The 121,896-nt window shown below is 48.1% G+C and overlaps 1 protein-coding gene and 1 long non-coding RNA gene across 7 annotated transcripts in view; one reads left to right on the plus strand and one right to left on the minus strand.

Annotated features, from left to right (window-relative positions):
• LOC309837933 overlaps positions 1-264 on the plus strand; it is a 7,180-nt gene extending 6,916 nt beyond the window's left edge. Inside the window, exon 3 of the long non-coding RNA XR_014298308.1 lies at positions 208-264. This is a non-coding gene — a long non-coding RNA (uncharacterized lncRNA). The remainder of the gene's footprint in view (positions 1-207) is intronic.
• A 62,086-nt stretch (positions 265-62,350) lies between these two features.
• LOC309838508 (ADP-ribosylation factor 2) lies at positions 62,351-121,486 on the minus strand. 6 transcript variants are annotated; one of them, XM_082679619.1, is made up of 6 exons: positions 121,405-121,449; positions 120,494-120,570; positions 119,387-119,553; positions 116,278-116,388; positions 110,857-110,981; positions 106,843-108,626 (listed from the first exon to the last, which is right to left on the minus strand). In XM_082679619.1, exons 3-6 carry the CDS (start codon positions 119,532-119,534, stop codon positions 108,465-108,467), a joined length of 546 nt encoding a protein of 181 aa, XP_082535745.1. In that variant the 5' UTR covers positions 119,535-119,553; positions 120,494-120,570; positions 121,405-121,449; the 3' UTR covers positions 106,843-108,464. The 6 variants fall into 6 exon arrangements, with proteins under 6 accessions (XP_082535747.1, XP_082535745.1, XP_082535746.1 ...); XM_082679620.1 differs by lacking the exon at positions 121,405-121,449 and adding an exon at positions 121,084-121,397; XM_082679621.1 differs by lacking the exons at positions 106,843-108,626; positions 120,494-120,570; positions 121,405-121,449 and adding exons at positions 62,351-62,423; positions 121,019-121,397.
• Positions 121,487-121,896: the final 410 nt, after the last annotated feature.

The raw sequence follows: 121,896 nt of genomic DNA on the forward strand, positions 1-121,896 counted from the left end.
TGCGGAGACAGGGAGCTTGGCTGCAAATGCTATGATATAATGGTTCTGCGTGGGCAGTCGGGCACAGTCCCCTGGAGGAAGGGGGTTGTCTGTCCACTGCGTGCAGGCGTGTGCCCAGGGCGGGTGAGGGGCATGAGAAAGACACTGGGATGAGGAAGCTCCCCCAGGCTTCAGTCCCTGCCTGACCCCTTCCCTCCCACAATCCAGATGGGGTTGGATCACATGCCACTTCTGTCAGTCATGAGTCCTCTGCTCAGACACCTGCACCCACATCCCCCTCCCTGACGTTGGGGGTCATTCCTGCACCACCTGGAGAGACCACATCACTGCTCCGGGATTCACGTTGTCTGCAAAACGAGGATAATGCCACTTTGTGGATGCTGTTCCTATTCCACAGGAAAGTTGTGATCACAGAAAATAAAAGCACTTTGCAGAACCTGAAGTTTCTCCCACTGGCGGGGTGGGGGGGGAGGGGCTGTTGATTCCCACCCATCTGCAGGGCAGGCTTCTCCCCAGTCCGACACCTCCCTCACTCAAACTCTCTTCCCCACCCCCCATCCTGCCACCCATTTTCTCTTCCTGATATGGGCGTGGCATTGGCGAGGCAGGACTGTGCCCTGGAGGGGCTGGTTAATTTCTCTTTGGCCACCATTCCCCAAATCAAGTAGACACCCCCAAAGAGCATAAGTCAGAGGGGTGGGTTATTCCTCAGGGGCTACCACAACTCACACATTTCTATTTGTAATTAGATTTTTTTTCCATAAAGCAGCAACATTAAAACAATGATACAAATGCTTATCAAACTCCTTTCTTTTGTCCCTTAAATTTAAAATAAAATCTCATTTGGAGCAAGATTTAAAGTACCCCCAACCCCTGAGTACAGATGGGTGCCTTCTGTCAAACAAACTATTATCAATCTCTGCTTAAATTAACTCTGGCCCCTCCCTTAGCCTCTCTGGAAATACTTTAGTTTTCAGAATCCATGGTCTGGAACTCTCCATGGACATTTGTAAGCAGTTTTCAATTCTGCTTTTAAAAAAGCCTTTCCCAGTTCCTCTGCCTGCCGTGCGAATCAAGCCGTCGAGTACTAATTATTCAGACAGAAATTCACGTGCTTTACTCCCCGTCGCACCTGTCCGGTCCTTTCTTCACAAGAAAAATTAGGCTTTTAAAAAATATTTATTTATTTATTTATTTGGCTCACCGGGTCTTAGCTGCAGCATGTGGTTGTGGCATGCGGGATCTACTTCCCTGACCAGGGATTGAACCTGGGTCCCCTGCACTGGGAGCATGGAGTGTTAACCACCAGACCACCAGGGGATTCCCAAATTTGGTTTTTTAAAAATAATCATGGGAAGACCCATCATCCCAGGTCCAAGTCTTCTGTAATTCAAGCCTTTCTGCTGGGAATACTCTCAGGCCCATGAGACGGCTTCCTTCCAACCCTTTGGAGGAGGAGCCCTTTTCCAGCCTCGTCTCCCACTGCAGCCCTCTTGGATCAGCCTCACCAGCTCCCTGCCACGCCGCTGCCTCTGCTGTGCCCACAGTCTAGAGTGCCCCTCCCCACCGTGCCCCGTTCAAGGCTCAGAAAAAATGTCACCACCTGCATAGAGTTTTCCAAATCCCTACAAATGACCATGAATCCTCCTTCTGTTGAGTTCCTTTATACTCTGCCTAGTTACGTGGTTAAGGATCAAACCGCCTGGGTCACCATCCCTGCTCTGCCACTGCTCTGTACAACCTTCATGAGCTGCCTAACCTCCACCAGCTGTTTCCTCCTGAAAAAACGGAGATAATAATAACAGTACTGACACCATAGGACTGTTGTGAAGATTAAATATAAAAGTTCATGCATGTGACCTGACACATGGCAAGTGGTCCTCGAATGTCAGCTGATTGCAGTGGCCCTGACTATAGATAAGGTATAAATGTCCGTTCCCTCCACTACTCAGGCAGCTCCTTGAGGACGTGGACCAGACCTTACTCATCTTGCAGCCCGTTCGTTGTCCATCAGGAAAGCTCAGGTCCAACCTCACCCATACAGCCTTCCTTGAATGTTCTAACCCTCATGGTCCTTTCTGTTCCCACCATCTTTCATTCTACCCTTCTCTTTATTAGGATGAAGTTTGAGTACAAATGACAAAAAAAAAAAAAAAAAAAAGCAGTGGCTCGAAGGAGATGAAAGTCTATTTCTCATGCAGAAGTCGGTGCCGATAGATCCGGGTTGATATGCTGTTTTCATTCCAGGGCCTCACACCCTATTGCTCTACCAGGTGTGAGCTCCATGCGCTCATGACTCCCAACTTCACGCTCCAATATGGCAGCCCCCATACTCCTGGCAGCCAGTGGAGGAAGGGACAAAGAGGAGGGGTAAAGGGTGCACTGGTGCAATCTCTTAAAGAAGTCCAAGAGGCTCCCAAAGGACGCTTCCACTTATATCCATTGGCCAGAACTTAGTCACATGGCCACACCTGCCTGCAAAGGATGTTGGGAAATGTAATATTTATTCTGGGTGACCTTGCACCCAGCTAAAATTTCTTTTCTATTTTAAAAATTAATTAATTTTTATTTTTGGCTGCATTGGGTCTTCATTGCTGTGCGCGGGCTTTCTCTAGTTGTGGCGAGCAGGGACTACTCTTTGTTGTGGTGCGCGGGCTCTAGGCACGCGGGCTTCAGTAGTTGCGGCACGTGGGCTCAGTAGTTGTGGCTCACGGGCTTAGTTGCTCCACGCCATGTGGGATCTTCCCGGACCAGGACTCGAATTGGTGTCCCCTGCATTGGCAGGCAGATTCTCAACTGCGCCACCAGGGAATTCCCTAAAATTTCTTTCCATTAGGGAAGGGGAGAAAGGGAATTCCTTGGCTGTCCAGCAGTTAGGACTTGGTTCTTTCACTGCTGGGGCCTGGCTTCAATCCTTGGTCGGGGAACTAAGACCCTCAGCTGTGTGGTGCAGCCAAAAAGAAAAAGAAAAGGGGTGAATGGATATTGGAGGGAAACTAACAACCTCTACCGTCCCCACACACAATGTAACGCAACTATTTTTATATAAAAATTTTTGAAAATTGTTTTAATTGGGGTAGAATACACATAACATGAAATTTACCACCTTAACCATGTTGAAGTGTACAGTTTAGTAGTGTTAAGTACATTCACATTGTTATACAATCAACCTCCAGCACTTTTTTCATCTTGCAGAACTGGTACTCTACCCATTAAACAACTCTCCATTCTCCCTCCCCCACCCCAGCACCTGGTAACCACCGTTCTACTTTCTGTCTCTGCGAATTTGACTACTCTAAGTACCTTGTAAGTGTGAATCATGGAGTATTTGTCTGCGACTGGCTTGTTTCACTTAGCATAGTGTCCGCAAGGTCCGTCCATGCAGTCACGTGTTAACACTTAATTTTATTTGGTCCCAATAGTCATTTCTGCTATTCCTGATGTTGCACTTGCCCTCCCACTAGAATTGAAGATCTTGATTCTTGTGACAAAATTGTCTAGGAAGATTAATATGGACCAAAAAAATGCTAGGCGCTGGGATGGAGGCTTGGGGCAAGGATAGCGTTTATGCTCCTCTCTGCCGTACGACACCTTTCCAGTGACGTATTAGTTCATACTGCTGCTTAATAAAAATTTGTTCAGGGACTGCCCTAGAGGGCCAGTGGTTAAGACTCTGCGCTTCTGCCACAGGGGGCGTGGATTTGATCACCGGTTGGGGAACCAAGATCCTGCGTGCCGCGCACACGCGACAAAAAAAAAAAAAAAAAAAATTATTAAAAAAATGTTTTCGGTGATTGAAAAGTCATGCTGGTCTACCATCACTGTGGTAGACCAGTGACCCCACAGATCACCTCACCACCTTCTCTCATGCCTTTTACCTGCCTGGCTCCCAGCTTTAGATACCCTTCCCCAAGTCCCTCCTGTGATCCCTGAAAGCCCTTCTATTCGGTCTGTTCTCAACAGTGTTTTCCCTGCTGTTCCTCACTGCGGGAGAAAGAGGTGAGCTTGAGAAGGGTTTGGTTTCTGGCTCTTGACTGGAGAAAGGACAGCTAGGGGCCGCGGAGTCAGATGTGCCCCTCAGAGACACCCCCCTCCCCCAACCCACTTCCTCTCTCTGCCTTCTACTCATGAAGATGAAGATTAAGTGGACACCTACAGGAGGTGTACCTGTATACACCTGGCCTTGTATCTGAATCGCCTGAGGGAACCTGCTAAAAAAAAAAAAAAACCACCAACGAATAAAACCAGATTCCTGAGCCCTACTCCTAACCTACAGAATCAGAATTTCTGAGGATGAGGGACCAGAAATCTTAAGTTCCAACAAGCTCCCCTGATGATTCCGATGCAGCCAGCTTGGAGCTGGGAACCAATAGGAAGTGTTTGTGGAACTGGACCTCCCTAGGTCTAATGTCAATTCCAGCTCTTGTTTGCTGTGCAACCTGATCAAGTTACTTAACCTCTCTGAGCCTCATACCAACACCTGCCTTATAAGGTGGTAGTGAGAATTACATGAAAAGTATTTAGCAGAGTGCTTGGCATGCCCAGACCCTAATAAATGGGGAGCTGATGATACAGTTTTTATTACATCATTTATTATTATTATTATTATCATTACTCAAGCACCTGGCATACCCTACTCTGAGGACGGTAGTTCCAAAGAGTGCTGTTGCCAAGCAAGGCCCCTGGAGAGGGTGTCTCAAGTTGAAAGCCAGCCAGATAAAAGGAGCTATTTGCTAGATGCGCGGCTCAATGATAGTAAAACCTCCAGGGAGACCAGGGAGATGAAAGGAAGAGACTCGCCTTGCTGGCGATATCACCCCACGCAGTACATCTGCCAAACTTGCTCGCCCCAGGTAACTCCAGCAGTTTTCTGCAACAGTGGAAGAGACTGGGAGGAGATTCAGCGCAGGGAAATCATTCAGAGGATGTTCCGCTGGGCTGGAGCAGGGTGCAGCTGACACCACTCCAGGGCACCCTGCTCCTAGCAAGCAAAGGGAGGGATTTGGAGCAAGGTCCATGAAGATAGAAGGATGGAAGGCCACGCTGGACTGGAGAGAGATGTGGGGGGTGAAGTCTCAAGACTTGGTGCCAGTGTTATCTCCTCCAGGCTGAGTTCAGGGCTTCTCTTTACATTCCCCCCCTCCATTGCCACATCCACCATTCTTTTCTGAGTGTTTGCTTGTCTGCCTTTCCCACTGGAGAGCAACGACTTGTCCAACCTCATTTTGCCCTGCTGTCCCCTCAGTCCTGCACTCCTACTGTGCTGACCTCCTTTCTGTTCCTCAAACCCACTGAGCTGTTTCCAGCCCAGGGCCTTTGCACTTGCTATGCTCTTTCCTGGTTCTTTCTCCTCAGTCTTCAGGTCCTAGAGAGCCCGTCCCTAGATTGCCCCTGTCCAGCTGCTCTCTATCACAACACTTACAGATTTCCTTTACAGCACCTACACAATCTAGGATCATCTTGCTTATTAATTATGTACTTAGTTATTGTCTGTCTCCTGTGGAGGGGAACATTTGAGCTTCGTGGAGGTGGGGATATCTGTCCTGCTCACCTCTCTATGTCCAGAGCCCCGCACAGGGTGCAGGGTGCAGGATGGGAGCTTACTGTTATTGTTGACTGGTTTATTGTCTAGTCATCCCAGTCTCCAACACCTGGCACAGTGTCAGGAGCCTGGAGCTGCCTAACAAATGCTCATTGAATGAATAGATGATGCCGTCAGCCACTTCTGAATTGGTTTATGACCAAGAAATCTCAGTGTAATCCTAGGGCTAGAAATCCATTTATTCAATGATATTTATTGAACATCTATGACATGTCAGGCACTGTGCTAGGCTCAGGGGACACAGCGGAAATCAGAGCCCCTTCATGGTCTAAATTACAGAAGAGAGGAGGTTAGCTGGGGGGAGATATTTTTCTGGGAGGTGAGTATGGATACTCTCAACACCTGCTTTTCCTCCCATCTTTTTTTCTGAATTCGGGTTGTTCCAACATGCCATCATCGTTGTGGTTTTGGTTTAGGGGTTTTCTGACAGGTTTTGAATGTTGGAGGAGGAGCCCGAGGAAATTGCTCTTTGCGGGCAGGATCGTAGCAGGCAAAGCTCAGCGACAAATCTCCCCTCTCCCCGTCCTTGTCCCTCTGCTTCCGCCCTCCTAAAAGCCAGCCTGCAATCAGGCACCTTCATTACGAAGACTGATGGTACGCAGACAGGGATCTGAGAAAGCTTCTGCCTTGTCTGACTTTCGTGGTGGAAATTTAGCGCCCTCAGTAACCAGATCAGCACGTCTCCGTTAATCTGCACCAATCAGCCAGGCTGAGGCAAAGGATTCCTAGGAGGGCTTGGAATGGGTCCTGGGAGCCGGGGACAGCCAGCTGGACGAGATGCCTCAGAGCGCCAGGGCTGGGCTTTCCGGCCAACATGTGGAGCACTGAGAAGCAGACCCTGAAACCAAACCAGCCCAGGGTGGAAGGGAAGCAGGGAAGACAGGGCAGGAAATGGTGAAAACTTATTTGATGCAAGAAAGGGGAGACTTGGAATTGCCCAAAGACACAGGCTGCCTGTGGAAGTGGTTAGGAACCAGAAAGGGCTTCCAGCAACCCTATGTGCTCCAGGGGCTAAGGCACATCACAAGACAAGCCACAGTCTCCAAAATACTAATGCCAGAGTCTGCTTGCTCTAGACTGAATGTATGCGTCCTCCCCCGCAAAATTCATGTGTTGAAACCGAGTCCCCAATGTGGTGGTATTAGGAGGTGGGGCCTCTAGGAGGTGATTAGGTCACGAGGGTGGAACCCTCATGAACGGGATTAGTGCCCCTATCAGAGAGACCTCAGAGAGCTCCCTCACTCCTTCCACCAAGTGAGGACACAGCAAGAAGACCATCGTCTGTGACACAGAATTTTCTTGTAACTTGATCCTGGACTTCCCAGCCTCCAAAACTGAGAAATAAATGTTTGTTGTTTAAGTCACCCAGAATGTAGTATCTTTGTTATAGCAGCCCAAACACACTAAGCCACTGCTACTCTGCCTGGTGCCTGCAAATCCCTGAGGTACAACAACCAAACACACAAATACCCCCTGGAGCTAAACCCTCTATATTTCTGGGTCCCCCCATTCTTGTAAATCAGGCTTTCAGCCTGTGGGGGTTAGTGATGCCCATGACCCTGGTATCCTTCTGTGTCCCCCTCATCCCACTATAGTGTCGAAGCAGCCCCTGGGCTCTACCTGGAAGTGAGAAATCTCTGCCCAGAAAATCGGCCCTGATCCCTGACGTGCCAGAGCTGGAAGGGGCCTTGAGATCTTTAGTCCAACCCCCTCATTTTACAGAGGAGAACTGAGGCTTCAAGAGCGTAGAGACCTACCCAAGGGCTGGTGTTGGAATCTGGTTTTCCAGACTCTCACCTCACAGTTCTTTTTACTTTACACACTGCCCACTGCACAGTGGGTGCTCCATATGCATTGGCTGAATAACTGAGTGACTCAGAGGATGAATGGATGGGTGGATGAATGGATGATGGAGGGCGGGGTTGTGTCATATCTTTAGAACAAGGACATCCTCCTGGTTTCCTACGGTGTGGTTAGTGCCACAGGCTGTACCCTGGAAATTTCTCTGTAAACCAAATGCTCAATTAGACACCACCCAGAAGTGCGTAACGCACTACACAGCAATGACTGAATTGGCTTTGGGAACAGCAAACTGTGCCAGACCAATTTAATTTCCTCTCCAGTGATAGAGTGACGGGCTTCATTGGCGAGGGGCGAGAAGGAGCTGTCATCTATCTTGCTTTCAGGGCGGCGGTTGGGTTCTCTCCTACACGACATTCTCATCAGCTTGCCAAGGAAATGCTGTCTGTTCCAGCGTCCCCCGGGGGTGGACAAGCAGCCTGAGGCTTCACGCCCAAGGCCTTGTCCCCATATCAACTCCCCATAGGCACTGGGCTCCCATCCAGACACTGACCTGAGAACGCCTTCATGCAAGGGGCCCTCCCGGGTGTTTACACACTGAAAACGTGGAGAGGTCTGGACGCACACATGCACACACATACATGTGGGTGGGGACACACGTGCACACAACCTCATGAATGCACGCATGTTCTTTGCAAACGTGTGTGTCCTACTGAGATCAGCATGCCAGGTATGGGCCATCCATAAACCCAAGGGCGCTGGCATTTGAGCCTGAGGTTGTAGGGGAGGATGAGACTGGGCGGGGCTGAAACTGTCAATCAAGCGCTAGATCAGGGGCTTACATAAGTGCTGTCCGACAGAAATAGACTTCAAGCCACATAGATAATTTTAAGTGTTCTAGTAGCCACAGATTAAAAGTTAAAAAAAAAGATGAAACCAAAGATTTTTTTCTCTTTGCTCTCTGTATCAACTCAGTATACCCTAACTATGATCATCTCATTTGGAATCAATTTTAAAAATTGAGATACTTTATTCGTTTTAAATTTTGTACAAAATCTTCCAAGTCCAACGTGTATATTACACTTACAGCACATCCCAACGTAGATGCTAAATTCAGACACAAGTGTGTTTCACTGGATATATTAGGTCTGCGTTTGGATTTCGTTAAATGTACAGTTGAAAAAGTAGGTTCACATACCCAAATTGTTCCAAACGTACTTAAAAGTTTTCCAATAACTGAATCCACTATCCGTGTTTAAAACTTAAATTGATGTAAATGAAATTAAAAATTTAGTTCCTCAACCGCACTAGACAGCTCCAAGCATTCAACAGCCGTGGGGGTGCAGGGAACCTGGCTACCAGACCAGATCGCAGACCTGAAGACCCGGCAGGCTTAGGGTCTGCAAAGGCAGGGGGGCTACTGCACAGAGGGGGTCAGGAGCCCCAGAGGGAGGCCAGAGTGGCAGAAGCCAGGAGCTCATGTGGGGACCCTTTGAAGGACAGGCAGTGGTCAAGGCTCTGGGACTACTGGGCCACCGAGGGGCTTCATCCCACAGGCAGTAAGAAGCGACTGGAGGTCTTCGGCAGAGGGGTGCTGTGAGGAGACGGAGCTTCAGAAGAGTGACTTCGTGGGGGGGATGGCTGAGCTGGAGGGGGGGGTGGGGGACAGGGGACCAGAGGGACACCAGAGCGAGGGATGAGGCAATGACAAGCTGAACCAGGGTCTGACAGGGGGATGGAAAGGACAGGAGGGGTGTGAGGAACCCTGAAAGTAGGAAGCCACAGCGTTTCCTGATGGCTGCTGCAGAAGCAGTGGGAGGGAAGGAGGCCGAAAGGGCAGAGGGGATCCTAAGACTGGAGATGGCCTTGGTAGCTTCCTGTGGGCATCTCCCAGCCCCCAGGACACAGCCTCAGGACCCCTTTCCTCTCCAGGAGGAACCCTATGACCTTGTCTGGGTTCTGCCCAGCTCCTTAGCCACAAGTCTTCCCACTTTGGCCCATAGCCAGAAGCCTCCCTCCACCCCCGCCTTGGGGTCCCTAGAACCAACTTCCAGCCATTTGAGAAAACTCTTGCTGGCCCCAGCCCTCGCTGGGCAGGTCCTGTCCCTGGAGGTTTGGCTGCCCACACCTGGATGGGCCCAGTGACGTCTGCTTCCCTCCAGAAATGGGGCAGGGTGGGAAATAGCCTTAAGGGTGCGTTTAGAGAAAGCTCTGGTTTGGGGTGTGCTGGGTCTGAGGGACTTGAGGGAGGTGCTGAGGAGAGTCCAGCTGAGGGCTGGAAACACTGGACAAGAGTTCTGGAGGGGAGGCAGGAACGAGCTTTCATTTGAGGAATCATTTCCATCGAGGAATCACATAGCCACTGTGCACACGAGACTCCCACTGCTTCCCGTCCCACCGGCCAGTCCATCAGGACTGCCTTAGAGACAGGCCACACGGAATCCTTGCCATTCCCCCAGTGTTTCCTACCTCTTCCCCAAGCAGCAAATTAATTCTCAAACTGGGCTTCTAGAAGGAAATTTGGTAGGAATCGGGATTGGTCCTGGGGGTGGGAGTTCCAAGGCTTATGAGGGCCATGGCGGTGGAGGTCTGGGGGAGCAGAGGAGATGGGTACAGTCTTTTTTTTTTTTTTAAATATTTTATTTATTTACTTATTTGGCTGCACTGGGTCTTAGTTGTGGCACACGGGATCTTTTTTTAGTTGCGGCACGTGAACTCTTAGTTGTGGCACATGGGATCTAGTTCCCCGACCAGGGATGGAACCTGGGCCCCTGCATTGGGAATGCAGAGTCTTAGCCACTGGACCACTAGGGAAGTCCTGGGTACTGTCTTACAGAGGGATGGTTGGGTCGACAGACATACTTGGCACTTACACACATACCCCCTGCCCAGGTTCTTATTTACTGATGCATGACACACAATCCAAAAATTCAGTGGCTTGAAGAAACAATTTATGGTTATCAGGTCTCACAGTTCTGTGGGTCAGGAATTTAGACAGTTGGACAGGGCACAGAGGGAATGGTTCATCACCGCTCCAGGGTGTTCATGGCTGCAGTTCAGGTGACTCAGAGGGCTGGGAGCTGGAACCTATGGAGGTGGCCTGGCTCAGTCTCTCCACGTGGCACCTTGGACTTCCTCACTGCATGGCAGCCTCAGGGAAACTGGTCTTACACGGCAGCTTAAGGCTGCAAGTCCCTAGAGGCTCAGACAGGAGCTGCAAGAGTCTTGGTATCTTGGTTAGAAATCCTGAGTGTCGTTTCTGCCACATTTTACAGGTCAAGCAAATCACTAAGGAGAGCTCAGATTCAAGAGGCGCAGATGGGAGAATGGCACATATCCATAGAAAAGGAGGGTGTAGGCGGCAGCCACCTTGGGGACAAGCTACCCACCACCAGGCCCACCCACCGCGGTAGGGCAGCTGTGTGTCTTACCAGCTCGCCCACATTCATCAGCCCAACAAGCTTCTCTTACTGTCACTGCCTTCTGCACGGAGGCCACAGCCTCGGTGACACATTGAAAAGCTCGTCTTACCTACTTAGCCAGAACATAAGCCCTCAAGGAGTTGAGATGCCTCTTTTATTGCCTTGCAGCCCTGGCCTTGACTATTTGGGGGCTCCCCTTCCCAAATCAGTGCTCCTCAACTGGTCCCATCAGCCTTATACCGCCCGCCACCCAGCGCTCCCAGAAACATCCTTATTAAGTATCCTGCCCCGCCACCCCCGGCATGGAAAGAGGTCTCCTTGACTTGCCACCATAGCTGTGGTGCTGAGACAGACAGAGGAGGAGGACAGAGTGGTGGGATGGACAGAGGGTTGGGGTGGACAGAGGGGGAGGAGAACGACCAGGGAGCGGGGTGGGGGTGGGGGGCGTGACCGTGACCATGGCAGGCCAGGTCTGGAGGAGCCGTGTGTGCTGGTGGCCACCTGGATTTATGCTCCTGTCACATGCCATCTCTGCCTACCAGGCCTCCACTGCTACATTTCAATTCAATGTTGTTGTGGCTTTATAATGCAAATTGTGGTGGAGAATTATACCCGTGCCAGGAGGAGAGAAAAAAAAAAGATAAACAACAAAAAGAGTGGAGGGGAACAGCAGTACCTTTAAAGAAATTATTTGTCAGAATATGTCTCAATAATATTTAGATGGCTAGAATAGATCTACGTTCAGGTCCTTGTGTAGAAATACCTGCGCTTGCACTGAGAAAGCAATGTTATCCAGCTGTATTCTTCTCGCCCCTGGCGGAATGCAGGGGGACAATGAGGTTGGGCCGTGCACAGCAGAAGCTGGTGATGGAAAAGATGATTTCTGCTCAGGAGGGCAGGGGCTTGCCTCTCTGTGGATCCCTTTCATTGCTCCACAAAGAGCTCTTTCTTCCTCCCGGGCTGTACTGAGTAATAACAACCAGGGAGTTTTTCTCACCTTGATTTCTTTTTTTTTTTTTTTTTGCGGTATGTGGGCCTCTCACTGTTGTGGCCTCTCCCGTTGCAGAGCACAGGCTCCGGACACGCAGGCTCAGTGGCCATGGCTCACGGGCCCAGCTGCTCCGTGGCATGTGGGATCTTCCCTGACCGGGGCACGAACCCGTGTCCCCTGCATCGGCAGGCGGACTCTCAACCACTGCGCCACAAGGGAAGCCCTCCCACCTTGATTTCTGAGCCTCTTCGAGCACCACCTGGTTAGCAATCAAATTCATACCTGGAATAGTGTCTTTGACCTTGGGCGAGTCTGCCCAAGTGCCTGGCCATTTTGTGGGATTCTGGGAGAAATAGCTTTGTTTGGAAACACGAAGAGATTGGGGGCTCCCTGAAACACTGGTGGGTCATATCTATACACGGGGCTTTTGTAGATTAAATAGTTTTTCCTGCTGGCCGCTGTCAGATTGGACAAATGTGTCTAGAAGGAATCGCATAAGCCCCCCACCTGAGCACCCACTGACCACCACGGCCCACCACAGAGGCCTCCCCATGCTTCTTTGCTCCCACGGTCACGGCTGTGTCCCCAGGTGTTGTTTTGCTTGGGTTTCTGTCTGCTTGTTTTCTGATCCAGTCCAGGATCTGATCTTGGGTCCCAGGGGCCCTTTGCCCGGCCCTTGGTCTCTGTTCACCTGGGCATTCCTCACAGCCCTGGCCTTGACATTGGGGTACTTTGCTTCTACCATCGATGTTCCTCACCTGGGCCCATCAGCCTTCAGCCACCCATCGCTTGAGTGACACTGTCTCACAGAGTGAGGTGATGGAGAGAGCTCAGCCAGCTTGGAAATGGGGGCTGGATTCGAATCCAGACTCCACCTCTCACTAGCCCTGGGACCTGGGCAGGGTGTTTAAGAAGATAGAACTTCTGTTTCCTCATCTGCAAAGCAGGGATAATAAAACCCTCCTTGAGAGCTTGATGTGAGGATTACAGTTTTGCAGGGCATGGGTCTGGCCGTCTACAGCAGTCAGTACGTGACAGCCCGTGGCACGCCCTCACCCTTACTGCTGACAGCGGCAGCGGGGAACCTCTCCATGCACCTTAGCTGTGCGCTGCCTGGCCAGGCCTTTGTAAACAAGCACACTTAGCCACATAACCCAAGGAGCTGATCAGGAGGGGTGCGGGAGAGGAACTCCTACCGCGTCTGGGCGTTTTGCTGGGACCTCTGGTTTTCTCATTTAATCCTTCAAGAGCCCTAGGAGGGAGGCATTATTATTATAATCATTTTACAAAAGAGGGAGATGGGACTCAGGGCAGAAGGTAGTTGTAGACCTAAAGGCTGTAGAGCTGGGATCCAAACCCATGCCTGGAACCAGGCCCAGGATGAAGGTCAGGTTTCAATGGAAAAAAGAAGGTAAGAGGTGACTTGATTTTGAATCTATGGACCCTCTGACCCTCAATCTGGGAACAGAGTCAGAAGCAAAGCCTGGAGAGGGGGCAACCCTGCAGATGGAGGTTGAGTAGCCCCCCTTGTGGGGTGGGGGAGGGCTGGAGGGGGCAGGGAGATGGGCAGGATTTTGGAGGCCTGTGGCGTCTGTTTCACAGTGGTTGGCACAAGTCCTGTACTCAACCCATCTGCCAACTCAGCACGGCAGCACCCAGGCTATGAGGAAGAAGCAGGAGATAGAGGAGGAGGCCAGTGGAAGGGGGCCCTCCAGTCTCTGCGAACAGCACACTTGAGCCTGTCCTGTCTCTCCCGCCACCTACTTCCCAGTCCCCCTTCCTTCTTCCCTCCAACCTGCAGCCACCTCCCCAGTCACTCTTACGTCTGTCACCAACACCCTGCACCCTCATCTTCCGAAATCACTCCCTCCTTCCTCCCTCTGGGATCTGAGGCCCAGAGAGGTGGCTCACCGGCCTGGAGACACACAGCCAGTCCACTGCCAGGACCCATCTCCAAGCATCTCGAGACCCTGTTCCCTACCCCAACAGCTGCCTCATTCGGAGGGGGGAGTTTAGGCCTGTCTTCTTTTCCCTCCCCCACAGGGGAGATGATTCAGCCCCATAAAATGACAATGTCTGTCCTCCATTTATAGGCAAGAGCGCTGCCTGGCTTTTATAGAACCTTCACAGCCAGTCTGCTCAAGGGAATGCACTCTATCTCCAATCTCCCCAAGCTGTGAAACCAAAATACAGAGACAAAGGCCCTTCCTCAGGGGCCCCTAATCTCCGGCCAATCGTGGTCACGGAGCCCTCTCTCCCTGATCACACTTGCCCGGCTCGGGTTTAAAGCTGAGGGCACAGCAGACAAAGAGGGCAGCGGAGCAGGTGAAGACAGAGCGATCGTGTTGCCTGTTTAGTCTTATGGTCCCAGCCAGCTGGGAGGGGCAGGAGGTTCTGTTTCACCGTGGTTGGGCACAAGTTCTACACATCAAGGCTTGTTAATCCACCTGCCGGCTCAGCACAGGACTCCCGGGCCAGGGGCATCCATGCTAGGAGGAAGGAGTGGAAGACAGTGGTGGTGGTGGGAGGGGAATATAAGAAAATAACAACTTTAGCATCAATATGGTACTCACTGCCCCCCATATCCTCTGATGGCAGTGGGGCTTGGGGATGGAGGGTAGAGACACTGCGGTCTCAGACCCCCTCCATGAGAGCAGACCCCAAGCCCTGGCTCCCCCACCCTGCTGCCCTGTGACCGGGCAAGCGTCCCTGGGGTCCCCTGGGAGTTCCCGAATGCATACCCGGGCCTCCTGGTTTGGGTTAGGCGTTCTGCTCTAATATGTGCTATTAATGAGGACGTCACAATTGGAGACCCATCTCTGGTGCTGAGTGACTCCCAGGCTTGATGACAGTCATTTGTCACTCTCATTAACAAGTGCTGCCTCGTCTCTTGCAGATGCGTGTGACAAATGTGGCGGATACAGCCACCCATAGCCCTGGGCAAGGAGCTGCCCACGGGGCTGGAGGAGAGGGAGAGGCTAGGTGAGTTCCCACCCAGCCCTGCTGTCCCTCTTGGGCAGCACCTGCTCTCGGAACATGTAGGGAGGCAATACGGCCGAGGGGTTAACACTGGGCCTTGGCATTGGATGACTTTGGGTTCACATCTTGGCTCTGCCATTTCCTGTGGGTAACCTGATCTCTCTGAGCTGCCACGTCCCTATCTGTATGAAGGTGAGAATAAGAACAGTTGCACAGAGCTTCCAGCAGATCAAATGAGGTCAAGCTGTAAAGCCCCTGCTACACAGGGCCACCCGCACACAGAAGTGGGTATTACCGAGGTGTCGCATAAGGCAGAGCACAGAGGGTATTGGACCAACATTGCCTCGTGAGGATGAGAAAATTCTGGCCTGATGGCACTGCTTCTGACAACCAGGGCAGCCTCTTCCTCCATCACTATTCTTGGAAAGACACTCAGAGCATCTCTGGAATTCCAAGGCACCTTACTTCCCTGCAGAGAAAGGGAGAAAGGAAAGGGACCTGCTTCATGCGCTCAGGAACCCGGGCTCCCAGCAGGGCCGCAGCAGCAGCAGGGGCAGTCTGCTGATGTGCCCCAGGCAGGACACGCATGTTCCCTTGGAGGAGATGGAAACGGCCAGATTCCTCTCACACAGACTCTGTAATGATGTCTGGAGCAGATGGCAGGGGTGGGTGTTCCCAGCTGGGGTGACAGAGCCTCATTTGCCTGGAAATTCCCTCCAGTTCCAGGGAATCCCTTCCAGATGTTCTCACCCACAACCTCGCTGAACAAGAGCAGTGGGGACCTAAAGAGCCAGAGCTGGAAAGCTGAGTCAGCCTTTTACACAGGCAAAGAAAGCAGCCACCCATAAGGTCAGGCCAATGGCCGCCATATGTCCTCAGGTACCTGCCTACCACCACTTATACAAATCCAGGGCTCCACTATTAGATAGCCATTCCTTTGGATAAGGGAATTCTCTTCCAGGGAGAACGCCATCATTTCATCTCAGGGAGTTCTCTTCCAGTTTTTAATCCCCCTGCAAGGGATAACACGTAAACCCTTGCCACTCAAATTGTGGTCCAGCAACACTGGACCACTCTCAGGCCCCACCCCAGAGCTACCGAATGAGACCGAATTTTAACAAGATGCTGCACTAAATCATTATTGTCCCTTAACTTTTTAGAATGCAAGCTCCCAGAGGGCAGGGGTTTTGTTCGTTTTGTTCACTACTATGCTATCAGTGCCCAAAGAGTTCCTGGCACAAAACTCGTGGGAAGATTTTTGAATAAGTGAATGAACACTATTTAGAGCCTAGTTCCCCATAGCCCTGAGGGAGAGGTACACAGGATGGGTAAGTTTTGATGTGGAGGGAAGGAGGAGGAATCAGAAGGGGACAGTACCAGGGAATGAGGCACTCCGAGGAGAGGGGGCTGGAAAGGAGGAGAGGGCGTGCCCAAAGTGTGGGAGCCCCCAAATACGCTTGATAAGTACTCCCAGAACCAGAAGGGAAAACAGGACTTGGGAAGAAATGAGACAAGTCCCTTCTCCCCCTTGAGGTCCTCCTCCTCAATCTGACCCCGCCGGCTACCTCCCCGGGTGGCTTTCTCCTTCAGGAGCCTCCCTCGAAACTCCCGACACCTTCAGTGCTGCTGAACATGCCCCAGATGCCCTATTCCTGTGAAGGTATGTTCGGACCCTCTGCCCCCGTGTAGGCTGCTCCCTCCACGTCCCCATGAGGGGCCTTGGCCAATGGGGTGGGTCCTTGGAGGTGGCAGGCCCCACCACTGACTACCTAGTGATTGCCAAGTCGGGGAAACTAAGGCCCAATGAGACAAAGCAACGTGGCCAAGTTCATTCAGGTAGGAATGGCAGCCTAAAGCCCAGGGCTCTGCCTCTTGGATGGGTGTTCCCTCTGTCCCACCTTTGGACAGCTCAAGTGTCTCTCCTCTGGGTAGCCTAGTACCTAGTACCTGGCAACTAGGAGGTGGGAGAATTGTGGAATGAATGAGTGAGAAGAGCCCCACTGGGAGCGAAGAGAATGCTAAGCGCTTTACACAGGTTAGTTCTCTGAACAAGCAACCCTGTGGTGGGGGACACTATTGTTAGCCCCATTCGCAGATGAAGAAATCGAGGCACAGGGTGATTAAGACATGAAACTTAATCTTGTTGGAGCTGGGATTTCAACATGTTTCTGCCTAACACTCTAAAGCCCCCGGTCCTCATCAGGATGCCATGCTGCCCTCTTTTTCGGTAAACTCTTTTCTTTGAAAGAGGCCACTGCTGTCTGGATGACTCTGGCACAGGCTCTGAGCTGGATGAGTTTCTAATTCACTTTGATGGTGAGCAGAGTGTGTCCCCACTGGCTCATGCAGAAGCCTGAGACTTCAAGGAATTCTTTTTGAATCCTCCTGGCCACCTGCTCCAAATCCCCTGATTCACTCTCAGTGGCAGCTTTGATTCAAATACCAGCTCTTCTGCAGGGTTTCATGGACCCTTCAGTCTAAAATAGGACCCCATCCACCCCACCCCTCTCCTGTCTTCTTTCCCAGTTTGATTTTTCTCCATAGCATAAAGCATTGCCTAACCCTATCGCGTAGCCGTGAGTGGTGTTTGCTTTTTAAAAGTCTCCCCACTAGGATGTGACCTCCATGTGGTCAGGGACATTGGCTAGTTTCCTGCTCTCTCCCCGGGGCCCCGGCTCTTAGTAGGTGCTCAGTACCTACTGACCGAATGAATGTATCATCACAACGTGATACAGAAACAGCGCTTTTCTAAATTGGTATGAGGTCGTAGTGATCCTGTCAGAGCTGTGCCTCTAGGAGTTTGTTAGTAAGAGTGAAAAGCCAACATTTACCAGAAGTTTAAAGAAATCACAGTGGATGGTTTGCTCACCCGTGAACACTTACTAAGCACTTCCACATGCCAGGCATCTGTGAACGAGCCAAGCCCCCTGACCCAATACCACCAAGAGTTGTATTTTAGGGGGAGATGTACGTTAAACAATCCCCACCAATAAATATTCAAACTGCATTGTAATAGGGCTGGAGCTGATGGGGGCCCTGACCTGGTTTGTGGAGAGAAGCCCGGATTTGAGGATTTCCCCCAACAAGGTCTCTCACAGATGTCTGCATTCTCATGGGTCTTCCTGAGTGTCAGCGAGGGGGCCACAGCTGCAGCTGGCATGCCCAGAGCTGCGCATGCCCAAGCGTGGGTTTAGCAGGGACAACTTCCATCATGACTGCTGAGGGGAAGACTTTCTCCAGGGAAGGATGGGCCCCACAGGACGGGGGCTCAGCCTCACAGCATTAGGGGGTCTTAGAAGTCATCCACAAAGGACACTCTCAGTCCAGGCTCCAGGAGCCTGCTTCTCTAGCTATAAACATGAGAACAAGATCTGCTTGCTTACAGATGAGGGACTGAACAGGAAGACGCAGGGAGGGATGTAGCTCGGTGCCTGGCTCACAGGAGCGACCTGTGTGTGTCTCTAAATGTAGGACGAGGTGGAGGTTCCTGGGGAGGGGATACAGTGAAGGGCCAATGAAAGGAGAAATCAAAGACAGGGACTGGGATTATTCCATCTGGAGAGCAGATGGCTCATGTGCCTCAGTTTCTTAGTCTATAAAATGGGTCACTGACCAGTTGTTTTCACATGAAGGGCAGAACAAGGAGAAACGGACTTTAACCAAAGCAGAAAGATTTGCAGTCAGATAAGAGGAAGAACTCCTTAAATCTAGAAGAAAGATAAATAACTGAATAAGCCAATGAGAGGGAGGGGTAGGCTCCCTTGGAAACAGAATAATAAAGCTGGAAGGGACATGTCACCCCCCTACACACACACACACACACACACACCCCTTGGATTTTAGTGAGACTCAGAAGGGAGGGTGGCCTGCCTTTGGTCAACAGTGGTCAGTAGTAGAGCTGAGGGTGGAACCCAGGCCTCCTCACTCCAGATCCAGGGCTCCCTCCGTCTTTGTCCACCCCATCCCCAATTCTGTTTTTCTAGGAAAGAGTGCCTAACACTGACTGGGTACTCACCACATGCCGGGCACTCTTCTAAGGCTCTCGGTAGAGTGTTAGGATTAATCCTCAAAGCAATCCTGCCTAATTGACACCATATCACAGATAGAGAAACTGAGGCACAGAGAAGCTGAGCAACAAACCCACAGTCATTCAGCACAACAGGGACAGAGGGAGGATCTGTGCCCGGGCCTTCTGACTTACCAGCTGGCTCTGCACCCTCTCTGCTCCCCAGCCTCCCAGGGATGGGAGGCCTCTTTTTTGTTGAGGCGTCTATTTGTTCCAGCAAATCAGAGCTTCTTCCCAACCTGTTCGGAGCAGTGACCGCCATGGTTCCATGTGATCGCGCTCAAAGTCCCCGAGCACTTCAGAAATGACAGTAATTTCCCTCTTCCCAACACCCCGGGGGACGGTTTCAGGCAGCACTTCCATAGGGTCACACAGGGCTCCACACTTAGAAGGAGGCTGCCTTTGGGTCAATGCAGTCTTCATACTTTTTAAACAGGTGTCCTGCATTTTTATTTTGCACTGGGTCTTACAAAGTATGTCCCCTGCCCTGATTCTGGACAAAGGTCCCTGACCCTCGTCTGAAGGGGTAGGGGGCAGTGCTATTACAATGGGAGGATGGCCACCCAAGGTCTTCTCTGGCAGCAGGGGCCTCAGCTCTATTTCCCTCCCTCTCTCTTTCTCTCTCTCTGGCTCACTCTCGCTCTCCTTCCCGCTGGCTGTGGATGAACCAGCAGGGTCAGGCACAGAGGATGCTCTCTCCAGGCTCGGAGGTGACGACTCACCCTCAGGCTTCCTCGACAGCCTCCGGCTTCTTACTGACCCTGCTGGGCTTGGCTAAAGGCAGCCCATCTGGCTGCCCTGAGACAAGAAAAGGCACAAGAAAGCTCTGAGATCAGGCCAAACAGCATGTGGAAGAGAAACGCAGTGAAATGCTACACGTCGGATAAAAGGATGTGACCTAATTAGATCTCAGACATAAAATCTTGAGTTAAAAGAAGCATTTTGCTGAATGATACGACATTGTGACACTCTTTATGTGAAATGAACCACACACATACACACACACTCACAAAATACTGTATATTTTCCATGGGCCCAAATATTTTTAAGTGGAAGGATCACACCAAATTCATATAGTAATTGTTACCCCTGAAAGTGGGGCATCAAAGGGGAGATGATCTGTAACTGTATAACAATTTACAAGGAGTTGGCCTGTGTGATTTTATTTTAAGCACGGACATTCCAACTATGGGGCACAGCAGTGAGGCCAATCCTTTCCTTCCCAGGGTTCCAATAGCGCCCACTCCCATGCTGCCGGTCCCACAGTGCTACTACCTCCCTCATCGTAGGTGATGCCCGCAGTAATGCCATGAGGGGTAGGGCAGTTGTAATTATTATCCCCATTTTATACATGAGGCAACGGAGTCAGAAAGCTTCAGGGACTTGTCCATAGTCACAGAGCCAGGAAGCAGCAAACCAGGACTCTTGGGTCCTCCAAACCGAGTCAGGTACAGAGGGGGTGGCCTGGCCAGGGTCCAAGCAGCCATTTATGCCCCAGGAGCTATTCGGGGTTTGCAGGGTTTACAGTGTCCTTCCAGGCAGAGGCAGCTTCTCCTAGACTTGCTCAGAGTCTCCAAGCAGACAAGGAAGGTGCCCCCTTGCCCGCCCTTCCCTGTCCTTCTCCTCCTGAAACCCAGAGGTGGTCCCCTTCTTACTGTCTCGTGATGCGAGAAGCCACACCCAGACAGTAACAGCCAAACTACTTTGGCTTCTCTTCTCAGAAACTTCTCTTCCTGGGCTCCCAGCCCAGCTCTCTCTCTGTACAGACTAAATCTTCCTTTCCCATCAAAACCCAGTCCTGAAGCATCTGTTTCTCCTGACTGGCTCCCCCTCTGGCTCCTCCTCCTTCCTGGTCTCTGATTGGCTCCCCCTCTGGCTCCTCCTCCTTCCTGGTCTCTGATTGGCTCCCCTTCTCTGGCTCTTCTCTCTCTCTCTCTGGACCGGCCTCCATAACTTCTTTTTTTTTAACATCTTTATTGGAGTATAATTGCTTTACAATGGTGCGTTAGTTTCTGCTTTATAACAAAGTGAATCAGCTATACATATACATATATCCCCATATCCCCTCCCTCTTGCATCTCCTTCCCACCCTCCCTATCCCACCCCTCTCGGTGGTCACAAAGCACCGAGCTGATCTCCCTGTGCTATGCGGCTGCTTCCCACTAGCTATCTATTTTACATTTGGTAGTGTATATATGTCCATGCCACTCTCTCACTTCGTCCCAGCTTACCCTTCCCCCTCCCCGTGTCCTCAAGTCCATTCTCTAGTAGGTCTGCGTCTTTATTGCCGTCCTGCCCCTAGGTTCTTCATGACCTTTTTTTTTTTTTTTTTTTTTCTCGACAGAGGTTGCCCGAGGCTGAACTTACTGGACTACTGGGCTGTGCTTCTAGAGATATCAGTGCCTCGCTGGCCACAGAAAAACCCACCTGAGGAACCTGTTAAACACCCAGAGATGCTGAGTCATTAAGTCTGTGGTGGAGCCCAGAAATCTGTAGTTAAAATCCCAGGTGACGCTGGTATTTAAAAATCCCAGGTGACGCTGATATTCAGTGAAATTTGAAAATCACCAAACCTTTGAGTCAAAAGTTAGGGAAACCTAGACCCAAAGAGGTTAAGTTGCTTGTCCAAGGTCACACAGCTAATAAACAAAGCAAATATTTGGAGGCTACTCATCCCCCACATGACACCCTCTGCATGCTGCAGACACATGTGGCACAGAGGCGTGTATACACCCCACATATCCCCTCCAGAGCTGAGTGTCTAGGCTCATGTCCTGGGACCTGACTTAAATCTGGTCTCTTTACTTCTAGGCCACAGGACCCAAAGTCGGGGCCAGAGTAGTCCCTGTGGAGCGTGGAAGGACGGCAGTTTCTTGGTGAAAGGTATCACCCCTCAGGGGCCAGGACCTGGCATTATTCTGTTGCCCAGTCAGGGCCCAGGTAACACACCAAGCAGTGATGAAACTTGAGCTGCCCCTCCCTGTCCCCAGCTGTCCTGGGAGGCTCCAGTGGCCTGGCCCCTCAGCCACCTTCCCCAAGATTCAGGTGTCACACAACTGGGCCCCAAGCCAGGCTTCTGGTTCCCAGGCTCCCTCCCTCTCCCTCTCAAGCCGGTTGGGATCCCAGGAGATTTCAGTTCTCTCTGTAGGAAATGGCTGGGAGGCTCGGAGGGCAGTGGGAGGGTGCTGAGACCGTGGGGCCTACCCTGGGCCCCAGGAGACCCCTTCCCTCTACCAGCAAGCCCTGAGTGGACAGGCTAGGTCTTCCAGGTCCTGCCACTCTGTACTGATGCTCCCAGGCCCTTCACTGCCAGCCTTGTGCCCTAGTGCCCCTCCCACCTTAGCCCTTGTCCTGATTCTCCTTGACATACTTGCTGATGGTCATGCCTTCCTAAAAACTGCAGTCCTGAACTTTCTAGTGTCCAGGGGAATTCTGAGAGCCAGTCCTCTGTTTCTCTGGCTCTGGGAACTGTTTATATTATCCTTGCAACTTTCCTGTAAATCTAAAATTCTTCCAAAATAATTGCATTCTCCGGATTGTGACCACACCCCCTCCTCTCTGGTACCCATGGCGGGGAGAGGGGGGCAGCAGAGACAGAAAGAAGGGCTATAAAATTCTTGACTCACATCAAAAAGAATGGCTAAAATAACAACAACAACAATAATAATAACTGGACAATACCAAAGCCTGGCTGAGTGAAGCAACTGGAACTCACATGCGTTGCTTTTGGGGAATGCAAAATGGTGCAGCCACTTTTGAAAACAATTTGTCAGTTTCTTATGAAGTTAAACATACGCTCACCATACAACCCAGCGATCCAACTCACAGGTATTTACCCAAGGGAAATGAAAATTATATACATACAAAAACCTGTGCATGAATGTTTATAGAGACGTTATTCATAATCATCAAAAAGCCCCCCAAAGATCTTTCAACTGGTAAATGGATAAGCAAACTGGCATATTCATGCAATGGGATACCCATACTCAGCAGTAAAAAGAAATGAAGTCTTTTTTTTTTTTTTAAGATTTTTTTTTCATGTGGACCAGCTTTAAAGTCTTTATTGAATTCATTACAATATTGCTTCTCTTTTATGTTTTGGTTTTTTGGCGGCGAGGTGTGTGGGATCTTAGCTCCCCGACCAGGGATTGAACCCGCACCCCTTGAGTTGGAAGGTGAAGTCTTCACCACTGGACCACCAGGGAAGTCCTGAAATGAAGTTTTGATTCACGCAACAACATGGATGAATCTCAAGTGCATCTTACTAAGTGAAAGAAACCAGACCCCAAAAAACTACATGTCGTGTGAGTCTATTTATGTGACTTTCTGGAAAAGGTAAAACTGTAGGGATGGATCAGTGATTGTCTGGGCTGAAGATGGGGGAAGGGTTGACTATGAAGGGGCAGGTGGGAATTTTGGGGGGTGATGGAAATGTTCTGTGTCATGATTGTGGTGATGATTACATGATTGTGTGCATTTATCAAGACTCAAAGACATGTACACTATAAAGGCTGAATTTTACCGGATGTAAATTATACCATAGTTTTTTTTTAAAGCGTCCCTCATCTCCCCACCTCACCTCCACAGTAGCTTTCTGCCACATCCCTGAGGCCTTAGTGCAAAAACCATAAAACTAAACCATGACTAAATGCAGTATGGGATCCAAGATTGGCTCCTGGAACAGAAAGAAGGATATGAGTGGAAAACCTGGTGAAATCCAAATAAATACTAAATCCAAATACTACTAATAGTAGTGTACCAATGTCATTTCTTTGTTGTGACAAAGTATCATGGTAATGGAAGGTGTTAATATTTGGGGAAATTGAATGAGGGGCATAAGGGAACTGTTTATATTATCCTTGCAACTTTCCTGTAAATCTAAAATTCTTCCAAAATAATTGCGTAATATAAATAATATATCCAATGTAAATAATGTATATTGTATATATGTAATTAAAAAAATCATTTTGGAATAATTAGTCCCAGCTCCTTTGCATAGAGAAATGAAGACATGTTCACACAAAAACGGGTACACAAATGTTCATAGCAACTTTAATTATAATAAACTGGAAACCACCTAGTTGTCCTTCAAAGGGAAATGGTTAAACTGTGGCATATCCTACCATGAAATACTAGGCAATCAAAAGGAATGAACTACTGATACACACAACAACCTGGATGAATCTCCAGAGAAAATTACGCTCATTGAAAAAAAGCCAATCCCCAAAGGTTACACACTGTATGATTCCATTTATAACATTCTTGAAATGACAAAATTATAGAGATGAATACAGAATAGTGGTTGACACCCATTAAAGAGAGAGTAGGGTGGAAAGGGAAGTAGATGTGGCTATAAAATAACAACATGAAGATCCTCCTGGTGATGGAGATGTTCAGTGTCTTGCCTGTAGCAATGTCAGTATCCTGGTTGTGATATTCTTGTATGCTTTTGCAAGATGTTACCATTGGGGAGAACTGAGCAAAGGGCACGTGGGATTCCTCTGTATTAATTCTTACAATTGCATGTGATGGTACAATTATCTCAAGACTGAAAGGTGTAAATAAATAAATTTAAACTTGGGAGAGAGGGGGAAAAAGGAAAAATAGCTGCTACTTCTCCAAGATGAAATAGGAATGGCCAAGGCTTCCAGACAGGCACCTGGACTCGCCTAGGATAGACTCGTGGAATCAGGAGAGTGGTCAGCTTCCTCATTCTGCATCCGATCTCTTCCCTTCTCCAGCCTCAGGCAAGTCCTCTCACGCTCTCTCTCTCCTTTCCCCTGCCCAAATGGGGAGAAGCGGAAAAAAACCTCTAGCACTAAATCAGAGATAATTGTTCAGACAGCGAGTGCCTGCTCACAAGAGGATGTGCATTTTAATGGGAACAAGCCCTATTAAGCTAAAAAGTGAATCTCCAATAGTGAAATTGCTAAAGCAGCGGAGGAGGGAAGGCGTTGAATCTCCAATAGTGAAATTGCTAAAACAGCGGAGGAGGGAAGGCGTTGAAGGCACTTGAAAGGAAGGGAGGACTTCTTTGAACTCAGGAAAACCTGTCAGGTTTTTCAGCCAGGCTGATTCAGGCTAGCTGTGCCCAGCGAGCAGAAAGTAGAGAGCTGAGCACCTGGGTAGGGGACAGGAGGTGGCAGGATGTAAATTTCAGTAGTGGATGGAAATGATTAGAAGCAGAGAGAACTGGGATTTGAAAAATACAAGACATGTGTTAATTTGTCCAGAACCTTTCATCCCCTTTTTTTTTCTGGACAGAGAACTGTCCATTCCTGCTCTAGTTAGGGGATCTGCATGGGAGTGGCCATCTTGCTAAAAATGATTGGTCTGGGTGTGATCACCTGATCAAAGCCTGGCCATTCATGGTCCTTTTCTGCTTCTGGGTCTCAATGATTGGTCGAGAAGGTGATGGGTAACCCAAGTCTGGCCAGTTGGAGTCTTTCCTTGTTTGTGTGTTTGTAACTGGAATTGGAGAGAAGAGCTTTGGTCCTCAGTGGAGTCTTAGGCCTTGGAACAGCAGCGTGGGAGGAGGTGTCTGAGCAGGAGGTGACACCCAGGGGATCAGAGATAAGACAGTAGGACTGAGGCCTGGTGGCCCCAGAGGCCCTGGTTCTAGTCACCGCTGAGGCCGGCTGCATTTCTGCCCAGCCAGTGGTTTGGCTACTTGAGCCGTTAAGTCCCCTCCCTCCCCTTTTCTAGAAGCTGGAGCAGAGATGGGTCTGTACCAGGGGGAGGGGGTGGCTTGTGTGTGTGTGTAGCTGGCTCCCCACCAGAAAGTTCTGCGAAAAGGTCATCGGGGCTGTACTGAGGCTCTGAAACCCTGCACGCTGGAGAAGAAGATGCCGAGGAAGCCATAACGTAGGGACAATCTTCCCACTTACTGAGTACCTGAGCTGGGCCAGATAGCACACCCTACAGAGTAGGTATTATGACTCCATTCACAGATGAGAAAACTGAGGCTCACCATAGTACAGTAAGTTACTCAAGGTAACATGATAGTAAGAGGCAGAGCCAGGGTGGACACTGTTATTTCTGACTTGCAAGCTAGTTTCTTTCCAGTTTGCCACCCTATTCTCCAGGAGCACGAGGACTGCTCGCTAAGCAAGTCTCACCTGCTTAGGTTAAGCTTTTTACTATCTCAGACATCTCAGTTACTCTGAACCTGAAAACCAGAGGGGTCCTGGTAGCTCAGGGCCTTGGTGGGTAAGATTTGGTGTCAGATGGATGTCAGACAGTGTCCAGGCTGGATAGGGGACCCTGGGAAAGTTCCTTTACCTCCCTGAGCCTCAGTTTCCCCATCATCCCCTGAATGAATAATAGTAACGCCCTCCTAGGGTCGTCATGTGGATTAAATGTGACAATGAATGGAAGCTTCTTAGCATATAGCAAGCGCTCTGGCAGAGCTCAGGGAGCAATCTCTGATCATTATGAAAGAGGAACCCAGGGCCAGACAGCTCCTGTCACCCTGTCATTCGTCTGACGTCCCCATTCCCGCAGGCTCTGACCTTCCTCCCCTCAAGCTCAGCCCTGCCCAGGCCATTCTTATCTAAACTGTCCCAAATGTCATGTCGCTCTTCGGTCTGTTTCTTCTTTATGCTCTGTGTCTTTATCTAGGTGACATTTTTCTTTCCTTCCACAGGGACTGTTATGAGAACAGGAGTGAAAATAACAACAGGGCCTCTGGCCAGGCTCCCTCCAAGAGCAGGAGGATATTTGGGCCTGGAGGCACCCAGAGGGAGTCCCCAGGGAGAGGAGGGGCGGTGGGGGGAGAGACTGAGCTGAGGGAACACTGTGGGCAGCTCCACAGCTGAGTCAAAGGGCAGGCCTCCGTCTCCAGGAAAAACTCCACTGATGGAATCTCTTTTTTCTTTTTTTTTTGGCCTCACTGCGCAGCTTGCGGGATCTTAGTTCCCTGACCAGGGATTGAACCTGGGCCCCAGCAGTGAAAGCGCCGAGTTCTAGCCACTGGACCGCCAGGGAATCCTCTCCACTGACAGAATCTTAATATGATGAGTCAATGAAAATCAGCTCTGGAATTTTTGACAAACCTGAAGCCTTCCATGTAGGAACCTGGGGAGCAGATGAAGGAAACTTCTAGCACTTTCTGTCCACGTGCAACTGCGCTGATTAGCTCAGTCAGATCAATGCTGTGGTTGGTGGACCCCCCCTTGTCTTAACAAGGGGTGTGAGGATTGTCTCTATGGCACCTGATGCCTGGGACACATCAATTAGAACCTCAGTGAGGGTTGAATTCAGTGACAGAGACCCCTGCTCTCTGGAGAAATGAACAGCAAGACCTTCGGAGAGGAGGTGCGAGTGGATGGCAGACTCACACCTCCCCATCCTCCAGGAACTGGCCACCCTCAGGCCTGGCCCCAGCGTGCCCCAGCTTCTTCCCCACTCCTGGATTTAGCTAATTGGAGCAAAGGAGGACATCTGACTGGAGCTAGCCAGCCAGATTCTTCCTGCCAGGAATTTGAACTTTTTACCCAAGAGGATAGCGGGTGAGAGGCACAAATGGCGGCCCCTGGGTTTCTTACTCCTGAAGCCTGTCCACGGTCAGTCCACTGGGGGCTCTGCTTCTAGTTATCTGCGCCCCGAGGCCTGGCATGACAAAGCAGCCACTCTCTCCTTGTTCAGGGGGTTGTCATGACAGCAGGAAAGAGGAACATGGCCTTCCAGAAACAGACCCAGGAACAAAGACGTGCATAGAAAGAGTTTATTTGGGAGGTGCACGGAACACTGGTGTGGAGTGGGAAAATGCAACAGGGACAGGAAGCCAGCTGCCACTGTGGGTGGACGAACTTAATCCCAATGGGGAATCCCAAGTATGTGCTGAGGAACCTGCCTGCTAAGGGTGAGCCCACCTGAGGGGTGAGAGAGCTGGGGTATTTACATCTCAACTCCCCAGTCACTGATGGGGGCTGATGGGGGGGGTGGTTTGTAACTTCCGGGCGCTCGGGCCTGTTGAGAATGCAGGCAGACTGTCTTTTGGGGTCTAGAGAAAGTGCTCAGGCACCGAGATGCAGACGCTGCAGGTAAAAGAAAGGTCCAGGGGGTATGGGTGGGGGGCTGATGGAGTCCGCCTCCATGGGGAGTCATACTTAGCTCTTCAAGCTTCCACCTCGAAGTGATGCTCTCGTTTCCACACACTTGTCATTGGCCAAAGCCAGTCATGTGGTCATGCAGCGCTTCAAAGGCATGGAGGACGCAGTCCTACCATGTACCTAGATGGTGGGACACCAGGGTGTTGGTGCACAGCCTACCGACAGCCACAGGGACCCAGTCTGCACTCTCACTGCTTCCACAGAAAGCGGCTGGACGGACTCTGTCATGAGACACCAGCAATCTTGTCCACTGGCCACATCTGGTCGCCTGCTGGAACTGCTTCCAGCTCCTCTCCTCCCCCCTGCAGCCCATTTTGGGTTTCCTCTCTCTGTTCTCTCCCTCTCTCTTCTCAGCAAAGTCATTTCCCGGTTGACCCTTAGCCCTCCCACCACAGCTGCCCCAGGAGAATGTCTCAGCTGTTCCTGTCTACCTCTCAGTCCAAGTAACCAAACACTCTGCAGTTTTCAAGCTGCACAGGCACCCCCTCCTTCTCCACCTCGCCTCATGTAAGGGGCTCTATCTTCAGTTCAACAGATGAGGAAACTGAAGCACAGAGGAAGTAAATGACCTGCTCAAGGATCCATGGTTCATGGAGGACCTGGGATTTGAAAGGCAGGTCTCCTGGCTCCTAGTCTAGCGCTGAGCCCTCCCCACACGGCTTTTCTGAGGTCAGTTCCTGACTCCACCCACCATCCTAGGGCCACCAATGACACCTTCCTCTCACCATCCTAACTGGCAAGCACTCTGTTATTCTGTTATTTCACAACTCCATGCCTTCACCTGTGCTATTCTCTCTTTGAAAGCCCATCTCCATCTCCAACAACCAGAGGGCAATCTTGAAGTTGTGCATCTCCCTCAGGCCACAAGTGCAGGAGCCCCTGGGTCGCCACCCTGCAGGCTGGAAAGGCTGGCAGGTGAACTCCTTCCACCTGTGGCTACAGCCTCAGATGCCAACTCTGTGGCTTATCGCCTGAAGTGCAGCCTAAACCTCCCTCCTTCCCATCAGCTCACTCCATTAGTTCGATTACCTGCACCGGTGAAGCTCCACGTGCCTGTCAGTGTTGGCAGCTGGCGGCCGAGCCAAGGATCCCGAGCTTGCTGGCTCAGCCCCACCCCCTCTCTTGGGAGGGCAGGTGCCATCACACCATTCAAACTTTTCTTTCTGCAGCCTCTGCCTTCTATATCCCTAAGGACACTAGAAACTGCACTTCCTGGGGCATCCGTGTGTAGTCTCTGTGCCGCACACTTAACCTGCATCGTCCTCCTCAACATGCACCCCCCATTCTATGGATGAGAAAACGGAGAATGAAATACATAAAGAATCAGAGAGAAGACTGTTCATTTCTCCACTCAAAGACTATTGATTAAGTACTTAACCATGTACCAGTCACTGTTCTAGGCACCAGGGACAGACAGACACAGGAGGAGATAGATAATGAATGTCAAGTAATGATAACTGCTCTGGAGAAAAATAGAGCAGAGTCAGGGGATGCAGAGTGATGGCGGAGCTGCTTTAAAAGGGTAGCCAGGGGTTCTCTCTCTGAGGAGGTGATATTTGTTCAGAAACAACACCTGAAGCCCACGCACCTAGAGCCCGTGCTCCACAACGAGAGAAGCCACCGCAATGAGAAGCCTGTGCACCGGAATGAAGAGTAGCCCCCGCTCGCCGCAACTAGAGAAAGCCTGCATGCAACAACAAAGACCCAACGCAGCCAAAACTAAATAAATAAAAATAAATTTTTTAAAAATTTATTAAAAAAAACCTTTGGGAGAAGAACATTCCAGCAGGAGGGAACAATGCATGGCAAGGCACTGCAGTGGGCATGAGCTTGGAGTGTCTGAGGAGCAGCAGGAAGGCCGGTGGCCAGGACAGAGTGAGGGAGAGGGAGAGAAGCGGGTGAGTGCAGAGGGGGGCCAGACCGTGTCGGGTCTTGTGCGAGTCAGGGTAAGCCAGCTGCTGTAACACATAGTAACCCAAGTTTTCATGGCTAAACACAATAAAGGTTCATTTTTTATGGCTTGGGCAACAGCTCAGTTATTGTCTTCAGAGTTGGAGTAGAGGGTGTTTGTTCCACACGCCCAGGGATCCAGGTGCCTCCTATCTTGGGGCTCTATCAACTTCTCAGAGTCCTCATTGGATCCCCCATCTCTAGCTGGCAGATGGGGAAAGGGGGGAGAGGGCACACCCCTCTCAACTGCCTCAGCCGGGGGGGCACACGTGTCACCTCCCCTCGAATTCCATTGGCAAAAACCAGTTGCATGCCCCCATCCTCCCCCATCCCCCACTGTGCAAGGAGGCTGAGGAAGGCTGCAGCTCTGCGTGTAGGACCAAGGGGAGGACGGAGGCTTCGGTGAGCACAGACAGCCTCTGCTGTGGGCCCTGGTGAAGCACTTGGATTTTATTCTAAAAGTGATGAGAAGCTGTTGGAAGGTTGAGGACAGAGGAGTGAAATGATCCATTTTGTGTTTTAAAGGCTCACTCTGGCTACAGGCAGGGAGAGACTAGGGAAGGACTCTACTCCCAGCCCAGCCTAGCCCAGAAGCGAGCAGAGAGAAGAACCAGCTTTAGGATGGATAGAGGCAGGAGATGGTCCCAGCCACTCCGGACAGGGGCTATGAAGGAGGCCGCTGCAGCGGGGCAAAAGCAGCTCATTGCACATGTCTACAGCAGTGTATACCAGCCTGCTCGGGGCAGAGGGGGTCCTCACCTGGGAGGACTTCCCGGAGTGAGAATTCCTCTGGTTGGGAATGAGTGAAGCCCTGGGCAGACAGAGAACCATCTGGGCTCATTTCCACCCATGCACTCATTTCCTTCCTCATCCATCCTTTCCCGGAAGAAGATAGGGCTGTGATTGGGACCCAAGCTCAGGCTCATCCAGCCTCCCTTCTCTCCCCGGTGCTAGCCATCTCCCCATCGTGGTGCATTCCGACTCCACACCCCCTGCTCCCAGGACTGAGCTCCTGCTGCCTTCTTTGGTCTAGAGAATCACAGCTTCTCATAAAACTGCAACATCCCCTCGAGGTGCTTCTGTTGTAGCCCAGGACACACAACCCCATCACAGGCTCTCAAAATCCAGCTTCTGATCCCTCTCCATGAGTAAATGTAACCACCTGGTCACAGCAGTCAAGTCAAAACCCCATGTCATGGTTCCCCTGGAGGGAGGGGCCCTGTGTCACCAGAAGGAACATGAGACAGGGCCTCTGGGAGCCAACAGGCCTGGAGAGGCCATTGGGGTTTCTGGCTTCCGTTCCATTTCTGCCCATCTTCCAGGCAGCCTGGGCAGCTGGCTCACTGAAGGCCAGCCTCTCAACTCATAGGCTGACTGCCTCTCTCTGACCACACCTTTCATCAATTCCAGGCCAGCCCCGGCCAGGCAAGGGCCTCCCAGCTGGCCTTGAGCTCCTCACCCACCCACTCCTTTCCAATCTCCGCAAGGAACCCTCTCTGCAGCTTTGATTTTGGTTCCTCTTCCAAGAAGCCTCTTCTGGGTCTGTCTCTTCTTCCCCAGAAAGTGGTGCCAGGAGGCCTCTTTTATCCCTTGCTCTGAGATTCTCTGCTACCCCTCCTCTTCCTCCAGAAAGCCTTACCTGAGTAAGGGAGAGAAAGGAAAAAGGAGTCACACGTAACTGCCCGGCACCATCGCGTCTTCTCTGCTGGGCGCTCCACGTCAGGACCAGAGGGGGCAAGCGGCGTACCACCCACACCACCACTGAAACATCTTCCTTTTGCGAATCAGTCAAGCTCTTTCTAAAGTTTATACAGAAGAATCACCAAGCAAGAATAGGCAGAAACCTAAAAGAGAATAGTGAGGGGGCTCATACCGACGGGATATTTAAAACAGTGTAAAGCTATGGTGAGTAAAACAACATAAATAGACAAACAGATCAATGGAACAGGAAAAAATAACCCAACTCTATCAGGAAAACAGACAGCAGCAGCAATTTTGTACGTGGTGAAGATCGTGTTTCAAATTACTGGAGATGAGATGGATTATTTATTATATAGCATGGAACAACTGGAAAAAAATTTAGATCCCTGTCTCACACCTTATACTAAAATAAATGTCATATCCATCAAAGGCGTAAACAGAAAAGAAGAAAATGACACCAGAAAAATAATATTGAGATTTTAAACGTTAACTTGGAGGTAGGAGGACCTTTAAAATGTGATACAATACCTAGAAGTCATAAAGAGAAGGTTGATAAGTTGGACTACATAAAAGTCAAGAATTTCTGCCATGGGAAAGAATACCACAAGCAAACAACAAGCTGGCATCTCTTAGCACCAGGCAAAGGGGTTGTTTTCTTAATATGTAAAGATTCCTCCAAATCCATAAGAAAAAGGAACGGCACTCCAGATGCAAAGTTAGCAAGTAAAGAGTATAAACAGTTCACAAGGAAGGAAGAACAAACAGCTCTCAGACACATGAAAAGATGCTCAACTTCGCTCATGAAAGAAAAGCAAATTAGCCTACAAGGAGACAGCACTTTTTTTCACCTATCAAATCAGCAAAGATAAAAAATATTTGTTAACACACTTTTATATTGCTATATAAAAGAGTGTAAATTGGTACAATCTCTGAAGAAGGCAATTTGACCCTAACAAAATTAAAAATTCATATGCCCTCTGACCCAGAAATTCTGCTCCCAAATATTTATCTCACAGATTAAGCACAGAAGTGGGTACTTGCAGGGCTGTTGTGTTGAAGCACCTCTTGTAAAACAAAAGGTTAGAAAATGATTTAAATTGTTAATAGAGGATTTACTAAATGAATTGTCCATAATATGGAATACCAGCAACTGTCTCAAAACTGTTTAAAAAATGTGGCTACTCTGTGCCAAACTGGAAAGATTTTCAAGACAAGTAAACTAGAAAAATCAAGGGGCAAAAGAATGTGTATAATATGTTACCTTTTCTGGGAGAACAAGAGTAATTTCCTCCTACGTGCACTGATTGACATAGACCGTCTCTGGAAGGATCTGTAAGAAAGTGGAGTGGTGGCTGCCTGTGGGGCGGGCCTAAGTGTGTGAACTGAAGGTGGCACTTTTCAGAGGAAACCGTTTTTGTAAGTTTTGGATTTTGTTCTGATTCTAACAAATAAAATCATTGAAAACAAAACCAAACCCAGTTCTTTCCATAGTCTAACAGCTTTCCTGTCATGATTGACCCTTATTTCTTGCTCATCATGTGTTGGTCTTCTTATTTCAAAGGCCACTCTGGGGTCTTCCCTGGTGGTCGAGTGGTTAAGACTCCGCACTCCCAAAGCAGGGGGCGTGGGTTCGATTCTTGGTCAGGGAACTAGATCCCTCATGCCACAACTAAAAGAGCCCGCATGCCAACTAAAGATCCTACGTTACCATGAGGCAGCTAAGACCTGGCGCAGCCAAATAAATAAATATTAAAAAAACAACAACAACAAAAACCCCCACTCTGATGGTTGGTGCCCATTACTCTCAACAGCAAAAGCAAAAAAAACCAAAACATTTCCCGTGGGACCACACCCACCTCTCGGAAATTAATGAAAAAGTCTAGCTGCCCCTCCCACCACCCCAGCCCTAGCAAATTCCAAACCCCCAGCTGTTTCAAAGCATGGGCAAAGCCAAGGCCTGGACAGATTCGATTCCTTGGTATGTGTGTCTGGGGTGGGATGGTCTGCGGGGAATGAAGGGAATCTAACCACATGGGCGTGAATTTTCCCAGCTGAGAAGTACCTCATCCCCAGTAGAAAATGGGAACATTTCACAGGGAGCATGTGATTGCCCCAAGGCATCTGGCAAAGTTCCTGTTTGACCTGGAAAGTCATTCCTCCTTCCAACCATCATGTCCTAATTCTTTGCTTCACCAGCCAGCCCAGGCTGGGGTGCAGGGTGGCACCAGAGGGAGGGGAGCACACAGAGAGGCAGCGTGGCCCTGCTTGGAACAGCAGCCTGGGGGAGCCACAAGGAGTTTAGAAACGGCTGATGGTTCCCATGCCTGACTGAGCAACAGAATCACTGGGGGGAAACATTCAAAAATACAGATTCCCGGGAACTATACTCAATATTTTATAATAATCTATGAGGGAAAAGAATCTGAAAAAAAAAGATACATAGGTATGTATAACTGAATCACCTGCTGTACACCTGAAACTAACACAACATTGTAAATCAGCTATACTTCATTAAAAAAAACACCGTTTCATCTTTAAAAAATAAAATAAAAAGTAAAAAAATAGGGACTTCTCTGGTGGCACAGTGGTTAAGAATCTGCCTGCCAATGCAGGGTACACGGGTTCGATCCCTGGTCTGGGAAGATCCCACATGCCGCGGAGCAACTAAGCCCGTGCACCACAACTACTGAGCCTGTGCTCTAGAGCCCGCGAGCCACAACTACTGAGTCTGTTTTCTAGAGACCGTGCGCCACAACTACTGAAGCTCGCGCGCCTAGAGCCCGTGCTCCACAGCAAGAGAAGCCACTGCAGTGAGAAGCCCACGCACTGCAATGAAGAGTAGCCCTTGCTCGCCGCAACTGGAGAGAAAAGCCTGCGTGCAGCAACGAAGACCCAATGCAGCCAATAAATAAAGTAAATAAATAAAATTTTTAAAAAGTAAAATACAGTTTCCCAGGCCCCCTCCCCCCCTAGTGAAGCAGATCTTCCAGAGGATGGGGCCAGGAAATTGTATTTTAAAATATTTTTCTAGATGATTCCGATGCAGCCCACCGTCCAAGATGTGCTGACTGGGCCCCCAATCTAGGCCAAACCATTTATGGGACAGGTGGGGAAACTGAGTCACATAGAGTAGTAATTCGCCAAGGTCACCCAGAGAGCTGGTAGAGCGTCACCCACAGTCGAGCTTGTGCTGTGTGAACGTTCAGCACAGAAGTGTCCGGGAACTGATGGGCTGCAGTCTCACTTAAGACCAGCACCATGTATCAGCAGGGTGGGAGGTGGCCTGGCTGAGGTGTGACTGCAGGGACTCTCAACTCCAAAACCCTTAGAGGAGCAGAAAGAGGAGTTCACATTTCATGAGCATCCGCTCTGTGCCACGCACTGTGCTGCACCACCTTGCCCCCAGTGTGCGTGTACCGATCACCACCACAGGCAGGCGTTCACACCCATTGTACAGAGGAGGAAGTTGAGGCTGAGTAATGCCAAGAACTTGTGAAGGCCCGGAGCCAGTGAGGCATGGAGCTTGTTGTCAACCCCGAGGTCTGTGGCTCTGAACTCAGTCTTTTCACGGCCCGACTGCTTTTCCCCAGATGGGGCTCTCAGATGGGATCCCACCTTGGACACCCAGGAGGCATTTGTTCCTTCGTTGACGCAGAGTGGCTTCCCAGGGCTGTGAGCAAGGGTTGAAGCCACACAGAGCTGGGCTCAGCGCCTCTTATTTGCTGTGTGACTTTGGGCAGGTTACTTAACGTCCCTGAGTCTCCATTTCCTCGTGTGTAAAAGAGGTATAAGTTCAGCTAGTCCATAGGTTATTGGGAGAAGTCATTTCGTCATCAAAGTATAATGATATCTGACAATTCTTGAGCTCTTCTGATGTGCCAGTCACTGCACCGAGCACTTTATAAGCATTACTTCCTTTTGCCCCCACAACAGCCCTAAATGCCAGTGCTATTACTGCCTCATTTGATTTATGAGAAAACCGAGACTCAGAGAGGTTAAGTAATTTGTCCAAGGTCACACAGCAGAGTTGGGACTCAAGCCCAGAAATGGAGCTCTTAGCCACCACACTTTGAACTACATTTCAGTGCCATGCCTGGCACAAATGAATGCGGAGCCAATCCTAACTATTAGTAATATTAATATCCTGCCTCTGTCCTCAGAACAGAGAGCAAAGTTCGGGGTAAGAGGATATTAGTGAGGACATGTGGGAGAGGAGAACATATCTTAGCCCCTAGGAGGCTGATGTAGGTCACTGTGGCCCAGTTACTGATGTGAAAATAGGAGGTCTGTGCTAAAAAAAAAAAAAAAAAAAAGTCGCGTGGTCCCTGCTTCAGCAAAACACTCCTCTTGCCTTGTTTTGTCCCTGCCTGGTGAGATTCTATTTCCAGTTCCCTTTTGAAGAGTGATCAAGTCACTTAGGTGAGAGCCTGGCCACGTTATGAACACCAGGTGTAGCTGGGCTGACCCAGTCTGGCCTCGGGTAGCGGAGGCAAGTGTGAAATTGGCAGAGGGCTGAGAAATCCAGACTGTCACTCACTGCCCAGCGCTTAATTGCTTTAATTAAGGTTCAGGACTGCAGGTCAAAGGAACACATGATCATGGTTAAGGGGTGTAAACAGGGTCTTAAATCAATTTGTGATTAGGACTTCTCTGTTACTGACATCAGCTATTGGGTCTTTAGCTTGTGATGAATGCATTCCTGGAGAAGAGCTTTGTCCTAAAGGAGGCTCCGGGGCAGAGTGGGGGTCTTGGGAAAGCTGTTTGGAGAAGGTGTGACTTGCACACAGTCATGAAAAAAGATATGTGGGGATGGCAAAGAAGAAAGAAAGAGGAAAACGAGTTTAGTGCCTACTGTGCACCAGGTTCGTTTACATTCAGAACTCTGGATCATCCTCCCAATAATACTTGGAGATAAGTATGTGCTCCCCATTCTGCAGATGAGAAAACTGAGGCCCACAGCTGGCTCTGAATCTGGCCCGAGGTCACAGGGCTAAATAAGCAGCAAAGACGGAACAGAAAGAAGATTAGCCAAGCGCCTCCCATGTCCGCCAAGTGCTTTGCCACTAATGTTTTCACAAACGTAATATTTAGGAAAACCCTACAGCACGGGTGTGCTTCTCACCATTTTACAGAAGAGAAAACTGAAAACCAGAGTGTTTAAGGGGCTTGCTGGTGAGTGGTCTATGTTACAGTAAAATTCACGTTTTTTCCCGGTACCTCGGAGTCTCAGATTGCAAAGAATCCACAGATCTGTAGTGTATCCAACGACGACAGAATAACTACTACGGCTTTCCTGTTTGTGATTTTCAAATGTCTGTAACCTGCTGCTACATTGGAGAAAAACAACTCAGTTTTAAAGGGTAACAAATTCAGAGTTGCTTTTTCTAACACTGTGTCCCTCCCCCCAATCTGGTCCCAGTCGATGGTGACCAGAATAAAACTGCTGAACCTTGGGGGTCTGAGACATGGGTTGATGATGTAAAAGGGCTTTCATAATGGAAAAAGTTGGGGGATCTTGCTTTGCCCTCTTCGGTAGGAGCATGTCTGGCAGGAAAGTGGGTACTCTTCCAGGGGAATGCATCTGACAATGGGGGGCCTGGACAAAGGGGCAAGGAGATACTGCTTCAACAAGGGGGTGGAGGCAGAGGGGCTGGGAAGGTGTATTCACTCTTCTGTGATGATGCTGATTCTGTGACAAACCACCCCCCAGATCTCAGTGTCTTATTACAATGAGCTCACGAGTCTGCAGGCCGGCTGTGGTGGGATTCAGCTTTGCCCCACCTGTCTCTCGTCCCGGGACCCAGGTTGAAGGAGCAGTGGCTGCACGAGGCATGCTCTTCTCAGGGTGCAGGGCTGGAGCCCAAGAGGCCAAGCCATCCAAGCAAGCACATTTAAGACCTCTGCTTGGATGAGCTACAATCTATCGGCAAAGCCACAGTCAGCAGGGCAGGGCAGTATCCTCGGCTGCACAGTGACGCCAGGAGAGTGATATATGTTGAACGTAACACAGTATTCCATAAAGCGTGACTCTGCCTACAGCCACCTGGGCGGGAAGGTCTGGAGGACCATTCTAGGGGAGCAGGTCCCAAGAAGCCAGAATTTAAAATCTGCAGTAGTTTTAGACCTGGACATCCGTGGCCATCACCTAACAAATGTCGGGGATGGAGGCCATTTGGGGCCCTTTGCTGCACCTGATTCTGAACCTGCTCTGCCCTTTGAGTTGTGGCTTCAGGCTTGGAGCCCCAGGATAGCTCAGCCAGTCCCGATCCAAGACTGTCTCCTGCCTCCTGCCCATCTCCGGGGATTGCTCCCCAGCCAACTCGTAAAACATTCATTTCCCCTAATTCAAATATTTTCACCCATTAGAAGACTTGTTAATATTGTGTTTTAAGAAGCATTTAAAAGAAATTGTTCTCTGCTCTGGCTGGAGCCGTAGTTCGTAAATTATTGATTTCTGCCTTCAGAAGATGAGGATTCTCTTCCTTCTTGAACAGAAAAGATATTGCCCTGGCTGGGGTCTCAAGAGAGGCAAGTGGGAGCTGGTGCAGGAAGAGGCTCTTCACCCCCACCCAGGGCAAGGGAAGGAAGAAACATGCCCCGTTCTGTCCACCCTAAACGGGGTTCCAGTTCCTGGCTTTTCTCACCCTGGTTTGGGCAATGGGCCTGGCAGAATTCCTGCACTGCCTCTGGCCAGCTGTGTTACCCTGGGCCAGCTGCTTGGTGTCTCTGGGTTGTAGGCAATGTCCCTGTAAATATATAGAATAGTGCTGCCTGCAGCTCAGGGCTGTAGGGAAGTGAGGAACGAATGAGATGATGCCTGAAGGAGTCACCATTACCCCCCAGGTCCTAGTAAGTGTACTTTTCTTCCTCCTTCCTGGGGCTTTAAGTTCCATCAGAGCAGGGCACCCTGCACCTGCAAGCACCACATGCAGGCTCTGAAATCAGTGCTGGACTGTGCCTAGAGCAGGAAAAATTTCCAACCTGGGTTCGCCAGGGAGGCCCTCTGTGCTGCCTAGAGGCCCCCGCAGCGCAAGCCAGCAGTGCCCTTGAGCCTGGCTTGTTCACTCAGAGGTAGGAATGACCTTGATGAGGGTGTCTCTGAAGTGTGGGAGCCAGCGCAGCCCGCAGTGCTCAGTGCCAGGGTGGGAGCCTCTGTGCAGTCTGCCTTCTCCATGCCAGCCTTTGCCCCATCCTGTCATCCGCAGGGGGTCTATTAGCATCTCTCAACTTTTGCAAGGCGTGGTAAATCAGTCTCCCTGTATGGCAGTATTCACTGGAGACCAGAGAAAGGGACGTGGAGATATGGAAAAAGGCAGCTCAGAGCCCCAGGGAGCAGGGCTGGGGAGCACGTTGAGCTGGATCTGCTCGAGCCCAGAGGAGGAATCTGGGCATTTGACCCACTTTCCCTGCCATTGGCCATAGTCTGGGGTTCAGGCAGGGGGAGGTGGCAATGGGGGAAATGGGTGGCAATGGGGTCCCTGGCAGTGAAGGGCATGCACACTGGACACCAGGCTCTGGCCCAGCTTTGCTTCTCCCTGAGTAGACCAGTGCTTGGGCACACCCAGAAAGCCAGAATCAGAGCATCTTAGCCCCTGAGTGGAGAGACCTGGGAAGCCTGGAGTTTCTCAAGACAGTGACCCAGGTGCTCAGTAAATCATTCCTAAATATCAGGTGCAAAAGCTTTGAATGTTGTGATGTAAGTTAGGACAGATGCGAGGGTATCCCTGCAATGCCATTTTTGGTCATCGTTCTGATGAGCTTTTTGGAGAGGGGGATAAGGGTTTGTGTTACTACAGCCCCTGGAGTAGTCCTGGAGTAGCCAGAGGGAGAGGCAAGCATGTGCACTCGTGGGTGGAAAAAGATAGACTGAAAGTCATTCATCTGGTTCGACCTCCCCAGTTGAGTGAAGAAACCCAGACAAGGTAAAATGTTTGGACAAAATCACACAGCAAGTTAGGACCCAAATTCCTATCCAATTCCTCTTCTGCTTCATCATTCTTGAAGAGCCGTAAGAGAGAAGGAGAGGAGGGGTGGGATCAAGGGGACGGAGAGACTAAGGAAGTATTCTGGCAGGAGATGGGGCAGAACTGAGCTTTGAAGGACGAGTGGATTTCAATCAGTGGAGAAGAGCCCGGCGGGGAGACGGCATGGGCAGAAGTGGGCAGGGCAGAGGTAGACATTGAGGGTTCGTGAGTGAGTAAAGCGACAATGAAGGTAAAGCTTAAAGTTCAGGCAGGGTCACTCTGGGAAGGGCCCTGTTTCCTTTTCCCAGGATCTACCCTGGGAGCCCTGCCTGCAAAGTGGTATTGAGGACTTGTACTCAGCCCCAGCCACTTGGCCTTCTCTGCCCGACTGCCTTTCTAAATCAATTCTCCCCGCCCCCTGACATGAAAGGGGAAGCCATACGCCCGCCAGCCATGTGCCATGTGACTTCGCCCCCCTCCAGGCCACAGGGGCTTGGATGAGCGGTGGACGAGTGACTGCTTCATCCGTAGTCTGATTCAAGGGCACCAGAAATGCGCTCTCTTGAGAACATCACTGAGACACACAGAAACTATGGTCAGGAATGGGGACTGCAACCAAAAAGCTGTAACGTAGGGAGAAGGCAGGGGCAGTTAAAATAGCTCTGTGCAAAGTGAATAGTCTGCTGGGCCCCAGGAGAAGGGCTGGAGTCTCAGACCTTCCAGCTCAGCCTCTGAGGCCCATCTCTGCTGCCCTGAGGTTGCCTGTTTTCTTTGCCAAGCAGCAACACACCCAGGCAGTCAGTGAGTTACAGCTCCTGGTAACAAGCATGCCTTAAGTAGAACACAGCTCAGCCAGGGCAACCAGCCTTAGAAGTTGTGGCCCCAGCAGAAGCTACCCTAGTCCCCTGCATCTTGAATTAGCATCAGTGGTCCAGTGGGTAAGACTCCGCGCTCCCAGTGCAGGGGGTCCGGGTTTGATCCCTGGCCGGGGAACTAGATCCCACATGCATGCCACAACTAAGAGTCGGCATGCCACAACTAAGAGTCCGCATGCCGCAACTAAGAAGTTCAGATGCCACAACGAAGACCCAGCACAGCCAAAATAAATAAATAAAATAATAAATAAATATTTTTTTAAAAAAAAGACTTTAAAAGAAACGATCTCCATAGAGGCCCTGCTGCTCTCCCACCCCAAATGGCTGTTCCCCTTGGCCTTTGCCACTGTTGTTCCCTGTACACTTAGAGCCCAGCTCAAGACTCACTTCCCCCAAGAAATCTCTAATTACACCATCCTCACCTGACGACACCATCACTAAGCCCCAGACAAAATGGTAGCGCCAGAATGAGAGGGGCCATGAGAGGCAGCCCTTTATAATTTACAACATGCTTTTACTTCCATCGCAGGGCCTGAGTTTCACAGCTACTTGGGAGGATGCGGGGAGCTGCCTTATCTTCTCTTTACTGCTGGTGGGGAACAGGGCTGGGGCTCAAGCCCAGCTCTCCCAAATCCCATTCTGAGACCTTGTCCACTTCATCTCCTACAGTGGGTAACTCACTGCTGGGCATATAACTTGTCCTAAGAGCACTCAGAATTGTCTTTGTTAATTCACTAATTCAACTAAGATTTATAGAGCACTTTCTTCAAGCCAGGTGCTTTTCTAGATACAGGAGATACTGCCATGACTAAAACCGACAAAAATCCCTACCCTTGTGAACCCTGCATTCTAGTGGAAGGAGGTATCCAATAAACATAAGAAATAAGTCTAAGATACAGCATGTTAGATGGTGATAAGTAATAATGGGGAAAAAATAAAGTAGAAAAGGAGGATAGAAAATGCTGCGTGTGGGGTGACATTTTAAAATAGTGTGATCAGTGAAGCCTTACTGAGAAGGTGAAATATGAACAAATATTTAAAAGAGGTAAGGGAATTGGCCACCCAGATATATTGGGGGTGGGAGGGGAGCCTTCCATTTGAAGGGAATGGCATGTGCAAAGGCCCTGAGGCAGGTGATTGCCAGTCCTGCGTGGCTTGTAGCAATACCCCCTGCTCTTTTTCCTTGTATAGTTTGGCCTATTCAGTTTATTTTGTCCTGCTTCTCCTTTCAAGGTGCTGGCGACAGAAGGAAGGCAACATCTTATTGTAGCCAAGATAATATTCCTAGCCCTATTTTCCAAAAAGAGAGTCCCAGACAGGCTATTGCTATGTCCAGTGACTAAGACAGACCCTTAAGAGTATTTTTCCATGGCAGACTCTGCTCCAAAACTCAGGCCAGGACACTGGCCACTAGCTCCCTCTTCTTCTGATGGATGTGCACCCAGTTCAGTAGCTTGGGGGTCATTGGCTACAGATTCCCTGAAACTTCTGTTCACCAACCTCACTGACTAAGAAGGACTAAAGAGATGAAGACAAAATACACAGGGAAGCACCAAAGAATGCAGATGGGACAAGATCAGGAAGACAATGCCATATACACGAGTGACCTCAAGAGAGACCTGAGAATGTCAAGCCATCAGTGGGTACCCCCACTCCAACACCCCTGAGTTTCCATATTTCCTTGAGCAGGTAAGAATGTGCAAACCCCTTGCCTTCACCCACACTGTATTCCCTTCCCTGAGTCATATTCTCTTCGTCATCTACTCCCACTCAGAGTGACTCACTCATGTCAACAGACCCTGCATGCTTTCCCTACCCTTCCTGCAGTTCCCAAGACTGGCCCCTGGTGCATATGGGGCTGGAGGGGGCAGGGAGTGGGGAGATTCAGCATTGGCTCCAGTGTTGATGCTGCTGGGCAGGAAGAGGGAGACCTGGAAATGAAGTCTCTGGAGCCCCCGAAAGGGAAGGCTCATGGATTTCTGCTAAAGGCAGAAAGTAGGGGAAAAGTAGGGTAGAAACTGGGGCCGGAGGCAGTAAGTCAGAGATGGCTGGATTTACATGACTGGTGCAGTCCCGCTGCCCATCCAGATATGGCTGACTTTCCTCTGAGAAGGGCTTAGACTCTCTCCCAGGTTCCCCTCCCAGCATTTCTTCTCCTGTCCCTAGCCATACCAAATGTGGCAGAATTTTCAGGGATGTCAAGGGGACGCAGAATCCACTGGGACAGCAGTTGAGAATAATGAAACTGATGGACTGAAGAGAAAAATATTCCATTTCTCTTCCCCAACCCAGTATTTACCAAACATTGAAGCCCCATTCTCTTTTTTCCTGGCAGGGAAGCAATTACACAGCCTGACAGCCAGTCCCTGGGGCCTGGGCTGAGTTGGAGCTAATTACTAATAACATTGAACTAATACTCTGGACCAAATTAAAACTAATTTGGATCAAACCAAAATGACTCAAATGAATTCCATCTCCATGGTCTCCTCCACACATATTCACACACTCACACCAACTTATGTCTGAGCCCTAAAGTCTCCCCAAATTTGGGAGTCCCAGGACAAAAACCCAACCCACAGAGACATGGCATCAGGACCAACATCTCTCTCATTCTTATTGGAGCACCTCTAGATTCCAGCATGCAAGGCCCTGGTCGTCTGCCCACCCCACAGTCCTGCACCTCACCGGACACATCTCACACTCTCTTCAATCCTTTTTAAAGACATAACTAAGAAACCAATCATATGTTTACATTTCAAACGTAGCATTAGCACTTAAATTTAAACTGCACTGCTGCAGCCCTCTGGAGCCCACTCAGCTGTCCTGCTCCCCAAACACATTCAACTTGCCAGTGACTGCTTCTGTCTTTACAATGTATGAGGACCCCCATCTCTCTGCAAATCCTGATTCAGTGCCTCTTCTGAAAGCTTCTATGAAGAAACCTTCTTGGGGAATCCTTGTCACACACTGAATCAGGGTTTATGTCTTATCCCACATTCCCACCTGCACAAGCCTCCTCTTGGCATTACTTAGTCCCTTCCTGAAGCCTTGAGAGTGAAACCTTTGTCTGGAGGGGTGAAGATCTATTCTTTCTTCTCTATTTTCTCCTTCCAAGGTGATGAGGCTTTGGGGCTGGTCATACCCACTGCCTTTTCTCTTGAGAGTTAATAGAAATTAAAAAGGGTCTTGCTAGTGAGCCTGGCTCTGGTTAAGGTTTCAGGAAAGAGACGGGTGTAGGGTTCCTTTAGGGTCCGTGTTATCTAACCCAGCTCCACTGGTAAGAAACGAAATAAAATTGAAAGCAACAGTCCCATATGAGAATAAAGAGTATGCCCATGGATGGAAACTTTCCCGAGTGTTAGCTATCAGGAAGTTAAGACTTCAGGGAGTGAGCTCGATGAACGGGTTCCATACATGTCCAAGGTGAGTAACGACCTAGCCAACATTTTCTGATTCACAGACTACAAGGATGAACCAGCAGGAACACTGCTCAACCATCCAGTCAATTCCTCTAGTTTAAAGGAGAAACTGAGACCAATAGACGTGCGACCTGCCCCTCATTCAGCAAGTTAGTCAGGGATCAGTGTTTTGGTCTGACGAAATACCAACTTTTCCAATTCCAGTGATAGAGCTAAAGCAATTCCTTTCCTCTGTGAGTAGTAGACCTTCACAAAGATACAGTCTGGATGAAGACATGGGCAAGTTGCCTCCTCCTATCCCTCCTGCAAATGAGTGGGGAAGGCAGGGAGGTCCCTAGCTAAAGAGGGAGTCCCAAGTTGCAGCCTCTCTCCGTTCAAGGCAAGGGAGGGCACATGCTGAGGGTGGAGAAGGGGGACGGGCACTGTCGCCATGGGCCCAGGTCCTGAGAATGCTGCGGGCAGAGGAGGGACTGAGGAGGGACAGCACTCTCTCAGCAGTGACCTTCTGGAGCCTCCTGCTGAGAGGGACAGCTGGGCGTGACTATGACAAGCAGGGCTTGAGACCATGGCCATGCAGTCTGGGGCTGGGCACCCAGACAAAAATTGCCCACCGATCCTTTTTGTATTTTTATATAAATTTATTTATTTATTTATATTTGGCTGCATTGGGTCTTCGTTGCTGCGCGTGGGCTTTCTCTAGTTGCGGCGAGCGGGCTTCTCATTGCAGTGGCTTCTCTTGTTGCGGACCCCGGGCTACAGCCTCGCGGGCTTCAATGGTTGTGGCACGTGGGCTCAGTAGTTGTGGCTCGTGGGCTCTAGAGCACAGGCTCAGTAGTTGTGGCACACGGGCTTAGTTGCTCTGTGGCATGTGGGATCTTCCCAGACTAGGGCTCGAACCCGTGTCCCCTGCATTGGCAGGCGGATTCTTTTTTTTTTTTTTTTCGGTACGCGGGCCTCTCACTGCTGTGGCCTCTCCAGTTGCGGAGCACAAGCTCCGGACGTGCAGGCTCAGCGACCATGGCCCACGGGCCCAGCCGCTCCACAGCACGTGGGATCCTCCCAGACCGGGTCACGAACCCACGTTCCCTGCATCGGCAAGTGGAGTCCCAACCACTGCGCCACCAGGGAAGCCCGGCAGGCGGATTCTTAACCACTGCGCCACCAGGGAAGTCCCTGCCTACCAATCCTTTTTAAAGACATAACTAAGAAACCAATCATATGTTTACATTTCAAACGTAGCATTAGCACTTAAATTTAAACTGCACTGCTGCAGTTAGATCAACTGATTTTATATCCAAGACCTTTAGGCTTTAAATACTCTAGGGAATGATATGGTGACTAAAGAAAGAACATTTCATTATAAAGTGGGGTTCCCCCCCCTTAAAGGGCATAGTTCCTAAAACAGGGCTTGTCTCAGGGATCCCTTTAACAAGATGGCCAGAGCCCTTCCCCCTGTGCAGTTTTCTGAGACCCATCATTATATGGACTGTTTAGGATTAATCCTGTGTGTTCTCACATGCGTGTTTTATTGTCTCCAGCTTGATTAAAAGACTGTTTATGGCAGGAACTGGGTTCCCTGTGTCCCTTGGGTTCTTCATAGTGCACAGCTGAGTGCCAATCCGTGAATAGAAGCTCAGCGGCTAATTATTTCTGCGATTGTTGTTCAGCACCATGGACAGAACCTCTCCTCTCTTCCTCCTTTTCCCAGGCTGTTTGATTTCTTTCAAGACAAAGCCTCCAGCTGCCTCCTTGAGGGCTCAGCTCCCCTCAAACACGCCTTTCTCCTGGGGGGACTGCACCGGGAGCCAGAAGCCACACCATGCCAGGTGGGAGAAGAAAACGTGGGAGAAGGACCCTGGAAAGGAAGGGATTTCACTACATTTCTTGCTGTGCTTAGAATGAGAAGACCACCTGAATTTTGTGTCCCAGCCAGAGCCACAGTCCCCAAGCACCCCCAAGAGCTGCAGATACCCATCTCAATAGTGCCCAACATGGTCTGTAGTCACGGGGTTATAGGCCAACAGAACACCTGGCCACCTGGGGTGACGCTGGGATAGAGCCTGGGCTGGCCTGAGCTGGGGAGACCCTTGGCTTGGCAGAAGACGGACGGGATGAAGAACACATTTGGGATGCAGATAAGGAGAGAGTCAAAGCCTGATTGGGAAGGCAACCTCAGTCATTAAAGTCGGCAAAGCCCTGGGCAGGGGACAAGACAAGGGGCCAGCAGCTGAGGCCTGCAGGGACAATTCAGAGAAGATTCGAAGTGGAAAGTGCTGGCAGGTTCAAGACAAAGGTTGCAAATAATACTATGGGGCTGGGAGTTTCCTCTGGCTTTTTGATATTAGCTGTGGGGTGGAGATGGGTCACCACTTTAAAGAAGGGGTGCCGGGCTTCCCTGGTGGCGCAGTGGTTGAGAGTCCGCCTGCCGATGCAGGGGACGCGGGTTCGTGCCCCAGTCCGGGAAGATCCCCATGCCGCGGAGTGGCTGGGCCCATGAGCCATGGCCGCTGAGCCTGCGCATCCGGAGCCTGTGCTCCGCAACGGGAGAGGCCACAACAGTGAGAGGCCCGCATACCGCAAAAAAACAAACAAAAAAAAGAAGGGGTGCCAATGTGACACATCACATGGCAGAAGAAAGATAGAATTTTCAGTGGGCAATAATCCAGCACCCAGTAGAGGTCAGATACTACCATTCTAAAGCTGGAATTAGTAAATTTGGTAATCCATGATCATTTCAAAAATCCGTGTGCTTACTGCATCTCCACTGTGGTGGATGCTCCACAGGCTGAGATAAAACAAATACAACCAGCACAACACACACACCAATTCCATTAAATTTATTGCCTCTCCTCCTCCTTTCACATTCTGCCTGCCCTTCAAGGCCCACTGGGAATACTTCCTCATTCAGGAAGACTTCTAGGGCTAGAGTTAGCCTAGGAGCCAAGCATTTATTTGCTGAATGGATGAATGGATGGCCCTGGTGAGCATCGAATCTGGTGATTCTCAATTTTTTTGTATTGTCTTATAATAGGTTACCTGGGAAACAGACTCTGAAATGGAGATTTGTAAATTTCAATAAATTTACACATAGGAAACTTATTGAAAGTACTTTTGGCAGCAACACCTGGGAGTGAGGGCTGGGGAGGAGAGCGAACAAAGTGGGACTGGGCAGAGAGAGGAGTTGAACTGGGCTGAAGCGTCAACAAAATTCTCAGCCAGTTCTACAGGGAGCTCTGGAGCTGGGATGACACTTCTGAGTTGTCCTGTGCTGAGGCAAAAGCGATGGCTATTTACATCCCCACATTCAGAGTTGGATGCCGGCTGCCCCCAGGAAGCAGGAAGGTGGCATGACCTTGAGTGAGATGGCTGTTTTGGCTGAGGGCAAGTCCTGGAGAGGGACTCAGCTGACAGGCATCTGCCAGCACTCCCAACAGCTAGAGGAATGAAGACCTCGGTCCTGAAGAAGAGATCAGGGTGACACCTCACATCATCCACTACATGGACCGACAACTTGGACCAACGGTTTGGACCACACTGGGTGGAGGGCACATATCAGAATCCCAGGAGGAGGCATAAAGAGTTGTCCAAGACGTTCTGTTACAACCTTACCCCCCCACACACAGAGGCCATCATGATTAGGAACTGCTGATCTACTCCCACCTGCCCTGAGACAAAGGAGGTGATTTGCCCAGGGACACACAGCAGGTGAACAGCTAGCGTGAAAGGAGCCCAGGTATTTGTGGGCTGCCATTGGGGTATGAGCCGCATTTCCCAAGTGAGCACCAAAAAAGCAGCACCCATGCCGCACCTGCTGCTCAGCCTCTGTAATGATAAAAGCCTAGCAGACACCTGGTCCAGAGAAGATGGAGATGTGGTTGGCAGGTGGAGGTGGGAGAGGAGGTGCGTATGTTAATACGTGCATGTGGAATTGGACTGGTTTTTAAAAGCAGTTATCATGTATGGATATGACCTTTGTGCTGTGTATATGTGACTTAACCTGAAGAACAAATCCTCTGATTCTTAATCAACCTTTTCATTTGAACCCCTTGACCAAGAAGCAAATGGAGGCTGGTGAACTGGAAATGACAGTCTCACCTCCCCCATGCCCCAACCTGGCCAGCCACCTAGGCTGGTAATTACCTTGGCCAACGCTGGGAACTTTTTACAGGCTGATGAACAGATGAGCTCCTGCTAATAGCTGTGATAACCACAAAGCCCGGTCCTACCCTCCTCTCTTTCCTGATTACCTTCTGTGAAACCACAGAGCAGACGGTAAGAATATTTCTCTCTCTCTCTCCACCTCTCCCTCCCCTTTCCCTCTCCCTCTCTCTCATTTCCTCCTTTTAATAAAAAGGAGATCATATAGGCTGAGGATCAGGAGAAATAGCATAAGGAAGGGAGACGTTTGCCTGCAGAAGGCTCTCTCCTCAGGAAAACCAGATGCTTCGGCCATGTCCTTTAGCAGACCTGGTGAACGGCTGATGTTTCTGGAGAGTGCCCCTCAGTAGATGTCAAAGCAATTGGGAAGGCTGGCTCCTGGCCCACAGTCACATGGAGCGGGTGAGGTGTCAGCAAGGTCTTTAGCCCTCAGGGCTCCCAGCAGAACTGAGCAAGGAGCAGCAGGGAAGAAAGGGAAAAATCGATGGGACAAAGAAAGGGATAGGAAGAGAAGGATGGGAGAAGGATGCAAGAGAGGAAGCAAAGGTTGGATACAGGGTATTATAGGGGGTCTGGGCATAGAAAACATGTCCTAACAGTGGCCTGGGTCTCTGCCACATCCCCCTGAGTTGGCTCGTTGTTTCTGCCTGGACTGTCTTCCCTGTGTCACTCACCTCAAAAGAATTATATTTTATAGTGATTCTATAATGGTGGAATCACATAAGAGTGCTTACTCTGGGCCAGGCCTGTGCTGAGCACTTTGTGTGTGCTATCACGAGTGACGCTCAAGAAGCCCTACGAGGTAGACACCATTCTTCCCATTTTGCAGGTGAAGGAGCTAAAGCACAGAGAGGTTAAGAAACTTGCCCAGGGTTCACACAGCTAGTTCGAGATGGAGTCAGGCTTTGGAGCCAGGCAATCTGACTCTAGAGCCTAGCCCTTAATCATTCTGCCCAATTCCACCCAATTCCAATCCCCCAGAGCTCTGGGTACATTTCCTGTACCCAGATGTGCCTGATGTAACAGAAAGAGCATTAAATTTGAGCCCCAGCTCTGCCCCCACCCAGCTGTGCAACTGTGAGCCAGTTAACCTGCTTGTGCCTCAGCTTTCTCATCTATGAAATGGGTATGAGAATACACATCCCGCTTACTGCACAGTACAGGTGCAGGGATCGAGTGAGGTTATATTTGTGAAGGCTCTATGTAAGCCCCCAAGGGCCTTGCGTTTGTCCACTTCCACTTTGTGAGCTCCTGCCAGGACCACGGATGATCCTTGTATGGCTTATCTGAGCCCCTCTCACATGTGGTGGGCGCTCAGGAATTGTATGCTTCCTGTTGAGCAAATGAAGAAAGAAACAGAACACCCAAATCCTCTCTCCTTCCTCCTCCTGCTTCTCCTTCCTCTGCCTCCTGACCCCCCGGTCCCCTCTCCCCTCTCCTTTCTCTCTTCCCTTCCCCTTCCTTCCTCCTCCTCCTTTTTCTCCTCCCCAAACCCCAGCCCGGCCCAGTATTCACATTCTAATGGGAAGACATCTGCCCTCTCTTTCCAATCCATCCCACGCTTTGCTTTGAGACCAAATTTTCAAAAGTACAACTGAGACCCCATCACAACCTGCTCAAAATCCAAAGTGCTCCGAGGAGAAAGTCTGAGCTTCTGAGCCTCTGCGGTCGGGCCCCACCTCTCTTTCTTGGCCTTGTTTCTCAAGACTCTTTTCCAGGATATTCCAGTCCTCACTCGCTTCTACTGTCAGTTTCTTCACCTGTAATAACATCATAGGTAATGAGCTAACGGTGCCTGACACATGGTTAGCGCTCAATAAATGTAATCAAGATGTTCAGTGAGGGCTTGCTCTGCTGTCTTGGAATCTCGCCTGAGGCCCCAAGGCTGAGGACTTCAGGTGTGAAGTGCCCGCACGTTCTGAAGGGAGATGCCGAGCCACCCGGGTAGGACTCGTTAAGACCGGCCCCATGCTGGTTCTACAACGCTTGCCCCTTATACATTTCGGCCCGTGTGGAAGAGAAGGCTAGAGATGGAGGTGATGGGAGGGAGGTGGGTTTTTTTAGACTCCTCGGCTAATGGTGAGAGCTGGGGTAACCACGGACCCACCTGTCTCCATCTCCCCAAGCCAAGTGAGGGCACTCCATTGGCCAGACACGACTGTGGACCTGGAATCAAAGATATCTTGGAAAAACTTGACCTGTGACCTCCCCTCCCCGCCAGAGCTGAGAAAATATAGAGACTAGGGCCCAACTCGCCCCTGAAAAAGTCTAAAGTCAAGAGACCAACTGGAGCAGACTGTGTCGATTAAGAGAGACCATTGAGCAGGGAACAATCCCCACCTGCCGGGTTTAGTGGGGCAAAGATGCCAAGTTTCTCCGAGGACCAGGTGGATGCAGGGGGAGGTGGATGGACAGGACCTGTATTGAGACGGCGCACCCAAGAGGTCCCAAGGACCATCTCCTGGGGCGGGGAGGCAGCCCTGGCAGGAGGAGGCTATGTGAGTGACGAGGGGAGGAGCTTCTGGCGAGTCACAGAGTGGTCAAGGACCATACCTCACCCAGGGTGGTAGGATCGCTGGTTACTGTTTATTTATATTATCTTTTCCAGCACTAATTCTCAAACCTCCTCTAGAGGAGTGCTCCAGGTTAGACTAATATCCCACTATCTTCCCCCACACAGAGTGCATTTCCCTTTGCTTATATTCTTTCCCCTGCCTGGAATGCCCATTCCACTCATGTCTACCACTTAAAATACAATCAGTTTCTTCGAGGCCAGGTTCAGTCTTGCTCCCCTGATGAAGCCCTCGCTGATCTGGCCACCTAGATACCTGTCCTTTCTTTGAATTTGCTACTTACAGTAGCCATAGCTAGTTGCCTATGCCAGTATCCGCTGTCTTCTTATTTAAAAACAAAACCTCTTAGTTTTAACTGGGCACATGGCCACTCAGGATAAAGACTGATTTTCATAGCCTCCTTTGCTGCTAGGTATAGCCAATTAGATATAAACAGCAGTATTTAGAGCCAGCTTCTAAGAAACTTCCTTAAAAGTCTGCCGGTGTGTGTCCTTTAGCCCTGTTCTTCTTTGTTCCTTTATCCTTTAACATGCCTGGAATGCAGATGTAAGGTAGGGAGCTTAGCAGCCATTTTGGACCATGAGATGACCTTGGGGAACGGGAGCTACATGCAAGGATGATGGAGCAAAAGGAGAAGTATAGGTTCTTGACACTATGGGGCTATACTACAAGTTCTGGACTGCCTACCTATGCATTTTAAAAGAGAGAGAGACATACTTCTATCCTGTTTAGGCCACTATTATTTTCAGTTTCTTATAGGAAGCAGCCAAACCCAATCCTAATTGATATACTGCCTAAATTACACACAAGCTAACACGGTGAAAGTACCCAAAATAGTAAGTCCTGTATGACAGCATCTCAGTCAATCTCTTTTCTCTCCTAACCTGTGACTTCTCTGATATCATAGATTTACACAGTCTTTATACTGTCAATCAACTATGCATAGGTTTGTGTATCTCCAACTGTCTAAATATAACTCCTATTATATAGTGCTTTTCAAAGTTATTTTCCTCCCGAGCTTTAATCCTTCAAAGAATACATTACTTTTAACATATCTTACAGATGTGGTTCTGCAGGCTCCAGGGGAACTGAAGCAGGTCAGGTACCCAGGTCTGCTCTCTCCAGGTCCACTGCTGTTCCTCCTACCTCATCCCTACAGCCACTAGAACTAAGCTTCTTGATTTATTGTCATGTTTTTTCCATTGCAATGAATGTGAACATTCTCTGGTATGCACACAGTAGGTGTTCAATAAATATATTATATGAAACCCCAAGAAGTTAAGTAATGCATCCAAGCGAGTTTCCGAGATATATCTCAACCAGGGGCTGGCAAACTGGCCTGCCGGCAAATCTGGCCCACAGTCTGTTTTTGTAAAGCCCATGAGCTAAGAATGGTTTTTATATTTTTAAATGGTTATGGAAAAAGGAGAAGGAGAAGAAGAAAAGGGGGCAGGGGCAGGGGAAGGAAGAGGACAGGAACATGTAACAGAGACCACAGACATCCTGCAAAGCTTAAAGTTATCTGGCCCTTTACAGGAAAATTTTGCTGCCCCTGGGCTACTCCATCCTCGTGCAGCTAGATGTTTTATCCACTAGCAGCGCCTTCACCAGCTGCTGTCCCCTGAGAGACACGATGCCCAGAGAGCTTGGAGATCCTGCACAGAGAGCCCGTGGGATTGACCTTCAGCCCTCTTGTGCCGGCCCCGGACGGAACCCCCAGGCCCTCTCACTCTGCGCAGCACCACCTGCTTCGGGATAGATGGGGATGAATGTTCTATCCCCCTCAACCACCCTAAGACTTGGAAACCTTTCTGATTCACTGGTCAAATACTCAAGCCCAATTTATTGAAAATTCATTGGCTTTTTTCCTGTAAAAAGAATAAATAAGTAAGCAAACCTCCGTGGCTGAGGCTATAAACTGAAGTGTGAAAGCCCAAACAGGCTGAAACCATCACAGGAAAAACCCTCAGCTCCACAGCATTTCTATTTCCAAAACTACCAGCCCTCTAGAAAGGAGGCTGAACGAGGTTGCCATTTCCAGTACCCCTGGCAGCATGTCCCCCATCAGATCCCTCAGTTATTCACTCAGGAGATGTTTCAGTGGTTAAGAGAACGGGGTTTGAAGTCAGACGATTTTTACCAGCTGTGTGGCCTTAGCTGGAGCACTTAACCTCTCTGAGCCTCGGTTTCCTCATCTGTAAAATAAGAATATTCACATTTACCTAGTAGGATATGCAAAGCACTCAACAGAGTACCTAGCCCTGGAGTGCCCACTAAATGGAAGGTACGTATGTGATATTGTTACACTGACCAGCCCTCACTCTTTCTCCCCTCCGTCTTCCAACCCTCTTCTTTATTTCTCCCTCTTAATCACTCCTCAGTTACATGCGAAACCCCATGCTGGAAAGCAGTCCAACCTACCTCTCTAACTTGGCCCTCTCCTTTCTGGCCATGCCCCCAGCCTTGGCACCGAATCTTCCTTAAGCTGGCTCAGACCATCATCCTCCACGCCTCCTGCCAGGGGTCTCTCCATTCTTCTTTTCCTGCCTGTTGTCCAGGCCACCTTTTTGCCCTTTGCTGGCACATTGTAAATCTAGAAGCTAAAAAATCCATCTTTTATTTGACGTAGCATCTTGAGGAATTCGTCCGTTTTGAAAGCAGGGATTATGCCTTTCTTATTCTACTTACATCTCTGGAGCTGGGCCCATAGTAGGGGTTCAATGAGCATTGGCTGGTAGCCTGGCCAGGAGAGCAGACAACGACCAGCTCATGGCCAGAGTGTCCCTGTCCCGTGACAGGTGTGAATCCCAAGAACCACTTGGACTTAGGGACTGGGCCAGGCCCAGACAAAGTTGTCCAGTTGGAGGGCTGCCTGATGTAATAGAAAAACATGTGGATTTGGAAGTGAGACATGTCTGGTTTGAATTTTGGCTTCACCTCTGTCTGTCTGAGTGTACTTGGACAGGTTGCGTCACCTCTTTGAGCCTTGATTTCTTTATCTATAAAGTGGGATCAGTCTACACTGAGATGCCTATTTACACCCACTAGGATGGCTATAATCAAAAAGACAGGTAATAACACATGTTGGTGAGAATATGGAGAAACTGGAACCCTATACACTTTGAATGGGAAATGGTGCAGCCACTTTGGAAAACCATCTGGCCATCGCTCAAAAGTTTAAACACAGAGTTACCATATGACCCAGCAGTTGTATTCCCAGGGCTCTACCCAAAGAAATAAAAACATATGATCACACAAAAACTTGTACACAAATGCTTATTAGCAGTGTTATTCATAATAGCCAAAAAATGGAAACAATTCAAATGTCCATCAACTGATAAATAAACAAAATGTGGTATACCCATATAATGGAATATTATTTAGCCAGAAAAAGGAATGAAGTACTAATACATACTACAATATGTTTGGGTTTTTTTTTTTTTTTTTTTGGCCGCACCGCGAGGCTTGTGGGATCTTAGTTCCCCCACCAGGGATCAAACCCATGCCCCCTGCAGCGGAAGTATGGAATCCTAACCGCTGGACTGCCAGGGAATTCCCTACATGCTACAACATGGACGAGCCTTGAAAACATTATGCTAAGTGAAAGAAGCCAGACACAAAAGATCACATATTGTATGAATCTCTTTACATGAAATGTCCAGAGTACGCAAATCCATAGAGACAGAGAGTAGATAAGTGGTTGCCAAGAGCTGGGGGAAGGTTGGGGGCTAAGAGTGAGGAAAATGTGCTTTTTTGGTGGGTGATGGAATGTTCTAAAATTATACAGTAGTGACAGCTGCACAACTCTGGGAATAGAATATAAACCATTGGATTGTACACTTCAAAATGGTGAATCGCATAGTCTGTGAATTTTAGCCCAACAAAGCCATTATTTTTTAAATGGGGTGGGCAAGACCTCCCCACCCACCTCTCAGGGTTCTTGTGAGGCTCAGAGGAGGACATTGTGCAGGTCTTAGACACCGTGTCATGTTAGGACAAATAGGAAGGCTGGGGCCATGGCTCTTCATACAATGGAGCAGTTTGCTGCCCTCCCTTCTTTTCTGCTCTGACTTGGGACCCCCCAGCGTGAGAGTTGCTAAGGAGTGACACTGCCATCTGGCAATGACAAGAGGAGGTTCTGGGCCTCCAATATGTCCATCCACCCCAGAGCCGGGGAGGCAAGAAGTGTCTCCTCTCACACTGCAAACTGGGAGGGACCTGACCCCACCAGGACACTCTTTTGTGTCCCAAGGCTGCCTCTCACCTCATCAGAAAGCCTCAGAGCTCAGCTTTCTACCGGAGGAGGGAGGGGCCCGTGTAACTTCAGATCTGGGAGTAACTAGGAGCAAGGTAGGGGAGAAGAGGAGAGCTGTGGGTAACAGACCATACTTTGTTGTTGTTGCTGGCTGCACCGAGAGGCTTGTGGGATCTTAGCTCCCCGACCAGGGATTGAACCCAGACCCTCGGCAGTGAGAACACAGAGTCCTGACCACTGGACCTCCAGGGAATTCCCGACAGACCATAGTTTAAAGAAAGGTGGCTTCAGCCCTCTGAAACCTTTAGCAAGCATCAAATGCTAAAATAATGATGACGATGACTAATAGTTACCACGCGAGCATTTGCTAACTGCCAGGTACCATGCCAAGCAAATACACATGTATGTAATCATCACAAAGACCTTACGAGGCAGGGACGTTGTTGATTCCAGTTTATAGAAGAGAAGATTGAGGCACAGAAGTTTCAAGTGAACTGCCCAAGATTGCACAGCTAGAAATGACAGAACCAGGATTTGAACCCTGGTAGCCTGGCTCTACTTCCTGTTTACTCATATGCTCTGTTAGACTGTGTAAACCCTATAGGCTGCACACAATGGAAGACCAAGGTTATTACTAAGCCTCTTCAATGGCCCTCCCCTCAAGGAAGTAGGTCTCAAACTTAACCAAGCATCAGAATCATCTGGGGGCGGGGGGGGTGTGTGTGTGAAAAATACAGAGTCCTGGGCCCACCCCAGCGAAACTGATTCACTGAGCCTGGCAGACCAGGAATCTGCATTTGTGACCAGTATCCCAGGTGACCCCAATGAAAGCTGTTCCAGACATACTTGGGGACACTTGACCTCCCTGAATCAAGAACCAACTTTTGGGCCAGGCTGGCTAGGTCTGCCCCACGGGGTGGACGCTCCCTGCTGAGGCAACGCCACACTTATCCCAACTCCACTGCCCTCATCCAAGTCTTACCCATCTTTAAAGGCCCAGGTCGAGTTCTACATAGTGTCCTACGCCCTCCACAGGAGCAGCAGACCACTCTGGTCTAAGTCCTTAACCCCTTATAGAGGAACCCGCACTGCTTCAGAACCTCATTCTAAGCTGCCTGATATTCCTACCTCAGCAGCCCGTGGCTACAGGCTTTTTCTGATGAACTAGATCATTGCATGTGCCTTAAATGTAGAAGCTTTTATTTTCCTTGTATGTGTCCCCCACAGCTCATAGTAGGTTAGCATTCAGTAGAGACCTGTGGATTTGGTTACAGACCTCAAGTGCCAATACGCTCCTATTGCAATGATTAGCATGACCAATGTGCACAGCTGCCCAGTTCAACGTCTGCCTGCCCAGGGTCCCAGTCCAAGGGTCTGGATCCTTCCTCCATGGGATCCAGGTGATTTCTCCACGCCAGGCACCATTCTAGCACTGCGGGTCCAGAGCATGCACCCTCTCTGAGGGCTGACACAACCCAACAGCTCATTCTAATACTGCATCTTTGGGTGCAATTTTGCCCCCTGGGGACATCTGGCAGTGACTGGAGACATTTTCAGTTGTGACAACTGGCGTGGTCGGGCTACTGACATCTAGTGGGTAGAGGCGAGGGATGCTGTTAAACATCTTACAACGCACAGGACAGCCCTACAACAAAGCAGCCCCCAGCCCCAAATAACAGTTCCGAGGTTGAGAAAGTCTGCTCTAACAGAGTATGCCAAACCTGCAGCATAGCAACGACCGATGTTATTAATGAGAACCCAGAGGAAGGAACGATTAACTCCCAGGGAGTATAGGGGTGTTGGAGACGGATCGCAGAGGAGATGCTCAGTACATATGAACTGACTGATGAGCGATGGATAGGAAGATTTTACCAGGCAGAGGCGGGGAGGAAGGAGAGGGTGCTCCTGGCTGCGAAGGTTTGGGAGGCTGTTGCTGAGTACAATGTGGCCAGAGTGCCTGGTGCTCGCCACCCAGCACATCTGCTGCCATCTTATTCCCTCACTCATTTGATCGGCAAACTCTGACAGAGTGGCACGGGCAGCTCTGGCCCTGCTGGAATCATCCCCGATCCCGAATTAGTGATCTCTGAGCAAACAAGGTTTACTTCAACGGGTGTACAGGGTTGAGCTGAATGTGGCCGTTTAGCTGCAGTGAAAGGTGAGACCCCCTAGGTCTGCCGCTGTGAAAACATAGCAGTGGCATCATCTTAAAAGGCTACCATCTGCGGTTGATGTCTTCCTTCCCAGAACAATGAACGAGGGGTTTCCTGCTGTGGCACGTGAGGAAAATGGGTTTGAAAGAGTGTACGTGCTTCTCAAAGTTAGATAGGAATGAAAACACATTACAAAGGAATTCTGAAAAAAAAGAAGTAATTCTGGTAATGTTTGTCTCTTTAAAAAAAAAAATAACCAACTGTAGATGGCCCTGTTTATTTTAAATAGGTGTTCTCCTTGATGAGCTCAACTTTGCCATCTCCTCTCATACCTCTCTTTAGGTGTCTCTCTCTCTTGCTTTGGCTTCTCCACCTCTGTCTCTCTTCACATTGAGTGCCTGTGCGTGTGCATTGTGTATACACGCTTCTCTTTTTATGTCTGCATTTTTGTGTTTCTTTGAATCTGTTGCTCGCATTCTCTCTCTCTCTCTCTCTCTGCCTCTCTCTGGGTTTCAATATTTTTCTTATTTCTAGTCACCTGTTTCTGAGTCTGCTTCTCTCCCCCTTCCCCATTCCTTGAACCTCTTTCTCCTCTGTCTTCAGCCTCTCTCAATAACTGACCACAGTAGATAACTGAAGTGTATTTCTATTACTGGTTGTATTTACCGACTAGAGTTACATGCTCCCCATTCTTGATTTTTAAAAGCAATTGATGGAAACGTTTTCTATTTCTCTCACCCTAATGTTCCCTGAAGGAAGCTGCATTTTACTTTCATCTTCCTCCATTGATTTATTTTTCTATTCTGTGGGTCCTCCCTTGAAAGGAAAAAAAATATAAGTTCTCCACTGTCCTTTCGCTGTATTTCAGCGACGAGCTGGCCCAGGCCCAGGGGGTGTGGAGGCACCGAGGCGCGTAACGCTGGGGAGACAGCAGTGAGGCTCTGGGTTGGGGGTGCCCCAGTGTGCTGCCACTGAGGGATTTTCTTGGTTGATCTGATTTTATCAGAGCCAAAACGTGCTTTGAGTTTAACAGGCAGCTCTGGAGGAATATCTACGGATTCCTAATTCATCACCACAGACTCCCCCTTCTTCAGTGTTGCCTGTAGTGGCTGGAGAGGGATAGAACATGATTGAAGATAGTCTCAGGGAGCAAATCTTTTACATCTTAAAAGGAGAGAGGGGCTTCCCTGGTGGCACAGTGGTTGAGAGTCCGCCTGCCGATGCAGGGGACACGGGTTCATGCCCCGGTCCGGGAGGATCCCACATGCCGCGGAGCGGCTGGGCCCGTGAGCCATGGCCGCTGGGCCTGCACGTCCGGAGCCTGTGCTCCGCAATGGGAGAGGCTACAGCAGTGAGGGGCCCGCGTACCGCAGAAAATAAAAAAGGAGGGAGATTTTCAGCCTGGCAGGAACATTGAACTAGATCCAGGAACTCTTCGAAGGTTTGCACTTTCCTCTTTGGCTCAGAACTTCGATATGCAGGATGCCTTTTTTGCTAGGTTATCGGGTCCAGCGCTCCGTTCGACCTCTTGCTGGAATTGACTTCTCCATCTTTCTGTCCTGGCCCTCATCCTGTCACTCCTGGACTCTCCCAGGGGTCATGATAAATAGAGTCACAGGACATGGAATATCGGGGATGAAAGGGTCCAGGCTAATTGCCTCGCCTGATAAAGGAGAAAACGAGTCTCAGAGGATGGAAATGATTTGCCCAAAAAGCACAAGGCTACCTGGTGGTGGATGTCTCCAGTACCCCCTACCTGGCTGGAGTCGGTGGACTAGATCTCCATCTCTGCTGACAGTTCCAGGATCTGGGGCACACAGCCAGCCTGGCAGCATGAGTGGGTCCATATGGCAGCCCTCAGGGACCATCCCCATGCATACATGATGTTCACCCCCCAGAAGGATCACAGATGACCCCCTGCCAAAGTGAAGGGGAAGGAGGAGGGGAAACTACTGAAGCAATCACTCCTATGTCCACTTTCAGTCTCATTGAATTCAATTTCATTTATTGATGTATTAGTGTAAGCCAGGCTCTTTGCTAGAACTGGGGACAATAGGAAGTTGAGAGCTTTAAGCTGTAATACTGAGGTACATGTGAGGTGACAAAGGGGCAGAGAATCAGTCCTCTCTCCCAACTCAGTTGGGTAGGGGGGTGACTCCAGGAAGGCTTCCTGGAGGAGGTGATGTCACGAGAAGTAACTGGACTAACGTTCCATTGGACCCTTCCTCCGTGAGCTCCTGGTCAGGGCCTTCTAAGGAATACCATGGAAATGAAAGGCATTTAGACATATTAGCAATTCAGATCAAAGCACTTAATGTTTCCATCTCAGTCTCCAGACTCACTCACAAGCTGTGTGGCTACAGGCAAGTCACATGACCTCCTGAGTCTCCCTTGAGTGCTCTGGGGCTGGGGTGAGTGTCCAGCAAGATGCGATCTGGGAATGCAACTTGCACATTTTAAAGTGCTCCGACACTGTGGGCCATTATAGCCCTTAGGATTCCATTTAAATCCTCTGGCCTTGGAGTGCAGCTGAAAGCAAAGCCATACCCCTTCCCTGGAGGGCACAACAAAGGAGCAAAGAAGTAGGCCCTCAGACCCAGTGTCCTCAGACTCACCCTGAGCCTCTCCTGGCCTCCGTTTCCTCACCTGAGAAATGAGGGTGTTGGTCTTTTCCTTTAAAGTGCCTTCCTGCACGCAGAGGCCTGCGTGACCTCTGACCCTGACTGCCACTTCAGGCTAAGCCCCTAGCTCTGCCACTCTGGTGCACCACAGCAGAGCAGGGGCTCTGCTCCATACAGGAACCAAGATGCTACGTATATACAATAGAATATTACTCAGCCATAAAAAGAAACGAAATCGAGTTATTTGTAGCGAGGTGGATGGACCTAGAGTCTGTCATACAGGGTGTAGTAAGTCAGAAAGAGAAAAACAAACACCGTATGCTAACACATATATATGGAATCTAAAAAAAAAAAAAATGGTTCTGAAGAACGTAGGGGCAGGACAGGAATAAAGACGCAGATGTAGAGAATGGACTTGAGGACATGGGGAGGGGGAAGGGTAAACTGGGACGAAGTGAGAGAGTGGCATGGACATATATACACTACCAAATGTAAAATAGAGAGCTAGTGGGAAGCAGCCACATAGCAGAGGGAGATCAGCTCCGTGTTTTGTGTCCACCCAGGGGGTGGGATAGGGAGGGTGGGAGGGAGGAGATATGGGGATACATGTATATGTATAGCTGATTCAGATAAAGCAGAAACTAACACACCACTGTAAAGCAATTATACTCCAATAAAGACGTTAAAAAAAAGAACTAAGATGCTGGAAATGAGCTCCATCCCCAAAAAGAGAGTGCAAGGGAAAAAAAGATCTGCCATTTTCCTCAAAATAAAAACAGAGGCAGACGGCTGGGAGGGTTTTCATGGCTAATTAAATATGCTTTAGCCTCTAAGTTAATTATGAAATGGTCCCTGCAGGGGGAACTCTGCTTTGCATGGAGTGGGTTCAGGTAAGTAGCCTGGGGAGGCTGCAGGGGCCCCCTTTGCATCTCTCTCCGACATGAATAAAAGGTCCTCCTGTCTAGGCCTCAGAGGCAACAGCAAAGGCCACCAGTTCAGGGGGTGACAGGAGTCACTCACTTCCCCAGGGCATTTGTAAAGAGAGAGGTACCAAACAGCAGAGCTGGGACTCCATAATTTCCTTTCGGAGAATTTCTTCTAAGGCCATTATCAGAAACCCAGACAAAGATTTCCTGGACGAGAATATTTGCCACAGCACCATTTATAATCACGAAAAATAGGAAACCGCCTAGACGCCCGCAAATAGAGAACTGGCTACGTAAATTCTGATACAACCAGACAATGAAATATCATGTAGTCATTAAGATGGCGTTTTTGAAAACTAGATAATGACATAGGGAAAAGCTCTGGTTGTATAAAATGAAAAGAGCAAGATGCAGAATTGTATATAACGTACCACCTAATCTTATAAATAGTTGTGCACAGGAAAAAAAAAAGGGGTGGCACGTTAAATGCTAATAATGATTATTTTTGAGAGAGAAGATTCTGGGAGCTTTTGCTTCTTTCCATGAGCACCTTTCTGTATTTTCTTAATTCTTTGCAATGAGCATGTATTACTCTCATAGTCGGGAAAATAATAAAATTTTGTAAATGCCAGAACCACTTATAATGGATTTCCGAGTGGGCCTGAACAATTTTTCACACCTCCTTTGAAGTCAATGAACTTTACTAAAATGTGAGATTCCAGGATCGATAAAGCTGGGTAAGAGTTTATTTTCTAGAACTCTCGAGGGCAGGTGCTTTCAACGGGCAGCACTGCACATGTTAATTGCCCATTCCCACTGGTGGAAGGAATATGACATGGCGTCTGGCTCTGTCAGCTCTGACAAATGCCCAGGGGTCTGGGGGAGAGGAGGTAGGCAGGAGTTCCTGGAACCACCTAATCTAAGGACTTGAGGCCTTGGGACTAACGAGGTTGGCAAGCATACAGCTGAGGTGTTCCGAGTAGGAGAAATCTTTATGGTCTGGAGAAGCATAAGGATGAGAGGAAGGTCAAGGGTGAAATCCCAGTCTGGCCAGGACCATAATACTGGACTCTCCTTGGTCTCTGGAACCTCCTTGGAGTCCCCAGAATTATGTAGGGACAGTGGTAGCCAGGCTGACCTGTAGAAGCTGAGAAGGTATGATTGACCTCACATGCCTACTGGCAAGACAGGCATAGGGGATGGAAATAGAAAAAAAATTCACAAATGTTCATATGATCCAAACACCACTTGACATTATGACAGCTGCCATCCCTTGTCAATTTAGCAAGCCCCCGTCACTAAAACAACTCACATCCCAGAATTTAAAAGTAGGGGGCGGGCTTCCCTGGTGGTGCAGTGGTTGGGAATCTGCCTGCCAATGCAGGGGACACGGGTTCGAGCCCTGGTCTGGGAAGATCCCACATGCCGCGGGGCAACTAAGCCCGTGAGCCACAACTACTGAGCCTGCGCGTCTGGAGCCTGTGCTCCGCAACGGGAGAGGCCGCGACAGTGAGAGGCCCGTACACCGCGATGAAGAGTGGCCCCCGCTCGCCACAACTAGAGAAAGCCCTCGCACAGAAACGAAGACTCAACACAGCTATAAATAAATAAACAAATAAATAAATTTATAAAAAAAAAAGTAGGGGGCATTACCACAAGAGGGGAAGGAAGGAATTCTGTGTTTTGTCCTTATGAAGCGCTCTCTGGTGATGGTACTCCGTCTCTGGGCCCAGTGGTTGCTTCTATATACAAAGCCATCCCATTATTATGTGAAAGTCTCCATCAGGACTCTCTTGATGTTTCATTGCCACTCATGCCGCTCAACGTCACATGTGTCTTCTCCAGCTTCTAGAATCTAGCCAACAAAGTAAGGAGAATACCAAGATCACATAAACCCTAATTGTGAGGAGAATGAAGAACTCCAACTCGACCTAACTAACCACAATCACAGGAGACGTCAAAGAAATGAGGGATAAAAGAATTAGAGATGTTAGTGAGAGTTATCAGCTATGATGCAAGACACTCTCCAGGGGAACAAAAGAAGGGAGGGGTCCAGGCCACAGTCAGGAAGCAGCCTTGAGTATCTGCTGTCCCCTGTAACTTCTTAAGCAGGGTGCACAGCAGAACTCACCACAATTCCCCTTAAGAATCACCTCCTTTGAAGCTTCTGCTACAGGAAGGAACAGCAATTACGAAAAGCACTCTCAAATCTCTCTCCCCGCAATCCAGCATGACATAGACCTGGCCCATCACCAAAACTTTTCAAAGTAGCCCATTTTCCTTTGAAGACCATCTTAATTTTAAAGTGAATTTTTTAAAAAATATGACATTTTATAAATGGTTGCTTTATAGCCAGCTCTCTTGGAATGGGTCTTCTATTAAGGGGAAGGCTACCTGTCTCCAAGTTCATGGTAACAAATTGTGCTTTCAACAAACAGATCATGACCTGAACCCAGAAACATGTGCCAGCCTCAGTGGTCTTTGCCTCTCGAGCCATTGCCATCGTCATATTACATTGGACTTTAACATCCCTAAATTGATTTTCCTTTGCCAGATTTGGATTTTGCACGTATATTGGCAAACATGTTGAGCTGTTGTAAGGTGACACAAACCACCAGCCAACAATCCCATTCTTAAAGCATCCCCATTCCATTTGACCTGTGCCATATGACATGTTGGTGCAAGTGTTTGAATATGTTGATTGTGTTTACTGATGCAAAAAATGAGCAAAACCAGGAAATTAAAAGTGCAAGTATTAGTAATAAAAAACAAAAGTTTTCACAAACTTAATATAATTTTGAAACTAAGATGAAAATCATCAGGATGCTGAAAGCATCAAATCTCTAGGTTCAATGAGTGTTCATTGGTCCTGAGCCTATTGATTGGATTCACACGTGAGGGAAAGAAAACAAAGTCTTGGGAATTCCCTGACTTTGGTCCAGGGGTGAGGTCTCAGCACTTTCACTGCCAGGGCCCGGGTTCCTTCCCTGGTTGGGGAACTAAGATCCTGTAAGCCGCATGGCAGCAGCCCTCCAAAAAAGTCTTAGAAATAAATAGTCATTAATTGTGTCTTAGAGGCAAGATATAATTAGGGAGTCGATCATTCTTTTCAGAGTAAAGAATCCACCTTAAAACATACAACAACAATCATTAACGCACAGAGTGCAATAAGATTCTGTTCTAAGGCTTTAAGTGTATTCAGTCACTTAGTTTGCACATACAACAACAATCATTAACGCACAGAGCGCAATAAGATTCTGTTCTAAGGCTTTAAGTGTATTCAGTCACTTAGTTTGCACTTAGTTTGCATCCTTCAAGGTAGTTACTATAATCATTCTCAGTTTCAGAAAACTGAGGCACAGAGAGCTCTCGGCCAAACACCAAGAAGTGGCTGATTTATGCCCATGCAACCAGGGCGGCTGTCAGTGTTCTGAACCACTAGACCGCATTGCCTCTTGTATAGAATAAGGGCATCATCCAACTGTGATACATTTGATATTCATAGACGCTTTCAGGAATTTGTTACATGTAAAAAAAATAAGGTAAAGTTCTACTGGGACAGGGCAGTCCTTTAGGAAAGCTCCCTCTTTGCTGTACTTGGCTTTCATGAGCGCGCTGTGGTCAACTTTCAGACCTCATATCAAAGCAGAATCGAGGAAGAATTTAGAAAAGATCAAGACAAAAGTCATTTCTGCCGTGATCAAGGCCATTAGCCAAAGAGCAATCCTCTTTGTACTTCATTTTAGGGAGCTGAATTCAGGTCCCGGAAACATACAAAAACTCCTACACAACGCAGAACCCATGGCCATTAGATTTCTAAAAAAGCCTTTGAGAAGGGGCTGCTGAGATGCAGGATGTCTGCAGGGGGCAGATGACTTCCCTGTTGCTGGGAACACTTCCTGTAGCCTGGGGTGTGGCTGGAACGCGAGGCTGGTCCACTTTGAAATGCAGGGAAACCTGTGTGCCTGGGAGGGTGAGAAGGATAGAGGATGCACCTGCCGGGCAGGTCTGATCTCAAATCTCCCAAAGCAGGTTAAGTGTTAGGGTTTCAACGTGAAGAGGTGAGCGCTTCTTCAGGGTGAATGCTGACAGCCCTTAAACTTGGAAACCAGATTTGCTGGGACTAAACATACATGGGAGCCCAGTCTGGATAGCCTGGTACCAAGGTGGGCCCTTTCATGGGTCACAGACGCCCTTCGAGAAGCTGCAGACACTCTGGGGAAAAAAAACGTACGTGCGCACATACGCATAAGGTTTCACATACACCATGCATCCCAGAACCACCACTCCCTCCCCAGACAAATCCATGTCCCCTCCCCAGACTGAAGAGTCCTTGCAGAGAGAAGGGGCATTTGGGACGTGAGCTGGGAAGGCTAAAGGGACAGAGCAACTTGGGTCATGTGACCTGTCCGCTGGTTCAACGCCAGGTCCGGAAGGTTACAAAAGGTCTCCTCACCAGGCCCTGCCCGTCAGAGCCCCTCACAAGCTGTTCTCATTCACACTCTCAGCATCTTGCGAGAGGCATGGGGCGGCAGCCTCATTCCTCCTGTGGCCATTCGGGGAGAGGTGAAAGCTGGATGCCTTGTCCATCTGTCCATCCTGGGGCCTGCCCTACCTGCCTGTCTCCACACGTCACCCCCCCACAAGCTGTGCAGACACCCCTATCCATCTGCCTTTCTTCTACTCCTAGTGTGGGAGTGGGTGCAGGGGAGTGGGGCTGTCTACAGAAGGGGTTTCAGCCCTGGGAGCGACCCCGGACTCAACCCACTTGGAGAGAGGCTGGTGAAGAGGACGACGCAGTACGTGGACTGGGGAAGAGCGGAGGGCTTGGAAGAGTAGGCGTAGGGGCCCGTGGGGGCTCTTCAGGAAGAGGGTGGGGGGCAAGGTGGGGTGGGGCTGCAGGAAGCTCCCTGGGGGAGCTCCACTACTTGTGAGCGTGGAGCTAATGGGGGCTGTCAGCCGAGGGGGTGAGAATGTGCGCTGGGGCGGGCAGGGGGGCGCTGAGGTGGGAGCGGGGGTCGCGGCCAGGATGCAAGCTGTGGATCAGAGAGACATGGCTGAGGAGTGGCCCATCGAAGGCCTGCATGGAGCTGTGGGGAGGGGTCCTGGAGTGGCATCTGTCCTGGCCTGCAGAAAGAGGTGTGGAAGAAAGAAGTCAGATGCCAAGGGTGATGGCCAAGGCCCCGGGAGATGGACGGAAACTTCCGGCAACTGCTAAGCAACCTACTTCCCGAGACTGCCCCAGATCCCTGTGCTCCTGACCTGACTCTCCAGGAGAGAACCCACCCCTGAAGGCTGGGTTTGCCCCTCGGCCAATGCTTCCCGCGTCGTGTCCCCGTAAGTGGTGAGAGCCTCACACCTGAGGGTCCAGGTGACAGGATGGCCTCAAGGTTCATCACCCCAAGCCCATGTTTCTTGAACAAGTGCCCGCTGTTGGCCTCTGTGTGGATAAAGGTGACCAGAGGAGCTAGGCCAAGGGCAGGGGATGATGCCTGGGTGCGGGTGTCTGTGTGTCCAGCAGGGGGAGGCAAGGGTGGGGTAGAGGGTGCTCTCGAGGGCTGCTGCGAGTTTGCATGGGGCCCCCAAAGCCAAGCTGCTGAAACTCATCCTTGGGTCACTAGATCTCTAGCACACAGGGCCACCCTACTCCAGGGCACCCTACAGAGCGAAGGCTGTGTGAGCCTTGTGCACGCACCTTGTATCAGAGCATTGAGGGCCAGGGAGCGGTAGCTTCAATCTTCTCATGGATGTGTAAGCCGCCTGCTCAAATTCTGTGCAAAGCTCTCAGAAAGACTTGCCCAAGGTCACCAAGATCACGGAAGCAGCGTGGAGGATGAAAAAGCACGGCCAAGGGCAGACAGACTGCTCTCAAGTCCTGGCGCCTCCACCGACCAGCTGAGCAGCCTTGGTTAAGTGATTTGACCTCTCTGAGCCTCACGTGCACAGCAGGCAGGATAAGAGCCCTAACAGCAAAGGAAAGGGCGCACCTAAAAGCGCTGATCTCCAGCCCTGCAAATGCTGGTTCCCTGTCCACCAAGCGGTGGCAGGTCTTTCGGTATCACACCTGCCTCAGTTCTCTCACTACCCTCTCAGCTTGTAGAGGGTCTTTCTGCTTTTGCTTTGTGTATTAGTTATCTATTGTTGTATGAAAAAAAATTACCCAAGGGAATTCCCTGGGGGTCCAGTGGTTAGGACTCCAAGCTTCCACTGCAGGGGGCATGGATTTGATCCCAGGTCGGGGAACTAGGACTCTGCAAGCCGCGTCCCATGGCGGAAAAAAAAAAAATTACCCCAAACTTAAAACAACTGTACAGGAAAAACACACATCAAGCAAGTGTCTGACACCAGCTGGTGTCCTACAATTTCACTCAATTCTGACAGGATCTACCTGGAAAGACCATCAGATCCCACAGATAAAGGCCTCAGTCCCACAAGACTGACCCCTCCCACACACACACCTCCAGAGACCGATTGCAAACCCCAAGTTGTCTCCTGTACTTCTGACAAACTGGTCATAAATCAGGGCTCCTAGGATCTCCTTCTTGGTCCCCATCTTCAATAATTCGCTAGAATGGCTCACAGAACTCAAGGAAACACTTACTTGCATTCACTGGTTTATTACATAGTAAAGGATATGGTAAGGGTACAGATACACAGCCAGATGAAGAGATATACAGGGCAAGGTCTGGAAGTGTTCAGAGTGCAGGAGCTTCTGTCCCCATGGAGTTCGGGTGTATCACTCTCCCAGCACGTGGATTTGTTCACCAACTGGAAAGCTCTCCGAACCCCAGATTTGGGGGATTTTTATGGAGTCTTCTTCATGTAGACACGATCGATCACTAGGTCAATCTCCAGCCCCTCTCCCCTTCCTGAAGGATGGGGAGATGGGGCTGCAAGTTCCAAACATCTAATCGTGCCTTGGTTTTTCCGGTGACCAGCCACCATCCTGAAGGTTTCCAGGAGCCCACCAAGAGTTGCCTCATTAGAACAAAAGACTTTCCTATCATCCGGGAATGTCCAAGGGATTTAGAAGCTCTGTGTCAGGAACCAGAGACAAAGACCAAGATATATTTTTTCCTATTATTTCACAACAAATATTTCTTATCTCATAGCTTCTGTGAATCAGAGTTCAGAAGCAGCTTGGCTGGGGGGTTCTGGCTCAGGGTCTCTGATGAGGCTGCAGACAAAACATTGGTCTGGGCTGCCGTCATCTGAAGGTTTGACCAGGGCTGGTGGTTCTGCTCCAAATGGCTTATTCACGTGGCTATTGGCCAAAGGCCTCCGTTCTTACTTGCTGTGGCAGGAGGCGCCTGTTTCTCACCAGGTGAGAGTTTCTGACCATCTCTCCATTGGGTGGCTTGAGTGTTCTCACCACATGGCAGTCAGCTTTCTCCCCAAGAAAGAGAAGGCCACCATGGCACCTTTGATGACTAGTCCCAGAAGTTACATGCTGCTGTTTCCACTTTCTTCTACACATTAGAGAGAAGTCACTAAGTCCACCCACACTCAAGGGGAAGGGAATCAAACTCCACACCTACAGGATGGAGTATCAAAGAATTTGCATACATATCTTAAAACCACCACATCTTGGCTTTCCCTACACAGACCACAAACAAATGAGCTAGAGACCCTCCAGCCAGTAGGAGCCCCTCAGCATCTGGAGGACTTGGTTGAAGTGGGGATAAGATATCCAAAATCTGAGGACATTTGGAAGGTCTCTAATAGCCCTCAGCAAACATCCCCTGGAGGACACAGCAGAACTGGCCAGAGTGGGTGAAGGCTCCACCCACACCATCCTTCCAGCCCCTTCCTGATTTCCTGAGTCAGACTGGGGGTGAAATGTTGCTCATCCATGTTTCAAGGGACAAATTACTACTATTTGGGGCATAGCTGAGGCAGCCAGTCAGGGCTGCACCTGAAATGCGGGACAATCCTTGCACCCAGTAGGGGTCCCTCTAGTCAGTATTTCCCATCATCCCTGATGATGAGAATCACGTGTGCCCCAGCTCTAACCTACTGCATCAGAATTTTCAGAGCAGAAGACCAGTGATCTAGAGAGTTGACAAAGTACCCCAGGTGACTCTTACCATCAGGGATGTTTGGGAAATTATAGGGCTGATGGAAAGAGGACAATCCAATGAGGAGCCACAGCTAACTTCAGTTACTGAATCTGTGAAATGGGAATAGCCAGGATTATGTCAATTGCCTAAAGGCAAGCCTGGAACAAATGGTTTCCTGGGGTTCCTTTCAGCTCTGGACCAGAGCAGAGAGGAAGTGTGGAGAGATTTTGGCAACTGGAACCAGTAAACTCCCTCAGGGAAAGAGACTGTAGTTAAGGCAGGTGAAGCAGGCATGCCCGTCTTTCTCTTGAGTGCTGCGACTCATCTGAGGAGTTGGTGTCACAGGGCCTCCTGGGGTCCCTGGGGGCTGCCCACCCACTCCGCAGCTCTGGCAGGGGAAATCTGTCAGCTGGGTTTGGCAGCTCTCCCAGCACCAACCCAAGAAGGCTCTGAACAGAAAAGAAATCTGCCTTTTCACTCCAGAGGATGCACCCTCCTCTCCCCCGTGAGTCAGCCACACACATGCAAACCCAGAATATTCTGGGTGGACAGATGGAGGGAAGATGGGAGGGAACCCAAACCAGCCTGTGGGGCAAACTGGCAAATCCAAGGACTTTGGTGGCAGAGAGACCTGGGTTCAAATCCTACCTCTACCACCTCCAGGCTCTGTGACCTTGGGCCAGTTTCATGGTCTCAGTTTCTTCCTCTGTGAAATGGGAATAATAATATCATTGTGACTGTTACGAAGAGAGGTAACAGAGCATAGTGGCCAATAGCTCAGCTCTGAAGCCAGACTTCCTGGGTTGAATCCCAGCTCTGCTACTTACTACCTGTGTAATCTTGTGCAGGTCACCTAACCTCTTTTTTTTTTTAAACATCTTTATTGTACCTAACCTCTTAAAGCCTCAGTCTCACTAACTATAAGATGGGAGTAATGATAGTTCCTATTCCAGATGGTTGCTGTGAGGATATGAGTTCAGTTATGTGAAGCACTCAGAGTACAGGCACACAGTAAGCGCCACGTACGTGCTCTCCGTATAAAGGAAGGCTCCGGGATACATGGAAACTGCTCTCGGTCACCCTAGAGCATGGATGGGGAAGAAAACTGGACTTGACTGAGCCCCAGCGACAGGCCACTGTGCTAGGTGTTTCCACATCCAAGTCTTCCTCCTGCTGTCACCTCCCTCCTCTTCTGGTTGCTTTCCATTCCACTACTCACCCCCCATGAAGTCGTCCCCTCCTCCTGCCCACCTCCTGCCAGAGATGGGTTACTTTGACAAACTTGAACCAAGGTCCTCTCATATCATGAAGCCCCATGTAGAGTCCCCAGGAAAGGGCCAGGGTGCTGGGGGCTTGGGAGGTAAGACGAAGGAAGAGATAAAAACCCAGATCTCAGGGAGCAAAGGACATCATCCTTGGAGAGGCAGGTGTGGCAGTAGGCCAGGTGGCAAGCCAGTGACCATGCAGATGGTGACAGTGCTCTAAGGCAGTGCTTCTCCATGCTGCCTGCACCTTAGCCTCAGCTGGGGAGCTTTAAAAATGCTGATGCCTGGGTCCTACTCCATAGGGTCTAATGTAATTACTCTGGGATGTGCCTGGGCATTGAGAACTTTGAAAGCTCCCCAGGTGATGCTCTCGTGCAGCCAGGGCTCTGGAACAGTGGTTCTTAAACTTCAACATGTATAAAAATCATCCCGAGGTGGGCTTCCCTGGTGGCGCAGTGGTTGAGAGTCCGCCTGCCGATGCAGGGGACACGGGTTCGTGCCCCGGTCCTGGAAGATCCCACATGCCGCTGAGCGGCTGGGCCCGTGAGCCATGGCCGCTGAGCCTGCGCGTCCGGAGCCTGTGCTCCGCAACAGGAGAGGCCACAACAGTGAGAAGCCCGCGTACCACCAAAAAAAAAAAAAAAAAAAAAAAATCATCCATAGGGCTTTTTAAAATACAGACTGCTGGGCCCCACCCCTAGAGTTTCTAATTCTGTAGGTCTCAGGAGTGGCTTAAGAAGGTGCATTTTTAACAAGTTTCCAGATGCTGCTGATGCTGCTGGGTCCCTGGGACTACATTTTGAGAACCGCTATTCTAGGGCAGGGGTCAGCAAACTAAGCCTCTTGGGCCAAATCCACCCTGTGGCCTGTTTGTTATAAATAAAGTTTTATTGAAACACAGCCACACCCACTCATCCACATATTGTCTGTGGCTGCTTTCATGATACAACAGAGTTGAGTAGTAAGGACAGACTCCATATGCCTTGCATAGCCCCAAATGTTCATTACCTATCTCTTTACGGAAAAACATTTGCCACTCCAGCTGTAGAAACCACAGGTGGTGGGATCCTGGGTCCCTGAGTGACTGCCTGGAGAAGAGCTTTCTTACTAACCTTGGGCTGTTATATGAGGAAGAAAGAATATCAACCAACATTGTTTAAGCCACGGTATGTTGAGGTCTCTTTTTACAGTAGCTTAGCTTCAGCTACATTCTTTTTTTAAATAAATTTATTTATTTTATTTATTTATTTTTGTCTGTGTTGGGTCTCTGTTGCCGCGCGCAGGCTTTCTCTAGTTGCGGCAAGCGGGGGCTACTCTTCGTTGCGGTGCGCAGGCTTCTTATTGCGGTGGCTTCTCTTGTTGCGGAGCACGGGCTCTAGGAGCGTGGGCTTCCGTAGTTGAAGCACGTGGGCTCAATAGTTGTGGCTCGCAGGCTCTAGAGCACAGGTTCAGTAGTTGTGGTGCACGGGCTTAGTTGCTCCGCGGCATGTGGGATCTTCCCGGACCAGGGCTCGAACCCGTGTCCGCTGCATTGGCAGGCGGATTCTTAACCACTGCGCCACCAGGGAAGTCCTGTCAGCTATACTCTAACTCCTGGTGCCAGCACTTCCTGGCTGTTCTATAGCCTCTCTGAGCCTCAGTTTCCTCATCTGTAAAATACGAATAATAATAGCAACCTTATGGGTTATTGGAAGAATTAAAATATGAATCCCTGGCTCATAGAAGGGGCTCAACAGATCCTAGTTCCCTTATCCACTACCCAGTGTGCTTGGGGAAAGCAGGTCAAATCTGACACGTCAGAGAAAAATTGCTAAAACCTCTACGTGCTTGTTTCGCTCTTAAACCAGAACACACTCCACTTCCCCACTCCCTGCTGCAAATGCATAGAGTTTTCTTTTACTTGGAGGCTGGCACAGCTGTTCACTTGCAGAAGTGTCCTGCTCCGCTCCAGTGAGCCGATCTTGGAGCTACTTTAACATAACAGTCTCTCCAGGTGGGAGACCCTCTGACTGGGCTAGAGGTTGAGGAAACTGGCTTAAGCGGCCATCCACAGCTCCGGACGGGGCTGCATGGGAGCACTTCATACCAAGGTCAGTAATTACACAATTTCTACTTGGTCCCACTTAGTGCCAGTCATGGAGTGGGGTTGCCTTTCCCCACTACTGGTGGAGGGTAGGCTGGTTAGTTCAAAAGCATGCTTTGATCATCTGCTGATTGTTGGATACAGCGCCAAGGAACTGAGGAGGAAGAAAGAAGCGGGGATACAGTAAGAAACAGACCGAGAAGCACCACTGTCAGCAGTGCTTTGCAGGAGCCAGCTAGAAGTCAAGAAGTAGCCAAATGGGGATACTCAGGGATGCCTGGGGCCCTGAGTAAAGTCCATTCCACACCTGGCCGCTCACCTAGTCACTTGGGGAGTTGTTAAATACACAGATTCCCAAGTCTACCCTGGTCCAACGAGGCAGATTCCCTGGGGTGAGGACCCAGGACTCTTTAGTTTTAACACACTCCCTGGGTGATTCTGGTGGTACCAGCATAGCACTGGTCTGAGGATAGATTTTGAGGAAACACTACACTAAATGTAATAGGAAGGAGGACGTTGATGCCCACAGATCTGGGTTCAAATTCTGCATCCAAGGCACAAAAAAAAAGACCAAGCATAATAGAAAAAAGTGATGAGTTGAGCTATATAAATTTTTTTAAAACTTCTACCATTCAATTATTATTATTATTTCTATTATTATTTTCATAATAGATACTATTATGAAAATGAAGAGACAAACCACAGACTGATATCTGCACACAGCATCTGCGATGGGCCAGGCCCTCTTCGAAGGGCTTATTTCATCATCACAACTTTCTGTGGTAGGTACAATTATTGTCTCCATTTTACAGATGAGGAAACTATGTTCCAGCAAGGTTAAGCAACCTGCCTGAGGGTGCACAGCTAGAAAACTGGCAGAGCTCGTCACCAGGACTCTGCACTGCCTCCCAGCTCAAGCATGATGAACAACCAGAGCAGCTTGTAGGTACCTATTATGGTCAGGATTGGCAGAGGACACTCCAGTTCTTTCCTTGATTGAAGCAGAATTTGTTCTTCGTTTTGCAGACCTTGGAACTCCTCTGGGACCCCCAAGCTGTTTTCACCATACAGGAAATTTGGGGTTTGGCATTGTCTCCAGCCCTTTGTTGCTATTTGCAGATGGTCTCATCCTCTGTCTGCAGCTGCTCAAGGTTCACCTGTGCAACAGATCCTCTAGGAACAACGTTCCTGAGAGGTTGGTGCCTTCTGAGATAAAATCTACAGGATGCCAGCTCCTGAAGGATGCCAAAGCGGTGGCCCCCTTCCTGGTGCCCACTCGATGCCGCACGCCTGTCCTCCCTTCAGCAGTCAGTGATCGTGGGAGGGGACTGATGATCGGCTCCTCTGGGCAGCAAGAGTAACTCCCTGATTGAAACAGACCCTCCACTGGACAGAAGGGCGACGCCTCAACCTTTCCCAAGTAGCATCATTAATCATCCCCCAGATTCAATAGTCCAGGAACGTTCAACAGCCCAAGAACGTCCTTTCTTAGCCTGGCGAGGAATGCCATCAGTCAGAAAGGCGGGGGGGGTGGGTATATCAGAAGACCTCTGGCACCTTCATAATTGCATGAGTAGCAGCCAGCTGGGAGTGGTCCAAGGGGGCTGAACAAAGGAAGCAGGCTGGATAAGAGGGTGATACTGTGGAGGGGCAGTTTGGAGCCACTGCCTCCAGAACCTTCTCTGAGTCTGGCCCTAGGAAGAGTAGAGAAGGAGAGGGGAAGAAGGGAGACCTCAAGTCTCAGCAGCAGCTGCAGCTGGTCCCTCCCATCCAAGGGGCCAGGATATTCTAGAACTACTGAGCCTGCCCAGGAAAGGTTTAGAGGTTGATGATGCCCCTAGCATGAGCACCTACGTGTCTACACCTTTGTCCAAGGCAGAACAACACCATCTGGCTGGGAGGCGAGACGTGTATTCAACGTAAGAGCTGAGGACTCAGGGAAGGGCTCTCTGGAGGGGCTGCAGGGAAGAAGTAAGCCATGAAAGAAATGACACTTTGGCCATGAGGAAGGCAAACACAATCCAGACAGAGAAAAAAAAAAGTTCATTCATCCATTCAGTGAGCACTTATTGACCTACTATGGTCGGGCACTGTTTTAGGTCCGTGGGATACAAAGGTTTACAGAATGGGACCTGTCTCCTGAGCGGGTCAGGTTTAGGGTGAGGCCAGTGGGCAGTGAGAGGGCAAAACAAGGAATCACTTACTCTCAGGGGCCAGCCCTGCCCTCTCATGACTCTGAGAATGACAGCCTCCTGAAAGCTTGCTCCCTGGGTACCTTGCCCATCTCACCCCACTCCCGGCCCTCCTCCTGGGGGACTCATAGTTCAGGATGAGCAAAGGTCTGAAGGTGGGACGCTGTGACCTCCTTAGCGTGGCATTCAAGGCCCTCGGGATTTGGCCCCATCTACCGTTGGAGGACCATCTCTTGCCCTCTCTCCTTTAAGCCTTTGCCCAGCCAAACCATGTTTATCTTCTGAATACGGTGTGAGCCTTCGCACCTCCATCCCCCACCCGGAATCCCCCACCCCCAATCCCGCATTCCCTGGCCAGGTCTGGCCCCCTTCAGGACTCAGCTCAAGCAACACCTGCTCTCTGGTGCAACCTCAACCACCGGAACCGTAACTGGCAACCTTGGTGCCCAGGGCAAGAACAAAGACCAGCTTGGTAGCCCCGGATATGGCTCAGGGGTGGGGAGCAGGGTATTATTAAGTATATGCACCTGGAAGCTGCCTATTTTAAATTACCATTCTTCCTACCAAGTGTCTCGCTGTGTAGGAGGCATGTCCTGTCATCAGGTAAATATAGTAACATTTTTCATTACAAAACCTAAAATCATTTTTTCCCCAAATATCACAGTCTCTCTATTTTTTTTTTTTTTTGCGGTACACAGGCCTCTCACCGTTGTGGCCTCTGCCGTTGCGGAGCACAGGCTCTGGATGCGCAGGCTCAGCGGCCATGGCTCACGGGCCCAGCCGCTCCGCGGCATGTGGGATCTTCCCGGACCGGAGCATGAACCCGTGTCCCCTGCATCGGCAGGCGGACTCTCAACCACTGCGCCAGCCGGGAAGCCCCATCCCTCCTTTTCTTTTTCCTTTTTTGAAACAGCTTTATTGAGCTATAATTCACATACCATACAATGCACCCATTTAAACTGTATAATTCAATGGCCTTTAGTGTATTTAGAAAGTTGTGTACCCATCAACACAATCAATTTTAGAACATTTTCAGGGAGTTCCCTGGTGGATTCAGTGCTTTCACTGCTGTGGCCTGGGTTCAGTCCCTGGTCAGGGAACTGAAATCCCACAAGCCACACGGCCAAAAAAAAAAAATTTTTTTAAGAACATTTTCATGACCCCCCAGAAGAAACCCTGCACCCTTTAGCCATCAACCCCCAAAACTCCCCACCCCCTCCCCCAGCCCTAGGTAACCACTAACCTATTTTTTGTCTCTATTGATTTCCCTATTCTGGACATTTCATGTAACATTCCTCTTTTTTTTGGCCATTGTCTAAATCATCATCCTCATCATCACTATCTTTTGTAGAGCCCCTTACAACTTGCAAAGTCCTTTCATATATATTATTGTTGTAGACTAATTGCAAAAAACACAAAGACAAAAACTAGCCCAATTTTTCCTCCTTCCCTTTGTTATTCAAATAGGCTCCTGCTTGCTTTGGCCAGTGGGATGTTAGCCAACAGGAAGGAAGCAGAGGCTTGAGAAAGTGCTGCAAGTTTCCACTTCCTCTCCTGCTCCTCTGCTATCTCCCTGTAAACATACCTGGGCTGCCCTGTGGAGAAAGAGAGGTACGTGGTCCAGCTGCCCCATCACCTCAGCAACAGCCAGCCAATCACCAGCCCTATGAGGAAGCCAGCCTACATCACGAAGGCACAAACTTGCGAGCTAAAGAAATGTTTATTGTCGTGTGCCGCTGAGGTTTTGTGGTTATCTTTTACTACAGCATTATTGTGGCAATAAAAAACAATTATCTCATTTGTTTCTTATCACAATCCTGTGAGGCTGGTAGAGTAGAAAAATAAAATCTAAAATTAAGACATGAAAATATAGAAGAGGGAGGAAACCAGCACACATTGAACATCTACTCTGAGCCAAGTCCTGGGCTTGGAATTTTCCCATATATTATTATCTCATTCGATTCTCACAACGAACCCGAGATCGCTGTGTTACTGGAAGGAATGCTGTGGCTGTAGATTACAGTGTGTCTGCTAATGTCTTATGGAATAAAGCTTCTTCACCAGATCAGAAAAGAAGTCTGGAGAGATCCCAGGGTTGATGCAACATCTCAACAAAGTCACCAACAAAGTCTCCATGGATAACCAACAAGGACCTACTGTATAGCACAGGGAACTCTGCTCAATGTTATGTGGCAGCCTGGATGAGAGGGAAGTTTGGGGGAGAATGGATACATGTATATGTATGGCTGAGTCTCTTTGCTGTGCATCTGGAACTATCACAACATTGTTAGCTGGCTATACTTCAGTATAAAATAAAAAGTTTAAAAAAAAACAACCCAGCCTCCTATCTTTCTGCCCCACCATCCTTGCTGTGTTAGCTTTCCTTTCTCAGGCTTATTACTTTATGGTTGCAGGATGGCTGCCACAGCTCCAAGCATCACATCAGCACCCAATCTCATTCATGGCAGGAAAATGAGAGCAGGACTTCTTGGCATGTGAAGAAAAAAAATTCTCCCCAGAAGTCCCCCAGTAGCCTCCCCTTTATATCTCATTGCCTAAAACTGGGTCACATGCCCACCCTGAAACTAATCAATAACAAAAAGAAAATGACATGACCATGCTTGGAGTAGACCAATTGTACTTTATCCACTGAAATTTCAGGAGGGACCCTCCTTCCCAGAGCATGTTCCATCTAAACAAAATCTAAGGAAAAAGGAGAGATTAGGTTTTGGATGGGCAACAAACACGGTGACATCCACAGGTATTATTATTTCCCACTTTACAGATAATGAAACTGAGACTTGGGAGTTCAAATAAGTTGCCCGATGTCATCCAGCTGAGAATTGGTAGAGCTAAGATTCAAATCCAGCTCTGTCTGGCTGCAAAGCCCTTTCTTCTACATGGTAAGGGCCTTTGACCAAATTTCCGCAGTTAAGGAATGCCAGGGCAGGGCTAGAACCTGGGTCCTGGCTGGGAGCGTTATTCTCACCACAGCTGCCTGTTTCTCCCTTGCCTGGGCACTCCCTTCATACACACATTCCTGTCATCCAACTCCCTTCCTCCTTCTCCCCTTTGAATATTTTCAGTGTCTCCAGAGTGGCCATGGTGCCACAATTTATGGCGAATCACAGGAGGTGCTCCCACGCATAATATATTCCAGCCTGAGAAGCCTTCAGTTGCGGCTTCAGGGTCTGTAAAATGATTTAGCCCTACCTCTCTCTCACAGTCACTCCAGAAGACTGTGCATCACATTCCCAGGAATAAGGATACTCAACCTTATGTACCTAAGCCTGGTAATAGATAGCTCCCCCTGACTGCCCCAACCCCCTGCTACTCTTCTCCAGGAGAAATGGCCTCAGCTCCTTCAATTCAGTGACGTTTACCATCTTCCTACCACCTTTCTGGCTCTCAAAGAAGTATTCCATGGATGCCTTTTTCTGTCCTGATGACAGCTCTTTAATCATGCTTACTGGCTGCCCTGTACCAATTTCACTCGAGGGAGGTCAGTTTGATATCCAGAAAACACCCTCATGGATGGCTCCCCCTCGACCTTCACTCTCACCCTCTCACCATCCCTGGGCCTGGAAGTCTGCTGGTTTCACATAGGCCTGTCACAGGGGCTGTGAAATGGGTTCCTACTCCTTTGCAAATGGCTTCTTCTTAGTAGAAAACACACACACACACACACACACACACACTGACAGGCTCTTGGTGTCCACTCAAACCTCCTTCCCCACCCCAGTCCCTCCCACCTGGCCTGGAGACGCCCCCCTAAACAGATCAGTCGACTGGAACAGAGGCCAACCTGCCAGGCCTGCCCCCCACATCTGTCCTGGAAGAAACACACTTCCTGAGCACCGAATTTCAGAAGCTCAAGGAAGAATCTCAAGGTTGAGTCACACACAGGTTGGACTTGAAAAAAGATACAGAGGCCAAAGAACTACAGAATATAGAAGATAAAACCAGAATGGGGAGAATCTTCAAGACCATCTAAGCCCGTGATTTTCAAACTACGTTTCAGTAGCAGAAATTTGGTCTTCCAAATGAGATTGAGGCAGGAGATAGGTGGGCCCCAGATACTCCAAGATGAAGATAATAGCAAGAGTGAGAGAGGAGCTGAGCCCTGCCCGGATAAGAGACCACATATTTCTCATTCTCAAAGTCAAGGAGACCTCCCCGACTCCACATGAGCAGAAAGGCTCCTTGGAGGTCAAAACGGGAGGGGACGTCAACCTCCCCCATAGTAAGTGATGTCAACCTACCCATAGGCTTCTTCGTTAGAATCCATCTTGGCTGAGAGATGCGCACGTACACAGGGGAGGATCCTGAGATAAACCAAATATGGACTCAGAACCAGGCAAAGCAAGATGATTGGCCAAAGGAAACCCAGAAGAAATGCCCCATATAAGTGATTCAAACTACCACGAGGGCGCAACTCTCTCTCTGAGTCGCCCCTGTGTGTCTATTCACACGTACCCATTTTCCTTCTAATAAACACTTTACTTGTTTCACTACTTTCTGTCTCTTTGTGGGAATTCATTTCTACAAAGCCGACAGGTCAGGTTATCGTCACTGGCCACTGGTCCCTGGTGATCTGGTGGCTAGAATTCAGCGCCCTCGCTGCTGCAGCCTGACTTCAATCTCTGGCCAGGGAACCGAAATCCTGCTTCAAGATGCTGCAGGCCGAGGCCACTGGAGATCAAGATGTTTATATAGAACCCGAAGACATAAAGGCAAGTGAGGCCACTCTAATTAAGCAGAGGTGATGGATTTGACACATACCTTGACCCTCAGCAGAACCCTGGGTTCTGTGGGACACGCTTTGAAAACGATTGCTGCAGTCGAGTCTTTCGTTTTACCAATGGGGAAACAGAGGCCCAAATAAAGGAAGTGATTTGTCGTGCAAAGTGGGCAGCCAGGCTGGAGCTGAGATGCCGGAATCTGTTTGCCAAATCCAGGAGCCAACAGTTGGTCAAGGTCTCCATGCTAGAGTTGGGGGAAGGGGAGCCCAGATGAGAGGCCCTTCACCCCAGAAGAGAGGCCAGGCTTTTGGTCTTCTTCCCTCACACCAGGCCTCGGGGGAGTATTCCCAGGGCAATCTTCATCACACTCAACTCCCAACATCCATTTAACACACTAAATGAGATACCAGTCTCTCACCAAGAATAGATCCAAAGCGGAAAGCCAACTGAAGCTGGTCCAAGGCTACACTGGGACCTCAATGTTTGTGATGCTGGCAGCCAGGGGACACTCGCTTTCTAGATGGAGCAGCGCGGCTAGGCTGAGGGTCTGAGAACTGAGAAGAGGAAGAATCACTGCCCTCCTGTCCCCTCCCCTCCCCACCCCCAGCCTCACAAGATCTGGGGGAGGGGGAGTTTAAAGTATAATTGAGGTATGGGGGTGCTACTGTTATATAAATGAGGAAGGGAAAGGACAAAGCAGGGACCTCCTAGGACAAAATGTACGAAGTACTACCTTGAAGCCTAGTTCTCAGATCGGTCCCCTGGCAGTAGCGTCAGCACCAGTTGGGAATTTGTTAGAAATGCATTTTCCAGGGCCGCAGCCCAGACCTACTGAATCAGAAACTGTAGGGGTGTGGCCCAGCGGCCTGTGTTTTAACAGCCCTCCAGGGGATCTTGTGCAAAATTTGAGAACTGCTGCCTTAGCACCTTGTTCCTGAGTTACTGCAGCGACACTTGGGCTGAGGAGACTCAGGAGTGAGAATGGGGCCATTTGAGATCAGGCCCTAAAGAGAACAAAACGTGCTGGGGGTGACCCTGCAGGGGCCGCTGTTAAGAGAGGAAAAAGAATCTTGTTTTAAAAATCACAAAATCTGGCCAGGATGTGAAGAAACTGGAACCCTTGTACTTTGCTGGTGAGAATGTAAGATGGTGCACCCTCTGTGGAAAACAGCTTAGTAGTTTCTCAAAAGGTAAACCCAGAGTTACCATTTGACCTAGAAATTCCACTCCTAGGTATATCCCCAAAAGAACCGAGGCTGGACGCAAGGTGGGTGAGAGTTTGGTCCCTCACACAGTGTTGCAGTGAGCAGCTCCCATCACCTCACACTTCACCATGTCCACGGCACCCAGACCATGTCTCCTGCATCCACAAGCCCCGAGATGGAGCCCTGGACAGGCCTGGGCCTCCCACCTCAGCTGCTTGACCTGAGGGGAAACCAGGTGGCCTGGGTCACTGAAGACAAGGGCTGCTCGGAAGGAGTGGCCCGGATGTGAATCTGGGGAACACATGGATGCCCAGCGTATCACCGGTCTGACCTTACCCAGAAGACCTCCACCCCAGATCATGTGGGCTTTAAATTCAAGCTAACCCCCGCCCCCTGCCTAGATCCATCCAGCACCTGCTAGGCTCTGAGGCTTTTTTCTGTGGTCTAGAAAACACATCCTTTCCTTTCAAGGGCTTTAGTTTCCTGCTCTATAAAATGAGGCATATCTCCAGAGTCCCTCCTGGCTCTGACCTAGGACTTTCAGGAGAGGATCATGGCTTATGCGGGGCAGGGGTGGGGAGGCTTGGGTGAGAATGGGGGCGGGGCAGGAATGAACTGGAACCGAAGGTGACCGGAGGCCTCTGGTGAGGGGGTTGTCCCAATCTCTTCCCTTCACATGATCAAATGATCGTGAGTTAATCCACAGACACCATGCGGGGCCTGGCACGTAGGAAGCTCTCATTCATTGTAACCGACAACTATTATGATTGCCGGTAGCCCTATCTTATAAACAGTCCTCTTGCTTAATCACCAGTATGCACAAATGTTTGAATTGCTGAGTCATTGAATCCACAGCAGGCAGGACCATCAAAAGGGAGCAGTCTCTCCAAGTGGGAAGCATTGCTGAGTCAGTGCAATGTACCCTCCTGAGCCATGCCTCTACCCATGCTGCCCTTGCTGCTCCTAGGTCTTTCCAAAAGCCAAATCCCACTCTAAGGTCCAATCCAGGGAGGTGCTGCGTGACCACGACTTCATCTGACTCTCCCAACAACTCTAAATAGTTCTCATTACATCCCACGGAAAATGAAACTGAGGTTCTCAGAGGTCACACAGCCTGGTCTCACACCCCAGTCTTTTTGGCCCTAAGGCCCATGGCGCTCCCACTTCTAGGTGGCCTTCCAGCTTCCAGACTGAGCTAACCTTTCCTCCCTCGGTGTGGCCTGACCTTTCTTTACCTTCCTTTATAGCACTTACCACATCGCATTGTCATTTCTCTGGGCACCTAGGCCCCTAGACTTGAGAGTCCCACACGGGCAGACAAAAACCATGTCTAATCTTCCTCCTGTGCCCCACACCCAATACAGTCCCAGGCTCACATTGGGTCCCAGTCAGGGGCTCTGAATGGGTCCATACATTGGAGGCTCTTGTTACTTGCCAGGGAGCGTCACTGCCACAGGGGCAGGCCTCTTAGAGGAAAATGCGTTCTGAGGTTCAAGTTTCCATCTTCTTTTGGGTACCCCATCTCCCTCTAAAGTTGGGAGTGGCCTATATTTCCCACCCTCCCAGTGACCCAGCTGCCTGCTTTCTCTGGCCCCCAGCATGGTCTAGAGCAAGGGTCCCCAACCCCCAGTACTGGTACCGCAGCCTGTTAGGAACCGGGCCATGCGGCAGCAGGTGAGCGGACGGCAAGCGAAGCTTCATCTGCCGCTCCCCATGGCTCGTATTACTGCCTGAACCATTCTCCCACCCCTCCCCAGTCCGTGTAAAAATTATCTTCCACGAAACCGGTCCCTGGTGCCAAAAAGGTTGGAGACCACTGGTCTAGAGTGAGGGTTTCTGTCCTGGGTCCTGACCCGTGGGAGAATCAGGAGAGAAGTCAGGCCCCTCTTTGCAGAAAAAATTCGAAGCCCAGCCATGTGAAACTTTTTCACGTACAGGAAATTTGCATATATCAATGGTTTGGCATCTCCCAAAGTCCATCAATGAAGCCCCAAAGTCATTTAGACCCCAAATTAGACGTCCACCCAAGAAATTTGGGAAGCAACTAGTGTAAACAGCAGAGGGCAGGGCTCTGAGGCTTCTGGGTAGAAATCGGTGTCATAGTGAACCCTGGAGGAGACCCCAAATCAGCCTCCCCACGCCTTCTCTGGCCACCCTGACATCTCCCCCGCCTCTTCCTCTGCCCACCTTCTCTGGCTGAGAAAACCTCTCTTCTTTCCCTAAGAGTCTTCTTACATGGAGGTATATCTAACGTGAGTAGTTTTGCATTTGCTTCATCAGGAAGGCTTTAAAAATGCATTTTCGGGTCTGTTCAGTACAGTGTGTCTCCATGTAAAAATTTCCAAGCAAGTCACTTCAAGGAAGTTGATTGTTTTTATTCCTTCCGTCCAACCTTGCCAGGCCACGGCCCAGTGCAAACCATGTGAGAACATCACAAACCATAAAGCAAATTTGGGGCTTCCAAGAACCCTACCTGCCCAATTATCTCCATTCTACCTAACTGATTGGGACCCCTGGCTAGCACCTGTGCGGCTGGACCAAAGGATAAACTATGAGATGTCAATGTCCCCTCCTGTCCCCCAGACCCATAGTGACATTGGCCACCGTGACCAAAATCACCCTTCACAGGGATTATTTTCTCAATTTTACAGGTGAGGAAAAAGAGGCCCCGGGAGATGAAAGTGTCTGTCAAGTTGTCCAGCAAATCAGTGGCCTGGTCTTCTGACTAGAGAGGGGGCCTCAGAAATCACTGCTGGCTTGTGACTCTGTTGGTTAAAAATTCTAAGAGAAAAGAAAACACTTGGAGGTTGTATACAGGACTTAGCATTGCTCTGGAGTTTCCCAGACACCGCAGTTTGATCAGCTCAAAAAGGCCCAGACAGTGCTGGGGACAGCAGTGGGGACAGGGCTGACAGCTGGGCTCCAGACCAAGCGCCTGAGCGCAGACTGCTGACTCTTTGCGGTGACACTCTACTCCAGCCCCTGGAGAGGAGTGATGTGTCTGACGGGGGCGCCGCAGGAACAGCCGAGCCTCCCAATCCACAGCAGGCTTCTGCAGGAACATTTCCTTTTAGAAGCAAGACAGAGAGCAGCATGGATTTCTCCTCCAAGCACAGGGCCTTGACGTCCACAGAAGAATGCCCTTGTCCTCAGGTCACACGTGGCCCTGCTCTCCCTTCTGGCTTTCTGTGCCCGTCCTCCCCCTCCTCCTTTGCCCTGATGCTGCCTGCACAGACCCAGGAGCCTCTCAGATCAGGACCGACACCCCCTGGGCTGATGCCCAACTCAGCCCTGCGACAGAGGCAGATACTGAAGGGCCCAGCCCAGTGCCTTGTACACGGTATGCATTCAACAACTTTTTGCTGAGTTAAAGAGCTGGGAAAAAATCATGAGGGTGATCTAGAATCTGGAAGAGCAAGTCTGTTGGGGGCGGGTGTGTGGGACTCGATGGGTTCCAGTGAACAATGGGCCTCTCCTGGCCGGAGGAGTTTATGCTTGAGGCCCTCTACTTGCACCCAAAGTGGTATAAACTTCAGGCTTCACAAAACCTGGATCCACCCCTGGTCCTTGTGCTCCAGCTTTACAAACTCTGAGGCCTGCATATTTGAAAGTAGAATCCCAGCACTAGGTGGAATTCCAAAAGATTATCTGGTTCATCCCGCAAGCAGGTAGACCCATCAACTCCCAGGACCTCTTTTCTCAGGAATCTGCAAGGGTAGATGTCACCTCCCAATTGCCTTTCTAATGTCTGATTCCCTTAAAATCAAGAAAGTTCTCTTTAAGTCTGACTGCTGCCTCCTACTTTAATGGAACATCACTTCCTCCATTCAGGCTTTGTGGATACAGAGACCATACTTCCCCTTCCCCTAAGAATATTGGCATCTCCCTCAGAAAACCTAGTAGACAGATGGCAAAGACAATGCAACGTCCTCACCACACTGCGTCCTCCTCCAGAGCACACAGGAAGACCTCCCTTCCCATCCTTCCTTACAGGTAACGTGGGGCCATATGACAGAGTTCTGGCCAATGGTTATGGGTAAAAGTGATATAAACCCCTTCCAGTCTCAGTCCTTAAAAACATCTTGCTTGAACTTCCAGTCCTTTCTCCCCTTCTGCAGAACCTTGGGAAAAATGTGTATTCCAGACGATACAGCTGTGAGATGGATGTAGCCCGGGTCCCTGAGCCACCTCTTGGAGGGAGCTACCAAGCAGGGACAAGATGGAGAAATTAGGGAGGAATGAACTTTTACTGTGTTAAGACACTGAAATTCCAGCATTGAATTATTACCGCAGTGTAGCCTAACCTATCCTGATTAATATAGTCTTGGTCTCTCCCCCCAGCCCCCACTCTCTCAAGTTTAGGTTGCCTCTTCCATGGCAACTTAGAAGTTCACACGAACACAAAGTAGGAGAGCGGGGGATACATCACGACAGAAATCACTTTAAGGAAGATGAATTCAAATGAATCACTAAACCATCCCTGAGCCTCCTCTCCCAGTTAAACATCACCAACACCTTCAAACATTCCCCTGGATCCAAAGTCCATCCCTTTGATCATCTAAGGCTCCTTTTTCAGGATTTCCCTCAGTTTCCCACATCTTTTTTAAGAACCAGTGACCCAGATTAGAAAGATCGCTCTGATAAGAAGAGACTCTGTAACATATTTGGTATAGAATACAGGAGACCTCCTCTTGTTTTTTCTTATGTCTATAGCTGCAAAAACACAATATAGCATGAAAAATCTTTAATCCCACAGGTTAAACCTGGCAAATCAAGCACATGGATTTATCATTGTTTCTTTCTGAAAGTCCACTAAAATGTGCGTCAAGGTATAAAAAAGGTATAAGCCCACAGGAATGAAAAGAATAAGAGAAAAAAAACTAGCAGAAGACAAAAGATGTCAACAGATTTTTGGAAGATGGAAAGCAGGTGGAGGAATTATCAGAGCTGAGAAATCTGAATACCATGTGCCTACACAGGGGGGATGCTAATGAGAATGGAGCCAGTTCAAGCTGTGGAATCTTGGCAAGACAAAGGGATTGCAGGTACTGACCGGGGACCACAAAAGACAAGGATGAGTTGTAGAAATGGAAACTGGACAAGTTCAGCCCAACTGGAAACTGGGGGATCAGTAGAAAGGTCCAAGGTCCCCACACCCATTTGGTACAGGTAGGTGATCACCTTTCCCTACCCCAGCAGGGGGTTTATTCAGTGGAGAAATTGAGAGTCTAAAGCCCAAATCGGGACTTCCCTGGTGGCACAGTGGTTAAGAATCCACCTGCCAATTCAGGGGACACGGGTTTGATCCCTGGTCCGGGAAGATTCCCACATGCTGCGGAGCAACTAAGCCCGTGTGCCACAACTACTGAGCCTGAGTTCTAGAGCCCGTGAACCACAACTACTGAGCCCGCGTGCCACAACTACTGAAGCCCACATGCCTAGAGCCCGTGCTCTGCAACAAGAGAAGCCACCGCAGTGGGAAGCCCGTGTACCTCAATGAAGAGTAGCCCCCGCTCGCTGCAGCTAGAGAAAGCCTGCACGCAGCAACAAAGACCCAACACAGCCAAAAATTAATTAATTAATTAATTAATTTTAAAAAATTAAATACCTCTTAAAAAAAAAAAAAGCACAGGAACAGGAGAGGAGCCAGGCACCAGAGGGAAAATAGGAGGACTAAATGAAACCCTATCTACAAATGGTTGTACCCCCAGGGCCACACAGCTCCGAGGATATTGGCAACTGATCTGCGACGCCACCCCACTCATCCACCCCCACCCCAGAGAGGTAGTTGCTGGATTCTTCTTTGGAGAAATTGAATGGCCCCTAAAAAAGACCTGCTACTGACATTTGGGGAACCCCAAAGAAATGGCCTCTATAGAGCTCCTATGGTGAAGCTCATCAACTGACAAATGACACCCGTGCAGAGAATGTCCAGATGCTTCTTAATACTTTACTCTTAAATATTAGTGGACTGCAAAGGATAACCAAGAACTTGAGAAACATCGGCAATATGAAGGACAGGAGCTGAAACCAGCTGATCGCCAACCGAAGAGAGGAACCTGGAGGAGAGAAAACATCAAAGACGTGGTCGGGGCCTCCCTGGTGGCGCAGTGGTTGGGAGTCCGCCTGCCGATGCAGGGGACGCGGGTTCGTGCCCCGGTCCGGGAAGATCCCACATGCCGCGGAGCGGCTGCGCCCGTGAGCCATGGCCGCTGAGCCTGCGCATCCGGAACCTGTGCTCCGCAACGGGAGAGGCCACAACAGTGAGAGGCCCGCATACCGCGAAAAAAAAAAAAAAAGAAGTGGTCATGAATATCTTCAGAGAGATAAAAGGACATATTTCACCCTGAAACTAGAACAAAAGACTATACGAGAAGGAATAATCCAAACTGGATTGTGGTGATGTTGCACATTTCTGTAAATTTACTAAAAATCATTGAATCATACACTTAAAATGGATGAATTTTATGGTATGTAAATTGAACCCTCAAAATACTGTTGTATAAAAGGGAATAATCAGAAAAAAAAAAAGGAGCAAACCCTTAGATATTGAAAATATGATAGCAGAAATAAAACAGTCAATAGAAGGGTTTGGAAGATAAAGGCAAGAAAATCTTTGAAAGTGGAAAAAAATAAAAGTATGGAAAATAAGAGAGAGAAAAAATAGGGAAAGCAGAAGATCTACCTGAGAGGCCCAACAAAAGAAAGAGAATAGAGAAAATGGAAGGGAATGTATTATCAAAGAAAGAACACTAAAAAATTTCCCAGGACTGAAGGACCTGCATTTCCAGATTTTGAAAGTCCATTGAGCATCCAACACATGAATGAATGGAGGCCCAGACTTCTTTCATGGTGATGTGTATGAAGATAAAAGAAGATATTAAGTTTCCAGAGGGGGGGATAATATCAGATTGTAAAACAAAGAGATCAATACTAAGAATGGCATCAGACTTCTCACCAGCAACTTTTCATTCTAGAGGTCAGAAAACAACAGAGGAATACATCCAGAATTGCCCCCTTCAATGGTAAAAACAACAAACAAAACTAATTTTAGAAAGTAAGTCTTGGATGAGATCAAACGTGTGTGTGTTTGTGTGTATGTGTCTGTGTGTCTTTGTGTGTGTCTGTGTGTCTATTTGTGTGCATGTGTGTCTGTGTGTGTTTGTGTGTGTCTGTGTGTATGAGTCTGTGTCTGTGGGGGTGTGTATGTGAGTCTGTGTCTGTGTGTCTGTGGGGATGCGTGTTTCTATGTTCATCTCTTCTGGCTTTCTCAAAGACCCTCTCTCTCAGGGCCTCTCTCTTCTTTCACGTCATTTTTTCTGCACACTGCCCTCCTTCCTCTCCCCTTCCTGTTCTCTCTTCCTCCTTGTCTTTCTTCCTTAACTGACCATCACAAAGAACGGGAGGAATTTTTTTCCTAATTGCTTCCTTCATTTGTTGTCATTTTCTCTTCTCTCTTCTCCATCTTAAGATCAAACATACGGAACACTTTATGTTTTTGATTACAAAATTGAAATAAAGCTGCTTTTTGTTTTTTCCCTCTGTAGTCTGTGGGAGGACTCTCCCTGGGTTTCTGCCTGGGAGATCCTGTCTCATTTCCACCTTTGGTGGGTGCAGTTCACGTTTTGTGGATCACCTCAGACGAGAATAAGAGCTAGCTCTGAGCTCAAATTCATCGTGTACATTTGGAGACAATTCCAAACGGGTCTCTCCTAGTTCATTAGGAAAAAAGAGCTTAAATTTGGTCCTCAATAGGAAAAGATCCCCTTGTTCTTGATCCTTCTACCCAGCTGGCCTTCCAAACCCCAAGCCCTCACTAAAGTGGTTCTGTGGCTCTAGGCCAGGCATCAGGCAGGGATTGGATCCTGCTTAGCGTCGAGACTGTGCAGGGTGGATGGTGGCAGCAAGAACAATCTACTCCTCAGCACACATTTGTGGAGTGCCAACTATGGGCTCGGCCCTGGGATGCAGAGACACCTGAGACTTGGCCCTTATTCTCAAGGACTCACTGTGTGTGGCAGGGGAACAAACACCTAAACAAATAACCATCACTCACCATGACCACTGTGGACGCCAGAGCAGCGCGGAGAAGGTAGGGATTCCCTCCATCCTGGGGCACTGAAGAAGGCTTCCCAGAGGAGGTGACCCAGGAAGCGAGTCTTGAAGGACACGTGAGTCACCATCGGATGGAGAAGGCCCAAGGTAGGGGAGGGCAGGCTTGGCAGAGCGAACGGCCTGTGCAAAGGCACTGAGGTGTGTAAGGACATTTCTGTGTGACCCAACTGGGGGGAGGGTATCCCAACTCTCCCCTCGGAGCTCCCCAGGCCCCTGTGACATGTGTCACCCTGTCAGGGGAGAGACAGCCGTGTCTGGTCCTGCATGATTCCATGGTGTCCTGTGAGTGACAGCTCTGTCATTAGCAGGGCAGAGGCACGCTGTCCCTGGATGAGGAGCTCAGGATCTGACGGCCATGCTGTCAGCCACCAGCCCCATTCATTCCCAGCCAGACGCTTACCTCCACTGCCCCCTGCCCCTCCGCAGAATCGCCAGCTCTCCCGGGAGCCTAAGGGCGGGGGCAGCCCTGTCTCTGTGGGGGCTGGGCTGGACCAGTCTTCAGGGCTGGGGTGACCGGCTCCATGGTAGCAATGGTAAAAACAGCAGCAGGGTGGACAGATCACAGCTTTGGAGAGTCTTGTCCAGGACTGTGTATTCCATCTCTGTGGCCCAAAACCCTCCCCTCCCCAGTGCCTGGCATGTGGCAGGCCCTTCATACGTGTTTGTTGAAGGAAAACTGTGCTAGGAAAGGGAAGAGGAGAGTAAGAGAGAGAGACAGACAGAAAGATTGATGTTCAGATGGGAGAGAACGAGGTGAGGTGTTGAGAGCACCGAGGACCCCGGGCACACAGTTGTTCCAGATCACACATACGGGGCACGTGTTAAACTCCAGGCCCTACTGCAACACCTTACACGAATTAACTCCACAGACCCTCACAACAATTCCATTTTGCAGTTGAGGAAATTGAAGCCAAAAGGGCTAAGTAACTCACTCAAGGTCAACTTGCTAATGCACAGGGGGCCTGGCCTCAGAACCCGCTCTTCTAACCGCGCAGTGTGAGAAACGCCGCAGCCGGGGAAGGGAAGGATCTTCATGGGACACAGAGGAGATGGCGCCCCTGGGGGACGGGGATCACTGACCAGGAGGGTGAGACAGTGCCCTCGTGGTTTGCTCAGCGCAGGCTCGGGCCCTCAGGCCTCTGCACAGGCTTCCTGCAGACCCGATCCTGCGCCCACTGGCTCCTGCAGTCTGCTGGCCTGAGCGTTCCCTATCAGGAGTGTGGTGGTCTCCAGGGGGCCTTGGCCTCCACTGCCAGTTGTGGGTCAAAGGAGCTCGGCTCTCAAAGCCTCGGACACCATCTCTACAAAAACAGCCGTCCAGACGGTCAGCTCACTTTGCCCAGTGCCCAGATCCCAGCCAGCCGGGCTGCCCCCAGGGGGTCAGCTGAGTGAGGGTGGGTTCCCACAGTGGCTTTCAAAGGCCACCAAGAAACCCTCCTCTCCAGAACCCACTATCACTTCCCTCCCACGGTCCTCCCTCACTACCTGGGCCTTGTATTCTCCCTGGTCTGATGTCCCAAGCCATCACCTCTACTCCTCACTGAATAGTAATCACCCTCATCTGAATGTCACCTTGTGCCCGGCACTCTGTCGAGCCCACTGCGTGACTCACCTCGTTGAGTCTTTGTTGCTGCATCCTAGAGGGCAGGTATCATTCTCTTCTCCGTGCAGGAGGGAAGGGAGGTGTAGGGCATCCCCTGGTGGGCTGGGATTCCAACCTAACCTACCTGTTGGAGCCAAGCCATGCCCTTCAGCCTTTGTCTTCTTAGTGACGCAAGGGGTCCTGGGGCCCTCTCTTTTAGCACTGGCTTAGATACCTTCTCAGACTACAAAGCTTCATCTCAGATGAGAAATGAAGTCCGAACAAGGACGTTTCCAAGAGCAGAGATGGCAGCCTCTGTCACAGGGGAAGGAAGCCCATGGGAGTCATCTAAGTGCTAAGATGCCCCAAAGGGATCGAAGGAGCTGCAGACACATCATGGGCTGCAGGGGTTCACAGGGGTCAAAGGGCATGGCCAAGTAGGAGAGGCGGGGGCAGAGGAGGCCGGGGACACCCACTGCTCCATCCACTGGAGAGGGCAGAAAACGAGAAATAGAGGACTGCTGGTTTTAGCAGATAACTGGCCCTACAAGAAGACAAAGGTGGCAGTGGGAGACATTTCGTGCGGGCACAGATTCAGGATGTACAGGAAGTGGAAACCCAGGCTGGACTCACGGATTGCCAAACTCCCGGGTGTGGTCCCACCTGCCCTGGTTTATCACTAGCACCACTCTCAGGGCCAGAGTGCCATCTACAGGGAACCCTGCATCAACACGGAGGCTACTGGGGCTGATCTTAAGGGTTGCTGATCATCAGTCAGTGTCTGGTAATGATTGTGGGCCAGAAACCAGCGCCCAGGCAGCTGTCTAAAGCTTAGGGCAGTCACATAGTCACCACTCCTTTCCAGCAACCTTCTGAGTAATTCGGGAGGATATTATTGTACCCATTTTATGGATGGAGAAACTGAGTCTCAGAAGGCTAGAACCTAACTAGTTGGCAGTGGAGCCAGGCAGGGATTCCAGCTCAGACCCTTTGACAAAAAACTCTGTGCACTACAGCTGTCTCTCTTGTCACAGAGGAAAGAGAAGAAGTGTGGTGGATGAGATGGGATGAATGAAGTGAAAATCTGCTGGTTGGAGGGGTCAGAGAGCAAGAATTGGTGGCTTGGTTCTGTCACAGGCAGAGAGGACCTTGAACCTGCCAAACCATACGCACCCCAGCCAGGGAGACCAGACATCCCCAGACAGCCCATTCTCCTGGGTCTGTCAGCAGATTAAACACATGAAATTGAGCTGTTTAAGTGGGATTGTTGAGGGGGGTGAGGCGGAGTTTTTAAACACCTCAATAACTGACAAGATAATTGAGAACGCTCTTTTTTACTCTCTTTGGTGCCTGTCTTCACAGCAAGTCCTCGTCAGCCAGAACTTGGAGGCTGAGGCTGTCTGCCCTAATGAGGAGAAAATACTCAAGTTGTCTAAACTCACTGATTTTTCTGAAATTTGAAACTTCGAATTTCCTGAGCCATGTTCTGTTAATTGGCCATCCAGATTCTCGAGCTTGTGTTTAAGTGTCATTGATACAAAACAAAGCGACCCAGTCAAGTTTACAATGACAGCTGTGCATCCGTTAGCCACATGGGAAGGGTTGACTCAGAAGTGGTTCACAGTGAAGTTATTTATTCCTGGGACAACCTGCTTTTACCACCCAACTTAAATCCCCCAGGAGTTTGTCCCAAGACTAGAAGGTAGCTGCTATAATATCCCAGGCTAATTGCAATATTATCCTAATGGAAGCCAATTACAAGGAAGATCGGCCTCGCCAGCCAACGCTTCCTCTCCTACACCCAGAGCTCACAGAGGTAGATTCTACTGTTCTGGATAACTTTGTCATCTGACTATCTGTAATGCAGCTCTTTTTCTTTCTAATTTCCACTGTTGCACATTTATACTCCCTAATTAGTCACCAAGTATTTATTGGTTGCCTTCTGCCTGCTCATCCCTATGATGTTTGCTTTGGAATGGAAGCCCTAAAAGAGAAATATTTGCTCCTTTGGGGCGTTAGCCTCTTCTGGGGTCTTTAGTTAGACGAACAAGTAACATATATTGAGCAGTCTTTGTGTGCAAATCACTTGCCTGGAAATCCTCACATCTGAGAATGGATCCGTTGTGGAGAATTTCTAAGGTCGTTAAAGGAGAAAGAACTAGAAATGATATCGCCCTGGGACTTTTCTCTACACGACCCAGCCAGAAGAGCATAAGGAGAGAACTTTGATTTCATTCACTAACTCACCAAATATTTGTTAAACACCTACCCAGTGCCAGGTCCTAGGAGGCAATTTCACAAAAACAAAGGGATTGCAAAAACGAGCCCTTATCTCCAAGAGTTGACAGCACAGCAAGGAGGCTATATCTTTAGGATTTTTTTAATGCAAATCACAGCATGGAACAGAGTCAAGATTCAGGAGTGGTGAGGAAATTCGGCTCTGGGGAAGTCATAAGAAAGACTCATTCTGCTAAAAGTACAGCGTCCTGTAAGTTTCTACCTGTTTATGGCCGGCCTCAGTCCTCAGCAAGTTGAGAAATAGTAGAGAGAGCCACTCCTCTGGACTCATTTCTGACCCTCATTGTTGAAAAGAAGAAATGATGGTGCAGTGGGGTTCTCCAAAGAAATAGAACCAGTAGGATATAGAGTGATATATGAGAGGAAATTTATTATGGGAATTGACTTACACAATTATGGAGGCTGAGATGTGCTGTGATCTGCTGTCTGCAAGCTGGAGGACCAGGAAAGCTGGTGGCATAAAGAAGGCCAAAGGAGGGTCAGCCTGGTGTAAGTCCTGGAGACCAAGGCCAAGAACCAGGACCTCCGATTCCGATGTCCGAGGCCAGGAGAGATGGATGTCTTAGCTCAAGAAGAGAAAGAATTCGCCTTTCCTCCACGTTTTTATTCTGTTCTAGCCCTCAATAGAATGGATGATGCCAGCCCACACCGGTGAGGATGAATCTTTTTCACTCAGTCTACTGAGTCAAATGCTAATCCCTTCTGGAAATATCCTCAACAGACATACCCAGAAACACCGTTTTACCAACCAGCTGGGCATCCCCTAGCCCAGTCAAGCTGACTAGTAAAATGAACTTTCACAGATGGGCTCACAGCGGTACAGCCCCCATCTGGAATGATGTCCCTCCACTTCCTGACAACGCCCAGCTTCCCAAACTTTAACCTTTGGACTCCCTTTCCCTGCATCCTAGGGCCTAGGTCTCGATGCTCAACCTACCTCTCCATCTTCTGCATCCTTCCTTGGTTAATTTTTAGCTTCTCGCTTCTCTTACAAAGACAACATTTAGCCTGAGTCGTGACCTTGCATCATCCCTTCAGCCCCAGGGAACCACCCCTCCTGCAGGTCTTGGAAGGCAGGACTCCTCCCAAACCCGGATCATTCTGGCTTCAGAGGCAGGACCCACCCATCCACGAGAGGGTAATGAGACGCAGCTTTTAAAGAAATGCAAGTGGGGAATTCCTTGGTGGTCTAGTGGTTAGGACTCCGCACTCTCACTGCCAAGGGCCTGGGTTCGATCCCTGGTTGAGGAACTAAAATCCCACAACCTGTGCAGTGTGGCCAAAATAAATAAGTGAAAAAAAAAGAAAAAGAAAAGAAACGCAAGTGGTTGCACCAGGAGCTCACGGCTAAACCCAGATTTTAAGAGGCTGCGAATGAGAAAAACTAAAGGACAAATTATAAGAATGGATAGTTTCAGAAATGTTTACTAATGAGATGAATATGTGTTAAGTCATTTAGCACAGTGCCTAGAACGCAGTAAGTATTCAATAAATATTAAGTGGTATTCATATTAGTAGTAGTAGTATTGAATCTCAGAATGATGAGAGTTTATAATAAAATGTAAATGTAACAAAAGCAGCCTTTAAAAGCTAAAATTTTTTTCAGAGCAAGAATAACAGTCCAAGGCAGACAATGTGATGTTAATAAAACACTGAAAAAAGTTAAAGCCTTATTTCTCCTAATTTTCTTCCACTTCCTTTGTTAAAGAAAATAATATTCAACCTGGAAAGGTTAACAAACATGATTATGGAATAATGGGGACCCAAGATAGCCAATGCAGCACTCTTGCTGCTTTGCACGAGCTCTTGATTCCAACTAAATATATCTGAAAATTTTCCAGTATGCTATAGAACCCCTACTGGTAAATCTTGAGAAATCAGGAGGCTGAGAGGGGTGGGGATAAATTGGAGATGCCCAGATTTGACAGAGAAAATGGATTCCAGAAATTACAGATTGGTATGTCTGCTGTTGATCTGTAGTCAGCTAGGTTTTGAGCCCTTATCAAAGATGGCAGGTGTTGCTGGTGGCCAAGGTGGCTTATTAAGGGTAATTGGTCAAATTGACCTCATTTCCTTATTAATAGATTGGTACATGGAGGCATTGCTATACAAATTGCATACTTAATTTTAGCAAAGCACCTGACAGAATTTTTCAGGATTTCTGATGGGCAAGATGAAGAATAAGGGCTAGGTTTAAAGTATGACTACCAAATTGTAGGTGGCTGAATATCCACATCTGAGGAATTAAACAGGGACTTCCCTGGTGGTGTAGTGGTTAAGAATCCGCCTGCCAACGCAGGGGACACAGGTTCGAGCCCTGGTTCGGAAAGATCCTACATGCCGCAGAGTAACTAAGTCTGTGTGCCACAACTACTGATCCTGCACTCTAGAGCCCACACGCCGCAACTACTGAGCCCACGCGCCACACCTACTGAGGCCCTCGCACCTAGAGCCCGTGCTCTGCAATGAGAAGCCACCGCAATGAGAAGCCTGCACACTGCAACGAAGAGTAGCTCCAGCTTGCCGCAACTAGAGAAAGCCCACGCACAGCAACGAAGACCAAACACAGCCAAAAAATAAATTAAAAAAAATAATAATCAAAGAGTGCCCAATCCAGAGCACATTCTAGGTGCTCAGTAAATATTTGTTTATTTATTTATTTATACAAATACATGAATGAATCAAGCTAGAGGGAGGTTTCTGATGGCATGCCCTAATCTCGTTCAATATGTCTTATCAGTGATTGAGATGATGACTTATGAGTCATGATATCAAATTTGCAGAAAGTCAAACTTGGAGGGAGAACTGATACATTCAATGGCAAAATCCAAGATTCAAAATGAAGCCAACATACTCCCTCTCATGAGAGCACCGGAATCACAACTAGCTGCTGAACAATCATCGACGGGAAGACACTGGAACTCACCAAAAAAGATACCCCACATGCAAAGACAGTGGAGACGCCACAATGAGACGGTAGGAGGGGCGCAATCACAATAAAATCAAATCCCATAACCGCTGGGTGGGTGACTCACAAACTGGAGAACACTTATACCACAGAAGTCCACCCACTAGACTGAAGGTTCTGAGCCCCACATCAGGCTTCACAACCTGGGGGTCCAGCAACGGGAGGAGGAATTCCTAGAGAATCAGACTTTGAAGGCTAGTGGGATTTAACTGCAGGACTTCGACAGGACTCGGGGAAACAGAGACTCTACTCTTGGAGGACACACACAAAGTAGTGTGCACATCAGGACCCAGGGGAAGGAGCAGTGACCCCAGGGGAGAATGAACCAGACCTACCTGCTAGCGTTGGAGGGTCTCCTGCAGAGGCAGGGGGTGGCTCTGTCTCACCGTGAGGACAAGGACACTGGCAGCAGAAGTTCTGGGAAGTACTCCTTGGCGTGAGCCCTCCCAGGGTCCACCATTAGCCCCACCAAAGAGCCAGGTATGCTCCAGGGTTGGGTTGCCTCAGGCCAAACAACCAACAGGGAGGGAACCCAGCCCCACACATCAGCAGACAAGCGGATTAAAGTGTTACTGACCTCTGCCCACCAGAGCAACAGCCAGCTCTACCCACCACCAGTCCCTCCCATCAGGAAACTTCCATAAGCCTCTAAGATAGCCTCATCCACCAGAGGGCAGACAGCAGAAGCAAGAACTACAATTCTGCAGCCTGTGGAACAAAAATCACATTCACAGAAAGATAAACAAGATGAAAAGGCAGAGGGCTATGTACCAGATGAAGGAACAAGATAAAACCCCAGAAAAACAACTAAATGAAGTGCAGATAGGCAACCTTCCAGAAAAAGAATTCAGAATAATGATAGTGAAGATGATCCAGGACCTCGGAAAAAGAATGGAGGCAAAGATCGAGAAGATGCAAGAAATGTTTAACAAAGACCTAGAAGAATTAAAGAACAATCAAACAGAGATGAACAACACAATAACTGAAATGAAAACTACACTAGAAAGAATCAATAGCAGAATAACTGAGGCAGAAGAACAGATAAGTGACCTGGAAGACAGAATGGTGGAATTCACTGCTGCGGAACAGAATAAAGAAAAAAGAATGAAAAGAAATAAAGATAGCCTAAGAGACCTCTGGGACAACATTAAACACAACAACATTCGCATTATAGGGGTCCCAGAAGGAGAAGAGAGAAAGGACCAGAGAAAATATTTGAAGGGATTATAGTCGAAAACCTCCCTAATATGGGAAAGGAAATAGCCACCCAAGTCCAGGAAGCACAGAGTCCCAGGCAGGAAAAACCAAGGAGAAACACACCGGGACACAGTAATCAAATTGACAAAAATTAAAGACAAAGAAAAATTATTGAAAGCAACAAGGGAAAAACAACAAATAACATACAAGAGAATCCCCATAAGGTTAACAGCAGATTTCTTAGCAGAAACTCTACAAGCCAGAAGGGAGTGGCATGATATATTTAAAGTGATGAAAGGGAAGAACCTACAACCAAGATTACTCCACCTGGCAAGGATCTCATTCAGATTCGATGGAGAAATCAAAAGCTTTACAGACAGCAAACGCTAAGAGAATTCAGCACCACCAAACCAGCTCTACAACAAATGCTAAAGGAACTTCTCTAAGTGGGAAACACAAGAGAAGAAAAGGACCTACAAAAACAAACCCGTAACAATTTAAAAAATGTTAATAGGAACATACATATTGATAATTACCTTCAACGTGAATGGACTAAATGCTCCAACCAAAAGACACAGGCTCGCTGGATGGATACAAAAACAAGACCCATATATATGCTGTCTACAAGAGACCCACTTTAGACCTAGGGACACATACAGACTGAAAGTGAGGGGATGGAAAAAGATATTCCATGCAAATGGAAATCAAAAGAAAGCAGGAGTAGCAATACTCATAACAGATAAAATAGACTTTAAAATACAGAATGTTACAAGAGACAAGGAAGGACACTACATAATGATCAAGGGATCAATCCAAGAAGAAGATATAACGATTATAAATATATATGCACCCAACATAGGAGAACCTCAATACATAAAGCAACTGCTAACAGCTATAAAAGAGGAAATCGACAGTAACACAATAACAGTGGGGGACTTTAACACCTCACTTACACCAATGGACAGATCATCCAGACATAAAATTAACAATGAAACACAAGCTTTAAATGACATAATAGACCAGATAGATTTAATTGATATTTATAGGACATGCCTTCCAAAAACAGCAGATTACTCTTTCTTCTCAAGTACACATGGGACATTCTCCAGGGTAGATCACATCTTGGGTTACAAATCAAGTCTCAGTAAATTTAAGAAAATTGAAATCATATCAAGCATCCTTTCTAACCACAACACTATGAGATTAGAAATCAATTACAGGGAAATTAAAAAAACACAAACACATGGAGGCTAAACAATACGTTACTAAACAACCAAGAGATCACTGAAGAAATCAAAGAGGAAATCAAAAAATACCTAGAGACAAATTACAATGAAAATACGACAATCCAAAACCTGTGGTATGCACCAAAAGCAGTTCTAAGAGGGAAGTTTATAGCAATACAAGCCTACCTCAAGAAACAAGAAAAATCTCAAATAAACAATCTAACCTTACACCTAAAGGAACTAGAGAAAGAAGAACAAAACCCAAAGTTAGCAGAATGAAAGAAATCATAAAGATCAGAGCAGAAATAAATGAAATAGAAACAAAGAAAACAATAGCAAAGATCAATAAAACTAAAACCGGTTCTTTGAGAAGATTAACAAAATTGATAAACCATTAGCCAGACTCATCAAGAAAAAGAGGGAGAGGACTCAAATCAATAAAATTAGAAATGAAAAAGGAGAAGTTACAACAGACACCGCAAAAATACAAAGCACCCTAAGAGACCATACAAAGAGACTCTATGCCAATAAAATGGACAACCTGGAAGAAATGGACAAATTCTTAGAAAAGTATAAACTTCCAAAACTGAATGAGGAAGAAATAGAAAATATGAACAGACCAATCACAAGTAATAAAATTGAAACTGTGATTAAAAATCTTCCAGGACTTCCCTGGTGGCACAGTGGTTAAGAATCTGCCTGCTAATGAAGGGGACAGGGGTTCTATCCCTGGTCCGGGAAGATCCCACGTGCCGTGGAGCACCTAAGCCCGTGCACCACAACTACTGAGCCCACGTGCCACAACTACTGAGCCCACGTGCCACAACTACTGAAGTCCATGCACCTGGAGCCCGTGCTCCGCAACAAGAGGAGCCACCGCGATAAGAAGCCCGCACACCCCAGTGAAGAGTAGCCCCCGCTGACCACAACTAGAGAAAGCCCATGTAGAGCAACAAAGACCCAACACAGCATAAATAAATAAATAAATTTTAAAAATAAAATAAAATAAAATAAAAATCTTCCAACAAACAAAAGTCCAGGACCAGATGGCTTCACAGATGAATTCTATCAAACACTTAGAGGAGAGCTAACACCCATCCTACTCAAACTCTTCCAAAAAGTTGCAGAGGAAAGAAAACTACCAAACTCATTCTGTGAGGCCACCATCACCCTGATACCAAAACCAGACAAATATACTACAAAAAAAGAAAATTACAGACCAGTATCACTGATGAATATAGATGCAAAAATCCTCAACAAAATACTAGCAAACAGAATCCAACAACATATTAAAAGCATCATACACCATGATGAAGTGGGATTTATCCCAGAGAAACAAGGATTCTTCAATATACACAAACCAATCAATGTGATACACCATATTAACAAATGGAAGAAAAAACGTATGATCATCTCAATAGATGCAGAAAAAGCTTTTGACAAAATTCAACACCCATTTATGATAAAAACTCTCCAGAAAGTGGGCATAGAGGGAACCTACCTCAACATCATAAAGGCCATATATGACAAACCCACAGCAAACATCATTCTCAATGGTGAAAAACTGAAAGCTTTTCCTCTAAGATCAGGAACAAGACAAGGATGTCCATTCTCGCCACTATTATTCAACATAGTTTTGGAAGTCCTAGCTACGGCAATCAGAGAAGAAAAAGAAATAAAAGGAATACAAATTGGAAAAGAAGAAGTAAAACTGTCACTGTGTGCACTTGACATGATACTATACATAGAGCATCCTAAAGATGCCACCAGAAAACTACTAGAGCTAATCAATGAATTTGGTAAAGTTGCAGGACACAAAATTAATGCACAGAAATCTCTTGCATTCCTATACACTAACAACAAAAGGTCAGAAAGAGAAATTAAGGAAACCCTCCCATTTACCATTGCGACAAAAAGAATAAAATACCTAGGAATAAACCTACCTAGGGAGACAAAAGACCTGTATGCAGAAAACTGTAAGACACTGATGAAAGAAATTAAAGTTGATACCAACAGATGGAGAGATACACCATGTTCTTGGATTGGAAGAATCAATATTGTGAAAATGACTATACTACCCAAAGCAATCTACAGATTCAATGCAATCCCTATCAAATTATCAGTGGCATCTTTTACAGAACTAGAACAAAAAATCTTAAAATTTGTATGGAGACACAGAAGACCCCGAACAGCCAAAACAGTCTTGAGGGAAAAACACAGAGCTGGAGGAATCAGACTCCCTGACTTCGGACTACACTACAAAGCTACAGTAATCAAGATAATATGGTACTGGCACAAAAACAGAAACAGATCAATGGAACAAGATAGGAAGTCCAGAGATAAACCCACACACCTATGGTCAGCTAATCTATGACAAAGGAGGCAAGGATATACAATGGAGAAAAGACAGTCTCTTCAATAAGTGGTGCTGGGAAAACTGGACAGCTACATGTAAAAGAATGAAATTAGAACACTCCCTAACACCATACACAAAAATAAACTCAAAATGGATTAGACACCTAAATGTAAGACCGGACACTGTAAAACTCTTAGAGGAAAATATAGGAAGAACACTCTTTGACATAAATCACAGCAAGATCTTTTTTGATCCACCTCCTAGAAGAATGGAAATAAAAATAAACAAATGGGACCTAATGAAACTTAAAAGCTTTTGCACAGCAAAGAAAACTACAAGCAAGACGAAAAGACAATGCTCAGAATGGGAGAAAATATTTGCAAACAAATCGATGGACAAAGAATTAATCTCCAAAATATATAAACAGCTCATGCAGCTCAACATTAAAAAAACAAACAACCCAATCAAAAAATGGGCAGAAGACCAAAATAGACATTTCTCCAAAGAAGACATACAGATGGCCAAGAAGCACATGAAAAGCTGCTCAACATTGCTAATTATTAGAGAAAGGCAAATCAAAACTACAATGAGGTATCACCTCACACCAGTTAGAATGGGCATCATCAGAAAATGTACAAACAACAAATGCTGGAGAGGGTGTGGAGAAAAGGGAACCCTCTTGCACTGTTGGTGGGAATGTAAATTGATAACAGCCACTATGGAGAACAGTATGGAGGTTCCTTAAAAAACTAAAAATAGAATTACCATATGACCCAGCAATCCCACTACTGGGCATATACCCAGAGAAAACCATAATTCAAAAAGACACACGCACCCCAGTATTCATTGCAGCACTATTTACAATATACAGGTCATGGAAGCAACCTAAATGCCCATCGACAGATGAATGGATAAAGAAGTGGTACATATATACAATGGAATATTACTCAGCCATAAAAAGGAACGAAATTGGGTCAAGTGTAGAGATGTGGATGGATCTAGAGACTGTCATACAGAGTGAAGTAAGTCAGAAAGAGAAAAACAAATATCGTATATTAACGCATATATGTGGAACTGAGAAAAATGGTACAGATGAACCAGTTTGCAGGGCAGAAATAGAGACACAGATGTAGAGAACAAACGTATGGACACCAAGGGGGGAAAGTGGCAGGGTGGTGGTGGTGTGATGAATTGGGAGATTGGGATTGACATATATATACTAATATGTATAAAATGGATAACTAATAAGAACCTGCTGTATAAAAAAATAAATAAAATAATATTCAAAAATTCAAAAAAAAAAAAAATGAAGCCAACAGATTGGGATGATGGGCCAGGGCCTAGAAGAAATGAAAAGAGACAAGTGTCATTAATGAGGTTCCTGAAAGCAGCTGAACAAATGTAGAAGAGGGATGTGGCTTCATGGCAGTTCATGGAAGAGATCTGACAAAGAGATTGGAAATGATCAGAAGCTAATGTGTTACATTAGCATGAAGTATCTGCCAAAGCACAATGGCAACCTTCGGCTACACAGGAGTTTCGAGAAAGAACGGTCCCAGCGCACACTGCTCCAGCAACAACAGCTCATATTTATTGAGTGCTTACTGTATGCCAGTACTGTGCTGTGCCTACATGAGTGATTTCTTGATACTTCTTGCATCGTTTTGATCAAAAAGGATGTCAATCATCCTGGCAGAGGGAAAAGTCTGTTTGTATGTAAGACTGAGCAGAAATATAATGTGTGGAGTCCGTGAATTGAGGGCAACATCATAAGAGACAAACAGTGGTGGTGGGAGAATTAGGGTGTTTACATTCCTGGGACCCTCAGGGGGAGGTGAGCAGTGAATCAAGTTAGATTTCAACCAAATGGAGCCATTGACCTGACTAAGGCTGAATTATGCAGACCCAGCCTAGGGGTCTCAGTGTGGTGTCCTCTTACTCAAGTGAATGCATTGCAAAGGGCTGGAATAACAATAACTAAATTGTGGAGCAACACATTGTCCGGTGAGCCCCACCCTGGGGGTTGTTTGCGAGAGGGGTTTGTGCAGTGGATAAAGGGTGAGATTAAGAAGACACTCTCTTGAAAACAATGCCATGGGGACTTCCCTGGCGGTCCAGTGGTTAGGACTCCATGCTTCTACTGCAGGGGGCATAGGTTCGATCCCTAGTTGGGGAACTAAGATCCCGCAGGTCGCACGGCATAGCCAAAAAAAAAAAAAAAAAAAGCCAAGAAAAAAGAAATAGGTGGACAGACTGCTACAGCTTAAAAAAGATTAAAGAAACATAAACAGGGACTTCCCTGGTGGCTCAGTGGTTAAGAATCTGCCTGCCAATGCAGGCAACACGGGTTCGAGCCCTGGTCTGGGAATATCCCACATGCCACCGAGCAAGTAAGCCCGTGCGTCACAACTACTGAAGCCCATGTGCCTAGAGTCTGTGAAACAAGAGAAGCCACCACAATGAGAAGCCCACGCACCGCAACGAAGAATAGCCCCCGCTCGCGACAACTAGAGAAAGCCTGCGCGCAGCAATGAAGACCCAGCGCAGCCAAAAATAAATAAATAAATAAAAATTTTAAAAAAATAAACAAATGTAATGGATAAAACCTGATTGGATTCTGGTTTGGAAAAAAAAAACCTGCTATAAATGACAACTGGTAGACAATTGAGGAAATTTAAATATGAACTGGAAATGAGATATTACGAAATGAGTACAGCTTTTCTCAGGTGTGATAATTCTCTTGTGTTTATGTTCAGAATATCTTCACGTTTAGGAGATCTGGGCTGACATTTTTAGGGGTAAAGAGTCATGGTGTTTGCATGTTATTTTCAAATGAATCAGCAAAAGAAGTGTATATAAACAGAGATCTAAAGAACCAATGGAACAAAGTGAACAATTGTTGCATCTAGGTGAAGATTTTCTAAATCCTGCTTTCAACTGTATGTTTGAAAATTTTCAAATAAAAATGTTGAGGAAAGAAAAAGAAGGGAGTTACAAATATGTAAGGAAGCAACTCCTTGAGCGTCTGAGTCGGGCCCATCAGCTGATGTTGGTCGCCACTCCTTCCCCATCGCCACACCCCCTCTACCAGGGACCAAAGCTCCTTGGGAGGAAAGCCCTGTAGGCAGAGATGGCAGATCCCCTTCCCCTATTGGTTTGTGTGTATCCACTGGGCTGATTAGCAGTTGTGACAGCTTGCTATTTTGGATTGCTGTCCTTTACTCTAGCCATCACCAAGCCAGGCCAAGCCCACCTAAAGGGGTTGGACAGCAGAACCCCTCAGAAAATGAGAGTCAGCACCACCCTGACAATAATTCAGACGGAGACACTGAGGCTCAGAGAAGTTTGTACTTTTAACCATGGTCATACAGCTGGCCTGTAGTGGAGTGAGGATTTGAATCCAGAGAGCCTTAACTCTAGGATCCAATCTGTTAACCATAGTACTGGGCTGGCATCTGCAGAATATCGGGCCCACCACTGGCCCCGCATTTTAGGAAGGATGCTGACAGATCAAAGCAAGTATGGCAGGGAGAGCCACTAGGAGAACAGGAGAGGCTGGAAATCTTGTCCTATGAAAAACCTCGGGGACTTCTATACAGGATAAAAATGACTTGGGGGGAATGCAACGACTGTCCTCAAGCGCTGAAAGAGATGGTATATGGCAACGCAAAGAGGTTTATTCTGCACAACAGGCTAAGAGATAGATTTCAACTTTCTAAGGATTAGAGAGAGTCATCTCAAGCTAGAATGGGCTGCTTTATGAGGTACTAAGCTCCCTGACACTGAAAGCGTTCAAGCAGATGCTGGACAGCCATTGGTCAGGCTTTCTACTCTGAGATGCTACTCTCCCTCTCTTCTCAAAATGCCTACAGCACTGCTGAGACCTGCCGAGTTGGCACCCTCATCGCTATTGGTTTCCTGATTATAAACTTCGTACAGCTTTACTGAATATTCATGTATCATACAATTCACCCACGGTAAGCAAACAATTGGATGGTTCTTAGTAAATTTATAGTTACACAACCACCGCCACAATCCAGTTTTAGAACACTGTGATTATCACTTTTGCTTCCCAAGAACATTATCAGCATCCAGGGTAGGTCTGGGTCTCCACTGGCCTCAGCGCATGTCTGTGCCCTGGCTCTTCCCCTTCATCCACCGCTCATTCCCCTGGCGTGTCAGCTGACACAGTTCTGCGCGTGCTGCTGTGTCCCTCCCCAGACGTCTCCACTGGGCACTTTTGCTGCCTTCCCTCCACCTCTGGCAACCTCTGGAGGCCAGAGCCCACGGCAGTAGTATGTACTGGAAGGACATGGGCCCTGGTGCCCCAGACCTGCATTTGAATCATGATCACGTGGCCACCAGCAAATCACTTTGTATCCTTGAACCTTGGTTTTCCCCTTTGCAAAGCAGATATAATACAAGTGCCTTGCTGGGTGTGATGATTAGACATGATGTGTGCAAAGTGCCTAGAAGAGTACCCAGTATGCTCAGTAAATAGCAGAGATTACTGCTTCACGATTACAATTGTCGGGGCCACCTTTATAATTATTGGCAGTCAATTCCTGGGTGCTCTGAGTGCCTACTTTGTCTTTCTCTTCCAGGCATATCCCTGGCTGTAGTTTTCTGGGTCACTCTTGCTGTCCAAGCAAGAGGATGGATTCTCCCACACTTGGGAACCCGGCGACCCACCCCGGCAAGGGCTGCGTGTCAGTGGGGTGGCGCAGCAGCACCACCTAGTGGCAGTGAGCTGCAGCAAGCTATTTACTGATCAAATTAGTAGCTGGTCTAAGGATTTGGACACAACCTTGGAAGTCACCTAGTTCAGGGGTCCCTCCAACGCTTGCGTGTTGGTCACAGCATCCTCCTAGAAGCCTTCCCATGCCGTGCATTAGAGTAAAAGAATGAAAATCAAAATAGGAGAAAAGTTCTTAACTGTGATACTCCTCCAAGTTCACCTGGTGGTAAAAAGCAAAGTTTAAAAAGTGTCCCCACCGGCCTTCCCTGGTGGCACAGTGGTTGAGAGTTCGCCTGCCGATGCAGGGGACACGGGTTCATGCCCCGGTCCGGGAATATCTAACATGCCGCTGAGCCTGCGCGTCCGGAGCCTGTGCTCCGCAACGGGAGAGGCCACAGCAGTGAGAGGCCTGCGTACCGCTTAAAGAAAAAAAAAAAAAAGGGTCCCCACCAAATCTAGATAGAACGCAGACCAGTGGTTAGTAAAGGCCTACGGCCGAGAGGTATGAAAGAAATGGGGAGTGACTGCTACAGGCTACAGGGTTCCATTTCAAGGTGATGAAAATGTTCTAAAATTGACTGCAGTGATGGTTGTACAAATCTGGGAGGATACTATCGAATAAAACCAGCGAAGTGTAATGGGGGAACTTTATGGAAATGTATCTCAGTAAGGTTGCTGCCAGAAAGGGTGAAAAGAATATCAAAAATTTCAAAAGAAAAAAGGGTCCTCAGAGCATATTGTCAGATTTTCTGTGTACTGTTTGACAACCTCCAGATACCCGTGGACAAGGGACTCAGGTCACTTCAAGATGTCATGCTTCCTTTCACTTGAAATCTACCTCCACAGGAGTATAAAGCTACCTGTCTTCAGAAACTCACATGCAAATATTCTCAGCCCTGTTAAGGCATTTTAAATAGATCAAAGTACATGACCCACAATATACAGAATTGACTCATGGACCCCCCACCATTACCCCCATATTCTTAGTATTCACACAGAGCTGCACCCCAGGTAAGCCTGGGAACTTCCTTTCCAGGCAAGGAAACTGGGAGTCAGAGGTTGAGTCCAGTTGAACCCAGCTAGTGAACGAGCAGAGCTCGAATTTCAGCCTTGGCCTTTGATTCCAGATTCAGAGCTCTCGCCATTCTGATAGGACAACCATACATCCCCTTTTATGCCCCACGTCCCTGCATAATTATTAGAAGCACCTCTTTCTCTCTCAAGGTAATAAATTCCAGTCACCTAACTCTGGGGCAGTCTTTTCCCTGGGGCTCTGCCTCATCTGTCATCAGGCTGATGCCTCAGGACTGAAGCTGTGTTCAGGCCAACAGCACCTCAGCACTTCCCAAAGCACCCACCAGCTCCCCAGACCCCTCACCTGCCCAGAATGGGTGAATCCACAGAAACAGGAAGTAAATTAGTGGTGGCCGGGGGCCGTGGGGAAGGGAGGAATAGGCATTGGATGCTCATGGATCCAGGGTTTCTTTTGGGGGTGATGAACAATTAGTAGGGTGGTCGCACAACTCTCTGAACATGCTAAAAATCACACTTTAAAAAAAAAGAAAAACAGTGAGTGTGGGACACAGCAATATGGTTTTTTAAACAAGCATCCCAAATGGTCTTATTAGCACTTCCCATGGTTAGAAAAGGACAGAGGATTCAGCAGGATTAGGTGAATAGAGTGGGAAAGATTAAACATAGCCCCCCATCCCACCCCACTTAACTGTTCCTGTAAATAATACTGATCAGTTTGTGGCCAGCACTGCTTTTCACACCTTAGACATCAAGATATCCCCAGGGAAACACCAGGCAAGGCATACAAAGGTCTCACAACCCTATGAGGTAGGTATTATCCTCATTTAACAGTTAAGCAAACTGAGGCTCAGAGATATGAAGTCAAAGAGTAACAGGCCTGAGGCCAAGCAGCTAGTGAGGACACAGCTGGGATGTGAACATGGCTTTCAGGGACCCAAGTCTTTGCTCAAACCCAGTACACTGAAGTGCTCCCCCCCATAAACCCCAAATAACCAGCTCCAAATTCACAGAAAGAGAAAGACAGTAGTTGAAAGTGTCATGTAAGGTAAGAATGGGGAGCACTGCTGAAAGCAGAAGGCTGGGACAGCACCTCTGCGGGCTCTGCCTTTCGTACCAAGTGCCCTGGGAGTTTTCAATAGCAAGTCTGCTAAGATGGAGAGGGAAAGGGATTTTAAAGTAGTAGCTCGAGACATCCAGCACATGGCTGTCCTCTCCTCCTCCAGAGCAAGTTCTTTACTGTCCAACCAATCAACAAGTGTTTAATGAGGCACAGCACCGTACCACATACACGGTACTAAGCATAAACACAAACGTCTAAGACACAGTCCCTGCCAATTTGAGGCGTACAATCTAAATCTTTCTCAGGACTTAACTCCATGGTTAAAAATCAAATCTGGACCTCATTGCCAGTATTGCAAGGAACATTCTTTAAAGTCAATGTTTTAAGGAAAAAAACTCCACATTTATCATGGCACGAAATTTCTTCCTAGTAAGAGCAACTTCATTGTTATCAGTAAACAAGGTTTACTTTTGTTAAAATTCATCTTACATTCTCTTCCTCTGTAATCTGAAATGAAGATTTTTTTTGAAAAAGGAATTTTAAAAGGTAGTCGTGGAACAGCTTAGGTACAAATGTGGCCAACAGGTGTCTGAGCAAAAGAGCTCTAGACTACTGAGTGAATCCAGCTCATTTCCAGGCCATTGTTACAATTTTGAGGATAACATAAAGCACGTTTCCACGGAAGACATTGCTGCCAACCAGAAGAAGGAGTCAGTGCCACGGAGAGTGGTCTGGACGAGACATTCTTCATAGCGAAATTTAGCACCAACCAACTCGGCTGCTGGGAGTCTCGTTCCCCGAATGAACCTCTTGATTCTCTCACAAACTCTCAGAACTCACAGGTGTGTGGTTCTGGGAACACAGCTAACCTAAACTGCAAGTTGGGCTAAGATACTGTACACGGTGACGATTCCAGCCCGGGAGCGAGAACACTCAGCGCAGAGGCGTGGCGGCAGCAGCCTCAGGACACAGCCATGTAGGGACACAAACACAACGGCGCCTCCCCTCCTTAAAGCGGCCCTGCGAGCAAAAGCCTTGGCCGTGCACTGGGTTCCCACCCCCAAAGGGTCTCCATTTGGCAAATACGAGGCAAGGAAGGGCAGGGCTAGATGATTTCTACTGTTACGGGGTCTAGTGTTACGGGGGTTTTTTCTAATGAAAAAAGATCACTGATTCCTCCCAATGAAGTACATTAAACCAGGGTGTCTGGGCTGGAAAATAACTTAAGCTCAGATCTTAACATCTTAACATCTTAACAACTTAACATCTGCGGTAAGCAAGGGCCTTTTTGTCTTTGAGGATCATTTGCTTTAAAGCACTGAGAAGTGAGCTGCTAGCTCTGGCAGTGATGGGAAAGAATGACAGTTCCTTCCTTTTTACGAAAGGATGCCAAGTCTGACAGGACCCCCAGGTATGCAGAGAGCCCACACCTGGACTAGAACCACACAAAGGAAGTCAGTCCACGGCCCACCCTCCCCCTTCTTCCCACCACGAAGACCACTCTGGCTATCGGGCACCAGGGAGCCCTCGGGACTCCTCCGTCGACTGCAAAACTGGTCACCAAAGCTATGGAAATGGAAGGTGGCATATAAAATGTAATGCTGGCTGTTTGTACCATGTAGGACTGGTTTCCTTAGAGGGCGTATAAGGCACCATGTGGGAAGCTGCTCCCACGCCCGGCCACGCGCCCACGCTCAGCTCCTCACACGCACACACGCACACAGCAGAGGCCAGCTGACTTTGCCACGACGCACAGGGAACGCAGCGCTGCCCGTCACTTCTGGGTTTTGAGCTGGTTGGAGAGCCAGTCCAGGCCTTCGTAAAGCCCATCTCCACTGGTAGCACAAGTAGCCTGAATGTACCAGTTTCTCTGGCGGAGGGAATGTAAACCAAGCTTGTCCGTTATCTCTGCTGCGTTCATAGCATTGGGAAGATCCTTGAGAGAGAATATTCAAAAGTCAGTTGACAAATGTTATATCCTCATAATGGAACATTATGCTCTTCCCCCAACATCTGCCCTTAAGCCACAGTCTTATCTCTAGCCTTCCAGTGGCTCAGGCTCCAAACCTTGAAATCATCCTTAATTTTTTTTTTCTCTCTCTCTCTCTCCTCTCACAAACTCCACATGAGGAAATCCTACCAGCTCTACCCTCAAAATATATCCAGAATCTGGCCACTTCTCACCACCTGCACAGCTATACCTGGATCCCACCACCATCACTTCTCACTTGGGTTTTACTGAAATTACTTCCAAATTGGTCTCCAAGCTTCTGCTCTTGCTCCCAGAAAGTCTAAACACAACCCAGCAGTCAGTGAAAGTCAGTGAAAGTCATTCTTCTATCAAAACCCTGTGACATCTCCGTCTCTCTCGGGGTAACAGCCCGAGTCCTCAGGATGCTCTGCAAGGCCTTTGTGACCTGAGCCCCGTGACCCCTCCTAACTGTTCTGCTCTACCTACAGCCCTCACCACAAGTTACTATATTATAAAATTGACTTACTTAGTGTGTTTATTATCTGCCTCTCGTAACTAGAATGCAAACTTTACCAGGGCAGGAATCTCTATCTTGTTCTCTGATGTGTTCCAAGTGCCTAGAACTACACCTAGCACGTAGTAAGCTCAAACCAAATTTGAATAAATTAGCATTAAAGAACAAGGTAGATCTAGACGCAATGATTTGGAAGGACATCAAAGATATGCTAAGTGAAGAAGCAGGTTACAAAACAGAATGCAGAGGGCTTCCCTGGTGGCGCAGTGGTTGAGAACCTGCCTGCCAATGCAGGGGACAAGGGTTCGAGCCCTGGTCTGGGAAGATCCCACATGCCGCGGAGCAACTGTGCCCGTGAGCCACAATTACTGAGCCTGAGCATCTGGAGCCTGTGCTCTGCAACAACAGAGGCCGCGATAGTGAGAGGCCTGCGCACCACGATGAAGAGTGAGCCCCGCTTGCCACAACTAGAGAAAGCCCATGCACAGAAACGAAGACCCAACACAGCCATAAATAAATAAATAAATAAATAAATACATTTGGGGGAAAAAAAAGTTATATAAAAAAAAACCAGAATGCAGAATATGATCTCCAGAATTTAAATATGAATACAATCATATAACTGCTCATACAGGCACAGAAAGTTTTATCTCTGCAAAGGAATATAAGACATTTAACAATGTTTTACCCTGAAGAGTGGGGCTAGAATGTTTCACTTGATATTGTGAACTGTCTGCATATTTATACCATGAGCATGTTCTGCTTTTATAATTAAAAAGAACAAATGTCATTTTCTTTTATGAAAGTCCGTTGTGTTCACTAGTGAACTTCAAACTGACATCGAATCTAATGGCCGAGTGAATGATGATCCACCCACCATTTAAAACCATGTTTACAAAGGGCTAGATGACAAGAGAAAATGCCTTCAATAAAGGGACAAAACAGGATGCAACACTGTCCAAACAGTAAGATCTCGATTACATAACGAATGTACGCATGGAGGAGAAAGTGCGGGGACACACATCAAAACATGCCCCTGGTTTATCTCAGGCTGGTACATTCCACGGGATTCTGCCTTCTTTTCCACGCTTAGTTCAGCTTCCTGAGGCTGGATGTTTCTACAACCTCCTCCTACTCCTCTTTCACTGTTTTTGGTTATATTTACACAGAAGCCGAGTTGCCCCAAGGATAGCCCCAGATGATCCAATCTCATCTCCTCCTTTGCTTCCCCCCATCCCCAATCCCGTCCCAGCTGCACTGGCTGCCTTCCTGCCGGCCTTCAGGTGTCATCTTATCAGATGTCCCCTTATCACAGAGGCATTCTAGTCCTTCCCCGCATCTGCCCCCTCCTCCACGACACTCCCCCCAGACATATTACCTGTGGTTTATTGACTGACTCTCCTCCCACTAGAACATAAACTCCATGAACACAGGTTTTTGTCTGTCTGGTTTACTGCTATATCTATATCACCAATACCTAAAACAATGCCTAGATCTTAGTAAATGCTCAGTCGATATTTGTTGAGCGAGTGAATGAATCTAAGACATGTTAACAAAGAGGTGGAGAGAAAGGCTAAGGACAGGAGAGAGGAAGGCAGGCAGCTAATTAGATATCTCTGTTTTTAAGTGAGCAGCTGGCAGTACCTTTCAGTCCCAGGATTCGGAAAGCCAGCAACATACCTGTTTATTCACAAACACCAATAAAACTGCATCTCTGAGCTCATCTTCGGCTAACATTCTGGTTAGTTCTTCTCGGGCTTCATTGACGCGCTCTCTGTCATTACTGTCGACCACAAAAATCAGACCTAGAAAGAAAGCACAAGTGTGTTAGTAATCTGAACCTGGGAAGGCAGCTGTTTATATCCTTACAGCGTCTCCCTGCTTACACATGTGGTTTCACCGAAAGCAATCAATACAGAAGGATATATAATCTTTAGAGTTGGGAAGCCTCCTGTACACCCAACTAGCCTTTTTCAGAGGCATCATAGCCCTTCACCAGATTAACAATAATAAGAATAGAGAGAGAAAAGGTTAGGCTTATTTTTAATCACTTCATTTCTACATCATGCCTACATGATGAAGACCCAATAAAAATCTATGGACATCCAAGTTCAGATAAGCTTCCCTGGTTGGCAATGCTCTGCGTATGTCACACAGCGATGTGCCAGAAGGGTAATGCATTCTGACCCCATGGGAAGAGGACGATGCAAGCTTTGTGGGTAGTACCTCTCAGATCTCGCCCTATGCAGCTCTTCCTTTGGCTGGTTCATTTGTATCCTTTTGCCATAACAGAACTGTAATTGTAAGTATAGCGCTCCCCTGAGTCCTGTGAGTTGTTTTAACGAATATTGAACCTGAGGGGATATTTGGAACTGCCAAATTTGCAGACAGCTGGAAAGAAGTGAGGGTGGTCTGGGGAGTTCCGAATTTCCAGCTGGTGTCTGAAGTGAGGGAGTCTTGTGCCCTTAACCTGTGACGTATGGCCCAACCCCAGGTAGTGGTATCAGAAGTCTTCCCAGCATCCCACACTATACAGCAGCAGAGGAATCCCAGGAAGCAAAAGACAGGTCAGAGAAAGGGACCACCACACTGTATCTCAGGAAAGGTGGCTGAAACCTGCTCAGATCTGGTCACTGCCACATTGGCTGGAGGTAGAGGCGGGGCCAATAGGATCTCAGAGGAGGTGCCCAGGAGGGATCCAGCACACACTCCAGACACAGGATGCAAAAGACTCTCTTAGCAGTAGTCCACGTGACATTAATCGTAATAACAACTGGATGGTTAGCTGACAATAAGCCTTCTGTGAGACAAAAATGGGAAGTGGCTGCCAAAAGAACTAACTTGACCCTAGGCTGTATCAACAGTAGTGACAGCAGCTCAGTTTCTAAAATACGGGCAACAAAAAGCCGATGCTACAGTGCGTCCGTCAGAACATCCTGGGAATGTTATGTGGTTGGTGCTGGACCCCACACTCTAAGACACAAGTGAACTGGAGGGACAAAGAATGACTAGGATGGCAAAGGAATTAGATACCATGACATATGAAAAACAAATTTATATAACTGGAAATATTTTGCCTGGAGAAAAGATTCATTGAGGGGACTGACAGCTGTCTTCAAATATCTAGAAGCTGTGACATAAAGAGAGGTTCGACTTGTAAGGAGATGGAAGATCAGTGGGTAAAATTACAGGAGGTCAAGGCGATACGGAGTCAAGAGAAATGCAGGTGCAATGGGCTGCCTCAGGAGCGTGCCTGTCACTGAAGATGCTTGTGCCCAGCTTAAGTGGCAACTTGTGGGGACACTGCAGAAGGGATTCTGCTGACGGGAAGGGCAGTGGAATGAGAGGACCTCTGGGTTCCTTCTGACACTGAGATCGCACCACCATGTCTAGGAGGGAAAATCTGTGCTGGCCCTCGGCCCTTTCCCTCTGTGCTTCCCAGGCCCACCCAACAGCTGCCTGACCAGCTGTCTGGAGCAGCCCACTCTGGCAGACAGGAGTGCCCACAGCTTCTGAATGTCTGGGGCTTACACGAGACTCAAAGTCATGTCTGTTACATCACATCAGACCAAAAAAATGGAAAACATTCAAAACTCCCCCCCAAAGATTTGACAGGCTGCCAGTAAGTTCCTGAACTTATCCTGAAATTTGAGGAGATCCTTAGTCTCCAATGCAAAACTGACAGGGTGGAAGCTGACATATCATCCCTTTGCCATTTCTAATAGAAAGAAAGGTTTATAAATATTAGGTCCCATTTTATACTGTTTTTATTTAGATCCTTATGTGAGAAACAAAAGAACCTAGCCATCAGACTGACTACACTTCTGAACTAAGAAAACCTAGAAAAGGTAAATTTACAAATGAATAGTATGCTGTAATTTGTTTTTAGAAGTGGGGAGAAGAAAATTTAAATTAAAAAGGACAGCCTGGGGCTTCCCTAGTGGCACAGTGGTTCAGAGTCCGCCTGCCTGCCTGCCTGCCTATGCAGGGGACACGGGTTCATGCCCCGGTCCGGGAAGATCCCACATGCCGCGGAGCGGCTGGGCCCATGAGCCATGGCCGCTGAGCCTGCGCATCCGGAGCCTGTGCTCCGCAATGGGAGAGGCCACAACAGTGAGAGGCCCGCGTACTGCAAAAATAAAAATAAAAATAAATTAAAAAATAAAAAGGACAGCCTGACTGTTGGGAAGTTGGCAGGAAAAATAGGGGCAACATGCAAGATTACTAATGGCTGAAGTGTTTGGACCCACCAGACAGCAAATCCATTCTTCAAAAGTCACCATTTGCTAATTTCATGAAGCGTCTAAACCACCCACCACAAGGTCCTAGAATACAGCCAGTTAGTTCTCCACCATCACAGCAGGAGTTACTGAAACTCAATAAAATTAGGCTTGTTATAGGACTCCTTTGATGTAATATAACTCACATTCTAACTGGATCACTCTGACTCCTTTGTGAGGAAGACCTTAAAGGGTCAATGGAGTGAAAAGGAGCTCATTTAGGCAGCTCTGCTGGGGTCCAGGGGACTGGAGGGGCAGTGGTGGAGATGTGGTCAATTCTGAATATAGTTTGGAGAGAAGCCAACAGGATTTTCTAATATGTGAAGAGTAAAAGGAAGAAATATTACTCAGCCATTAAATAAAAAAGAATCTTGCCATTTGCAGCAATAGGACGGACCTAGAGGGTCATGGTGATCATTTTGTAATGCACAAAAATATTGAATCACCATGTAGTAACCTGAACCTAACATAATATTGTAGGCCAATTAATAAATAAAATAAAAACGAAAGGAAAAAGTATGAATTTTTCTGTAATAAAAATCACCTTCCCTTTGGCATAGGGAAGGGGCATGGAGAAGAGAAATGTAGTAATCCTTCTCATCCACGTTAATTATGACCACAAGCCCAGGGAACTATACATCCACAGAAAAATGTGGGCAGCACTTTAGTATTATGCGATTTTCAGGGACAGCAAAAAAAAAAAAAATTAGGCTTGTTATAAATAGAAGATTGAAAACAAACAGGCATTTCTACTTGGTGACTGAGTGTGACAACTCTTAATAAGGTGGGTAAAGGGAACCCTGCCTGAGAATGAGGACAAAAAAACCTCTAGTAATTTGGACTCTGTGACAGTTAATTTTATGTGTCAACTTGACTGGGCCACAGGGTGCCCAGACATTTGGTCAAACAGTATTCTGGGTGTGTGTGGCAGGGTGTTTCTGGATGAGATGAACATTTGAATCAGGACACTGAGTACAGCAGATTGCACTCCTCAGTGTGCTCTAGTCCAATCCAATGAAGGCCGGCACAGTAGGTATTCACCTCCATTTTATAGATGAGGAAATCGAGACAGGAAAGATTACCTAACTTTCCCAAGGTTTCATAGCAGAGCTGTGGTTCAAACCCACATTTTCTACTTTTATCACTGGTGAGGAATTACAATAGTTTGACCAATATGGCAAGTGCCAATCCAGGTTAAATGGACACTCTGAGTATCAAAAAGCATATTGTCTGCAACGGATTGAAACACAAAGACATAAAAATCTAAGAGTCATCATGGAAGGTTGCTAGGGTATCGAGTTGTTTCTCTAAAAATCAATAAAGGGAAAGAATTAAACATTTTTCCTGCCTTTCTCATATAAACTATATTTCAGAGAAAGCAAATACCTGATGAAGGGATTCTTTGTTTAGAAGGATTTCAGCTTAATAGACTCAGATGGAATGACAGAAAAAAATGGAGGGATAAACTGTTGGAGAGTAGCAGACAACTAAAGAGACGTAACAATGAAAGGCAACGTGTAAACTTTGATTCCTTCGCAAACAAATCAAATGTGAAAAGGACGTATTTGATACAACTGGAAAAATCTGAATAAGGACTGGGTACCAGATACTAAAGAAAGAATGTTAATTTTGGAAGTGTGATAATGCATGGAGATTATGTTTTAAAAATGTCTTTATCAGTTTGAAATAAACACTGAAGGATGTATGAATAAAAGGCATCATGTCTGGCATTTGCTGTAACACACTCTGGGCAAAACGCTGATAACTGTTGAAGCTGGGTGATGAGTACGTGGGGATTTGTTAAGTATCCTCTTCCTTTTTTGCTTTAAATTTTCCACTAACAAAACTGAAAAAAGAAAAGATAAACGCTCTATTTTGAGGAAAGACATTCTAAATCTATAGGCTAAGGAAATAAGTACAAATAGAGTTAAGTGTTAAAGGTAATACCTAAAATAATGATACAAAATATAAAGGGACAGTCGACTCGGGTATTTGATCTGAAAATATCAATAAATATGGGTCTTTACTATGAAACACATGCAATGAAAACACCATAGGTAGTAGAATCTTCAAAATTAAAAGAGTCCGAATAAATTCTAAAATAAGTATGTAGATGCCAGGTGGTTATGATTCTACGTGAGAATCAGGGTGTAAAAACCATATGAACAGCTTACAGATATCTTGACAGGTGATACTCTGTAAGGTATATCATTTATCCAAAATACAATCAATGAAAAAAACTCAAATAGATTGATAGGGGACTGGGACACGTTAAAACCCCAAATTTTAAGAAACCAGTGATAAGGAAATAAGGTAATGATCTGGGATATTCATGCTTATTCCAGCACTTGTAGAATAACAGCGCAGTAGGGAAGCACTGTGGCCACAGAGGATGCTGGGATTTGGGATTCCAGCCATCCCTGTTCACTTCTTTCTCTCCATAGGGATGATTTTCAAATATTCTCCACAGGTTTAAAAGAGTGTACTGAATTCAAGTTCTTCAAAAATTGGTACTTCATCAAAGGCACATACAACTTTCAATTAACCAAAAGATGAAATTCATTAGAACAACCATTTTCTAACTGTTCTGGATTAAGAGGAGATTCCTATATAAGGCATTAACGCCCAAGTACTTTTTCAAGGAAGGCAGGGACCACTTCTCAAAAAGAAACCTCCCCAGTAAGTGTAAGTGGGTCAGCAGAAAAGAAGGAATGACTGACAGTCCAAATAAAGCAGCGCGCCGCAAGGTTTTGCTTCAAGCATCGACCTTTAGGTGCGTTTAACAGAAATGGTTGCAAGGCTAGAACTGGATAATCTCTACCTTGTGTGTTCTGGAAATAATGTCGCCACAAAGGTCTGATTTTGTCCTGGCCACCAACATCCCAGACTGTGAAGCTGATGTTTTTATATTCTACCGTCTCCACGTTGAAACCTAAATTGGGAAGGTGGAGAAAGTGTTTAATGAAGACTTCTCCTGGTTCAACAATTCGAAATAATTTCAGCTAACATTTGGACAGTACTTTTCATTTACAACGCAGCTTGCCGGTCAAAGATCCATAGCTTACAAAACAGAATGTGTTAGTCAGCTTTCTCCCCCATGCATTGTGACAGGTGTCTCCAACCTTCTCCACTCCCTCCGGCCTCCCTCCTCACACCTCCCCTCCCCTCCCCTCCCAGCAGCTCTTCCTGCATACTTCAGAGCAAACAGGAGCCATCAATGGGACTGCTTCCACTTCCCACCACACACTGTAGAAACCCAACTACATCTTCACCCACCCTTTTCTCCCTCCCTCTTGGAGCAATGGAAGGGGGCAACTAGCTAATGCCAATCCCATCCCCCCATGTGCTGGATCCAATTCACCCACGCTGTCCGGAACCTTCAAAATCTCCAACCTGTTTAAGTCTTTTGCATCTTTCAAAAAAGATGACTCCACACCTTCACGCGCTACCACCCTCTATTTTCCCTTTTAAAGTCAAACTTCTCTAAGACGTTTAGCTACCTTCACTGTGCCAACTTTGTCAGCTCTCACCCAATACACCTTAGTTCTACTTTACCGTGTTTCGCTGGTTTTGCCAAGGTCAGCAAGGTCACCATGTCAATAAATCTGACAAATGCTTTCCAGTTTTTATGTGATTTGATTTTATATCTGACACTACTGCTCACTCCCTCCTTGAAACTCTTCCCTGGCTTCCCATTTTTCTTCTTCTGTTTCCATGGCTGTACCTTCGCAGTCTCTTTAGTGAGCTCAGCCACATCTGATTGATCTTTAAATGATGCTTAGTTCAAAATCATTTACATAGAACTGTTGCACATAACCTAAACATCCATCACTGGAAATTTGTTAAACATATAGCCACATAATGGAATACTATCTAGTTACTAAAATTTCATGTTGATCTGTACTGATTATTAAGCCCCCAAACATAGTGGCTTAGAACAATGATTTTCCCCCCTACCCAATTCTGTGGGTTGCCTGGGCTTCCTCTTGTAGATGCATTCAACTATTGAGTCCTTTGGGGGCTAGGCTGGACGTCTCTCTCTCCAGGTGGTCTTTTTATTCCCAAGGAGCACTGAGCTTCCTCACGTGGTGGTGGTAGTGTTCCGAAAGAACAAACCCCAAGACACAGCACTTATCAAATCTTTGTGTGAATCACATTTGCTGATGTGCCCTTGGCCAAAGCAAGTCACACGGCCAACCAAGCTCAGCACCACTGTGGAAGGGGACTGCACAGGGGTATGGCTACTGAGTGGCATGATTCATTGGGCACCATTAGTTTAACAATCTACCACAAAATCAGTATCCAATTCATTCACCAAATATTTCCTGGACATCTATTATGTGTCACGCATTTTGCTAGGCGCCTGGGGACAGTGGTGAACAACGCAGACATGATTCTTGCTCTTATTCACACTTTTGGAAGAGGACAGTGAGCAAGCAATGACAAATGTGCTCAGAGTTACTAAGAAGTTCAGGTTGCTATGGAAACTTACAACAGGGGAAAACCCGTCCAAGGGATCAGGAAAGGCGACCCTGAGAAATGATGCTTAAACTGAGAGGGAGAGAATGAGCTGGCATTAGCTACGTAAAGGCGGGGAGGGTGGGTAAAAAAGAAGGCAGGAAAGCATTCCACAGAGAGGAAATGACATAGAAAGAGATCCAAACACATTGTTTAACGCAGAGTAAGTTGGAAGACAGCATGCATATGACTTCACAAAGATATTCACCAAAGTCACAGTGTTTTTTAACACTCGTTTAGATTTTTTTTGTATGTATGACATTATGGAAGCATGAATTATTTTTATAATTGGAGAAAACCAAGTAATTATGCTATTTCATTTTGGACTAATAACATTTTTAAAATTATGGGTATGAACACTTTCTCCATCTGGTTTCCTGTTCCTTTAAGTGCTGCAATCTCTGCAGCTAGCTGCCCAAGTTGGAAGTTGATCGTTGGCTCCTGTGCCTAATCCAACATTCGGAACACTACTGACATTCACATGCCATCCTGGGGAGGCTATTCTCGCTCAGGAGTTTGGATCTGGAGGCAGCTGATGAGGCACAGACTAAGTGCTGTCAAAACTGCCTTTGAGGGGCTTCTCTGGTGGTGCAGCGGTTAAGAGTCCGCTTGCCAATTCAGGGGACATGGGTTTGAGCCCTGGTCCGGGAAGATCCCACATGCTGCAGAGCAACTAAGCCCGTGCGCCACAACTACTGAGCCTGCGCTCTAGAGCCCGCAAGCCACAACTGCTGAAGCCTGAGCGCCTAGAGCCTGTGCTCTGCAACAAAAGAAGCCACCGCAATGATAAGGCTGTGCACCACAATGAAGAGTAGCCCCCGCTCACTATAACTAGAGAAAGCCCTCGCACAGCAACGAAGACCCAATGCAGCCAAAAAAAAATAAAATAAAATAAATAAATTTGTAAAAAAACAACAAAAAAAACCCCTGCCTTTGCAAAAGTCTTAAATAGCTGACAAAACACAGTGCTGGTTCGCAGGAATAACTACACCGCCAGATAGTCCTCCAGCATTTGAACAAATCAGATTCTTCACTTGACCACCAGCTCAAAAAAAATCATACTACACCTTTAAACACTAGGAACATACTTGGTATGGAGAGATGCTTCCACTTAGAAAAGCCAGCTGGAAGAAAGATGGATTTTAATAATCATTATCTTTTTTTTTTTTTGGCCAAGCAGATAGGGTTAAACTTGTTCCACCTAAATGTGTTCGTATGACTCCCCTGTAAACCTAGCAATGTGCCAGAGATGCCAGGGAGCAATTAGGAAATTGTATATTACCTGGTTTTGGCCTCAAAACCGCTCTTGGGGCAGACAAGATTTTCCCCCAAAAAATTCAATAATGCAAGAAGTATGTAAAAGTATAACATACTAAAGTGTAAACTGGTCTTGTCATAGGTCGTTAACATACCTATCGTAGGGATGGTAGTCACAATCTCTCCCAGCTTCAATTTATACAAGATGGTGGTTTTTCCAGCGGCATCCAAACCCACCATAAGAATCCGCATCTCTTTTTTCCCAAATAGACTTTTAAACAGTTTTTCAAAAACGTTCCCCATTGTAACTGAATTCTGTGACCTGAAGGAAAAGAAAGGCAAATCAAGTAATTGTTCTTTGCAGAGATATAGAAACATAAATACAAGATATATACATGAAATACAAGTCTCCATTAGAGGTGGCTCCTAGTAAATACTGAACAATTTTAAGTATAGTTTGGCCAGTAAGGAGTAGAGTATCTTGTTTTCACAGGGAAACTCAACTAAGCCTTTTGATGCCTTGCCAAAAAATTCTCTTTTCCACTGCAGCATCCAAGTGGGATACGTGAAGCACAGTCTCAATGGTGGCAGGCTTTAGTCATCTTAAGTATGAAAGCAATGTCACAACAGACACAACTAACACTTCTGAAAGGAGAACTCGGGACGCAGAGAACCAGTTTATTTTACCTGATGTGAAGCAAAGTCTTTCAGGCCGGTTAAATATCAGCACCTTTTAGAAATTCAGTAGCTGCCTTTGGCTAGCAGACAGTATCAAGACCCAGAAAAGAACCTAAAAAACTTCAGAGGTGAGGAAATACAGCACTGGGAAACTGCACTGCTAACAGAGAAATTAACTAGGCAAAGAGTAGAGGAGACACCATAGCATCCAGTGTCGACCATCACCTTACTCTTAATTATTTTTAGCTTTTTTGGAAACAATTCACGCACATATAAACATAAATGATAACGTACAGTTCAGTGAAATGTCATGAACCAAATCAAAAAAAGATGATTACCAGCGACCCAGATCTCCTTGTGCCCCTTCCCAGTTGTACTGTCTACAACTCTAACCTTGCTCCTGGAAGTCTACAAAGATCCTTCAAAGAGAAGTAAAAAATCCTCGTTTCCCTTTAAACTGCTAACCATAGGAAAACTTTATTCCTGGGCAGAGCAGGGTTAAGACAGAATAAGGACAGCCCATCTCCCATTCATTGGGACCCTAGGGACCTCAGAGGGGAGGTCACCAAGTTCCAGAGACCCACCTCTGAAATTCAACTGTGTCCTACAGTAGCTTAACTTCATGGATGATGTCTAAGCACACACCATTTTATTCTACGACCTGGGAAAAAGAGCAGAGCATTTATCCTGTACATAAATGAGGTACAGGGGAACTGCTACAACCAAAGAATAATGATGAATGTTTTAATCATTCATAGAAGGGCCATACAGAAAGTATATAGAAGTCCAATGCACTATGGCACTCAAAATCTTGTTGGGCGACAAAACTAAAGATTCCTTATCTTCGTTTCCGAAAAAAGATAAATCTCACAGATTAGAAAAAAACAGTGAGGAACATTCTGGGGGAGGGAAGGTACTTGCCACTTAGATGTCCTATGAAGCAAATACTTGATTCCTCCTCCCAACTACAGCACACCTCCAAGGTTTTCCCTCCTGCTTCTCTTTTCCTCTTTTTCCTACTCATCTGCCAGAGGCGGCCAGAGCCCGCTGCGCTGCTAGAGACCCTCTGGAAGACGCCGGCGACCCTGGCGCCTCTTTGGCACGCTCACCTCCCCTACCACAAGCACCAGCTGTCCATCAGGGAGAACTGCGTGGAGATCTCCAGGACACGAACCAGAGCGGGTGGCCAAGTGGGCGTGCGCAGCGGACAGGCACGCGCGCTGGGTCCCCGGGGAAGGCGTCCGAGTGTCCTTTCTGCCCAGCCGCCAGTCCGCTTCCTCTCGACCTCCGGGCCCCGGGGAGAGCAGAGGGCCCAGCGACGGACGAGCCAAGCCTCTCTCGATCCCCGCAGCCCCTGGCCTACACGAGGGCGGAGAAGGGACAAGATCCTTTTCTGCAAGCCACCCGCTGCTCTCTAGCTTCCCGACCTCTGACGGTGCGGAAATCCAGCCAGGCCTTGAGTGCCACAACCCGCTCTCCCCACTCCGCGACTCACCGGTCCCCAAACTGACCACGGGTACCAATACCGCGGCCTTTAAAGGATTTCTGATCCTCTCTGCGAAATGGCGACAGGCTTGGGGCGGGAACAGTAACCAACCAATCACCCGTCGCCTCTTGGAGCTTTTGTACCAGTGAGCGCGAGGTTCCGTGAGTGACAACAAATCTTGCCAATGCAAAGGACAATAGGAGCCGGGGAGGGAGGACACCCGCCCCTCGCGACCTAGGCGACGGCACGAAGCTCTGGAAATGCCGGCTTAATCTTCCAATGACAGCTCACCGGGTCCTGGCGAGACACGCCCACATGCCCCGCCCCTAGGCTGTGCACGACCAATCAAAAAAGTAAAAAGATTTCCGGTTTGCTCCGCCAATCAACTCGGAAAAATTCAAAGGCTTGAACTAACCCCATTCGGACCAACTGGGTAGGGGCATGTGGGCGGGGCCAAGCTCGTAGTGCTATTTAAGGAAATTTGCTGAGGTTGAGCTAAAA

This window comes from Grampus griseus, assembly GCF_964374135.1.
Source record: "Grampus griseus genome assembly, chromosome: 20".
NCBI lineage: Eukaryota > Metazoa > Chordata > Mammalia > Artiodactyla > Delphinidae > Grampus > Grampus griseus.

Coding starts and splice junctions, on each gene's coding strand:
- LOC309838508 (XM_082679618.1), bottom strand. CDS start 119,534: ATGGGGAACGTTTTTGAAAAACTGTTTAAAAGTCTATTTGGGAAAAAA. Junction 116,389..119,386: donor GACTACCATCCCTACGATAG/GTATGTTAACGA, acceptor TTCCCAATTTAG/GTTTCAACGTGGAGACGGTA. Junction 108,627..110,856: donor TGGTGTTTGTGAATAAACAG/GTATGTTGCTGG, acceptor TTCTCTCTCAAG/GATCTTCCCAATGCTATGAA.